The 144,179-nt window shown below is 34.7% G+C and overlaps 4 protein-coding genes, 8 non-coding genes and 6 pseudogenes across 12 annotated transcripts; 13 read left to right on the top strand and 5 right to left on the bottom strand.

Annotated features, from left to right (window-relative positions):
- Nucleotides 1-46,062: 46,062 nt before the first annotated feature.
- On the bottom strand, nt 46,063-88,999 carry LOC132558436 (uncharacterized). The gene is made up of 32 exons (XM_060223004.1): nt 88,427-88,999; nt 87,926-88,037; nt 85,387-86,625; nt 84,958-85,131; nt 83,803-83,945; nt 83,471-83,572; nt 82,694-83,011; nt 81,891-82,061; nt 81,518-81,598; nt 80,747-80,870; nt 80,137-80,249; nt 78,622-78,724; nt 77,019-77,176; nt 76,404-76,517; nt 74,152-74,322; nt 73,926-74,033; nt 73,409-73,537; nt 71,346-71,541; nt 70,895-71,024; nt 69,755-69,924; nt 68,670-68,749; nt 68,060-68,254; nt 67,670-67,803; nt 61,540-61,624; nt 60,308-60,505; nt 59,168-59,305; nt 58,385-58,530; nt 57,926-58,049; nt 55,981-56,100; nt 54,871-55,017; nt 52,777-53,018; nt 46,063-46,225 (listed from the first exon to the last, which is right to left on the bottom strand). The coding sequence occupies exons 1-32, from the start codon at nt 88,997-88,999 to the stop codon at nt 46,063-46,065; spliced, it is 6,201 nt and encodes a 2,066-aa protein (XP_060078987.1).
- A 5,072-nt stretch (nt 89,000-94,071) lies between these two features.
- Nucleotides 94,072-98,572, bottom strand: LOC132558414 (uncharacterized). Its single transcript, XM_060222974.1, has 3 exons — nt 98,554-98,572; nt 94,792-94,922; nt 94,072-94,416 (listed from the first exon to the last, which is right to left on the bottom strand). The coding sequence occupies exons 1-3, from the start codon at nt 98,570-98,572 to the stop codon at nt 94,072-94,074; spliced, it is 495 nt and encodes a 164-aa protein (XP_060078957.1).
- A 951-nt stretch (nt 98,573-99,523) lies between these two features.
- LOC132558475 (U1 spliceosomal RNA) lies at nt 99,524-99,681 on the top strand. Its single transcript, XR_009554549.1, has one exon. It is a non-coding gene; the product is annotated as a U1 spliceosomal RNA (small nuclear RNA).
- A 1,203-nt stretch (nt 99,682-100,884) lies between these two features.
- On the top strand, nt 100,885-101,033 carry LOC132558476 (U1 spliceosomal RNA; annotated as a pseudogene).
- Nucleotides 101,034-101,581: 548 nt separating this feature from the next.
- Nucleotides 101,582-102,523, top strand: LOC132558435 (uncharacterized). Its single transcript, XM_060223003.1, has one exon. The coding sequence runs from the start codon at nt 101,582-101,584 to the stop codon at nt 102,521-102,523; it is 942 nt and encodes a 313-aa protein (XP_060078986.1).
- A 6,175-nt stretch (nt 102,524-108,698) lies between these two features.
- Nucleotides 108,699-108,856, top strand: LOC132558481 (U1 spliceosomal RNA). The gene has a single exon (XR_009554554.1). It is a non-coding gene; the product is annotated as a U1 spliceosomal RNA (small nuclear RNA).
- A 1,197-nt stretch (nt 108,857-110,053) lies between these two features.
- Nucleotides 110,054-110,212, top strand: LOC132558482 (U1 spliceosomal RNA). The gene has a single exon (XR_009554555.1). It is a non-coding gene; the product is annotated as a U1 spliceosomal RNA (small nuclear RNA).
- A 1,238-nt stretch (nt 110,213-111,450) lies between these two features.
- LOC132558474 (U1 spliceosomal RNA) lies at nt 111,451-111,601 on the top strand (annotated as a pseudogene).
- Nucleotides 111,602-112,838: 1,237 nt separating this feature from the next.
- Nucleotides 112,839-112,989, top strand: LOC132558473 (U1 spliceosomal RNA; annotated as a pseudogene).
- A 1,225-nt stretch (nt 112,990-114,214) lies between these two features.
- LOC132558472 (U1 spliceosomal RNA) lies at nt 114,215-114,365 on the top strand (annotated as a pseudogene).
- A 1,241-nt stretch (nt 114,366-115,606) lies between these two features.
- LOC132558471 (U1 spliceosomal RNA) lies at nt 115,607-115,757 on the top strand (annotated as a pseudogene).
- Nucleotides 115,758-116,999: 1,242 nt separating this feature from the next.
- Nucleotides 117,000-117,157, top strand: LOC132558480 (U1 spliceosomal RNA). The gene has a single exon (XR_009554553.1). It is a non-coding gene; the product is annotated as a U1 spliceosomal RNA (small nuclear RNA).
- A 1,224-nt stretch (nt 117,158-118,381) lies between these two features.
- On the top strand, nt 118,382-118,532 carry LOC132558483 (U1 spliceosomal RNA; annotated as a pseudogene).
- Nucleotides 118,533-120,259: 1,727 nt separating this feature from the next.
- Nucleotides 120,260-120,452, bottom strand: LOC132558479 (U2 spliceosomal RNA). Its single transcript, XR_009554552.1, has one exon. It is a non-coding gene; the product is annotated as a U2 spliceosomal RNA (small nuclear RNA).
- A 2,931-nt stretch (nt 120,453-123,383) lies between these two features.
- On the bottom strand, nt 123,384-123,576 carry LOC132558478 (U2 spliceosomal RNA). Its single transcript, XR_009554551.1, has one exon. It is a non-coding gene; the product is annotated as a U2 spliceosomal RNA (small nuclear RNA).
- A 1,740-nt stretch (nt 123,577-125,316) lies between these two features.
- On the top strand, nt 125,317-125,475 carry LOC132558470 (U1 spliceosomal RNA). The gene has a single exon (XR_009554548.1). It is a non-coding gene; the product is annotated as a U1 spliceosomal RNA (small nuclear RNA).
- Nucleotides 125,476-126,269: 794 nt separating this feature from the next.
- On the bottom strand, nt 126,270-126,462 carry LOC132558477 (U2 spliceosomal RNA). The gene has a single exon (XR_009554550.1). It is a non-coding gene; the product is annotated as a U2 spliceosomal RNA (small nuclear RNA).
- A 1,251-nt stretch (nt 126,463-127,713) lies between these two features.
- Nucleotides 127,714-140,221, top strand: LOC132558409 (coatomer subunit gamma-2-like). Its single transcript, XM_060222965.1, has 24 exons — nt 127,714-127,802; nt 128,584-128,633; nt 128,960-129,040; nt 129,554-129,625; nt 130,073-130,152; nt 130,649-130,724; nt 131,081-131,173; nt 131,814-131,900; nt 132,186-132,302; nt 132,568-132,608; nt 132,819-133,020; nt 133,278-133,388; nt 133,717-133,817; nt 134,036-134,108; nt 134,365-134,443; nt 134,745-134,909; nt 135,560-135,635; nt 135,884-135,987; nt 136,279-136,404; nt 136,999-137,213; nt 137,461-137,629; nt 138,326-138,423; nt 139,049-139,187; nt 139,427-140,221. The coding sequence occupies exons 1-24, from the start codon at nt 127,763-127,765 to the stop codon at nt 139,657-139,659; spliced, it is 2,628 nt and encodes an 875-aa protein (XP_060078948.1). The 5' UTR covers nt 127,714-127,762; the 3' UTR covers nt 139,660-140,221.
- Nucleotides 140,222-144,179: the final 3,958 nt, after the last annotated feature.

Raw genomic sequence — 144,179 nt, 5'->3', positions numbered from 1 at the left:
ATCTTTTTCACTTTTCCGTTATCTGCAGCAAAATAAACCGCATATGTTGACTTTTTTCTTTATTCTTTTAATTAGAAAATAGAAACATCGATGTTACAGGGTACAATACATTTCAATAATTGAAATGACTTTCTCAGTGCCAATCATTAAAATTGTGTATTATGCCAATGTTTTGAAATGAGCTTAATGACAACTTATATCATTGCTTATTACACAGATTAATAAACAATTATTTAAAATACATTTTGATTTCTCAAGCCATACAAAAAGAGAATATGTGTTACCGGAAAAATACACTTTTATATTTGGAATGAGCGCGCTGTTTTGACTTTGTTTTAATGAGTCAGGAAATCATCAAGGCCAAAATTAATTGTCTTGAACATCCAGCACCTGTCTATATTTGTGAGTGTGCACTCGTTATATATATTGGATTCTTACCACTTTCTCAAAATGTTGAAATGCTTCGGACGACACGATACTGTTTAAAAATGGAAACGTTCCAATTTGTCTCTACCGTATGACATCAAGATTCTTTTAAACAATTGTCGACTAACAAGCGATATTTCAGACCGAACTTAGATAATCCTGTTCACTCTATTGATCATATTTTCTTAATATCTTATTTGCAAATAATGGCGCGTCGAGGCTGTTAAGATAAACATTAAAAGTAGATAAATTCCTATACATATACAGCTTTATACTTACTAAGCCCATGATGTTTGCTCTGTATTTATACTGTTAACAGCGTATACAAGTATTCACCTTGGTAAGCTTGTTTTAAACCTCAAGCCAAATTTGGGCAGTTTGGCAAGGTAACACCAATTCTCAAATCTTATTGCTGTTTCAGAGTAAAGATTTAAAAAAATCACAAAAATTAATTCAGAAGAAGTAGGATTCTACCTGGAAAACAGATAATGTACACCCTGGGATTCCACAAACAAGACTTCCTGTATAGGCGAGTTATTAACAGGGATGGAAAGCCAGTTGACATTGTAATTTCTAGATCTGAATATGATGAAAGTATTCCATAAGGAAATCCGTTACTACGTACGCATCTATCGTCTGGTGTATATCACAATAAAAAAAAATCGGATTACCAAAACACCATATTCCATGTGAACAGTCGGTACTTGACATGGCAAGAACTTCATATATATTTTTACATGCTTTTACGCCAAAGGAATAATGAAATTAAGACAATTCCATTCGAAGTAATCTTTTCCCGTGGCCTTACTCTTCCTACGCTCCTGTTAGTTCATCCTCTGCTTTTAATGTAATGACTATATAAAAGGTGTCTTTGGTAACAGAATAAGAAATTGATTAGCCGCTCGAGCATAAAAATATCAGTAATTTTTCGTATCATATAACTATTCAAAGGTTGTCTTGTTAGCAAACTGATGTACAACGACGACAGGATTAAGTTCCGGAAATTAATTTCTCTTAATAACCGAATGCTGTTACATTGGCCTCATCAAATTAATTTGATAAGTTCGACAACTAGGTCCGACTGATGAACTTTATTGTATAGTATCTCTATACAAGATACATATGTATTCGAGAAATAACTCAAAGTGAATAGAAAAAACGCATTATGGACATGTATAAGTATTCATAACCAAATGAATACATTGGAATCTTAAAGTATGGCTACAGGTACAGGCTTCATCTGTTAATATTATCATACACTAATAAAGGCAACTCTCGGCCTAACGAAACGATTTAATTTTTGGGAAATTTGTGATGGTCATTTATGCGTTTGAGATATATCGGTCGGAGTTTTCTGAATTAACAGATATTTTTTCTTTAATTTGGCAAATGATGATACCACAAAACTGTCGCCATGCTCCATCAAACATCAGATGTCAGATTGCAGTTGGTCGGACACTCATCAGGCAGTAATGTCCGACACATAATCTCTATAAATTAACTTCAAAAACACCTTTACATGACATTTACGCGATATCCAGTGATATGAGTTATCATTTTTTTTTTTATTTACTTGAGGATTATTTCTGTCCCCCTACGTTATCCTGTCAAATATCACAGTTAAGATTTAAACTCCTGGTACATAATCTTAAGGAGACCGACATTTTGCCTCATGAAAACGAAAATGGTCTGTAACATTTTGTAAGAAAGGCGCTGATTGTCAAAAGTTTTGAAAACTCGGTGCTGATTGGACTGTTAAATTCATAACACAAATTTGCATTTTCTGGAGCCAAAACTGTAGCCTTTATAAGACAATATACCGAAAATTTTCAAATAATCTGCATTGTGAAAGTTGACAAGATACTTTACGGAATGATATATAAACTATAAGTTTGTTAATAAGTTATCATTATCAACACTGCATTTAATTTGAATCGCATACATGTCTTGTAAAGATGTTTTTGTAGCTAATTTATAGGGATTTAGTGCCCGATCTCACTGCCAGATGAGAGTTCCCGACGTACTGATATCAGACAATTTAACGATGTTTGATCAAGTCTAGCGACAGCTTTAGGGCATCACATAGCGAATCATATACAAAATTAAAGAAAAAACATTAATCTATTGATTCAGAACAAAATCAGTGAGATAACGTGACGTAAGTTTTCCCAAAACCTTATCGTTTTGCTCGGCCAATAGAGTTACATACCTCTATCATTGTAGTTTCTAATGTTGATAAATCATCGTAAAGTGTTGATAATTGTATATTATGTAACAGATGTTATTACACTGAGGACAATTACAGCTATGTGACAAAATGCGATATAATGCCTGCGGAAATTCCATGATATATATATCCAACATTTATCTACCCTCGTTATCTCGAAGTAGGCAGGACAATGAGAAAACTTTGTGCATGTTTAAGTAAATTCAAATGTGTATACTTCGAATTATGCAGGGTCTTCTAGTCGTATAGTTTGAGATAACGAGGTTCGACTGTAAAATTGTCCGTCTGCGGAGTTGTAGATAACCTGAAATTGTTTATCTGTTTCTGTTGTAATTGAATTTGATGTTGTAAAGTAAATATAATCCTTCATAAAATAGGTAACTATAGATAACACAATGAAGCCTTCACCATGGTAACTGGTTACGTCGATGTGTTTAATTAACACCATCCAGCTTCATACGTTATAACACTTTACAAGTTTCTTACCTTGATTCAGCTCGCTAATGAATGAAATATCTGGAATTGGAACACATGCACATTGGGGTCAAAAGGGAGGACGTGGTTGCTCTGAAACATTTAGAAAGGACTAAATTTTGGACCATGTTGGCATATGTTATACAGTTATGTAGTCACAAAGGACGTAACTCAGTTTCTACCCTGTGATTAATCTTGTTATCAGAATGGGACTTTGTACAACTTCAATGTATGGATTCATACTTAGAGCTATATTTGAGTAGACATTTAATACCATATTTTTTTTAATTCAGTTAACTGCGAAAACAAATTACGAGTCCCTGACCATACCCTGTCTGCTATTCATATTTCATAAGCAGCTGATGTAGTCGCAATGTTTTAAAAAAAAAAATAACCACGGATAAAAGTACCGATAGATCAATAGTAGCAACTTTGAGTCTGTGTCAAGGTTAAATAAAATAAATAAAAAATAAGAAATTAGGACAAAGCACTGGAAACATACGCTGTATATATATATATATATAAATACATTTTCGAAATGGCCATGGTAACCCCTCAACCCCGCCGTTCAAGACATTTAACATCTTAGCTGAACGCGAGATCGCCAATACATTTGCAATCAATAATTTTTTTTTTTTTTTTTTACAAACATGCTATGGCTATCCCAAGTTGATAGAGGGCGTACTCTAGTAACGTGCATGGGAGACGGTACTCAACAGCAGGTCGCTACTCACTTTGGCGTTTACAAAGCGACTATAATTCGGAGAGGTTTACGTCTTAACGTCACGGGAAGAGTTGATGGCAGATCGAGATCCGGACGTCCACGTATAACGATCGGTTCATTAGCCTTGCCCACTTGCGTGACAGGAGATTAACGGCAGCCGAAAATGGCATGAATACCATTGGAAATGATAACCGTAGTATCCACTGAGAAAAACTTTGAGAAAAAGACTGCGAGAAACAAATTTAAGCCCCAGTCGCCAGCACGTTGGCTTGCTACTGACATCGAGCAAGACGTATGTGTTGGTTGACATGTCATTTCGATCAGATGGCTGTCAATGCGTGTACCGGCTTCGAGGAGAGCGTTATGCAGACTCCTGTGTTTTTGAGCACGACAGATTAGGTGGGGGGATCGGTTATGGTTTGGGGAGGAATTTCCCATGGTTCTAAAGACACCTGTAATCATCATTAACGGACATTTAACGGCTGAACGCTATTTAGATGAAATGCTGAGGCTTCATGTTGTATCTTTCATTACAAGGCACATTTCAGTCTGACAACGCTAGGCCACACATTGCAAGAATTAGTAGGGACTTTCTTGCAACCCGGAACATCGTCCCTATCGATTAACTTCCATATATCCCCGATTTTTTTTTTTATCAAACACATGTGGGATGAATATGACAGACGAGTTCGCAAACATCCCAAATGACCTCCGCCAATTGGCCAACGTACTTACCGAGGAATGGAATAACATTCCTCTACAGACAATGTCTAAAAGTAAAGTACTTAGTAGTCATGCCATAATTTCTCCTGAAACCATTTTGTTGACAATGGCGTAATCAATGACGATCAAAATTTATATTCAATAGAGTCACTTCACCTGGTACAATATGGTTATTCGACTGAGCATTTCCACGTTCTCAAAGATATGTATAACGAGTTTCATTCTTTTGTTTTTGTTTGTTTAATATTTAGGCAAAGACGGGTCACACTGGCTATTTGTTTACTGAAAGTGATTCTGTCCTCATCGAAATGTCATACATAAATTTTCTTTCGGGCCATCTATTCAATACACAAAATATATTCCATACACTTTCCATATTCATATGATAATAAAAAGATATCGGCTACCCTAACCAATAAACAAGGTTATGTTTCCATCATTGTAATGCTCTTTAAAACTGGAATAAGACATATCATTCATATATCAATACAAACAGACTTGACAAGGTACCAAAGTTTAGTCAAATATATGCACAATGGGAGGTAATTAATAAATGTTCATACTTTGATGAATATTTTCAAACGATAAAAGAAAAGGACATGACATTTGCATTTGAAATGGAAATAGAGATTATATAGTTAAAGCGATGCTGTCATATCAAAATGGTTCTTTATATTAATTTCTATTCAGACAATATTGATTAAATGTTATTCGTAGATTGCAAAAAAATGGTGGAACTGAAACAGGCAATCAAAATTAATGTTTGTCCTAATGACCTACTTTAACTCTATCAGGAATCGATATCGTCAGTTTATCTCGTGTTAAACTTTGATGTCGACAATAAAAGACATGGTTTGTTTTCATATAAAATATTACAAATTGGTTTTCAAAGGCAATGAGTAGGTCGCGGTATATACGTAAATATCATATTTCTTTTGACATGAGAAAGAAAAGCGTGTGCTGTCGAAGAAATGAGACTTTCATTGGCTTTGCAAGCCTAGATAATGGCATTGATAAAGACACATATAACACTTCCAATAAATTTTCTACGCTAGGTTGACATAATTTTAAGGTAAGGTCAGCCGATAACTCAAATATATATGTATCTCTTGCGACCTACTTATCGCTTCAATGACTATTAAAAGCGCTAAAACCAAACATACAGTACACTTAACATCATTTTTTTCAGCTACGACATGGAATTCAGTGTATTTAAAAGACTACATGTGTTGGAGCAGCACGGTAACCTCCGCCGTCATACCAAAGGGTAAGTTTGGTACATTTCTTGCTTTCTTAAGAGTTATACTTGTGATTCATGAGATAAAATTGAAGAACTGCCTACTGAATATAAAGAATCTGATATAAAATTAAAGTTCTGCCCGTGGTTTTTATTGTCTCAAAATTGAAGAGCCTTGCCTAACTCCCACTTGAATTAGGCAAGGTTCTCCATATCCTCGATACCCTAGGGGCTATGATCACTCTCGTTCTATGCACCTCTGGAACATGTCATGGCGAATATGAAGACACGAGCGGAGTAACTTGATTGGTTCCAGGAGAAAAAAAAAGTTTACCAAACATGGGCTGATATGCTCCTTTTGAAGATTTCCATGGAGATACATGCAATTTCAAAGCCATTACAATATACCGTTATGTGGCCTTGAGATTCGTTTGATGTACATCAAAGGATCAAACTTCGTCAAGTCCACAATATGTCTCGCATCGAACCTTCAATTTTGCCACGACATGTTTCAGGGGTGCTAAGAGCGAAAATGATCGTAACCCCTGGGTTACCCAGGATGGGTAATCATATACTGATCTTATAATAATTTTTTTTAATTAATATTCTTCAATAATAACTCTAGAAAATATTGATTAAGCTAGCCGAATGGCAGCTTGGCTTGCACTTTACTCTAATACAACTACATACCTAATCACAGCTCTATTTTTTATGGGAAGCGAACGGAACGAAATTATGACGGATAGGGATACTATAATTCTATAAACCCCAACCATAAAATGGCAGGGGAATAATAATTGGAAAGATGAAAACAATCTGTGTTTGTCTTTTGCTTTTGCTTTTTTCATAATTGGTAAGCTAGAGGGATTTCAATCATTTTAATGTGGTTCGTTATTAATCATATTCCCAGTTACATTTGTGATAACATGTTATCTTTAGCATCACTGGCGAGCCCTAAACATATTATGTCTGCCTTTTGAACACTGTAAGCTGAATAGTGCACATGTCCGTGAATAACCTATACTGGTAACAACAAATATTTTGTAAAGAAAACATTTTACAAGTAGAATTTTTTAAGGAATGAAATGTGTGTCACATGTACCGTGTATTCCCCGTGTTATCGGTTAGCATATCACCACAAGTTTTTAAAGAAGGATAAAAGAATAGTTTTCTGTCATAGTTACGTAATATACAACCTTAAACATTTACGTCGGAGAAAAATCAGAAACATTTACTCTTCTGTTTAAGTTTGACCTCCAAAATGCACCGTATAATAAGGTTAAGGAACGATAGCATACACCCTTTAAGTCGCAATGTCATACTTTTCTAACTGTATCGCAAAGCCTTGAGCTTTCATATCACACTAAGGTAGCATATAGCCTTAAGTACCCATGTCACAGTAATCAAAGACAAAGCTTGAAAAATCGAAGAGAACTAGGACCAGGTGTTCCGGGAGAGTTTGCGCGTGTTTTGCTTCATCGATGACAACCGGTATACTGAACGAAGCTTTCTTCCAATATTCACATTCCCTTTCCGTGTTGCTTATGTGGAAATTATCAGTTTGATAGCTTTTTACAACGGTTCGCCTTCAGAATGATTTTTTTCTTCATCTATGCCCACGTGGGTCGCTTTACCTCAGTCGATAGAGCGTTGACCTACGTAACTTTGGGTGAAGGTAAAATCCGAACGCGCCCTACTCGGGGCGGTTTTTATTTCACAAGAACCTGATAAATGGTACTGGTTGTACTGTGATGAGTGTTAATATGTATGCATTGACATTGCTACAAATACTAAATTACTAACTTAGCTGTGACCAAAGGCAACCGAGGCCAATTAGGCTTTAATTGAAGTGCATGGAATAGTATATCAACATAACTGTTCCCGAGATAAACCGACTAAAGCTACCTTTACTGTATATACACAATCTGATTACATGCCTTTTCTGCACTAGCATTTCTCAACAACGTAATTACTACATCACACGAAATTCATTCCTTGATTATCATTAGGTACATAGTCAATCCTTACATAATTAACAGACACTTACCTATCAATTTCGATCTTATGCAGAGCAACGGCATTCCCTTCAAAGGTGTTATCTCGCTTAGAAATCGATGTCGCGTCTTTCCATGTTTAACATCCAACGAACGCTTTACATCTATGGGAGAATACATGAGAAAGTTTCATGACTTCAATGAAGATCGCGCTTGCGTTTTTACCTAGGCAGATTTTGACATGAACATTTTGACTAATTAATGAAGCCCAGTCGACAAGTCTGCACGACACCTTTTTCTTTTGCACTGATTATCGTCTGTTGTATTGTATTTAAATGAAAAATATGTAGCATGGATGTCCTAGTGCAAACACCCCACGTTTACTGTGGGGTCGTTGATCAATACACTGCATGCCTAGAGAAAATTGTTAAATAAACTGATTGCAAAATTAATCATCTTCTGTTTCCAACCCATGTGGGGAAACTATTTCTATTTTTGTTTGTAGTAAGTTGTGAGAAATCCCTAATGTGCACTTGAAATATTTTTTAATCAATTTTGTAGACGCCGCAGTCAGTTAATTGCCTTTTTCGCGATTCCCGTCAAATCTACTTGAAATGTTGATTGAATTAATATGAAATAGGTAGTGCCTTAAACGAGAACAATGCCTTCCTAAAGATTAAATTCCTTTTGTTTTTAAATTATGTCCTTCTGTCATGGTTTGTTCGCTGCTACGTCAATATTTGTCAGTTTGACGTCTAATTGATCTAATAAATGCAGTCAACATTTGGTCATCCTGGACGTTTTGTGTCGATCTGCACTTTAGTATATCCCGAGCTTTCAATCGGAAATAAGATCAACAGGATGTCAAATATAATTCTAGTATTATTTGCTTACATCTACTTTCTCAAACCAGTTTTTGCACCATGGATTTTAATTTTATTTATTTATTTATTTATTTATTTTTTGTTAGTGCTTGCCAAGTATCTTTGTATTATTTGACCAATTTGTATGTTTTATTTCCAAATAAATGATTTTAATCACAAGGCATGATACTAGTTCACACTGGGATCTGTAGGAAGTTCAAGCGAATCAATTGTTAAAAGATGATCAAATATATGCAACCTAATTTTGATGGCTTTATTTGCGTTCATTTTCAATTTCCTCACACAAAACCATAAAGCGCTCGGTACGTTCGCTACAAGTATTTGCAAATTTGTTAGCAGTGTAAAATTAGTTACCAATTGATTTAAGTCTATTTTTCGCTCCGGAAAGCACGACATGAATTTTTGGAACTCCTCGATATCAATAAATAATACCAGTAGAACTATTTCATTACCATAAATTTAATTGGCAGATGAAATATACATCGAGTAACGCTGAATTCGTGTTATTGGACCTCGGAGAAATAGAATGTTTTTTCTGTCTTCATTCTAACCTAATTCGAAAAGATATGTGATTACTATTGTGCTGTAATCATAGACCCATTTTCGTGTTCAGTTCTGAGTGCACGTGTATCCTCAGGTCATATGTCATGTTAGGAACCCATAACTTCCAAACATCAAACAAAAACACGCATAGAGAAAGAAATGTCTTGTCATGACTTTTAAAATCCTCCTTCACAATGAGAACCATTATAGAAGATTTCAGAAAGGGTAGAAAAGTGTCAAAAAGGATGCTGCGTCGGTGTTGAGTGTCAGACATGATTGTCTGTTTTTTTACGGCAATGTTGTACTTGCTAAAGCGACGTCGGATACGGTGAGGTAAGTATACCAATCTCAGGTAATTTTTGTATAAAATGGTTTAATTAAATATTGTATGGTAATATTTATGGCAATATACAGGGAAACAATTCTGAGCACGAAACAAAATTGCATCGAATTAACAAGTTGGTGGAAAATAAAGTAATAAACTCCCACAAAACGACATGCTAGTAGATGATGTAATCGGATTGGCATTGGCGTATATATCTACAATATATATCAGGTCACCGACTGGAACACAAGCCTATAACCCTCGTGTATAGCTCAGAACCCACAAAGTGTAGCTCAGAACCCACAAAGTATAGCCCAGAAGTCACAAATCCTACATGATATTTGTGTATAGCTCAGAAGTCACAAATCCTACATGATATTTGTGTATAGCTCAGAAGTCACAAATCCTACATGATATTTGTGTATAGCTCAGAAGTCACAAATCCTACATGATATTTGTGTATAGCTCAGAAGTCACAAATCCTACATGATATTTGTGTGTAGCTCAGAAGTCACAAATCCTACATATTTCTATATAGCTCAGAAGTCACAAATCCTACATGATATTTGTGTATAACTAAGAAGTCACGAATCCTACATGATATTTGTGTATAGCTCAGAAGTCACAAATCCTACATGATATTTCTGTATAGCTCAGAAGTCACAAATCCTACATGATATTTGTGTATAGCTCAGAAGTCACAAATCCTACATGATATTTGTGTATAGCTCAGAAGTCACAAATCCTACATATTTGTGTATAGCTCAGAAGTCACAAATCCTACATGATATTTCTGTATAGCTCAGAAGTCACAAATCCTACATGATATTTGTGTGTAGCTCAGAAGTCACAAATCCTACATATTTCTATATAGCTCAGAAGTCACAAATCCTACATGATATTTGTGTATAACTAAGAAGTCACAAATCCTACATGATATTTGTGTATAGCTCAGAAGTCACAAATCCTACATATTTCTATATAGCTCAGAAGTCACAAATCCTACAGGATATTTGTGTACAGCTCTGAAGTCACAAATGATATTTACCTCAATATCTATTGCTTTAAGTAAGTTGCGCACTAGACAATATGATGTACATATAACGCAATAATGATCCATTTCGATTTGAAAATATGACGGAACTACACGGAATACTTATTACTATTCATTAAAAAACAACAGAAACCAACGTAATGAGAATTAACCTGATATTTATGAAATCCGAATCATATGTAAGGGTTGCTGTACGTTTCCGATGATGACAGCAATTATCGGCCAGGAAAGGTAATTTGTTGTAAGTTTACCGGAATAATGTATAATGAAGCCTCACTAATTTAATATCAGTACTCACATTCAACATAACGAGTGGAAGAAGAATTTAATGACACCGACATATGCGTCTCAACTAATCAAAATTCCGGATATATTTAGAATCATCGCGCCTCCGCTCGTCAGCTAGATGTGGGACGCATGCGACATCCACGCTTTCCGCGAGACAAAAGCATAAAGCTGTCATGATTGTTTTTTTTCTGGTTGTGGTTTTTCCATTCTAACCACAATAAGCTTATATTTTGCATATTGTTAATGTACAGTACGTATGTACTCGCATATGAGAAAAAAAATTTTTTTTCCCAATTCTTGTGTTTTTGTATTGAAACTACTCGAGTCTAACACTGAGTGAATACGTGTTAAGATTTACGTACATATGAATCTTACATACATAATTTACACGTAAGTGTGTTTACCACCATTTTGTGGTTTCCTCTGTATCCATGTATATATGTGATGTATATGTATGTATGTATGTATGTATGTGTGTGTGTGTGTGTGTGTGTGTGTATGTATGTATGAGCGCATACACTTATTGCTTCTTTAATAATTAAATATCATTAATTACAGATATACATAATAGGTAATATTACCTACTGTAATTTCACTGCCTTTAATGTTGAATTCATTCGAATATTATATATATATATATATATAAGAGTATTTGTTCTATATGCAGGAAAGTATTTTGCCCAATATGCACATAAATCAATGTTCTTGAACATCAAACATGTATTATTTATCTTTACACTATAGCTGGAATAGGTCAATGTGTCTCAACAGAGATAACGTTAATAATTTGGTTTGTATAACAATATGATAACATTCCTTAAAGTACGAAAAGTATTAGTAACATTAATACTGTATACAATGATAGGATTATCGTACTTTTGGCTTCAACCTCGAGGTTTTGGTTCGACATTGTGGTAAAGTCGGCTCTATCGTGTACTTCATGGGACCAGTTGTCTTTGAACAGTTAAGACTAATTTTTTGTTTTGTTGAAGTTATTCAGGTGAATATACACATAGCTGACCCTTCCAATTAGGACATAACCTTCAAGCTAACGTCATTGTCACTATAACGGCAGTGCTGTCTGCTCGTCAAACCACATGCAGTGGACTGTTAGCAAAATGGCGGTCAGCTGTTCTATCGACGACTATCACACGTATCATGTACGATGCTATAGTATTCATTCTACGTAATGACAACATAAAAATAACATGAAGTATAGTTTCTGAAGATATAAGACGTACCTGCTATCGATTATTACGACGTATCAATCTATATTTCATCGATAAAGAGCGAAGGTTCTCCGTAAATAAACAAGTGTTCGGCTTCGAAAATAACCCCGGGAATCAATGATTGCCTAACTGTTGTCAGCGCGGCGCTGATTGGCTGTTAGTGTGTAGGCTGCTCAGGAACGACAACTCTTATAGATATTGAGTACCTAGATGTCAAGACTGCGTGAAAATGTATTCTGTGATGGTAGCGACGTCTACAGACGATGTGACGTCACTGATAGCATAAAAGCCGGTAACTACGTTGTATATGCATTTAGCCCAAGCAATGGCAGCAGAGGTAAATAGATGCAAGTTGCTGTGATGGAGAATAGTTCTTTTAAAGAAGTGCTGATTGCACCCTCTGTGCTAAGCAGTATTAAACACCACCCTGCGTGCTAATATAAGTTTTTAGCCGTACCTTCAATAGACTTCGTAGCACCTTCAAGAACACCTTATTGACAGCCGTGTTTAAAGGAAATGACTATTTAGTATATTAATATATATTCTTATTTTTCGAATATCTACGCTATAATTGTTACGGATTGTATAAAGCGTAATTATATTTAAGGGCAAAAACGCGCAGTATGGTTACCAAAGCATTTTCAGTGTAGGTAGCACCTTTACAGTAGGCCTAGTACCTTGTATAAAGAATGATCTTTTACATTCACTATGACTTTGCAATTGAAATATAAAAAATTCTATGGTAAGCCTATTAAATGAGGCAATAGGGATGAAAATTTATTGTACATACTTACTATTTGTATATGTTAATACATTTTGAAGTTTATATCTGTATTTGTCTGTTCTCCACTATCTAACAATGGGGATAAGAGACCCCAAAAAATTGTCCTTGTGCCCCAAAACAATGATGACAATAGTTGGCCGTCTTTTTCTCGTCCTGTATATATAAGATGATCATGATATAAAGCTGTCTGTCCAGGCCCAGCGGAAGTCACCAAGAACGATAAGATTTTTCATTTAATCTCTTGTTACATCATGACAATGATTTTTTTACCTTTTATTTATGAACATGTACAATGTTCATTATTTATTCTCATTTTTACACTGGAAAGAAAGTTATATTAAAGGCTGGTCTACTTAAGACCCCGTAACAGGAATACAATGTATGTAATGTTCATGTCAGGTCCATTATTTCCCCTCGCGGTTGATCTTCTCAAATTGGTCATTCTCCCCTTAATCCGAAACGAAATTTCTATCCCTATTTACAAGTACAAGCAGTAAACATTTTCTGTGTACAAGCACAGGCAGTCTTATAATTTAATCATGAATGTATTGCTGAAACCTCTTCTATTCTTTCAGTGAATTTTCCACATGTGCTATCAGTATATCTATTGATCAATTACATGTAAGTAGACATTAATTGACTGTCTCATCCTTGTACTCCTCCTCAAAACCAGATTACCATGCATGTCCAGCCACTGTAATTCATTACCCTTTTCACGTTTCTTTTTCTCTACACCCATCCCCCCACGTGCTGTCTACTATGACCTTGACCTTATAACACCTCTTCGTACACTATTGCTTTGTCCTCGTCCACTCTGGGATTACATAATGCTAGTTAATATTTTTCTCTGCCGTGTCCAGACTGATGTCTTCCATAATTTAGTACATTTTTCTACATAAACGTCCTTGACATTTCGTATTTCATTTTAGCTTTGATTCAAACGGAATACATGGTCAGTGTCTCAAAGATCGATTTTGGCAAGGAAAGAAGCACAAGCGCCGAGCCTTTGGCGAGTCTCTTTTGCTAAAATGCAGCTTACATCGTAAGACAATGGACATGTATTTTATTTATCCTGAAACGATTTTTGAAAATGCAGACAAAGTAAATTACAACGGTTTGTTCAACTTGTCTAAGAATCAACGTTCTTTACTGAAACTTCTTTATATGTTCTTGATATACTCTGCACTAGTGATGTCAATATCTAAGACAAGTGTATTGATGTAGAATGTTTTCGTGACCAGCCGATGAGATAACACTGTCCTACCTGCTGCTCCTTTAATATTGCCAAGCCAGTGCAGCAAATGTTCGAGAGAAACGGTTGACTCACTAATCACGGCAACTATTTAATGAATATAGAAAATCTGAGAAAGATTGTGATCAACTCCTTAATATTGGCGATGTATATGCTTCAGTTAAACACTACATTCTTACTTTTCAATATTTGTAACATCTTGTACTCTAAAGCGAATTGTAACCGTTCGATCTAACTAGTGTCTATAGATTATGGATATTTACAATAAAAATGTGACCACCGAAGAAGAAGCACATATTGCTATATTGATGCCTCTAGACTGCTTAGTAGAGTTAAACTTTATACTGAAACAGGCTGGCTTCTCTTCGAGCAAAGACGCGAAGAACATAAAAATATTCAGTTTAATAAAAATGTGATCATGGATTAGTATCCCAATGCCTTGGAAACGTACTTCCTTCTCGGACTTTTGTCATATTACATATCACGCGAGTTTGTATAAGAAATCCGTTCTGCTATCTGTGTTAAACTCTGGGACTTCCAACCTGACCCGATAAAGTGTGGCCCCTCAATACCACGACATTTAAATGAACTTTCTATCTTTCTGTTACAGCGGTGGCAGTATGGGCCATATTCTGCAGACGAGACCAAGAATGGAGAGAAGCTCTCTCTAGCTTTGCTTGTTGCGTCTTATTGGCAGCCCTTAATGAACATGTTATGATTGAGATGAAACTAATCAACAGGTCTTGTTACATTGTCGTCTTTCTTTTCGCAACTCCATGAACGTGCCTAATTTCAATTCAAGCACTATTTCTTGGAAATGATGAACTATTAACGAAAATGCTTTTATTTTCTCGTGTGTTCAAAATTTCATAATCAGCTGTATGGGATTTGATTGAACGTCATTAAATGCCAATACTCTTCTGTACTTGTGTATTGCATAATAAATTTTGTTCCGTCTTTCATTCAAATGCTTCGAGTTTATTGACATGACGTTAGATTTCGGGCACCATGATGGAAACAAACAAGACTTCTATCAATGTCAATGTATTGCAATGATATGCTGGGTTGCTTCTTCTTTCTCCCTGCCTTCCTATGTTTTCCTATGTAATTTACCATGTCTATACAACTAAATATGTTTCTTACTGGAGATGTTTTCGAATCCAATTCCATTTCATAGACTATGCTTGTAACATATTGAATATATTGTAGATACAAATAAAATAACGTTTATTTTGAATGCATCAAAAGCCCAAGGAAATATTTAGAAGGAAGCAATCCCTGATGGAATAAGGTGAGCAATACATCAAACAATGAGAGACAACACTTGGTGAATGCAGGAGTCATCCTCAAGGAATTAATGTAAATGCTACAAAATAGCAAAAAGATAAATTCAATAAAATAATCAAGAAAACAGAAACCCAAACAAAACCATAGGATAGAATTCTGTAACTCAATTAATGATAAAACAGGCACGACACCTGCGTGGAACAAAATTAAGGCTACAAGTTTACAAATCCTCTCTTGGAGAACTGTCCATATTAGCGAAAGCGCAGAGGGCAAAATTTACCTTTAAAAAACATATATTTTCGTAGAATAATTTCAAAAGCAACTAGTTTTGTGAACTGCGCGAAGGAATGTTTAAAAAATATATATATATCAGAACTGTCATCGTGATGATAGATAATAAACAACTCCCATAACACCATATTGTGTTGGTGCTTCACACAGAATGTAACATCACTGTAGGGAATACCACCATATGGTGTTGGTACTTCACACAGAATGTAACATCACTGTAGGGAATAACACCTGTAGGGAATAACACCATATGGTGTTGGTACTTCACACAGAATGTAACATCACTGTAGGGAATAACACCATATGGTGTTGGTACTTCACACAGAATGTGACATCACTGTAGGGAATAACACCATATGGTGTTGGTACTTCACACAGAATGTGACATCACTGTAGGGAATAACACCATATGGTGTTGGTACTTCACACAGAATGTAACATCACTGTAGGGAATAACACCATATGGTGTTGGTACTTCACACAGAATGTAACATCACTGTAGGGAATAACACCATATGGTGTTGGTACTTCACACAGAATGTAACATCACTGTAGGGAATAACACCATATGGTGTTGGTACTTCACACAGAATGTAACATCACTGTAGGGAATAACACCATATGGTGTTGGTACTTCACACAGAATGTAACATCACTGTAGGGAATAACACCATATGGTGTTGGTACTTCACACAGAATGTAACATCACTGTAGGGAATAACACCAAATGGTGTTGGTACTTCACACAGAATGTAACATCACTGTAGGGAATAACATCATATGGTGTTGGTACTTCACACAGAATGTAACATCACTGTAGGGAATAACACCATATGGTGTTGGTACTTCACACAGAATGTAACATCACTGTAGGGAATAACACCATATGGTGTTGGTACACAGAATGTAACATCACTGTAGGGAATAACACCATCACACAGAATGTAACATCACTGTAGGGAATAACACCATATGGTGTTGGTACTTCACACAGAATGTAACATCACTGTAGGGAATAACACCATATGGTGTTGGTACTTCACACAGAATGTAACATCACTGTAGGGAATAACACCATATGGTGTTGGTACTTCACACAGAATGTAACATCACTGTAGGGAATAACACCATATGGTGTTGGTACTTCACACAGAATGTAACATCACTGTAGGGAATAACACCATATGGTGTTGGTACTTCACACAGAATGTAACATCACTGTAGGGAATAACACCATATGGTGTTGGTACTTCACACAGAATGTAACATCACTGTAGGGAATAACACCATATGGTGTTGGTACTTCACACAGAATGTAACATCACTGTAGGGAATAACACCATATGGTGTTGGTACTTCACACAGAATGTAACATCACTGTAGGGAATAACACCATATGGTGTTGGTACTTCACACAGAATGTAACATCACTGTAGGGAATAACACCATATGGTGTTGTAACATCACTGGTACACCATCACACACAGAATGTAACATCACTGTAGGGAATAACACCATATGGTGTTGGTACTTCACACAGAATGTAACATCACTGTATGGCAATAACACCATATGGTGTTGGTACTTCACACAGAATGTAACATCACTGTAGGGAATAACACCATATGGTGTTGGTACTTCACACAGAATGTAACATCACTGTAGGGAATAACACCATATGGTGTTGGTACTTCACACAGAATGTACATCAGAATGTAACACAGAATGTCACTGTAGGGACACAGAATAACACCATATGGTGTTGGTACTTCACACAGAATGTAACATCACTGTAGGGAATAACACCATATGGTGTTGGTACTTCACACAGAACGTAACATCACTGTAGGGAATAACATCATATGGTGTTGGTACTTCACACAGAATGTAACATCACTGTAGGGAATAACACCATATGGTGTTGGTACTTCACACAGAATGTAACATCACTGTAGGGAATAACACCTTCACACAGAATGTAACATCACTGTAGGGAATAACACCATATGGTGTTGGTACTTCACACAGAATGTAACATCACTGTAGGGAATAACACCATATGGTGTTGGTACTTCACACAGAATGTAACATCACTGTAGGGAATAACACCATATGGTGTTGGTACTTCACACAGAATGTAACATCACTGTAGGGAATAACACCATATGGTGTTGGTACTTCACACAGAATGTAACACACAGAATAACACCATATGTAACACAGAACAGAATGTAACATCACTGTAGAGAATCACACTGTAGGGAATAACACCATATGGTGTTGGTACTTCACACAGAATGTAACATCACTGTAGGGAATAACACCATCACACAGAATGTAACATCACTGTAGGGAATAACACCATATGGTGTTGGTACTTCACACAGAATGTAACATCACTGTAGGGAATAACACCATATGGTGTTGGTACTTCACACAGAATGTAACATCACTGTAGGGAATAACACCATATGGTGTTGGTACTTCACACAGAATGTAACATCACTGTAGGGAATAACACCATATGGTGTTGGTACTTCACACAGAATGTAACATCACTGTAGGGAATAACACCATATGGTGTTGGTACGTCACACAGAATGTAACATCACTGTAGGGAATAACACCATATCGTGTTGGTACTTCACACAGAATGTAACATCACTGTAGGGAATAACACCATATGGTGTTGGTACTTCACACAGAATGTAACATCACTGTAGGGAATAACACCATATGGTGTTGGTACTTCACACAGAATGTAACATCACTGTAGGGAATAACACCATATAGTGTTGGTATTTCACACAGAACGTAACATCACTGTAGGGAATAACACCATATGGTGTTGGTACTTCACACAGAATGTAACATCACTACATTGAAGAATAAGAGGTTATGTGATGGTGCTGGTCACACCGCAAATACGAGTTTAATCAGTCCAATTTTAGAACAAATGTTCTACCAAGTTTCTCATTGCATTGATGATCTTTAACCATTCTAAAAACTGTTCGGATTGTTTTTAATGATTACTGACCTAAAACTATTCAAAATAATACGGAAATCATGTTCCTACCCACAGTCGTGTACTAGAGCTATTGTTATAACTATTCACAAACCGGGTAAGGATTAATAGAATCATCCCATACCCTGATGGTGTGACAGAAAAATCTCCAACCCGAGGGGTGATTTTTGTTTTTTTTTTTAGTCTAACCCTCGGCAGAGCCTCGGATAAGACAACAATAAAAATCACCCTGAGGGTTGGAGATTTCTCTGTCACACCCTCTGAGGTTAGGGAATGATCCCACGTTACAAGTGTCTGAATGGCGCATGAATATCACCATTTACGTTTCATGACGTCACCGTTTGCATTTAAATCATTATGCAACATTATATAGATTATAAAAAAAATCATTTTATCAATTTATCATTTACAATATAATATTTCATATATTATATATCAATGAAATGGATAAACATAATGCGATATATATCACATTCATAAATAAACAGTCGTTTTTCTCGCCTTCACTTCAAAGCGTACACTTGCCGACATGACATGACATATGTTCCTATGGGGCGAAGTGTCAACTATTTTCCCCATCCTACCATTTGCACCTACTCTCACCACACTTCCTTCTTTGAAGTTCATAATTGATACCAATTATGTTATGTTGGATTTGCTTCAGGATACCGATAGCTAACAGACGATGTTTGTTTGCAATTCAGAGGTAGTTCCGGTCGAACTTCCCGTTTAGCACGTGCTAATCGGCAGAGGCTATCTCCTTAGGTGACAAGCTGAACTTTCCCGGCAAAAACGGGAGACACGGATGTGAATGGTGGAAGAAAAAGAAATCACAGCATTTACAGACCTGTTTCGTTGACTTCATATCTAACAACAGACTTAAGCATTAAGATGACATGATTAATGAAAATCAGAAAGGTTTTAGGAACAATAGGTAAACACTCGACTCACTAGTGACAATAATTCCGAGGTATAATAATCTGGACCTGGAAATGGCGTTCAATCTAATCTGGCATGCAAGAAAATTCATTTTAGGGTAAACAAATCAATGTCAAATGAGAACCATTAGTTATTTGAATCGCTCAGGGTAGTACATGTATTATCTCCCCTTTTTCTTGTGTGTTGAGAAGATTTTAAAACAAAGTGTGTCAGTTTTATCCCTTATGGCCCCGTCCCACAAGCTCCTATGGTTGGGGTCAATAATATCTACTTTTTTGGTCAACTTTTGTCAAAGTAGTTTTCTACAAAACTTCCTCGAAATAGGTTCAATGATGTTTCAAAAGTCGATAATGTTGAAAGAGTCGATCGCGATTGGTCACCGTGAGATTTCGGTGACCTAAAACCTAGATCTACATTTAGGCGATAAGACCGTGAATAAGTTGACTACCTAGTATCTTAGGTCCTAATCACTCTTGCAAATCACTCATTAAGTAATTATTACAACAGAAAGATGAACAAAAAATCTAACATGCTCACTTTCATAATTCAACACATAGTACTTAAAATTGTGTTAGGGATTATCCAAAATAACTCATTAGTTAGATTATTGAAGAAATCGGGCAAATTGTCACTGAAGGCTCAATACGGAAAAAAATGAGACAAAACTTCCGTTTATAGAGACGAATCAAAATGACACAAGGAACCTGCTTGCAATCATCAGGTAATTACTCCCCCTGCCGGTGAAACCGGATGTGACTGTAGGGTTTGTCTCCGTCTGTCTGTCTATCCGGATATCAGACGATAACTTGAGAAAAGATGGATGGATTTGGTTGAAACTTCATGTATTGTTAGGTTATAAGGTAATACAGAATGGGATTGGGTTTTGGATGGAAAGGTCAACAACGAAGGTCACTGTTACTAAAAATACATTTTTATCGTTATATTTTGGCTTCCAGATGATAACTAGTGATAAGGTTGACCGATTTTATTGAGGCTTGATGCAATCTGATATTATAAGAAAATATATAGGGTTGGATTGTCAACAAGTCAACTGTGACGGCTGTGACGGTCAATTACTGAAACGGACATCTTTCACCATTTTAGGGTCTCTCATCAAAGATGCGTGCCTATTCCAGTAAAACATCTACCCCATCCCAGGTTGTGTTTAAGGGAACCACCCACACAATTTATTTATCAAATTACCTAGAATCAATAGGGTGGAAATCCAACAGGGATAGAACGTATTAATTTTGGAGTACTTGGGCCAGGTGAATATTTCTATGGAATAGCCCTAACTTCTGAAACTTGCATTCCAAGGCAAAAACTAAAACACCAAAGTCAATGTCACTGACATAAGGTTTTCATTACCATATTCTCGTTTCACGCTCACCCTGATAACACATTTAAGAAATGCTTGTTAAAAAAAAGGCAGCTGTTGCTAAAATGAGGCACGTGTTCATCGCTATCAAGGTCTATGTCGCCAAGAAAGTTTAATTAACAACAGGGGATGGAGCGTTGCATGCAACACTAACTGTAAGCTTGTTAATCAACAAATAAATTTGTTTTTGACGTTATTCGAATAAGAAAGTAATTAAAAACCCTCTACCACTATGGATTCTCTATAAATCTGCAATTATTTATGAGATTCCTAAATCATCCAATAAATACCTTAACCCACCTGGAGTCATACGAATAACGATGGCAACCATAAAACACAAATACAATAGTTTATTTAAATACTGTATTGATTAATAATGTAGGTATAGGAGTTTGTTGTTTTTTTTCTTGACAACAACAACATAAACATATTGATTAAAAATTCGGACTTTCAGCTGTAGGCTTAGCGTTACGATTGACAGATCAAACCAAACTAGTAAGGCCGCTCGTTGCCTAAGATAGTCTTTCGGCAGTACAAAGATTGATATATACCGGTAATAGCTAGGTCTGTCATTCTGAATTCGATATTATATTCCCTTAAGATGAATAGGATAGCACGGTAGAACTAGCATAGATCAATCCAACGTTGACTTCCCCAACAAGACCTAGTAAATCAACAAGGAACACATTAGATCAGGATGTAATTGACATCAATGCCAAATTTTCTGTAACGGAAGTCTAAACCATTACAAATAAAGCAATGCAAAAATTGGAACAAAATATTGAAAGATGACTAACTCCAAGAATTTGAGACAAATTATTGAAAAACCAATCAAAAAGTCAAAGCAATATGGTTACAATAAATCAGATGACGTGATAAGGACAAGGTCGGGATTTGAAAAAACCAAACTAAACGCCGCTATGATCAAAAATAAACATCCACACTGAAATCTGTGGTAGCTGGAAATGAATGATGTTGTATTCTTCTGAAAACGCCTAACAGCTAGGACAGAGCTCTTTCGACCAATGAATATATATCAAATCGCAATAATTTCAACGATCCAACTAAATCAGCCTCTAGTTACACCAGATAAGCCAGGCACGATGAATACCATTATCTGTAATACTATTTTTTAAACTATCAATTTGCTATGCGAAAATCTAAAATTATACAAACGTGTATGGTGCAGCTTTGTCACCTCGTCAGATGCACTCGTTTAAAGTGATAATCCTAATGCATAGATTCACAACTGCATCGCACAGGAAATGGCTTCAGACAAGAGAGACTCAAGCTCATAATGTGCCTAGGGGACTGTAAGGGACACAGTGTTTATGGTTGTTTTGCTGAAATCCAGACATTCGTTTAACAATACACACAGAGATATATGTATATCGTGCAGCTTTTTCAGATACACATCCTCCTTTTATGCATTAGATAGTCTAGAATGCAAGGGTACAAATTTGATGACTGCAGCGCTTTGGGTATCTTTGGACTTGTGGCTATGATAAATGACAAGCGATAATTACATTAAGAATAGATATGAAATCATGATATAAACAATAGATTTCCTGTGAAAACCAGGAAAACTAAATCAGAGTGGCTTGCTAATGCATTCCGAGACTATGGGAGGTCTGGTGTCTCCTCTTCTGTGCCCCATCCCACACTCTCTTTCACAGTAAAATAGTTAACACAAACACATTGGAAGTGATGACCTGCCCCCTCTCCCTCCTCGCCCGGAGAGGGTGGGGTGGGTTAGCTGAATGTTTTCTGCTATAACTGTCCACATAATTTCTTTAGTTTAGTTTGTTGTTCCTTTACGTCCTATTAAAATCCGAGGTCATTTAAGTGCTAGGTTCGGGTGGCGAAGGAAAAGCCGCAGTTCCCGGAGAAAAATCATCGACCCAGAGGTGGAAGACTGGTAATAAATATGGTCAGACAATTTAACCACTCAACCATAGCGACTGTCCAGATAAATTGCTAAATTTTCCCTTCAACCAACATTAAACTATCGACATCACTTCACATATACCCAATCATTCAATTACATAGATACTAGTCTCTCAATCTGCAGGAAATAGGATCCCTCCTCCACCTCCCCTGGCAAACCCTGCCTAACTCATTTCACTTCCTGTTCAAAACTCTACTTAAATACCAAAATCACCTTTTAAAACATTTTTCAGGGCAAGAATCTATTTAGTCGTTAGAATACCTTTCTCAATGACCGATTAGTGGTCCGAATTACCACCATCCCCCACCCCCTGCCATTGTAACATCACACTTTATAATGTTCTCTCCTAAATGTCAGAATGTGGAGAAGATTCATGGAGGCAGCATCTGCGTTTTATTGAAAGAAATGGCTTTGTTAATGAGAAAAGTCCACAGGGCAGCAGAAAGCTCTGGAGTGATGACCTACGTCCGGACACCAAAAACAATAAATTACAGCACGATCACTCTATTGACCACTGACATCCAGTCCGACGGATGGGACGTACAGGTTTACATTACAAATAAGATAAGGCGGACTTCGAAAGTAAAGTCAACACCAAATAATTATAGTTAATACCCCCCTCTCTCTCTGTCTCTCTCTCTCTCTCTCTCTCTCTCTCATCTCTCTCTCCCCCCCCTCTCCCTCTCTTTCTATCTCTCCCTCTCTCTCACACACACTCTCTCTCTCTCCCTCTCACACACTTTCTCTCTCTCCCTCTCTTCCCCCTCTCTCTGTCTCTGTCTCTCTCTTCCTTTGTTTGTGTCAGTTGCCTGTAATCAAAGTTATTAGAACACATATACATGTACATGTAGTAAGTGTCGTACAATAATTTGAAACAGGGGCTGCCTAGGAGCGAGCGCATTTAGCAGCGTTTAGTCCTTGTTATTAAATAATTGTGTTTTCGTATTTTCATAACCTACAGACATCTGAGTGTAAGACGGTGCAAGGTTTATGTCAATACACCACATTGAATGCAATCACACGCAGTATTTCCACAGGGACTGGCGATGGTGCATGTAGCTCTATAATAGGACTAGATTTCCTGCCTAATACGCGTGAAAACTTTCTCTGCTATGCTACACTTGTTGAAACTAAACAGGATGTCAAGTGAACAGGATATCATATGTGCTTTTATCCTGATCTGTAAAATGGTTTAAAATGGTTGAAGTTTTCGGCAACACGCGTTTCATACAATATTACTGTGTGTGTCTGTCACTTTTGTTTAATTTAGTGTGATGTATTTCAAATCACTTTAAAGAAATTTTGTTTCGAAAGGATTTTTTCAACAGATCGGAAGTTCTCGGTCTATTCCGGAAGTCAGATACATCGTTTAATAAAGATTGAGTTTCCTTCATCCAAGACTGTTTCATTGTTTCAGGCCAATTTGGGGGCAAATTTTAACCTTTCAGAAGAAAAATTTTGAATTTACAAGTATGTTCCGCTATTTTCATTGTTAGGCCCCGCCTTTCTGGTCCCATGGGGGCCACCATATCCAGTAATACAGAAGAAGGAAGATTTTAAGGAATTTGACTATATTTCCAAGTTTGGGCCCCGCACTTCCTCTCAAGTCCCTGGGGGTTGAGACCCTCCATTCGTGATTTTCCTTCACACTAAGATACATAAGGCCAAAGTGATTTTAAATAATCCGTTCTACTTGCTCTATTTGGCCTCTCCCCAGTCGGGCGACACTTACCGTTTGTACAAAGTTGATTTCCCGGCATCAAAGGATGCTTCAGACCAAAATGAGACAGAATCCAGGTATTCCTAAATAAGAAATAGAATTTTAAAGAACATTAATTAATAAAAAAAATATATGCCATAAATTAAATAGAAATAACCCTAGAAAGGCCCTATTGCGTTCAGGTTACGATGATTTACCTAAAACTAGATAATCTTATCACTGTACCACACACATATCATTTTAACATAGAAAAAGTTAATATCACCAGGAACTGACGACTCTATTTCTGTAACAGTTTGATACAAAGCTAAGTGATGCTTGTTTATATCCCATAGGCTGTTGTATTTCATTATATAACGATATACATCGTATGAATAATGTATACGTTTATTGTGGATGGTGTAATTATATTGCACTGAATGCATTTGCGTCACAATAAACGAAACATTTATCATAATTGGACTATTAGCAGAACATTAATTTCATGGTATACTCGTTTTAAATATAAAGAAAAATTTTACACAGCTGCTTCGAAATAGCTGTCGAAGAACAACATTAAGAAATGTTTCTATATATAACACATATGTTCTATAAAGGTAAATAAACACTTCACGAAAAATGTATATGTTTTACCTTAAGATATATTTCAAATTAACACAACAATAGAGATATAGAAACAGGGGTGCAGAGTATATTTTTGCCAACAAATATTTAACAAACAGGATGTAATGATATAATCACTTTCAGAAGTCAACTTCGTATGCACTACTGATATTGTAAACTTTTTCGAGTTTTTAGGTTTTAATAAAATCTAACTAAGACTTTGAGGTCACAGATACAAACAGGTGTTAAAGCTTTTCCAAATATAGCACACACCTGTCCAATGAAATAAATATGTAGACACGATCTCTACGTTATTACGAGTACAACAGACAACGTGATAAAGCACTAACGTGGGTCCTGTCTCTATGTTCATCTGTCGAGTTATCAAGGTTTGATATTTCTACTGTCCAATAAGAAATTTATAATAAACGGCAATTATTGATATCAACACCTTGTGATGACCTTGTTAGAGGTCAACAAAGCTACTAGTGCCAGTCATATCTTTATTCCTTAAGAATCCAGTCTTTGATTAGCCAATGGTTCACCTCCTCAATAGTGGAAGAGTTCATTAGAGGAAATACTGATATTTTGTTAAGTTTATGAGATAGCTTATCCCATGAAGCTCGAGGTAACTTGTTCCTCGTTTACGCAAAATTCGGTGCTCCATTGGGTTTATACGGATGCGTACTCCGGCCACGTTGTGTTTTATTCTATCTCGAGATAGCAACTCAAAATTTTGAGATAGCAACTCGAAATTTAGAGATGGCAACTCGAAATTTAGAGATGACAACTCGAAATTTCGAGTTAGTAATCCGAAATTATGAGTTAGTAAGTCGAACCCGAAATTTTGAGATAACAACTCGAAATCTCGACTTACTAACTCAAAATTTCGTATTATAAATTTCGAGTTACTATCTCGAACTTTCGAGATAGATTAAAACACAACGTGGCCGGAATACGCTTCCGTAGGTTTATGATCTGATAAACTAAACAAAATAGATGTTTAATTCTTAAATAAGTGATGCGAGTCCATTCACACTATAAGGCAGTTCTACTTTCTTCATCTTTATTGAAATACTTAAATATTCTAAAGGAAGGAGTTGTGCCATAAGTAACCAGTGTTATTATATATATGTATATCATGATTATGTTACTACCTTTGATTATCATCGTAGTGATGAAACCATCGTTTAGTCTTTAATATAATTAATCAAAATTAATTTTACAACATGTACCTTTTATATTGAATTACACACCATGTAACCGTTAAGAACCCGCGAGAGCTCAGTCTGTCTGGGAGTTGGACAACAAGCATGCCTGTAATGTGATGTGAAGACTACCAATTGGCATTTACAATTTTCTCTCTGAAAACTGAGAAACGGACCGTCTGTTCTGACGTTATTAAGCACCTGAACACCTTACTCTGATGGCTCTACGTGTACATGGCATGCGACGGGCCTCCAGTATGTCGTTCAGCGAGGTAGTCATCAGAAACTACAAGGCGACCCTGCCTTAAAATGACCTAACAAACAGCCAATAACTTGATATGATTCATTCCAGTGTAGCAAACCTTTGTGGTAGTAAAATATTAAGGCAGGAAAAATGGCGGCTCGAGGTATCAATTACATTAGCGAAATCGTGGCACCGACAAGGACCTCCAGTAAACAACAAATGTAAAAATATTGATCATACACAGCGATACATATAATCAATACACTTATCACAGAACTATGTTATTTTGGATATATTTCATACGGAAACGTAAATATTCAACATCTAAGCTTTACTCACTCAGATCACAGGACATGACGGATACTATGTGAAATTGAAAATGAAAAAAACTCTCCATTTCACAATAATAAACACACATACCAAACGACATGTTTCACGGTACATGTAATTTTGTCCACATCCCAATTTAATTTTTATTGCGTGTTATCTATAGTACCCAAGTAAACTCAAACTCAAACGTGACCTATGACCTGTAGTATGACCTATTTTATGACCCTTGTCATGGGTGGGAGCCAGGATGCACATCTTACCTCAAAACTTGTTAAAAAACCTATAATAAATCGCTTAATTGGGTCAAATGTTTTGAATACAAAAATAAAGCTAAATGACTTCCGAAGTTAAACTTGAGAAATAAAATCATGATTTTTCATAAAAAATTAACAAATGAAAGTTTTTTGAAAATTGTTGCTGTTCAACTAAAAGAGTTACATATTTTTGGCCAAGTATATGTATTTAAAATATTTAAAATTTCATCAAATTCTGGGACCGGTAAAGTAATTTCAGATTTTCTTGTGATGACAGAATCTACTCTCATCTCTGGCACTTTACCCAGAGTGTTATTTCATTTTTGTCTAAATATATATTCATTTTAATTTCATTTATATTTTTATGTAACTCATTGGATTATTAACAAAAATGGATCACGTGGCCTGTACTTGACCCTTTTTTTTTCAAATATGATAATATATATCAAAGTGACATTCTGTGTATCATTAATGAATCAATAAGGTAGAGGTCTCTCTCCTTACATAAAACACATTTAAGCCTGAAGCTGAGGTAAGCAGTTGAATGCAATGAACTAGTGAACTATGTCTATTAGTCACCAGGTACACTTTCTATTGAATTGTGCACCTGGTTGCTTTTGAGCATGATGCGTTACCAACTTGAATGATATTACAACAATATTAATGTACATGTAACGAGAAACGCCTTTCCCCCTCAATTTAATCCCCGAGATCTCGACACCCTCCCTTAATCAGTGTTAACCCACTTTGAATGAGCATGACTCGTGTTTAATGTACGGAATAAACTGATAAAATGTGCTTTTATGTAAATATCTCGCAAGTATATAATAGGCACTATCACCATTACATAAACAGCAGCCATTGAATATTTACACATGTATCTAGTACAGCGATCAAACTATAGATAAAAAAACTGGCGTGAACCATTATAGGGCACTATTTGCACGGTATCTATTATTGATTTCTGTCATAACAAAATCGGATTTTATATAAGCTAGAAATCTATTTATCAAAAAATGGAAGTCGTGAGCTCATGAAATCGTACTTTTTCTTTATATAATAGGAATGATATATTGGAATTTTTGACACTTGGAATTGATTTTTTATAAGAAGTAAAGATGCATTAGATAATTGATGTTTAAAAAAAATAGAATAGACCATTTCGGTGAACTTAATTGGTTCTCAAAGTGGTGATTCGTTATCATCAGTTTTTTTTATGTCATCGTCATATCATATTTGTAAACACAAGTATACTTTTTCCCCTTTCCAATCGTTCAATCTCCCATGGTGTTTTTACCCCCACAGCGTCCTTTTTATTCTCTTTGCAAATGGCTCATTTTCCGAGGACAGTCATAAAATTGAAATACATGTAGTTATACCTGTACAGTTGTCATGGTAACTGTTTGGTAGATAACTAGTTGTGTAATTACATCTGGCATAGCAGGAGAGCAATGCTCATAACAGACAGAGAAGAGACCTGGGGTATAAGCTAACTGTATTTCAAGCCCCAAATGAACCGACTTCCGCATGATTATTTGTTTCGGTATCTTATAGAAGATTGATGCGCTGTTCTGAGTCAAATTGATGCCATTTCTATATCTATTTCCCAGTGTCTATACTCCATATAAAATCTTATTTGAGATAATTGTGACATAAAATTTGCATTCCAATCCAAGCGTAACATTTCCGCATGTGACTAGCATAGCATTTCCAAAGCACCATTTCGGTAGTGTTCACTATCAAAAAGCAGTTGATATTGCGGATCTCACTTTTTTATGAAACGAAATATCTATTAAATTCCCTCTTTGCCCAAGATGTGCTTCATTATTAAGATTGTGTAGGAAATATATAAATGGCAAGTATAAAAAAAAAACACATGTATTTGATGTAAACAGTTTTGACAGTTTAAATCATTTACTGATTTTGTTTATTGTTTGTTTTTTTGTTTTTTTTGTGTGTTTTTTTTTTTTTTGTGTGTTTTTTTTTATAATCACAAGTAAATAAAGTCAACATCATCCTGACACATATGTGCAATAATACGTTCGGTAGCAAGAATATTCACTAGAAATCAATTTTAGATAACCATCATTGGTGCAAACCACTCAACCGTGAATCAAATTCGTATTGATCTATTAGTAACCAAATAATCGATAATATAAAATGGTTAATGTTTAAATTCTGATATACTATATAGTCCCTTAACACAAAATGGTTAATGTTTAAATTCTGATATACTATAGTCCCTTAACACAAAATGGTTAATGCTTAAATTCTGATATCCTATATAGTCACTTAACACAAAATGTTTAATGTTTAAATTCTGATATACTATATAGTCCCTTAACACAAAATGTTCAATATTTAAATTCTGATATACTCTATAGTCCCTTAACACAAAATGTTTAATATTTAAATTCTGATATACTATATAGTGCCTTAACACAAAATGTTTAATGTTTAAATTCTGATATACTATATAGTCCCTTAACACAAAATGGTTAATGCTTAAATTCTGATATACTATATAGTCACTTAACACAAAATGGTTAATGTTTAAATTCTGACATACAATCGTACGCACAAGTTACTATAGTCCCTTAACACAAAATGAAGCTCTGGTTTTTAAGCTACAGCATGAGACTCGTCATTTTAACCAAATGAAAATTACATTTCGTTTTTAAAAACCGGCAATTTTTTGCATACAACTACGTTATGTTGCCGCCTTACTGTCGAACCGTTACCCACCTAGTGTCCGTGTTCTACATAACTCCCAGTGCACACATCCTTACCATACAAATTGTATACCTAAATACCTTATATATGGTGCTTACTAATGTATTGTGGCGCCCTGTTTACTTATATTGTTTATAAAAGACAGTACAAAATACATTAAACCCATAGTAGTATATAACTATAAATAAGCTGGTTCACATTTCAAACAGCCTAGAAAAATACTTATTTATACCTCTTTCGTGATTTCTTTTGTGACAAATACATGATTTCAAAATCCAAATTTTTTCCAGAAAATTTCCAGAAAAAAACAATGAACAAGTCTGGAAAATATAAGCAAAGGTGAACGGTTATGACAATACAAAATTCTGTTTACGTTGGCGGATAGTTTTTACTTCCGCTCACCTTAAGAGTGTATAAAGAAAGGTTTTACCCAAGCGTTGTTGTATATAACACTGGGAAATTAGCAACATCTCAAGTGGAACCAAACGAGCACCTGGTGTTGCCACAGTAGCTGTCATGAAGAATACACCCACCCCCCAGCCCCCACCCCTCATTCAGGAGCAGATAACCCTGTAAGCTGTCGCTGTACATTTTTCAGTAATCCTGAACAGACGGGTATACTTCTATAGTCTTATTATATACATTTTCCAAAACAATCCAGTGAAGAATGATGAACTGAGCGATCCCCCTCCAGAACCTTATATCATTCCTAGGGCATAATATGTGTCCATCCACCACGCTACAGGGTCATTCACACACGTACTTTGACTCGTCATACCATGCCTCGGTCATTCTCGACTTTAAGTAGATAAGCACCAATTTTTTTGAGAGCGAGCACTTTCCGATATTTCTCTGAAACATTGGATCGTCTCTTAATGACTCTCTCCATCCCTCGTTGGAACATACTTTCAACAAATTGGTTATTGTTCAATGTTGATGATTCAATAGAAGTATAAACCTCGAAGGCACCGTAGTGTTGTGGCCAAATTTCCTTGTAATTTTTCTCGATTTTTGTTTGAAAACATATTACGAAAGGCTAGCTTCCTGTATGCTACGCTGTTTGATCCGATGATGTAAGGGAAAACTTACTGGCATCATAAATGTATCCCAATTTTACGGATTTGGGTTAAAGCGATACGTCATATAAGATGATGATATTTTAGAGTAAATTAACACAAAAGTCTGTTTTTTTTTTATATTTTACTATATATAATGTTAATCATTTCTTATAACTCAGAGTAGCGGTATATAGTTTCAAAATATAAACTTATTGTTTATGTATTTTTATTATTATTATTATTATTTACTCGAGAGATGTAATTGAAACTTTGGACTTCTCGTACCCGATTTTGACAGGTAACATCTAGTTATCTTCATGCAAATGACAGATCTATCATCAGTTCATTGCATCCTTGCTTGTGACAATATACGTGTATTTGCACCCGGTTAGACGATTTACAGAATCGAGCAGAATCGGACAGGATCGGGCACCCATTGACACCTACAAAGTACCTATGACCCAGTTAACGTGTTTGATATTGGTCAGAAAATTTGTGAATTGTGTACAGGGGATGTTTTGGGGTTAAATCCAGATATTCTTATGACAGACGATACAAGTATGATACACTATATATTTAACATTGTCTGTTAAGATCTTTTCGCTGAAGTGATAAGAAAGAATCATTTTTCTTGTTCTGGCATATCTGATGTGCTTAGTGCCTTTTCCCCCCATTCATCGCTATTCTTTATGTAAGGTATAATCTAGATGATATAACCCATCCCTGCTGGTACATATATATATATATATCTTAACAATCTCAAATGTACTTCTCTTGGCGTTATATTGCGCTAAGGTGTAAAGTTAATGGTTTAAAACACTGATGGTAGCAGCCTAGCGGCCCATGTAGTATCTTCACCTCTCTCACAGGCTGTATCGAACACAGCGTTTTTATTCTTGCCGTTAAATGATATCAACTAGCCTTTGTTTATTTATCTGGTAAAACGCCATTGATTCACACGATAGGTATACAGACAGGGTTTGATATATTGGAAACAGTCGATATATACACGTAACGTTTTTAAAAAAAATAAACATTCTGGGTACTTTTCTTCATTCATTTAATGTATTTGAATACATTCTGTACTCATTTCCTCGGGAATTAAAAAAAATCCTTGTCTATATTGTTTAATTGCTAAATTGCTAATTGTGTGAGTGCTACGTTAAGCCAACACATTTAAAATTTCATATCATTATTTTAATCCAGCTGTTGTTTTGATATACACATATCTTCATCAATTGTAAACTAATATCAAATGATGCATAATGAGATTCCATGACAGCAACACAATCCCGTTGTATATTTGCTGGACATTCACTCATCATGATAAGAGTGGAAACCCCATCCCATTGTTTTCATTAGGTTTAAATAAACGATATATTAAGTATCTATAAAAATTTCAACTCTTGATAACGTTCCATTTCACATTACACGTAATTTTCAGTCTATGAGCTCTGATGAATTTTGTATGATTAAGTATTACGAAGATTTTTTAGGTGGTTCTAGTTAGGCATTTTTATAAAAAAAAAAGTTAATTATCGCAATAATATCATGAGTCTATACAAAACTGATTGATATAAGATCCCAGCTATACAGCAAAAAGACTTTGATAATGTTATAACAAGGTTTTCCGTGAAGTTCAAGGACGACTCGGCCGTAACTATCTATGAGTCATATCGTGTTTATCCTCAAAAACAACAAGAAAACAACACGTGAACATAAATATAATCCAAACCCAAATTCATTAAAATTATGGCAAATTAAGAACGAAAGAAGAATTTAGACCGCGACTCCTTAAAAAGTTAAAGAAGAATAAGACCTGATATTCCGCAAGTGTAAGCGTCGTCTGCTTCATCGACGACACTCGCTACGTCTTGGTCAATACAAGTAAGAAATGTCACGTTCTCCAATAGAACAAGGTATACAACAACGAAAGCATTAGGAAAACTACTAGTCTCAAACACCGTTTCCTTACACATTACCATGATTGTATTATTTCATAATCAAGATTTGGTCTTCATTCGTTAACTGTACCGCTCTGTCTGTATAACCAAGATTTGAACTTCATCCGGTAACTGTACAACTCTGTCTGTGTGACCAAGATTTGAACTTCATCCGGTATCTGTACAGCTCTGTCTGTATAACCAAGATTTGAACTTCATTCGTTAACTGTACAGCTCTATCTGTATAACCGAGATTTGAACTTCATTCGTTAACTGTACAGATCTGTCTGTATAACCGAGATTTGAACTTCATTCGGTAACTGTACAGCTCTGTCTGTATAACCGAGATTTGAACTTCATCCGGTAACTGTACAGCTCTGTCTGTATAACCGAGATTTGAACTTCATCCGGTAACTGTACAGCTCTGTCTGTATAACGAAGATTAGAACTTCATCCGGTAACTGTACAGCTCTGTCTGTATAACCGAGATTTTAACTTCATCCGGTAACTGTACAGCTCTGTCTGTATAACCGAGATTTTAACTTCATTCGGTAACTGTACAGCTCTGTCTGTGTAACCGAGATTTTAACTTCATCCGGTAATTGTACAGCTCTGTCTGTATAACCGAGATTTTAACTTCATCCGGTAACTGTACAGCTCTGTCTGTATAACCGAGATTTTAACTTCATTCGGTAACTGTACAGCTCTGTCTGTATAACCGAGATTTTAACTTCATTCGGTAACTGTACAGCTCTGTCTGTATAACCGAGATTTTAACTTCATCCGGTAACTGTACAGCTCTGTCTGTATAACCGAGATTTTAACTTCATCCGGTAACTGTACAGCTCTGTCTGTATAACCGAGATTTTAACTTCATTCGGTAACTGTACAGCTCTGTCTGTGTAACCGAGATTTTAACTTCATCCGGTAACTGTACAGCTCTGTCTGTGTAACCGAGATTTGAACTTCATCCGGTAACTGTACAGCTCTGTCTGTATAACCGAGATTTTAACTTCATTCGGTAACTGTACAGCTCTGTCTGTATAACCAAATATTGTATGCTACGAAATATTACTTGTATCAATGAAATAGAAAAACACAATACAGAGATATCAAGATTCCCTGTTCGTGTGTATACAGAATACACAAAAGGAATATATTTGCTGTATATAAAAAAGTCTTCACACATCTATACCTAAAAGTGTGATTGTGGATCAATTTTAAATGTCATTGTATGACGTCACCGTTATCAAAATTTATCATTTATAACTTACCTCCGTTTCACCCGTAAAGTAAATAAGACACCAATAATTCCCTGGGGCAATTATTCTCCCGTTCTTGTACGCATGTGTGTTGTTTCTAGCCAAACAGGCAGATATAGATGGGGTCAGGCGCCCAACTGTTCGCTACCGTAACAATGTATGTTTTGTTAATCTAATTCTTCATGACTAGGCACTTGGCTTTATAATTCTTATCATTCATAGTATGCAACGGTTTCTATCGTGATTATGGCGCCATATTGTACGTGTTATTCAATCTCCTGAATACAAAGTACATATCATCACAGGATTAGTACCTGAAATCGGATTATAACTGTGGTAAATTCCGACCACCTACTTGTAACATTTATTCATGTACGGTCGTATCGATATTTGATACATATTACATACAGTATGGATGCTAGTATGATTTTCAATCCATATGCGATCACTTACAATGTGGTGTAAATATTTAATCTGGGTCTGCAGCTCACATACCTCTGCATATCAGGTCACATATATACTAAACCACGATTAGTCACAACTTCGCCCACAGTTTCTATCTCGGCTGAATAGGGACTGTTTGAAATGGAGCATTTGTAATATAAAGACGAGCTGAATATTTCGAGTGGAAATAAAATATCATCGGTGTTTTAACCTACCGATAAAATACAGTATATATATACATGGATGTTTATATTAATAGAGCTGATTGTCTGGCACGTCATCACTTAATTATAATGATTTAAGTAATGTTCTCATAGAATCATCGACACAGTTAACATTTAATTAAAATAATTATGATTCTTTTCTGCGTTAAGCTAGTGAATGTGAAAATAAGAAAGAGTGTAATGCATTATTAAAATATATATATAGGGAGAGAGAGAGAAATATTTTATAAATAGGGAGAGAGAGAGAGAGAGAGAGAGAGAGAGAGAGAGAGAGAGAGAGAGGGGGGGGGGGAGGGAGAGAGAGAAAGAGAGGGAGAAAAAAAGGGAGGGAGGGATGCAGGAAGAGAGAGTGTGTGTGTGTGTGTGTGTGTGTGTGTGTGTGTGTGTGTGTGTGTGTGAAAGTCTCTTTTAAAACATTCCATTCTTCTCCAATACCGTGATTCCTTTATATTTCAGAGTTTTAAAAAAGGGAAAAAAGAAGAAAAAATGAAAATAGCGTGGATCGTATATAATCTCTAAATGATAATTTATAGAATTACATGTTTTTTTCTGAATTTTACCGAGACGAAAGCGACCGTGACTCTGACAGTCGACTTCATTTCTACTTGTCTCTCTTTACTTTCTATCAATGTTTTACTTGTACTACTACTCGTTTCCCTATCTTTTATCTTCTACTGAAAGTTAAATAAACGAAAAGATGAAAAATATTCCAATTTTATCTACTGTTTCAGGTTTTTCCCCCTTTTTTAACAGATGTCTCCACGCCGGAAGTCTTTGCAAATGTCTCCCTGCCGGAAGTGTGTGTCCTGTTGACGTATTATTTGTGGGTTGATTTGTTGATTAGTCACAGTTGTTTTCGTCTGCGCTAGCCGTCCTGTTGAAGCAAAAAGGTGTTGTATGTTGTATACAAAGGCAACATTAAGTACACACAGTACCAAGTAAATCATTCTTCCAACAACAACATAAAAATACTTTTTTAAAATTATAACTGCCTACAAGATATGCGATTTGGAACATTTGTATTGTTAGTGAACTCCGTGTCCATCTTTGGCACGCATTACTACATCCATTTTATAGCAGTCATAACTGATAAAGCCAGTTGATTTTGTAACATCAAATACATTAGGAAACAGTAACACAATGTACATAGATTCTTCAGTAGTGAAATACATACCAAAATTAATTTTTATCGTTGACAAGAACGATACCAAAATGAATTGCTTAGGCCCTCATTATAATTGGAGAGACTTCACAAGGAAAATTGGAAGACCCGTAATCAGACCAAAATAAAAGAGAAACCAGCATAAGCCACGTGACTGCATCATGTCTTCTTAAGTCGATTGAACACAAAACCGATAACATGTTCGTTATCACATTGTCGAAAATATGTGAAAAGATCAACGTGAAGTTAACACCACATGACATTTGAGAACTACTTGTTTTCTATGACAACAAAGGTCACGTTTTCCCAAAGTATTTCCCAAGGAATAATCACACAAAAAGTGTCTGCTTTTAGAATTATACAAGAGGGGGGAAACCTTATCACGCCTTCTTTGCCTATGATAGTAGAAAAATTACCTAGTCTCGACTAGAACTTATACGAAGGCACTTAGAAAAACAGTGGCATTGAACTGTACATTCCTTACAGAAGAACAATAAACAATTGCCCGGTATTGAAGGGCGTGATGACTGTTACTTTTCTGTTATTCTTTCCGGTATGTATTGTTTCTGTTGCAATCAATAATTTTTCTCTATATCTGTAGTCTTTTAAAAATATTTTTACTGTTGTATTTTGTTGCATTTTTGTTTTGTTTTCCATAGCATTTCCTTCATTTCATGAAATTTTAATACATGTCACTGTATATATAACCATTAAATAGATTTTTTTTTTAAAAATTCTACGTCAATTTGTTTCAGGTTTCTGTTTTGTATTACTTTACTGGTCTCATTAAGGTTCGGGGAAAGCAATCTTCTAGTCTCCTGTATTTAATTGTAGTGGTTATTGTTAGAAACGTTAGTGAAAAGGAAACGTTTATAATATTTTATTACATAATTGATATGTTATCCAGTGATATCGCCCATATCATAGCCCGGTTGTCCTGTGAGATCGCCCATATAATCGGCCTGTTATCCAGCGAGTTTACTCATATAATCGGCCTGTTATCCAGTGAGTTTACCCATATAATCGGCCTGTTATCCAGCGAGTTCACCCATATAATCGGCCCGTTATTCAGCGAGTTTACCCATATCATCGGCCTGTTGTCCTGTGAGATCGCCCATATAATCGACCTGTTATCCAGCGAGTTTACTCATATAATCGGCCTGTTATCCAGTGAGTTTACCCATATAATCCGCCTGTTATCCAGCGAGTTTACCCATATAATCGGCCCGTTATCCAGCGATTTTACCCATATAATCGGCCCGTTATCCAGTGAGTTCACCCATATAATCGGCCTGTTGTCCTGTGAGATCGCCCATATAATCGGCCTGTTATCCAGCGAGTTTACTCATATAATCGGCCTGTTATCCAGTGAGTTTACCCATATAATCCGCCTGCTGTCCTGTGAGTTCGCCCATATAATCGGCCTGTTATCCAGCGAGTTTACCCATATAATCGGCCCGTTATCCAGCGAGTTTACCCATATAATCGGCCTGTTATCCAGCGAGTTTACCCATATAATCGGCCTGTTATCCAGCGAGTTTACCCATATAATCGGCCCGTTATCCAACGAGTTTACCCATATAATCGGCCCGTTATCCAGTGAGTTTACCCATATAATCGGCCTGTTATCCAGAGAGATTACCCATATAGTCGGCCTGTTGTCCCGTGAGATCGCCCGTAAAATCCGCCTGTTGTCCTGTGTGTTCGCCCATATAATCGGCCTGTTATCCAGAGAGTTTACCCATATAGTCGGCCTGTTGTCCCGTGAGATCGCCCGTAAAATCCGCCTGTTGTCCTGTGTGTTCGCCCATATAATCGGCCTGTTACCCAGCGAGTTTACCCATATAATCAGCCTGTTATCCAGCGTGTTTACCCATATAATCGGCCTGTTATCCAGCGAGTTCACCCATACGGTCTGCTATTCATCGAGTTTACCCATATAATCGGCCTGTTATCCAGCGAGTTTACCTATATAATCAGCCTGTTATCCAGTGAGTTTACCCATATAATCGGCCTGTTGTCCTGTGCGATTGTCCGTTAAATGCGCCTGTTGTCCTGTGAGATCGCCCATATAACCCGGCCCGTTACCCAGCGAGTTTACCCAAATAATCGGCCTGTTATCCAGTGAGTTTACCAATATAATCGGCCTGTTATCCAGCGAGTTCACCCATATAATCGGCCTGTTATCCAACGAGTTAACCCATGTAATCGGCCTGTTGTCCTGTGAGATCGCCCATATACACGGCCTTTTATCCAGCGAGTTTACCCATATAATCGACCTGTTATCTAACGAGTTAACCCATATAATCGGCCTGTTATCCAGCGAGTTTACCCATATAATTGGCCTGTTATCCAGCGAATTTACCCATATAATCGGCCTGTTATCTAATGAGTTAACCCATATAATCGCCCTGTTATCCAGCGAGTTTACCCATATAATTAGCCTGTTATCCAGTGGGTTTACCTATATAATCGGCCTGTTATCCAACGAGTTAACCCATATAATCGGCCTGTTATCCAGCGAGTTTACCCATATAATCGGCCTGTTATCCAGCGAGTTTAACCATATAATCGGCCTGTTATCCAGCAAGTTAACCCATATAATCAGCCTGTTATCCAGCGAGTTTACCCATGTAATCGGCTTGTTATCCAGCGAGTTTACCCATATAATCAGCCTGTTATCCAGTGTGTTTACCCATATAATCGGCCTGTTGTCCTGTGAGATCGTCCGTAAAATCCGCCTGTTGTCCTGTGAGATCGCCCATATAATCGGCCTGTTATCCAGCGAGTTTACCCATATAATTGGCCTGTTATCCAGCGAATTTACCCATATAATCGGGCTGTTATCCAGCGAGTTTACCCATATAATCGGCCTGTTGTCCTGTGAGATCACCCATATAATCGGCCTGTTATCCAGTGAGTTTACCTATATAATCGGCCTGTTAATCAACGAGTTTACCCATATAATCGGCCTGTTATCCAACGAGTTTAACCATATAATCGTCCTGTTATCCAGTGAGTTTACCCATATAATCGTCCTGTTATCCAGCGAGTTAACCCATATAATCGGCCTGTTATCCAGCGAGTTTACCCATATAATCGGCCTGTTATCCAGCGAGTTTACCCATATAATCAGCCTGTTATCCAGTGTGTTTACCCATATAATGGGCCTGTTGTCCTGTGAGATCGTCCGTAAAATCCGCCTGTTGTCCTGTGAGATCGCCCATATAACCCGGCCCGTTATCCAACGAGTTTACCCATATAATCGGCCTGTTATCCAGAGAGTTTACCCATATAATCGACCTGTTATCCAACGAGATAACCCATATAATCGGCCTGTTATCCAGCGAGTTTACCCATATAATCGGCCTGTTATCCAGCGAGTTTACCCGTATAATCGGCCTGTTATCCAGCGAGTTTACCCATATAATCGGCCTGTTATCCAGCGAGTTTACCCATATAATCGTCCTGTTATCCAGCGAGTTCACCCATAAAATAGGTCTGTTATTCGGCGAGTTCGCCTATAAAATCGGCTTCCTATTCAATCATCATCATCATAATCATCATCATCATCATCATCATCATCAACATCATCATCATCATCATCATCATCAGTGACCTCGCCCATGTTATCAATCCGTTATCCTGTGAGTTCGCCCATATAATAATATGACAGCTATCATGTGAGTTCACACACATAATGGGCCTGTAATCCTTTGAGTTTGCCCATGTAATATTTTACGTACAATGTATAGATTTCTATTGTAATACACTTTGCAGCATTTTCATTGGCTGTGCCAATTTGAAACCGACTGTGATGTCATAATATGTAAAATGACGTTACGCTATGAATTGAAAATGACGTCAAAAATTGCTGCTTACGTTTGAATTTGTCCACCACATTTATATTTAAAACTTGTCGAAATGTAACTTTTATGAGTTACTTAAATGCGATAAAATGAATCTGAAGTTATTTTCCTATATTTTCCAAGATTTTTTTATAACCAAGGACAGCAAAATATAAAATGAAAAACTCAATTAAAGCTGACAATGTAAGTTCAAAATCTTTGAAAACCATGAACAAGGTTTCCGTTTCAAAAAGCTTTAGAGATGTCCCTATCAAAAGGGCGCTGTCACCGTATCTAAGGAAGTTGTGGACAATTTAGTCTAAGCCTTGCTCAGGCATCCCAGGGTATAAACAGCAAGCATCCTGTCAAAGCAGTTACACGTCGCTTGTGATAGGAAGAGTCATGGAGACGGAAAACTTCTAACCAGCGAACCGAAGTCAAACCGGTTTTCATTTCGTGTATGTTATCACAAGTTCGCGTGAACCTTAAAGCGTACACTCAACTAAGGAACATGCGATGTTGTGAAGATGATCAGTACTTCTCGGGTATTCAAATTACGTACAAAAAATAAGATAAAAAGTATAAAATTGCAAACGTAGAATCCATCACATACAAGTATTTCCTGGATGTGCACTTAACATTAGATTAAACGAACTTACTATGTCGCCGAAGCGCTTGAAAATGCTTTACAGCATGCGATTATCTGTTTATTTTCTCAGTGGTCGTGTAAATGCTTGACTAGCAAAACAAGCGCACAATAATGATCTGACGTAGACTGTGTAAATTTGAAAAAGAAAATTTTCTGGAGAAAATAAATATTAATAAAAAGTAAAGCTGATAACACAGGAATTTATTTCTGTACTCTAGAAGAGGCAGGGTTTGCATTATTTATTTGTCAATATGTTGTCTTTTTTCCTCCAAAACGGATGTTTCACTGAAGTAACGATAACTGGCTTGACAGGTTGCAGGCCTTGGTACCCTGGGACTCTCCTACACGTTATCAAGCACGGCTTTGACTAAAATGTCCGTCGCTTCCTTAGACACGTTGACCTAATGTTATCGTTAGCATAGAAAATTAACAATATTTTATATCAATATCTAAGTTTTCTTAACTTACATAATAAGTTTTATTATCTTTTTTATGAACACATGTGCATTTTTCTTTCTAATTTCAAATCTTACCGGTTTATTATATGAGATAGATATACACACGGCGTGTCAGTAAAGCACGTGATTGCAAGAACTTTTTACCACAGCACTATCTCTGTTTTCTATGGACAAGAAATTACGTCCATCTTGCAATAGGAGACGCCAACAGTTTGTAATCCCTCGTATATGATTTTCTGTTTTATTTTTTTGTTTTTGTTTTTGTTTTTTTTTTGTTTATCCTATCCATCTAGAGCGTGGTAATCAAACCCAATATGACTTCTGATATCGTTTTCTGTCCAAGAAGAAGTAACGTTTTCGTCATGATAAAAAGTGCGAAGTTAAATGAAGACTACCAGTACCATTGTAGTGCTTACAAGAGTATCAGTGACCCTGATGAATGCTGACAAAAACGACTGTATTTGACAAAATATTATAATAAAGGGCCACAATTCTGTAATTAAGGTGTTACATACCCTGAATTTTGCATATCACACATTCTCTTAACATGGTCTTTGTGTACAACCATTTTTATGGTTCTAGTTTTAATGCAAGCGAAGTTATGCTCTTGACTCATGACGCAAAATTTGAATGAAAGACAACAAAGGTGGGTGGGGGCCTACATTGGGCACAGTGCATTGCACATCTCCTGAGTATGACCAATGTATACGCCAAGTTTTACTATCCTTGCTTAAGTGTGGGCAAAGTTATGCTCTGGACTTGAAATGACAGACGGAAGGACGGAAGGGCGGACATGGATGCGAGCGACAATATGCTCACCCGAAAATTTTCGAGGAGTATTAAAACAACCTAGAAACTACCGACATATGAACAAAATCATAATTCAGACTCAAATTCGATGGCAATAAGGCAAAATATGAACAACAAAAGATTTACATGGAAACTGCTGAAAAAGTACAAGGAGGACATATTCCGGAAGAGTCAGCGTCTTCTGCCTCATTGATGCGACGACAACCGTCATGTAACGTTCCCAAATGAGAACCGTGAACCATCAAGTTTACGTCAGATTTACGTCGGTAACTAAATATCAAAAGTGTTGTCGTCGATAAGGTTCTAATTTAACTCACTATATGTAGTATCATAAACTTGGACCATTCTTATGAATCTTGGTTGAATCCCAACAAAAATGCTTAAATGTAGAAGCAATGCGTGGCTGGCTCACTAGTCCGTCCAAAACACTTGATGGTCTACTTACATCATATACTGTACATATATCACACGTGAATTCAAAATTTGCCGTTCTACATATTCTACACAGATGTGATAAGTCGATCATTCTCGCTACTTAATTTCCGTCTTACTATCTACGAAATCAAACGGTTTTACTCTGAATAAACGTATCTTCACTCCATCTTTTGACTACAATTGCGCCACCTTCCGGACATTAGATGATAGTAACTCAATTATATATGCCTGTGATCTTTTTGACTTTGATGGAGTTTCTCTTTAATCTTCAGTCAACATGTGTTAGAGAATGTCTTTATGTCTAGAAATTCGGCTGGCCAGACATGTATCATCGATTTTCTAAAGAAAAACATAAAGCTTGCAACTTGAAAAATAAGAGCACGTGTATGTTTACAGGCATAGTCTTACTTCGCCGAAATTCTTGGTATGAAAGGAAATCTTGTCCACAATCGTGCCAGTTTTATGTGGCTAAAGTCCCTTTCAAATTTGATTAAGAGTTATAAAACAGAATTAAAAAAACAACAATAGTCATCTAATTCAAAAATCTTTATTAATGAAATCACAGATTGCATGGACATACCAATTAATTCGTACTACAATTTCTTCTGGTAAAGGTACACAAGCACTGACATATTTATTATATCATTTAAGGGGACTACAAGAGCCTGTCTGTCCTCCTGACACTCGTTTACATCTATATAGTAGGCATGTCAACCTCCCATCTGCTCAAAAGCATCTCTACGGTCACCTAAAAGAGGTTCTATCGAAAACGTCAAACTACAACACACCATTATGTGGTGCAATTAAATAGGACGGAATATCTGTAAAAATGAAGTTGATACATTTTATTCATCTACGTCCCAACAAGATACGACGAAGATATTTATTACAAATTCTTGACACTGATCTCTACACTATTACTAAGATAAATCAATATTTTGGTCTCGAGAATAGTTTTGCCATTTGCAGTTGCACACAACGGTTTTGGACGGTTTTTGATCTGAAAGAAAGTACACGGTATTGTAGCAACATTCTATCACTATGTTAAAATGAAACCATATTTAGGAAGTTAGCAAAAAGAAAGATAATTGTATATATATACAACATATAAACATATTAATATCACGTTCTCAACAATTTCCTTAATACATTGATGTTAAAAATTTAATTCATATGCGTAAACTTTCAGAGATTTATATAAAAAAATAAATGTATATTATTACAGAGAAATAATCATTGAGTGTAAATTGCACGTTGAGTTTGATTATTTGTCAATAAATGTATAAAGGAAGTGGTCAACAGGGGAAATAGATTAGCTAAAAATAAAAATACAAAACGAGGTATCATAGCTTGTGAGCAAAGTTAAAAACAAAAATAGCAAAGTCACGTTGTGCAGAGTATTAATATAGAGCAAAATCTTAAAATATACTTTTTTAAATTCAAGATTGTCACCCTGTACAATTTTTCATAAATGTATAACCAATTGCAAATGTAAATGTATAAAAAAAAATAACAATATAAATTAATATATCGATCTGTAGAATGGACGGGAAATGTTAAGACACATTGAAACACAAATTAAGAAAGAAAATATAAAAGAAAAAAATAGTCGTTCACTTTTTTTTCTACGTTGTATATTAGATCCCGAAAACAGGGACATTAAATGTAATATTTTCGTCAATGAAAATATGCAATACACAAAAATGGAGAAGAAAGAACAAATGGATATGTGAAAGTTCTAGCTGGGCATCTTTCCGATATCATTGGCTTTTTGTACTTTTTGTCACAGAATAAACATTTTCAGAAATATTGTGCGTCAACTTATAACAAACGTTTCCTATATACAAATGGTTTTATTGGACTCTGTAACTCTCTTATTCATTTGATAAATAATTAGCATTTTTTATAAAACAAATTCAATGTAAATTTTGCTTTACTTCCGAGAATGAACAATTGTTTTGATCATAAAGTTTTGGGTTAATTCTTACAGCCATGCGGGAATTTATATCTTCCGTGGACAAAGATTTTGTAAAAATAATTTTGAAATCCTGACGTATTGGGAAGGCAGTATATATCCATAAACACGGACAAATTACTACCATAGAATGAGTATGTGTAGCGAAACATTAAAACAATATCCTATTTTTAAAGCTGTCAATTTAGATGTTGAATTCATGATATTAGCAGGATGTCGATTTCATTGGTGCAAATACAACTTAGAAAGGCCGACCTTTTCATTGGAGCAAATACAACTGAGAAAGACCGACCTTTTCATTGGTGTAAATACAACTGAGAAAGACCGACCTACCATCTCCACTATTAATGTGTTGGAAATACTTTTTAATCCAGAAAGAACTTTGAAAGTATAAACAATAAGGCATTTGCGACTACTTTGTCGTCGATATATCAATTGCTGATTTCCCAGAAACGATGATTTCAACACCGGAAAGTTTTATTCAACTAAAAAACATGTTACTACTATAATCATTGATATTTTTGTAAAAATACAACATTAGCAAATAGAAAAATACAAAACAGAAAATAACAGAAAGAAAAAAATAGATCTTAAGAATTTCTTACCCAAAATATCTTTAAGCAAACCATCTATCTTACGACGACTTCTGACCTTGTAACCGTGCAGGTTAATGCAAATTTACTGTTTCAACTTGCGCCATCCGTCTGTATCTGCTTTAAACTCATTCAAAATGATATTTGCAAAATATCAACTACATTATGTATGTTTGCATATTAAGTACATTTACAGAAAGCTATGTATTAATAAGGCATAACAAAGACAACAAGAAGTACACATCAATGTGGAGTCAACATAATCACAAACTGATAAATTCTCGTATTATCTGATTGTCGAAGCCTATTTTCATATCAGTGTTATCTCAATAATGATGACCATCATCGCTATTGATTTAGATACCTGGATAAAGGACTTCTAAAAATATTTTTTTGTTTTACCTGTTTCATTAACTATTCTTAACACAAAAATCCACATATAAACGAGCTTCCACAGCTACAAATTCTTATGTTCAAATTTACGTATGGAATTTTACACACCTCCGCAAGCTATGTGATGAATACCAATATTAGGAATATGTAAGAAAAGTTGTTTCATTGGGAAACTGAAGCTTGGAAGGCTTGTAACAAAAACCAGAACATCGTTAACCGATTCATGATAACATAAATTCTCGTTCCTCGTTCTATATGTTACAGTCCATAATTATCATATTTCTTCTGAAAGCAATACATAAGCTCTCGTTTGAGTATATATTTAAACAACTGTACTGTCATAAAAACAGACATGAGAAAGTACGCAAATTTCATTAAATTCTATTAGTTAAGACTATCTGAAAACAAAACATTAATATCAGCAAACAAATAATATAATAAAATTCTTGAATGGACCTATAAAATCAGTTTTCCGGTGGCTGTCTAATCTCACACTTCAACATGACAGCGAAACAAGATCTTCGTAGAAATAACTTCTGACATAAAGACATAAATCAAAGAATATTGCGACAATCACGGAAAATGTCGGTCATTATAGATCCAGGATTCAGAATGAAGTTGTAGGGGAAAAAATCTGGAGTTAACCTTGTATTAAAACAGTCACTCGCACAGACTGAACACCTGCTACTTATTAACAGGTCCCACTTCCTCCATTGCCTCCTTTGCAGCTTTGGTGTCGGGGTGATCCGCCCCTAAGAAGGAGAGGAAGACGTTGTAAGATTCCTGTAGTTGGTATTTTGCCTTTGCGAAGTAGTTGGTGGCGAAGTAAAATGTCCCAAGATTGAACCTGTAATGACAACAATGATATGTGTGCGGTGAATAGCGTTTGATAATACAAAGTTCCACTAGCTGGTCAAAAGAACCTTAACGAGCTTTTTCGTATGTCGTTCTTTTATTCGTCCGTCATTATTTTCTTCAAATCTCTACTAGTAATATGCAATGAAGTAATTTTTTATCAAATTCGACAGATGCATCCTTGGGGCAAAGTTCATCAATTTTGTATAATTGACGTGCCTTGGCCCAAAAAGAACTTAAGGATTATTACTAAAAAAAAAAAAAAAGGAAAATTTTGTAAATCTTTAAAATTTTTCTTTGGTAGGAATGATTAGATTTTATTCAAATTTGGTCTGACGCATACTTGTGTGAATGGAATTGAGTTTTGTATAAACAATGGGTCTCAGTCCCATGGGCCTTAGGGGCGGGGCCGAAAATTAGATATCAAATTTTAAAGTGCCTTCTCTTCTGTATGATAGACAAGATTTCATTCAAATTCGGTCGAATGCATACTTGCGTTAATTGAACTTGGTTTGCTATAAACGTTGAGTCTGGCAAAGGGCTTGAAGGGTTTTACCTACTTTTAAATTGGAAGTTAGGTATCGCAAGATGCCATTCAAAATACAAAATTATAAGTATACCGGTACTCTATAATCTATAACAGATTCGGAAGAATTTGTGTTAATTATTGTCAATAACTGCAGGTCTTTTTTTTCAATTTCCTCCTAGGTCCTCTTCATCTTATCAAGGAGGTCTATTAATAAAGAATACATAGGACTTCGATAATTTAAGATAACCTGAGTCCAAATATTTCTGTTGCTTACAAGTCATCAAAAATCTAATCTCTCTTGACGCCAAACAGAGACAATCTAGACCGGCATACTGGTTCTCCAATAAGCCACAACAACAACACAACCCATCAATGAGAGTAAATTGTGCATTTATAAGAGGTCATGAATCTTAAGTTTAAGTAACACTAATTTGCGATTCGCTTTTGATAAAACGGAATTTACAAAATGGCAAATGTTCGTTTCATCTTATAATCTCCAGACAGGCTAAAAATATACACGTACTTCTTACCTTTTGAAATATATTATTAACATTATATCACAAAAATACCTTTACCGATACCAGCAATGACGTGCATCATTACATTTATTCCAGTAGATTAGCTAACAAGCAAGCCAATCAATATAGACGAAAATATATCCAATTTATCTTCCCAATTTGTCCTACAATTGAATTAGGCTAACAAGCGCCCATAACCCTGGATACATACCTACTTTATGGGATTTCAATCTATTTATGTAAACTTTGTAATTAATCCAGCATTGATGAAACACAATAATTACTTCTTCCACGTACAAGGTGGAGTATTACCACTGTTCATAGGTTACGAATATCCTATTGATCCTATTTCTTAGGTTTAATAACGGCATTTCCTGCCCCAGACTGTGGTGTGTGATGACAAGGCTGTCAATTAATTGACTATGTAAGACTACCTGCAGTCTCTCTGGCATGTATACACCTTTGATCTATCATATGAACCGGCATACGGTATATATGACTTTGGGATTAGTCCCAAAACAGAAACTCGGTCTGAGCACAGCTTTCAGAAAAACAGGAACTAAAAATGAAAAACGCTTTTTACATGACATTAAGTTTTTGACGTGGAAATTAAAGCATAAGTAAACATTAATACGAATTTTTCATGATAAAGGCATTTTTTCTTTAAAGGTTAATTAGTCCTTTAAGCTCGCCCTCTTTGCCACACAAATGAGACAATGTTGCATATAATGACTCTGACATAAAACAAGTCGCGTAAAGGTTATTATCACCACTGGATCAATTTGGATTGATGTGAAAATAATTAGATAAAGTAGACATGTCACATGCGGTCGTAAGTGAAAATATTCATAAATATATCGTATATTATATGTAGTTTGATAATTCCTATCTTATGAAATCTTGATAAATCATTTCACAATCAAAACCTTACAAGGTTATTTTTGAAGTGAAAATTGTGTGTGCGTAAGGACCTGTCTCTCAATAGACAGATGTACTCACTTGTAACAATCATGTTTTGTTGGCCGATTCTGCTTCTGATGAAACATGATTCGGAAAGTTAAACTATCTTAAATGTACAGATTTTGTACATTGGCTCAATATATCATCATGCAAGCCTTCGCAGCATGTGACCGATATATCTAGGTCAGGACAGTTGCCTACTCAGAACATTTGGCTTGTAAACTTGAACCTTGAAATGGTGATTGAAATTAGTATTCATTACTGGAAAACCGACTCTTTAAAGTTATAAACCAACAAATTAATATAAAGATATAATTTCCCCCTGACTAGAGAGTCCATATCATCTAGACCATGAACCTTAATGATGACGTTGGTATTGAAGCGATGGTTTGGCTCTTCTGTATCTAACCCTAAATTTGTATTGTGTGTCTTTTGTACACTTGCATGTGATAAACACTGCTTGTGAACTTGTACCAGCATGCCATGCTTTAATTAATTCGACTGATACAGAATACACGCATGCCCTTGACGTTTTTGTTCTGGAGTTATCTGATAAAGATAAAAAAAAATTAATGCATCATGTAGCAGCTAATTCACTTCCCCATCAGGATTTCTACTTTTCTTTCGATCACTTTGGATTTTCCTCAATTGCCTCCTAGCTAGCTAGACCTCAAAGTTAAGGAATTCCTAGAAAGACGAAACAGCTGTATAATGCAGTATAATTCAATGTCTGGCTCAACTGTATCTAACTCTAAATTTGTATTAAAGGTACTATTCCTTTGTGTGTCTTTTGTAAAATCTTTGATTTTAAATCACCGTTTTAAGTAATGCCATGCATAAGACATTTATTAGGTATGTGTTTTTATTGTAAAACAGAATGTACTTTGCCCTACCAGAGACATGTGCTATACAGATAGATCATACGACAACATACATATCTAATTTTTTGGGAAAAACATACTGAAATTGGAGTATAAAGATTCAGTTTCGTGGAAATGTTTTTTATAAGGTAGTTTTTTTTTCATTCCACATTTTACTGATCCCGTAATCTGCTGTGTGTGTGTATCAGTCTCGAAGAAATGATATTTGAGCAAAATATGAACAAAAAGATTTACATGGGTACTCCTGAAAAAAGTACAAGGCGAATAAGACAATGTGTTTTGGAAAAGTAAACGCCTTCCACTTCATCGACGATACCAAATCAAAGTAGGTAATGTCATGTTCCAAAATGAGAAAAATGTATTCAACACCAGAACCAACAGGCATACTAACGAGAATATAGAATATTTCTCAAAGAAATTACTATGAAGGTTTTAAAACGTCAAATTGCTATCTAAACTTTAAAAACATGCATTTCTCGAAACTCCGTATAAGAAAAAACATAAGAAAAAGCTAGGCCTTCGGATATCGAATCAACTGCGACACGCAAATACTAAAGGCTGGCTTTGCAGGGAAGCTGCTTTCCATAAAAAGAAAATTCATAAGAAGGGAAATTGAAATCACTATGCCAATTATACAGCTTGGTAGAAAGCCGTTCTTGCTTATTTCGTTGTTGATAAGACTCTTGGAAGACATCTTAACCGAATTCGACAAAGATATTGTCAACCGCATACTCGTTCATTTTCATGGTTGTGTTACCGTATATTTCTTCTTTGATTTGCCTTTTTTTAAAGAAAAATACGCTTCAATATAGTTCACAGGCCCTCATGATTAGGAAATCTTTCAGTCCAGAATGGGGTTAGGTGGTGAACAGAGCGGAAAAATCAAATGTTCTTTTCGAAGATTTTTTAGGTGTTGTGGATTTCAAGGGTATTTTTACTTTAAAGTTCCCATACAATTAACTGATCCAAGCAATTAACTTGATGCAATGTTGGTGCTTTAATGGGGTAAAAGATTCTAAAATCAAAGCTGAAAATCACGTATTTTGGTATGATATCCCACAATTCAATAACGGAAGGCCAGATGACCTTTTAGTAAAATCAGTTAAATATTTGTTAATACATCTTCTGGCTTGTGTAAGGTAGGCGCGTAACGGAAATGGCAACCTGCTGTTGTGTAAATGAATCCATGCTTGTTTGTGAAGTAAATATCATTTTGTTTTTGATAAGTCTATTGTCAACATGTTTTGATAACACATGTTGCATGGGGTTTAAATCAGAGATATATATTTTAAAAATGGTCTATTTTTCTAATAACACATGCTGCATGGGGTTTAAATCAAACAGATATATATATATTACATACATGTTTTTTTCTGATTATAGGTCCTGCCCTCCTCCCCCGGTAAAGTGAAGTCACTTTATATCTTGTTTTCAATTGATGTTTCTTCACTTACTTTTTGATCTCTTTACTTAATATTGTTCCTCTATAAAAACGAAAAATACTAAGGGTGGGGATATTTAGGGTGGGGATACTAAGGGTGGGGATATTTAGGGTGAGGATACTAAGGGTGGGGATATTTAGGGTGGGGATACTGAGGGTGGGGATATTTAGGGTGGGGATACTAAGGGTGGAGATACTAAGGGTGGGGATACTTAGGGTGGGGATACTAAGGGTGGGGATATATACGGTGGGGATATTTAGGGTGGGGATACTAAGGGCGGCGATATTTAGGGTGGGGATACTAAGGTTGGGGATATATACGGTGGGGATATTTAGGGTTGGGATACTAAGGTTGGGGATATATACGGTGGGGATATCTAGGGTGGGGATATTTATGGTGGGGATACTAAGGGTGGGGATATTTAGGGTGGGGATACTAAGGGTGGGGATATTTAGTGTGGGGATACTAAGGGTGGGGATACTAAGGGTGGGGATATTAAGGGTGGGGATACTATGGGTGGGGATATGTAGTGTGGGGATACTAAGGGTGGGGATATTTAGGGTGGGGATACTAAGGGTGGGGATACTAAGGGTGGGGATATTTAGGGTGGGGATACTAAGGGTGGGGATATTTAGGGTGGGGATACTAAGGGTGGAGATACTAAGGGTGGGGATACTTAGGGTGGGGATACTAAGGGTGGGGATATATACGGTGGGGATATTTAGGGTGGGGATATATACGGTAGGGATATTTAGGGTGGGACAGAGGCTGTTTATGGTCATGGTAACATTTTTTCATCATTTTTGTTTTCCAATTACCCTGATTCATTCATAAGAACACACAAATAACAATAATGATGTCTGGAGTGAGAAATTTAGGGTGGGCAGGAAGGCTTAACATTATCATGGCTATGATAAAGTGAACCACCCCCTGCCCCGCCCTAAATTTCACCATAATGGTGAAGTGAACTGCGATTCACCTGACCATGGGCTTCATTTTATCAAACACTGGGTTCAGAAGCTAGGTGAGATGTAAGAAGATAGAAATACTTTTGAAACGAAAGGCAATGTTCAGCATGATTTGTTGATTTGTTGATTAACAATTTGTGTTAGGGAGAGAATCTAATTTTCAATCTATACTATATGTATGCCAGTCTCCTGAATAGCTGACAGTAACATTTTTCATGTAAGTTTTTTGAAATCATTTGCAATGGTCAGATGGACTGGATTTTATTTCAGTTTGAATTAAAACTGAGAGGATAATGACTTTTTACTAACACAAGAGTGTTGGCTCTTGCTTCAACAGAATTAGCTCATTATGTCCAATAATAATGAAAAATAGATATAAAAAAAATGCAGTAAAAATTGGAATGAAGTCTTGATAGTTCAATTCAACTTTATGGTTTGACATTTTCACGATCTGAAACTGTGTGTAATACCTTCCCACAGGCTGCAAAAATCCTATAATCATTCTTACATACTACCATTTTCTACAAGCTGATCGAACATAAAATTACAATCTTTTGACATGGTATTTCATTTAGAATTATTAATGCTTTGTCACATGATATTTTATAAGTCATTTCTTCTAAACTGAATATTATCAAAAAATATCAATTGGGAAGTAGACCGTGATGTGCCATAACATCTACTGGTGTAGTATGATAAAGTGAATCCCGTGGAAAAGTGAACCGCAATGATTCCTGTTCATTTCCCCGGGCTTCACAATACCATGCTACACCAGTATATCGCAAGAGAGCATGAGTGAAACAAACTAGGATGACTTTGAAGTCTATAAACTTGAAAGGATAGGAAATAATCATAACCCATTATATATGTACACAAGTATCTACCATTCAATCCTTTAGGGCTCACTTAACGATTGAGGATCAGATCTTTTGAATCTGAACACAATAGATTACAATTATATCTCTGTCCTTTGTATTATATAAATGCGCAATTCTTCAACGATGCCATAAACAACCTTACTTTTCAATTAAATAAAACTGTTGTAATTCTAGGACACCAAATACAGGAAAATGCATCCTTGTGATTTACTATATAAAGTTAATCCAAAATGTTTTGAATTTGATAGAATTATAAGGACCAACACATTTTACCAAGATATATTCAATTGTACAGATGTAAATGAGTCTAATTGCAGTATTTGTATGTCAGAAGCAAATTTTGTCTGATTTTATATTTTTCACTTACCTGACAACAGCAACATCGACATGCGAATGACCATAGGTGTCAAGAAGCATGGCCAAGGCAGTTTCATAGATCTGACCGGCAAGTGGATCAGTTCGGCCATCATAGACAATGGCAAGGTCACTCAAGATACCAGCTATCCTTGGGTGAGTCATACCAACATCACTCCGGGTCAGTTTGAGGTCCTGGAGGAAGTAGCCTACGGCTTTGTCCAGCATGTTCTGAATGTAGGACAACTCGCCCAGCTGTAGACAAATGAAAAAGTATTGTAGACACCAAGTATTTATTCTGACTGTAGGACAACTCGCCCAACTATAGACAAATGCAAAAAGTATCATGGACACCTAGAATTAATTCTAACTTAAGGACAACTCGCCCAACTGTAGACAAATGAAACAGTATCATAAACACCAAGTATTAACTCTGACTGTAGGACAACTCGCCCAGCTGTAGACAAATGAAACAGTATTGTAGACACCTAGTATTTATTCTGACTAACAGTGTAGACAAATGAAACAGTATTGTAGACACCTAGTATTAATTCTGACTATAGGACAACTCGCCCACCTGTAGACAATAGAAACAGTATTGTAGACACCTAGTATTAACTCTGACTGTAGGACAACTCGCCCAGCTGTAGACAAATGAAACAGTATTGTAGACACCTAGTATTTATTCTGACTATAGGACAACTCGCCCACCTGTAGACAAATGAAACAGTATTGTAGACTCCTAGTATTAATTCTGACTATAGGACAACTCGCCCACCTGTAGACAATAGAAACAGTATTGTAGACACCTAGTATTAACTCTGACTGTAGGACAACTCGCCCAGCTGTAGACAAATGAAACAGCAGACATCTAGTATTACATGTAAGACTGAATTGTCTCTGTAAAGTCATCCAGGAGGCATATCTAAGACCAATGGTACCTGAGATGACCCTGTGTATTCCCTAAAACCACCTTAAATATTAATTCCTTCAAAAGGCTCTCAGTATTTATCATTCAATATTTAAATTGACCTTTACCCTAAGTATACCTTGATGGTATAGATGGTACATACATACAGATACAGTGTAAAAGCTTCTCAGTATAATTTACTTTCATACTATAGATAAATGCACACATAAAACGGGATTATATTACACAGAAGAGCTTTGGTGATATTTTAAGTATAACTGAGAACAAACGTATATGTAATGGAGAGGTTTCGTATCCATTTACAACACAATGTTGACGCAGTAAGTGTTAGGACACATAGTGTACTCTCAAGTGATAAAGATTATACAACAGGAACAGCTACCACAATACATTTTGTTACTGCACTCTCAGACTGTTCTGTCAATGTGCTGATGGCATGATAAACCTATGATATCATCATCCAACTGGTATGTGACCTTCTGACCTTTTAATTGGTTGAGAAATTGAACTTTGATGGTATGATAAATCTATGATGCAATTACCCAACTGGTATATGACCTTCTGACCTTTTAATTGGTTGAGAAATTGAATTTTGATGGTATGATAAATCTATGATGCAATTACCCAACTGGTATATGACCTTCTGATTGGCTGAGAAGCTGAGCTTTATCTGAAAGCACATTACATGCACTTCTGGAAATTAAAACATGAAATAAGTAATCATTTTGTAATATTTTGATTTATATATTTAATTCTATTAATTTCTTACTCGTTATGATTTGTAATTAATACTAATATTTCTGTATAATCCTGAAATTGACAGTTTTGCATATAATTAGTGGTATTTCCGCAGGTTATATCGTTACGCCACAACTGATGTTATCAATATAAACACATGGTGGTGCAGAACAAGCCAATTCACCCTCAGAATAACCTTTTTGTTGTGGTAGAAATGGGTGATACAAACACGCCAATGTTTCATATGTTAATACTTCCACTCTCGTAACACATATTTTAAAAGTTACAAAGCAAGTTTATGAAAAATAACTTACTCAAGTGACAGAAATATCAAAGAAAACAAAGACCTATCATTTTACTTCGGTCTGGATATTCTGATAAGTACAGACAATCCAAATGCACACAAAAACAGCTCAAACATTCGAAGCACAAAGTCACCTTGTTGTAGATGGCAGCTACATAGTGATGGTTTGGTCCCAAAACATCAGTGGCCAGCTCAAGACAGCGAACCAACAACTTCTTGGCTTCTTTTCTGTTTTCTTGTAGGTTGTAGACAGTGGCTAGGCCAAGTAAGCCCTCACAAAGCTTAAAAACACAAAATGAAGTATGACTAGTTTGTATTGTAATAAGTCACCTTAATAATTAGTTTGTTAAATTGGGAATAATAATAATTTGTTATTAAGTCAACACCATACTCAAATAAAACAATATGACTATCATCAACTCAATACTCACTGTAGGACAATCTCGTAATTTGTCAATATAGTAATTAATCAAATATCAATTCCTTACTCAAAGTTTGAAAACATTGTATTCAGTCAAATCTAAACTTCATAATCATTACTGGAAAATATAGCGATCACATCCTTATCGTTGTCATACTGGGTTTTGGACAATACACTGTATTCAGTCAATTATCAACTCCATATTCACTAAAAGACAGTATATCAATCATGTCATTATCAACTCCTTATAGAAAATATACTTTAATTAGTCAATTATCAACTTCATATTCACTAATAGACAGTATATCAATCACATCATTTTCAACTCCATACTTACCACTAGACAATATATTGTAATTAGTCAATTATCAACTCCTCACTCACTGTGGGGTATATCGTCAATTTTCAACTCCATACTTACCACTAGACAATATATTGTAATTAGTCAATTATCAACTCCTCACTCACTGTGGGGTATATCGTCAATTTTCAACTCCATACTTACCACTAGACAATATATTGTAATTAGTCAATTATCAACTCCTCACACACTGTGGGGTATATCGTCAATATATACTTACCACTAGACAATATATTGTAATTAGTCAATTATCAACTCCTCACTCACTGTGGGGTATATCGTCAATTTTCAACTCCATACTTACCACTAGACAATATATTTCAATTAGTAAATTATCAGCTCAAAACACACTGTGGTGTAATATACTGCTATGAATCAATTATCAACTCCTTACTTATTTTAGACAAATCGGTAGAAATTTGGTTTGAACTCATCATGTGAGTGTACAATCAAATAACATACCTGCAGTTTCTGACTAGGAGTCTCGATCCTGTTTTGTCTATTGATGGCCTCTTTGTAATATTTGACCCCGGCCTCCAGTTCCATCTGTTTCTCACACACCATACCAAGTTGGTGTAGAGACTGTGAACAATTGTTAAACAATTATACCACCCAGTAACCTTTCCATTAAAATTAAAGGTCATGAAACGAATATTTCTTTTTCTGTTTCTAAGCATACAGATACATGTATATAAAGATATGAAATAACGTTTAATCAGTTTATAGAAAAAAATAAATAAATAATTCAGTTTTTATTCGAAGCTTGTATTGATTTATTGATTTTTTCTTTTTCTTTCTCTCTGTTTCATTGATTATTTTTACTTGAAACATTGCTTTTAAAAAAAAAAATTTTTTCTACTCAAAGTGAAAAATAGACTAGAATGCTTTTAAATGTTACAGAGGGGGTCATTTTACAGACTGAGGTAGTCATTTAACATAGCTGATCACTATAGTACTAGAGTATGAAGATGTTTCATTAAGTGTGATTGCAGGATGTAAATATGTTAGCGTAACAGTGTAACAAATACATAAGATGAATGGCCTTCAAAGGAAATTGGGTAATACAGTTGTAAATGGTATGAAATACCATTTACTATGTGTAAGAACAGGGAAAATTCATCTTCCTGTCAAGTGATCCGATCTGGAATTGAACCTGGGGCTCTGGCTTTACCAACTGACCCAAGGGGGCATATGTTTCATCAGCTGAGTGACAAAGACCTATTCAACACTACAAAAAAGTAATACTGACCTGTTCCTTTTACAACTATATAAAGTATATCATGACCTTTCTGAGGTCATTTATAAAAATTTGACATCATACAACCTAAGTACCATGATTCCTTCTTGGTATAAAAGCCATTGTTATACAATGGACTCTGTCTAAACCAGACTCTGTGCAATCAAGATATCTGCCTAATCCGATCAAATAATTAAGTCCCAATATTATAACAATGGACTCTCTACAATCTGGAAGTCTCTACAAACTGTCCAAATCATTTGGTCCCAATGGTGTCCAGTTTAGACAGATTCCACTTTATAATGATAGTTCATGATATGAATATAAATGACCTTGACATTGATCACAATACTATTTATAAATGATGCCGCCATCAATCGGATGATCAGATGTCATTTCAAATTTTTAACAAAATTGTGACCACTGCAACCCAGAATATGGGGTAATGTGATTCCTTTTCTGAAAACTTTGTCAGCTGGCTTCATCCCAGAAATCTACCACTGCAGTACAGATGTATCATACTTGTATGTCTTTTGATTATTCAGCAAAAGGCGACGTTTGAAGGTTTAACTTTATTTGGCACCTGTGACATTTTATATGAGTCAAGGTAATTTATTTTCATAAACTTTGAAGGGTTTACCCCCAGGAACTTATCAGGCAGATTACACAATTGCAGGCCTATTAGTTAATCAGTTATTTAAGTGTGACCTTTGACTCTCCATGACCCTGACATTGTGATAGAGACATAGTTATCCACATGATAATGGCAACAGGTATACACAATCCCAAAACAGTAAGTGACCTTTCACCTATTAACCTTGACTAATGACTAAATATGATGTAAATGTGATAGAACTGTGTTATCAGGGTTCCTGATACACCTTTTAACCTATTTTGAATGTACAGGAAAGGATGAACGCAGGCATAGATAATTCATGCACAAAGTGATAACTACAAAATTCTCCATTCCAACCCTTGATTTTGTCAGAGATATCAAAATAGAATCATTTCCATTTGAATTATTTAACTATGTTAAAAATGACATGAACAATCTAAAAGTTTTTGGTTATTTATGACCAATAGGATGAACTTTTGAATATTATGAAGTTGTTAATAATGCTACATGTCAAAAAGTCATTTTAAAAAAAGCAAGATGTGGATAACACCAACCTTGATGACATCAGGGTGTTTACAGCGGTAATTCCAGTTATAAGTATTGTTGTTGTAGACAACCACTCCATGGGATACTGCATATCTTGCTTCCAGTTGTTCCAATAACAGTTCATTTACATTCCTACAGTAACGATCCCCATCATTATTCACGCATTATCTAGTAAATCTACCATATAATATGGTTTCAGGCCAGTTTAGACAGCTAACAGGAAAATTACCCATAAGGAAAGTAAGTAGTTTGTTGTAGAATTATACATATTATAAATGATGCATCTTCTTCGACCTTTTTTGTTATTTTCTTATTTCGATAAATTGAAATGTAACTTTGAAAAATTTGTAAATTAATAAGGAAAAGATATCACAGAGAATAAAATGTCGCTTTAAATTTGGAACGTACATGAAGTCAAGAATTTTTTTTCAAAGAAATATCTATATGTAAGCATTGGGAAGACGTACCTGGATGCTTTGAACAGTCCAAGATGTAGAAAGAAGTCACCGAGCAGGTCCAGCAACTGCATGTATTCTTCTGAGTGTTTGTCTTCATCCTTCACTTCATCTAATTTCTCCAGGTAGGCGATTTCTGCCTGACTATAGTCTCCAAGCTATGACAATAAGCAAATACACACCTGATTATTTACAAGGTGATTAAGATAACACTTTATATACCATAAGAAATTTTAGGCTTTTTGAGTCCAAAGCTACAATGTATATTTATTTAAAAATATCTAGAGGGTTTTTTTTCAAGATTTTCTTTAGATTGGTAATGTCAATAAAATAGAAGTTCTTATAACACAACCAGTAGAAGATTAGAGTGTGACGTTTCGATGACTACGCGGTTACCTTTTGGTCATTTGTCTGATGAAGGTGACCATGCAGTCATTGAAATGTCACACTCTAATCTTCAACTGGTTGTGTTATATTAACTTGTTTGCTAATCTCTAGAGTATATTAAGTAAAGAAACAATAATAGGACACTGATTAAGGAGAGAGATGCTCTCAGATAAAAGCTTTGTTTGGTTTTGTCTAATAGCCTATCAACAGCTGTGGTCATTAAAGGATGTGAGATAAGCACATGTGTTTGTGAGAAGAAGCTTTATGTTCATGTGTGGAACTGATACTGGCATTTCAGTATGACCACACTAAAATATACCACTGAAGGCACACTACAGGACAATCCAACCAATCAAATTAAACAACGGCCAAACCAATGGTTATTGTTTCCAATAAAAGTTATCTTACCATTTGCCAGGATTTGATGAGTTCAAATTTGCCGTCCTCTGTTTTAGCCAGCCTAGAGAAGACTTGTAGGTCACTTATAGTTTCTTTGAGTTGTTCCAGTTCTCCAGCCTTTCCCAGCAGGAAGGGTAACTCGTCAACCTATAGCAACACACACTTTACACATCAACCAAAACATATACAAACAAGGACACCCTCTTTACGCCTGACCGAGTGTAAAACGTAGCGAGACTATTGATGTAGACTAGGTATTTTTTATAAATATCATGATTAAATGGAGTCAACCACAGGTAAGTATGTGGAAAATGGATATTCTACCTAAGGGTATAAACTTTTTAGCGGAAACAAGTCTTTGTCAAGATTCTGAACCCAAATTCTACACCCAACGAAAGAATATCTGGGTATCTTACATACATGTATGTACATGTGGTAGACAATTTTTCTCTCGTTTCTTACACAAATGTTTGGTAATCACGATTTCTATCAAGAATCTGTATGCGGTGCTGAAGATGGCACAGTTCACATGTGACATACAAAACTGAAGCCAGTTCTTTGAAAAGATCAGAAAAAAATATCGTATATGACAGGTATATCTTCAGATGTAAAGACCACTGATATCCCATCATCAGGAGCATGTGAAATGATTAATTATGTTCACGAGATGGAGTCCGACATCCAAACGGCAAACATCACTTAACGCTTCCACATGAGATAGAGTTATCTAACATGAATGTTCCACATGGGGTATATTATGTTATACCCCACACAAGCAGAAGCGGTAGAAATTTAAATCTTCCCTCTTATTAAATCAATTACATCTATCCTGCTGTCTTTTATCTATAGCATATTGATTCATTACGTTATACTTATCTAAAGTTGAACAACATCTCACTATTATTTTTAATGGTGTAAGTTCAGAATCATTAATCTGATGTCTCCACACCTTAAGTTAAGATATTTTGCAAGTAAACATTAATTAATGTTCTTTAATATAAGTGGGACACTATGTGTAAGTGGCCCGATGAGATGACAAGAACAGTGTAACATTTACAGATCCCAGAAATCAAAAAATCATACCAAAATCTTATTCTCATACTTCAAGTATGAAACTTTTTCTAGACAATATGTGTTTGTTGAACTTACCACACGGTCATCCAGACTTTTGGTTGAGAAGTAGTCAGCTAGCTTTTTGAAGCCCTCTTTCTTCTCCTCTGGAGTACTCAAGTACTTCTTTTCTACTGCCTGGCGGAGATGGTCATGGAAAAAGTTCACCACACCGTTACGGTTGACCAAGTTCTCTACCAGAGACAAATAGAATGGTGACCACAGTGCACTTGGAACCTGTTAACAAAATCAAGACTGTAATATCTAGTTACAAAATTGACTGTAATATCTAGTAACATATCTAGTAACAAAATCAAGAATGTAATATCTAGTTACAAAATTGACTGTAATATCTAGTAACATATCTAGTAACAAAATCAAGAATGTAATATCTAGTAACAAAATCAAGACTGTAATATCTAGTAACAAAATTGACTGTAATATCTAGTAACATATCTAGTAACAAAATCAAGAATGTAATATCTAGTAACAAAATCAAGACTGTAATATCTAGTAACAAAATTGACTGTAATATCTAGTAACATATCTAGTAACAAAATCAAGACTGTAATATCTAGTAACAAAATCAAGACTGTAATATCTAGTAACAAAATCAAGACTGTAAAATCTAGTAACAAAATCAGGACTGTAATATCTAGTTACAAAATCAAGATTGTAATATCTAGTTACAAAATCCAGACTGTAATATCTAGTTACAAAATCAAGACTGTAATATCTAGTAACAAAATCAAGACTGTAAAATCTAGTAACATAATCACAGGTTTTTTCTACTGATTCAAAAGATCGAAATGAACAAGTATGCCAGGTATAGTTAGTAATTCATAATGCTATGCCACGTTATAAAAGTTTAGTTTCATTAAATTCATTTTAAGAAAAAGCAAAAGGTCATTAAAATATGGGACAGGACTCACTTTCACTGACATTCATTCAATGTGCAAAACTTCAACATTTCAAAGAGAACTTCAAAAAAAAATTGCAAAATGCCAGTGTCAACTTCTAACAAAAGGTAAAACCTCTACAGCTTCATTTAGAGTGAACTTGAAGAAATTTAAAGGGCCATAACTCTGTATTTTAGCCCTTAAATGACTTACATGTACATATAGTACACTGTTTCAAATTTTTTATCATCATTGTTTGTAAAAGATTAAGTGAGATAAACCCCAGATAATTGGGTAACAAACAGATATATTTTCATAAAAAGATTAAAAAAACATATATTTCCTAGCTATTTGAAACAAACTGATTCTTACATCTAGAAACTCGGTCAGCTCTCCTTCTGCCATTCCTCGATGTGAACACCAAATAGCAGTTGTAGTATCCTTCACTAGACTTTTCCTGTAATAAGAAGTGGAGCAATGTTCAAGACAGTTATACTACTGAATTGGTCAATAACTTACCAAGCTATAAGATAATAAAACGACAGAGTATTAATTTTAACAGTTGTTAACCCTGACAAATGGAAACATGGATATTTGTTTTCTAGGTAACATTGTTTGCCAAAGGGCAAAAGGCTGACAATATTAGTTATCACCATCACGAAATATTTTGAAATGGAAGCTGGGGGGAATGGGGGGGGGGGGGGGGGGGGGGTAACTTCAAACATGCAAACTGCTGGTCGGTGCTGTTCCATGATCACTATTGTCATATTGCCTTTACATATCTTTTATTTATGCAGAAAAAATTGTTTCTGTAAATGGAGAATGAAGTGACAATCAAATATTTTTCAATCGACTGTTTCTTTTCATTCAGTTTGGAATATGTCTTTTAAATTTTACCTTCCAACTACACTGAGGTAATTTTTCATTATGAGAATAATTATAGCAGTTGAAAAAACCGTAAATTCCCTCCTTTTCATCACTTGTTTTCCAGTAGTATACTAAGCCATTGACAAACATTAAGTCTTTTTAACTCCAGCACATGAGATTCAAGGTAGGGAAATAACTCCTTTTCTATCATAATAACTCCTATTTACAGCAGAAAAGATAACAATGTTGTTTTTGATTCCAAAAGTTTTTTCTAACAATCTGTTAAAAAACGAGAGAAAAAAAAGGACAGTCTTTCAGTTTCTACTTACCTATAATACTGAGTAATTAATTCAAGGAAAAGATATCAGTGTAATTATCAACAGAATTAGAGAGGACCAGGTCCTATTACATGTAGAAAAAAAAAAATAAACAACAAAAAAATACCAACATGTCAACATAATCATCATTCAAACTCCAATTCCATAAAACTAGGGCAAAATATGAACAAAAGAAAAATTTATACAGAGACTCCTGAAAAAATACAAGGAGAATAAGACCAGGTGTTCTGGAAGAGTAAGCATCTTCAGCTTCGTTGATGACACATGCCATTTTAACATTGGTCAAACAAAATAATTAATGTCATGTTCTTAAATGAGAACAATGCATACATCAACGGAATCAACAGTTGTTGCTGATTTAAGGTACTGTTCATTATACAATATCTTTACAATATTTGTCAGGGGTTAAGTTAGATCGAGTAATTTGGACTTTTAACAATCCTCACCATCCCGTATTTGTTCTAATGATACTGGTTATTCAGGTGAAAGCATACATTGTTGATACTACATGCTGGCTTGTTTTTAACATAATCCTATCTGTTTCTATAATCTTTATCTTTATCTACTTAATATTGAGGTACAAGTTACCATTATTTATAAGAAAATTTTAATCAAAACTTACCACATTTCATGTGTCCATTTAGTAGTACTGGTCACAGGTTAGTGAAAACACAAAACACATGGAAAACACAAACATGCTAGGTTAGAAAGACAAAAAGTGTTACATTGATAGGATTCTTCCCTTGTAACTTGTAGATCAGATCTCAATTTCATAATTTTTTCTAACAAATCCAATCTTATGTAGGCAAAAGCAAATTTGATTTTGCGTATGATAGATTATTAAGTTTCCATAAAAACTGTTCCCATTTTTCAACTGTTACAATACAATGTATATGTACAAGCATTTGTTTGTTTAAAAATTTTTTTAGAATGTGTCATGGTAACAATCTGATCTACAGTCAACAAGTCACATCAGCATTGAGAATTAATAACCAAATGAAATTAATGGTGTTAATAAGAAGCTGTACATCAAATAACATAACAAGAAAAGCAAAAAATAGACAAAGGAAATAAAAATTAATCAACAAAGTGTGAGCAGTGTTTTTGTTTTTATTAGGCTGGATGTGATATCTGTTATACGTCTCAAGAAACAAAATCATCATTTCTTCAATTTTTTCTAATTTGGTGATGTTGGGAGAGAATCCACTCTCACAGACTTGTAACCTGCCACGAGTTAGCCCATTACTATACAGCATCAGATAATATGATGACTCAAAGCTTTATGGTTCCTAAGAAGAATTTTCACACATTTTTTTCCCCTGTGACCTGCAAAGTTAATTCTAGCTAACAAAGCAATAATGACAATATTTACAAGGACATAATCAGAATTTTATATTAAATATATGGATCTAGCTTTTAATACGAAGAGTTCTAGGTCATTCTCTTTGATCACAATTTCTAACCTGCACAGGAAAATATTTGAAACAAAATATGGCAACAGATGTTTCCTCGATAGCAGGTCAAGGCATAATTAACCAACTCTCTCCCTATCCAATTCTCACATATCAATTAACATGACTTTTAACCTTCATGTGTCTCAGTACAAGAAACCAGAGGATATTATCACATTGCTGATCAGCATTAAATGAGTGTCAAGTTACTACATCTGAGAAAATTTTATAACAGAATATTTTACATGGCAGGTGGTAGACAATGCTGGTGGGCTATTAGTGCCTGGTGTTTAACACAACCTGCATGTTACATCTTAATCCATTCCAAAAGTGCCACGGTTCAGAATATACATATGTAAATGAAGTCTTCAAAACTAATCAGATATGTTGAAATTATCTTTATTGACTTTATTGAATTATGTAAAATAAGCATCAGTGCACATCCAAAAACAGCTATATGATACAGCATCACTGATTTTAACATTTTTTCAGTTCATCATTTTGTATGATACAGCATCATTGACCAGTCCTATAGATGGATAAAAACAGCTGTATGATACAGCATCACTGACGCCTAGATGCAAAAACAGCTGTAATAAGCATCACTGATGAGTCCTACAGATCGACAAAAACAGCTATATGATACAGCATCACTGACCAGTCCTGTAGATGGACAAAACAGCTGTATGATACAGCATCATTGAACAGTTCTATAGATGGACAAAAACAGCTGTATGATACAGCTTCATTGACCAGTCCTATAGATGGACAAAAACAGCTGTATGATACCGCATCATTGACCAGTCCTATAGATGGACAAAAACAGCTGTATGATACAGCATCACTGACCAGTCCTATAGATGGACAAAAACAGCTGTATGATACAGCATCACAGATAAGTCCTATAGATGGACAAAAACAGCTGTATGATACAGCATCACTGAGCAGTCCTATAGATGGACAAAAACAGCTGTATGATATAGCATCACTGACCAGTCCTATAGATGGACAAAAACAGCTGTATGATACAGCATCACAGATAAGTCCTATAGATGGACAAAAACAGCTGTATGATACAGCATCACTGACCAGTCCTATAGATGGACAAAAACAGCTGTATGATACAGCATCACTGACCAGTCCTATAGATGGACAAAAACAGCTGTATGATACAGCATCACTGACCAGTCCTATAGATGGACAAAAACAGCTGTATGATACAGCATCACTGACCAGTCCTATAGATGGACAAAAACAGCTGATGGACAAAAACAGCTGTATGATACAGCGTCATTGACCAGTCCTATAGATGGACAAAAACAGCTGTATGATACAGCATCACTGACCAGTCCTATAGATGGACAAAAACAGCTGTATGATACAGCATCACTGACCAGTCCTATAGATGGACAAAAACAGCTGTATGATACAGCGTCATTGACCAGTCCTATAGATGGACAAAAACAGCTGTATGATACAGCGACCAGTCATAGATGGACAAAAACAGACCAGTCCTATAGATGGACAAAAACAGCTGTATGATACAGCATCATTGACCAGTCCTATAGATGGACAAAAACAGCTGTATGATTCCAATTCAATTTCAATTCCAATTCATAATTCTGATGATCTGTTTCTAAATGTGTATGAGAAGTGCTGCTGTATTTTAGGACTTTGCCGCCTGTACAATCTCCCAACAAATAGATAACACCAAATTATAGCTAATGTATAGGGTCTCCCATTTCTGTATAATTCAATGAATATATGTCATCCCACTTGACCCCTGTGACCTTGAAATTAGATTAGATTAGTCAATTTCACATATGATCAATGGACAAAATAACATTAAACTTTGTCTAATATATATGTAAAATACTTCTGTTGTATACGTAACAGAAATGATGACAGACACTGAACCAAAGCTCAAAAGCACTTTGTAAGACATGAAAGCTAATTTAAACATAGTTAAGTATTGCTAGAACAGATCATATAGATTTACAGAAACCACACACATGTATCCACAACATTGAAATAAACATCAGAAGATTGTTAGTGAACGTTGTAAAGGTTGTTATTTTTGATGATTTTTTTCCAACATTTTATGGCAGACAAGAAAAATTCTGTAAGACATGATTGCTGATGTTATCATATACAAACAAGAATCTGATCAGACTAAGAAATTGACGTTATCAAAGTATGGGATAAATAGGAGTCAAATCTTTTTAGAGGTTCTCAACATATGACAATTGATTCAGAATAAGATAAAACAAGGCAGGAAAGACAGTGAGTAATTAACACTATGCTCTCTCCACTCCTAGATATTCCTATCTCTAGATACCTCTATCTCTAGATATCCCTATCTCTAGATATACCTATCTCTAGATACCCCTATCTCTAGATACCCCTATCTCTAGATATCCCTATCTCTAGATACCCCTATCTCTAGATATCCCTATCTCTAGATATCTCCAGATACCCCTATCTCTAGATATTCCTATCCCTAGATACCCCTATCCCTAGATATCCCTATCTCTAGATACCCCTATCTCTAGATACCCCTATCTCTAGATATCCCTATCTCTAGATACCCCTATCCCTACACATCCCAGTCAGATACCCCTATCTTTAGATACACCTATCCCTAGATATCCCTATCCCTAGATATCCATATCCCTAGATATCCATATCCCTAGATATCCATATCCCTAGATATCCATATCCCTAGATGCCCCTATCCCTAGATACCCCTATCTTTAGATACCCCTATCTCTAGATACCCCTATCTCTAGATATCCATATCTCTAGATATCCATATCCCTAGATATCCCTATCTCTAGATACCCCTATCTCCAGATACCCCTACCTCTAGATATACCTATCTCTAGATACCCCTATCCCTACATATCCCAGTCAGATACCCTCACACCTAGATATCCCCATCTCTAGATATCTCCACCCTAAATATCCCATTCCAGATATCCCACCCAGAGATATCCCAATTTCTAGATGCATCCATCCCTAAATACCCTATTCACTCTCAATGTTATTTAGCAAGGCATCTGTTTTTGCAATTTTATTTCTTAAAAAAAGTGGAAAACAGAAACCGCCAAAAATAACAACCTTAATTCTGATACTGAACTTAGTACACTTCAGTTGTTAAATCTATAACAAAGTTATTAAACAGATAGATGTTAAAGTATCCAGAGCCACTATTATTATCAACTACTAACACATATTCTACAAACAAGTATTAACACATATGTAAAACTTTTCTGTATACCAAGGTAGGTGTAAACGTACAGATTTAGTGGCAATAATATTTCAGCCCTTTTAATTTTTGCACTGAAAGTATTGAGCTGAAATATGACCTAAAGTATGACTGTGTCAATGGCAAATTCTGTATGCTGCTTTTCTCCTAATTATTGTGGATGCGTGAATATATCTTTGTGTTTGCCAAAATGACAAAATACATTAAAATTTGATTGCACTAAATTATGAAGTACGTTAACAACATCCCCATCCAAATTCCAACTCCCACACACATATACATAACCTATTGCTGTTCTGAAGGTAATCAAGACAACTTTATGCTCCACCTTAATATATTCCTCAGCTTCAAATTAGTATGATCTCCCACGAAAAGCTATTTAAAGGCATGTTTCATGCATCCCACACACAAAGCCTCATAAATGTATTCATAGCTGACAACACCTGATGTGTTTTTGGGTATTATTAATATGCAACAATAAAGTACAAATATAGTTTGAGCATAAATCATGTTTTAAACAGATTACCTTCAGATCAAAACCCAGCCAATTTTTCTCTATTCTGATTAATATATCTTACCTCATGTCTATGCCTTCTTCAAAATCACCTTCAAGCCTCTCAAGAATCTTCGCAAACAAATCGCCTGGATTTCCAGCCAACAGGTACTCCTGGATTTTCTGTGTAAGGGTTCTGAAGCTGCCGTAAACTCTCACCTACCAGAGAAACAGTGACTTAGTATAATTGGTGCTATGTGCGATATGCATGTAAAAATGATAATTACTTATACAAATATCCTTTAAAAACCAAGTCATGCACTTTTTTTACGCACTAGTCTCCTATATTCCTCAGAGTTCTGACAATTTGGACCAGTTTAGGGGATACACTTATCTAGTGTGAAGACTGTTGGTTTTAGGGATGAATATTTTGTTTAATATTTGCCTTATGGGTATATTTATCAGGGACACTGACCTCATCCAGAAGGGAACGTAAATACAAGGGGTTGTTGGTCTGAGGAGCGTCAATTATCATCTGTTTCTGTTCATCGCTCAATGTCTTTGAGTACACTCCCTCTAGGTAGCCAATGATTATCTCCCTTTTCTGGGATAGGTCTAGCGGCTCCACTTTCATGCTATGCCAGCCTGCAGCTTTCACAGCTTCATACGCCTTAAATCCGAATTTTTAGACCTGTCATTTTCTTAATTAGGAATATTCAATAACATTTTTTTCATCAAAATACTATATATTGTTAGAAGGGATATTGATCAATTTGTAACCTAATTCTCATAGAAATCCAAAAGGCACATGTACTTCAAATCAACTTTGTATTTCTCTATATAATTAACTTCCGTTGTCATTAATCACAAGAAAGCAAAGCAATTTTCCCATATCTTCACAAGATGTATAATCAAAATATAACATCAACTCATAAAATGCATGAAAATTAATTAATAAATTTAATTTGAAACAGAACAGCAATTGTTTCAACAAGAAGCAACTTTTAAACATTTTCGTGAAGAGATCCTTAAACGTTCCATGTGATATTGAATTCTAAAGGGTACAGATAATTTTGACTACCTACCCGTCCAGGAAGCGTAGACAGCAACATAAATATATTTTTCGGCAAAGTTCTTGGTATCCATAGCAGATCATGCTCACCACCTGATAAGATAGTAAAGAGCAAATCAATGTTAAATATCAGGCAGTACATTACCATAGCACTACAGACCAGGACTGAGGTGGTGGCAAGGGGATGGGTAAAGGTACAGGAGGGGTGGAGGTCAGGGTGGGTGGTGGCAATGGGGTGGGTAAAGGTAAGCAAGGGGAGTGCAGGTCAGGATGGGTGGTGGCAATAGGGTGGGTAAAGGTGCGAGAGGGGAGTGGAGGTCAGGATGGGTGGTGGCAATGGGGTGGGTAAAGGTAAGGGAGGGGAGTGGAGGTCAGGGTGGGTGAAGGCCAGGATGGGTGAAGGCAATGGGATGGATTTTTGGAAACCAAGAGAGGGTGGAGATCAGGATGGGTCAGGGCAAGGGTGGGTTGATGCCAGGATGCTCTACCAGGATGGTTGAAATCAAGTAAGGGGTGAAGACAAGAAAGTGGAATGTCCACTGGACCAGTTGTTCTACTAGAACAAACGTTGGGAGGGTACTCTACCAGGATAAGTGATAGTCAGAATAATCTACCAGTATAAATGGAGGTCAGGATGCTCCACTTGGAGTTTGGACTTAAAATTGCTTATATCATAAATGTCTTAATTTTCATTATTAAAGAGTGACATTGTTGATATAAACTTCCTTAATCAGGAAATCATTGACGCTAAAGATTTCACTTTTCACTGCATACCTGTTTTTCATTTGTATACCATTAACAATGAAATTTGGGGAAAAAGTGAAAAAATGCATATTTGCAATTATTTGGTGGAATAACACTACAGGGTTGTCTATAATTTCAATGTAAAACACATTATCAGGATTAAAATATAGGTTCACAAAGAAAACTGTAATATGTGTCTCTTTTTTTGTTGTTGTTGACTTATCTAAGTTTCAACACACATAAATATTCTCAAATAAAGACAACTTGAAATAGAAAGTCCCACCATTATCGATTCTTTCATGATAATATGAGAATCCAAGGGTTCACGGGTTTTACCCTTGCACCATGACCTACCATCTTCCCCTAAACCATCATTAAGCTGATTCAAGGCATCAAACACGATCACACATCGTCCTCGTGATGCAGCCAACCGGAACCAACGACCAAGGTCAAGGACCAAGTTTGTGTCAGAGGTCGGCACGTTCAGATCAATGTCAAAAAAGGCTTTGAGCTCCTCGTACAGCCTACAAAACAGTACGTAAAATAATTCAAGAATTTTCTGCAGAAAATCAGCAGCTGAATTTAGTACAGATTTATAATCATTATAAATTAACATAACCTACCTACCTGTAGCTAAACTATGCAATATATTCCATTTCAGTACAAATCAGAAAAGCTACAAATTCTACCTTTTAGATAAATTAAAAAAATGCAAAGTTAGACTTTTAAACAATTATGAAATTCAATTAACATTTCTAAGGGAAATTATAGATTTTCTGTAATTTTATTTTCTTTCTCCCAGATTTAATGATTATTAAATAAATTGCTCTCTAAATTAATTAGAGATCATTAACAAAGATCTGTTAAAGATGTGGGAAATTTTATATGGATGTTGAAGTCACATGTTAGATTAATGCTTCAACAATGAACACATTATCATCATCAGGTTTTCTTCATATCTTTGATATAGCTGAATAGTTATAGTACAGTCACAAAATGGTCAATTCCTTATTATCTTGTACACTCAATATGTCAATGGTAAGTACGATTCACACCGGTCATTTATCAGATGAAGGTGACCCATGTTTAGTCACACATCACACTCCAATCTTGTATCGGTTGTGGTTAAAGAACTTCTATTCTATAAACTAGGTTCTGACAGCTAGATGAGATACAATTTAGAAGACAGGAAAAGTAACAGGGACACAATGGTTCTTCATTGTAGTAAATCCTAGCAGATATATCTCTCAAACCTTAGATGCAAGGATCATATTTATTCTGTAATAACCTCATGCGGCCATCACGTTGATTCTGACTTCAATTCCTGCAAATAACCTATTTCACCATCTAATGGTGGGCTTATCATCAGGCATGTATACTGCAGGACAAATACAGTATATAATACTAAAACATTTGTCAAGCTGGAGAATGGTAAAACCCACTCTGAATCATATTCACGACTTTTTAGGAAAAGGGTGTGGTTGTTTTCTTTACCTGCGCAATAGTTTCAGGTAGGATGCACTCTCAGCAGAACTGCCGATAAAATGAACAAAGACAAAACTATCCTTTTCTTTCTCACGTACACGCTTCACCCAGTTAGCTACAAGTGCTGATTTGCCAGATCCTGAAAAATCCACAATAAAAAAGTGTAAAGTAAATATTAGTGACTTGTCAAAATATGGGTCGAGCAGAAGGATCTGTCTGTGTGTCTGACTTCAAGACAATATTCATGGTGCTTGACGCTTTACTTTGACCTTAGATTTCATTTGAACTATTAATATTATAACTATGAAGGTCATTCCCTAGGTGAAATTTTTATCTAACAAATATTCTTAGAATATTGCCAGAAACTAAACTGAAAAATAAATATAGACAGATTCTGGAATTTCCAGAATGTCACAAAAGTGAGACCCTATTATTTAAAAAATTTTGCCGTTTCCAGTACCTGATTCACCAAGTAAGACAAATGGCTGGTCGCGTTCTTCCTGCATGACTTTGTCAATGTCTACAAAGTACTGTTCTCTGCCTATGTACACCTGTGTTCGTGCATCACCGAAGGCTTGGTGAGCTTCCTGTTCACGCTCCAATGGTGTCAGTTCCGTACCAATTGGAAAGTCTTCATTGACACAAAACTCCAGGTCCTAGTGATCAGTATGGAGAAAATATAAAAAAAAATGTACAATCCTTCTGGTTGTTCTTCTTTAAAACTTCTTATACACAACAAATTTAACATACACATTCTAGCAACAATTTGACTTCAAGGCTTTCTACACTAAAATATGGCTGCACTAATTCTAGCTTCTGACCAAGTGTATACTGTTACACTAAAATATGACTGCACTAATTCTAGTTTCTGACCAAGTGTATACTGTTACACTAAAATATGGCTGCACTAATTCTAGTTTCTGACCAAGTGTATACTGTTACACTAAAATATGACTGCACTAATTCTAGTTTCTGACCAAGTGTAAACTGTTACACTAAAATATGGCTGGACTAATTCTAGTTTCTGACTACGTGTATACTGTTACACTATAATATGACTGCACTAATTCTAGTTTCTGACTACGTGTTTACTGTTACACTAAAATATGGCTGCACTAATTCTAGTTTCTGACCAAGTGTATACTGTTACACTAAAATATGGCTGCACTAATTCTAGTTTCTGACCAAGAGTATACTGTTACACTAAAATATGGCTGCACTAATTCTAGTTTCTGACCAAGTGTATACTGTAACACTAAAATATGGCTGCACTAATTCTAGTTTCTGACCAAGTGTATACTGTTACACTAAAATATGGCTGCACTAATTCTAGTTTCTGACCAAGAGTATACTGTTACACTAAAATATGGCTGCACTAATTCTAGTTTCTGACCAAGTGTATACTGTTACACTAAAATATGGCTGCACTAATTCTAGTTTCTGACCAAGTGTAAACTGTTACACTAAAATATGGCTGCACTAATTCTAGTTTCTGACCAAGTGTATACTGTTACACTAAAATATGACTGCACTAATTCTAGTTTCTGACCAAGTGTATACTGTTACACTAAAATATGGCTGCACTAATTCTAGTTTCTGACCAAGTGTATACTGTTACACTAAAATATGGCTGCACTAATTCTAGTTTTTGACCAAGTGTAAAGTGTTACACTAAAATATGGCTGCACTAATTCTAGTTTCTGACCAAGTGTAAAGTGTAACACTAAAATATGGCTGCACTAATTCTAGTTTCTGACCAAGCGTATACTGTTAATTAGATATTAATTGTGAAATCAAAAATTCATCATGTGCTAATTTACCAAAAAGTGATTGATGATAAATTTGCAAAAAAAATTATTGAACTAAATGAAGGTGAATTTAAGTGTATTTACATTGTAGAGCTCTAACAGTCTATATATTAACATTCAGCAAAATCAAGCTTACATCTGGTTATAAGCACTCTGACATCTATTGAATTTTAGAGAAATTTGATTAAGTCCTACATTTAACCCATCTTCCTTAACTTCAAGTCAGAGGTCAATTACTAAAACCTTCATAAAAACTATCAAGAAAAACACCACTAGCATCACAAATAGCCTAGAGTATCTTTCTACACATATTTGTATAAAACATTTCAGGAATACTTGTTTATATCTACTGGAGAGTAGATCGTGGTTTTTGTTGCTTTTGTGTAAAAAAAGACCAAATTCATAATCCTATCACCTGAAGATGTATAAAAACAAATATATCTAAAAATCTTAACATTCTAAAATTTTTTGAGTTTAAGTTGATGTGAAATATCATAATTTAAGGAATATTTAACTAAATCCAAATCGGAAATGTTTTGTTCAAATTTGCCCCTTATTTGCTCTTAGCCAGTTCTTACATATAAATAACTTAGAAGCTCTGCCCAATTCCCAGTCAGACTGATCATAAATTTGGGTCAGGATGTGGGCGTAAATTTTAAATGGCTGAATAACATATCACTGTGAGGACTACCTATATATATATATATATATATACCTCCTTGATCATTACACAGACTTCCTCCGGACTGGCAAACTTCCGAGTGTTGAGCTCAGTATTGGTTCCTACTTTTGTCCTTAGCTGGGATTGGCGGTCTGAATGCCATGCAGATTCAGCAGATCTTTTCTATTTCAAACAAAGAGAAAAAAATCAATGAGATCAATTTTTGGCACTTGGAGACCAGAAAATCTTTGATTTCCAGTTTTCAACTGTTTTTTTACTAGCCACAGACATGTATATATAAACACTTGTAGTTCCTGATGTCTTGCCTAGTGAGAATCATAAAATATTATAAACCTTATTCAGAATAAGCCAATGACAGCAATAAATACAGATTGAATTTGATAATTTCTGCCTTCTTTATCACTAAAGATAACTGAAAATTTTTTCGTGATTTACATTTTTTTTTTTTCAAGGAACAGAGATATAGAGATAGGGCTAGAATAAGTCTGGGGATCTGGGTGGGGGAGGGAGGAGTTGGGGGTATATAAATACTCTCTGTTTAACTTACCACAAATTCTTTCTCACTCATCTCAGATTTTATTGGAGGGTCTCGAAGGTAAAAAAAACTTCGATTTTTCCTTCCTTGAATGTCATTCAACACACCATGAAGTACTTCCAGCTGAAAAAACAAATTTATATTCAAAAATTTGATTTTGATTTCAAATACAAATTAACAACAATTGTACACAACTGCTTATTGTAAATGTATGTATGTCTTTGACAAATGAGTAACAAACCTGGGTAACACTGGTGTTGTTCCGGTAGTCATCTATCCAAGCAAGATTCGGGTGATTCTCGATAGCGTAGTCAAAACTCTTCATAAGAGCATCATCCTCCTTGTCCTCAGGTTTGGACCAGCCAAATCTCTGACCCAGCATACAGATGAAATATGGCCGACATCGGTCAATCTATATAAAATATTAAAAGAGTTTTTGACAGAATAAGTAACTATGATATACAATGTATAAGCATGGTGTTTTTTTTATATATTTTGTAAATAATATATCATATTAGATTGTATGTATTATATACAGTTAACATTACAGCAGTAACTTAAAAATTTTAGGGATTGTAAATAAGATTAAATGCTTATACATTTTTTTTTTCGTTATATCAAAACACTGACGACAACTTAATTTCTGTTTTATGAGTCTTTTGAAGATAGTTGTATATACTTCGGAGAAGGATACTAATAACTAACAAGTTTATGAGAAGATCACAAAGATAGGGATGTTTCTGTCAGCATCAGTACCCATCAACAATAAATTTAAAATAATTGAAATATTTCTTCATCAAATGGCCAACTGTGTGCATGTATGTGCAGGTATGTGTTTTCATGAGGGTGTGAGTGTGTGGTTGTGTGGTGGTGTGTTTGGTGGTGGTGCGTGTGTGTGGTGGTGTATGTTTGGTGGTGGTGGTGTGTGTGTTGTGTGTGTGTAGTGATGGTGGTGGTGTGTGTGTGTTTGTGTGTGGGTGGTTGTGTGTGTAAACATAAAAGAATCGACAAGGCCAATAGATATATAGATATAAAGGAACTTAGATATTTTTTTAATTTCATATGAGATTTTCTGAAGTGAGTCTTAACTATTGAAGTTTTTACTTTTGTAAGTCTTGAAAATTAAACTTTTTAAAAATCTTATATTATATGAAAATGAATTCAAGATATTTTTTTATCCAAGAACTGAGAAAAGTAAAGTTTTTTATGGGGTTAAAAGTAAAAATGTGGAGGACAAAAATCAAAGTAGCAGTAAGCAGAATCAATGATACACTGTCCAGAGGATATTACACTAATGACATACTAGGGAGATATTGATGACCCCAACAACTACAGAGGTATTTTTTTATTGAGCTGTTTGGGCAAATTATTAACTGGGGTATTAAATCAAAGGCTTCTTAAGTGGGATAGCATACACGAGATAATTTTTGATGTGCAATTTGGATTCCAACCTGGTTTTTCAACAATAGATGCTGTTAGGCCATCGGAATAAAATTTGAATTGAAAAAAAAATATTATAGGATCTAATAACCTTAACAACTGGCCAATTATATAATAGATATATATTGTGATTTACATAAAACTCCCCAGTATTTCTTTGTCATCATATTCAGGGAAATGTAACAAGAAAACTGATCCATGAAAATTAATTAACCAATCAGATTAGAACATGTTGATTTGATATACATGTTTACTGTAAAATCCTTTGATAGATGTGATAGATGTATTATCCTTTGGAACAACTGAGCACAAAGTTCAGAACATAAGCATCAGATCTCCTAACAGTGTCAATTCTATCGATCGTCAAACTCATATTGTGCTCTACATCTTTCTAATAATATGTATTTGTCTCTGCTCTCTAAGTTTCATTCAAATATGATCATAATTGGGAAAATCAATGAAATTTGAACTAAATGGATAATAGCCATAACAACATACACATTGAAGGACCAGCAGAACCTGACAAGGGTCCTGTATATGATAGCATCTCCCAAAACACCTACCTCCTGAACACAGAAGGTGACTAGTTCCTGACTAAACTTACCTTCTGATTACAGATGGTGCTGGTCTGACTAGTCCCTGACTAAACTTACCTCCTGAAGACAGATGGTGCTGGTCTGACTAGTATTTTGACTAAACTTACCCAATGAAGACAGATGGTGCTGGTCTGACTAGTATTTTGACTAAACTTACCTAATGAAGACAGATGGTGCTGGTCTGACTAGTATTTTGACTAAACTTACCTAATGAAGACAGATGGTGCTGGTCTGACTAGTATTTTGACTAAACTTACCTAATGAAGACAGATGGTGCTGGTCTGACTAGTATTTTGACTAAACTTACCTAATGAAGACAGATGGTGCTGGTCTGACTAGTATTTTGACTAAACTTACCTAATGAAGACAGATGGTGCTGGTCTGACTAGTATTTTGACTAAACTCACCTCCTGAAGACAGATGGTGCTGTTCTGACTAGTATTTTGACTAAACTTACCTCCTGAAGACAGATGGCGATTGTCTGACCAGTTTCTGACTGTTCTTCACTAATTCCCCAACGCAGGTCAACATAGGTGAAGAAAACACCCCTTTCCGAGCACATTTTGTTGATCTACAGGAAGAAATAATTTAAAAATCCATATTTTCACTGTATACAGATCACAGAAGAATTTAATTGCTTCTAGTTGGAATTCATTCCCAAATTGAAATTAGATAAACTTTTCTTTTTTCCCCCTCTGACTTAAGTGCTCACACAGTGGAGGATAAAGTATGTACTTAACATATCTTGTTAATTTTTTTTATTACATTTGATATTTTGTACAATTGATTTCCTAAATTGTTCCTCCTTATGAATAAATAAAAAATCAAGATGAAACCAGGGTAAATGAAAGATATTAAAAAATACCTTGTGATATTTATTAATCCCTTATATGTTTAGTATCTAAATTCCTCCTAGCTCCCACCATCCCATCCTGAATTAATAATTTTGATTTGCAGTGATGTTTCTGTCAAAATTATAAAAAATATATTTCATTTGACAATGTATGATATTTCTCGATTGCTGTATCTAAAATTGGTTTGCTGTCCAATCACATGGTACACTGTATTTTACCTCTCTGAATGTCTTTTTGATAAGCTGCTCTCTTTCTTCACTGAAATCCTTGAAAGTACTTGAAACAAAAACACGGATTTCTCTCTTCCTGTGTTTCCTCAGTTTTCTCGCTTTATTGGGTACATATTTCTGGCTGCTGGTATCAAGTTCCTTCAACACTGGCAAAGGTCAAACAAAGGTCAGATTCACATCTCAAAGTCTTTCATATGTTTTCTACAAAATCATTTATTTTCTGAAAGGTTTGATTTTCATTTTAATTTGTGTTAATATTAATAAATAAAAACTTAAAAATGACATGGATTATGGTAATAGTGGATTTTGTGAGCAAGATATTTGTCGTGAAAATATCCACAAAAATTTGAGCCCAACAAAAATTTCTGCTTGTACAGTAAGCAGATGGACTGAAAAAAATGAAAACCAAAGATACAGAAGTAAAATGACATCAAGTTCTGATGTGGAAATGTGAATTATCAACAATAATTGATTATATGTGATAATTAGAGGGGAATCTGACATTCCATTTGATAAGTAATTTTTTTTATTTCATACGGAAATTGTCAAGATTTTTTCTCTTTACCTCATAAAAGGATGCTGAAATCACAATTTCTTGGGCTCATTTCGTAAATCACAATAGAAACTCATTAAAGCTATTTTAAGTTTTAACTGAAATTTTTTTGTAATAATCTGATAACATATCATCAATATAGAATGATCGCTACACTCTAGTTTATAAATCTTTGTAGGAGTGTAAAGTTATTAACCCATGCACACTTCAGAGTTGTTATAAACATTCATTTCATTGATGCCCTGATCACATGATACATACTTGGCTACATCAATATCATTTCAATCATACTTAAAAAAAGTTTTCTTTTAAAGAATTAAATCTATTTCTCTTTTGGGTTCACCTTTCTGTCCCCAGATTTATAAGATGTGGTAGTGAAGGAGTGCGGGAAGGGGAACATTAGCACATTGAATTAAGTTGACTAAGTTTGAAGCCTTATACTAAGTTTTCATCCGAATTTCTTCGCTAGATCATGCTTGAAGAGTTCTCTTTTAAATATCAATAATCCCTACTTCACATTTTTGGCTCCAAAGCAGTTTTGTATCCTTCACAACTTGACATAATGTTTGATTGTAAAAGACATGATGAAATGAGAGCAAGAGATAGCAGAAAATACACCACAAACATTTAAACTAACAATGCATTGACGCATCAACATGTATCTGATGACGGCTAGCCTAGCAAGTGGCAACATGTCAACCAAATAAAACTACTGATCACGGAATCCTTGGTGCTGATGCTCCATCCTTTAGTTAGTGGTTAGTACCTATCGTCTATGGAGCTCTGCAAGAATCCTCTGGATCCACCTAGGATTCCTTTACCGATACATTTACCATCTAGTACAACTCACAGGACGTTGGACTCCTCCACCTCTTTTTATTTTTCCCAACATGTATATTTGTTAAATAAAAAACAAGGCAAAATATATTGCACCCAATAGAGAATGTGTTGTTTGTTTGTTTGTTTGTTTGTTTGTTTGTTTGTTTTAAACATACTGGTAAGAGATATATATAATCACACAAATTGTAGTAAATTTACCTTTGTCCTCCACCAATTCCATAATCAAATCTTTATTATCGGCAAACATCTTCATCACAAGTTTATCTCGGTTGGCGATAAATGCTGCCGCATCTGGGTTTACCTGTAAGAATGAGAGTGAGGTTCACTTACACAATAGAATTAAAACAGCAATGGAACTTTCTTAATTTTTTACAGTTGTACGGGAATTTCATGATTATAACTTGCATTCCCTTCAGTTATATTTTTCAGTTTTCATTTGTCGACAGCCAAACCAACTGACTATGAATTAAAGAATCTGAATAATTCTCAATGGAATAATGACAGATTCAACAATATTTACATGATGTCATATAACTTAGTCAGTATAGATTCTGTAGTCTAATTGTCTTTCTCAGCAATTTCTTCTTTTTATTTTCACATCACAAGCTGCAATTTTAAGTAGCATACTTGTATGTCACATACCTTGACAATGTGTGCATACCTGTATAAATGTGTACTTGCATACACGTATGTACCTGTATGTCTATAACTTTGCACTAATACCTGTATGCCTGTGAGCGTGCATACATACTGGCCTGTATGCCTGTGAGCGTGCATACATACTGGCCTGTATGCCTGTGACCTTGCATACATACTGGCCTGTATGTCTGTGACCTTGCATACATACTAGCCTGTATGTCTGGGACCTTGCATACATACTAGCCTGTATGTCTGTGACCTTGCATACATACTGGCCTGTATGTCTGTGACCTTGCATACATACTGGCCTGTATATCTGTGACCATGCATACATACTGGCCTGTATGTCTGTGACCGTGCATATATACTGGCCTGTAAGTCTGTGACCATGCATACATACTGGCCTGTATATCTGTGACCATGCATACATACTGGCCTGTATGTCTGTGACTGTGCATATATACTGGCCTGTAAGTCTGTGACCATGCATACATACTGGCCTGTATGTCTGTGACCTTGCATACATACTAGCCTGTATGTCTGTGACCTTGCATATATACTGGCCTGTATGTCTGTGACCATGCATACATACTGGCCTGTATGTCTGTGACCTTGCATACATACTAGCCTGTATGTCTGTGACCTTGTGGACATGTGACCTTGTGGACATATTGGTACATGTGTGACCTTGTGACATATCTGTATGTCTGCGACCTTGTGGACATTTCAGTACGTATATGACCTTATGTGCATTTCCTTAGGTATATGATCTTGTGACATACCTGTATGTCTATGACCTTGTGGGCATTTCAGCATGTGTGTGTGACCTTGTGGACATTTCAGTATGTATATGACCTTGTGACATACCTGTATGTTTTTGACCTTGTGACATACCTGTATGTCTATGACCTTGTGACATACCTGTATGTCTGTGACCTTGTGACATACCTGTATGTCTGTGACCTTGTGACATACCTGTATGTCTGTGACCTTGTGACATACCTGTATGTTTGTGACCTTGTTGACATATTGATATGTATGTGTATATGTAAGTCTGTGATCATGAGAACATACCTCAATGTCTTTGTAGCTATCATCAGCTGCAGGATGTGTTTCTCTCTTCACCCTCACAACAGAGGTGGAAATCAGAGGCCCATAGTGACCAGCCCAGTACTTATCATCCTTACCTGGAATTTTTTTTTAAAAAATATGTAAATTTATTGTATATAAGTATATAATCTAAACTATTGTGATTGAGCCATGTTGTACTATGAATTAAAATTACAAACACTACAAAAAAAAAAGAAAAAAAAACAAGAATATCAACTTAACACAATCTAAACTTTTGTGTAAACATTAATGTCTATTATCATCAATTGTGATTATACCAAATTACGAAGAGAAATGCTATATACACTGTCAATCAACACTGTAAGACACGCCCCTACTGGTAGACACATGAAAAGACAGATATTTCAGAAAGCAATTATTCAAAGAGCAAACAACAACACAAAGGGCAGCTACAATACAAAAATAGATAGTGCATCATGGAGCTTGTACAAGATCTGAGGTATAACTGGATCATTCTATATGAATCTCTGAGAGATGTTAATAGGCGTATTACCATACACTGAATCATTGTCAGTTAAACAAAGGATATTATGGAATTACACACAACACATACCAAATGATGATATGCCAACAAAACGCACTCCAGGTCCATAATCTTTGAATATCGTCGTTGCGTTCATCCATTTTTTATCCTTGTAGATGGTACCTATTTGACCGGTGCTGAAAGTTTTGATGGCCTAAAAACCAATGCATCATATCATATTGTTATTAGTATAACTATTTAAAATCCTCACAATAAAAACTAATAGACCAGCAGAGTGGAACTTTTCATATACTCTATACACTATTTTATATATAATCTTTATTTATTTTACAACAATTGCGAAACAAGTTATGTCAACTTATGCTAACACTTTTTTATCCTTGTAACACTGGATGTAAAGTGATGGCCTAAAAACCAATCCATCATATCATATTGTTATTAGTTTAACTATTTAAAATCCTCACAATGAAAACTAATAGACCAGCAGAGTGGAACTTTTCATATACTCTATACACTATTTTATATATAAACTTTATTTATTTTACAACAGTCGGGCAGGTGACCCCTTACCTATTCACGTCTGTTCCGGGAATCGAACCCCGGTCGGCTAGGTGAAAGGCAAGTGTGTTACCACTGCGCCACCCGACCACTATTTTCTACTCCAATTTAAAGTAAGGTTTCAAATAAAAAGAAATAAGTTATTCTGGTGTTGGTTTTAAATGTTGAAAACTCAAATCTTATTGCATGGAGTTAGAAATACTTCGAAAGAAGTTGCATCATCCTTGCAAAACCTTTATTACATCAGTTGCAATTATAGTGAAATGAACACCAAAAGCTTACATTTCCATCAGCATCCAGCAACTTAGCCTCATAGTTGTAGAAACCACCGCCACACGCTCCCTCACGATACCATTCTGATACCTTCAAAATAAATCACAACAAAAATTTAATTTAAAGCAGTTAATAACTGCACACTTATAATTACTGATATTTTAACAAAAAATATCAATTTTAAATTGAAAAAAAAATTGTATTCATACATAACCCTTTCATAGTCATCTCTCAAAACAAAGTTCTTCATATAATTACAGTTTTATCCAATGAAAATGACCAAAATGGATTTACTGAATATGACTTTTCTATTTATAAAGATTAAGTATTTTTGATGGTATATGTAGTTTTATTGTTTTCACTGTCATACATAAGTTTATACCTGGATGTCCGGAGCTGTGTCCAGGTATTCTGCTGGGAAATGTTCCAGCAGGTCCACTTCCTGATACTTTCGACAGTCCATGTGAGACGTCTGGAAAGCTTTTTCTGTTCCATAGCCTCCTTCACAAGTTTTCCAGTTTCCAGAGGTGTTCCAGTGGGACAGGTCGCCTTCCTGTGATATAGATGTTCTAATGTGTTAATTCTTTACTGATGAAGTTTTTAGGTGTATTGTCTACACTACCAGTACTGTATGAAGCTGCATATACCAGTGTAGCATTGTACACTGGAAGTACTGCTGTTGTAATATGTAAACTGTCATCACACATGTCTGAGTGAAAATGAGCTCAAAGAGAGACAAATCAAATTGATTGATTGAAAATTGAATGAAACGGAGGATTATGTATACTGTGTCCGTGGACCGCCTTGGAGTAGAAAAATTGTGTGCCTTCCCAGAAACAACATATAAAGAGGAAACTGTTAATGTCATTTCAACTTGAAAATAGTGAAACGTTTATGCTATTAGCATTTAATTGGCTATATATATGTAATAACTGAGAATCTTAGAATTTTTATAGGAAACATCTCCCGATCATCATATAATTTTAGATATGGATATAGAGGCATCTGTTTTGCCTGCATCCATTATTTACTTATTACTAAAAGAACAAAGACATTCATTAATCATTAAAAAATGAGGAAAAATTTTCAAAATATATGAATTAATGATAATATTTTACCATATTGAAAGCATATATGGTTGAATCATATCTTATACTGTGTAAACCAACAACAAAACACTCGTACCTCCCCACTTCCATTTTTCAACAGATTTGCAGACCAGCCGACAATTTTGAGCTGCTTTCTGGAAAGTGAGCGAACCAGAGGATTAATTGTATCCATGAGTGTCTGTTTCTGTGTCTGTTCTTCCTTGGCCTGTTCTGGAGTCGGTTTCTTTTCCTTGAATTTTTCTTTATCAAGGAGAGCAAATGCACATATTGCCTGTTTGCTGGATCTGATAGTGAGAGTATTGTTAGTGACGTCCAGTGGAACATCAGCTAAGTAAGTTGTGTATCCGCTGTGCTCCTTCAGGAAGTCTTTCTCGGAATTAGAGGCTTTCACAATCTTTAATCAAAAATTTTTTTTGTATGATTTCATGATTAATAAATAATGATTTTGTATCAAGTTGTGTCAAAATCAATGCCCAAAACACTATAGGGGACTCTGAAACACTACAACTCCTTCAAACATACTTGATTACAGAACACCAACATCCAGTTAGAATTCTATAAAACTGAGTTGCTAAAGATGTACGACCCTGAATCAGATCAAGACAAAATTGGAAAGACAGGCAATGATGAACAGGATGGAATGATCAGAATGAGGTAAATCTATATAGGAATATAATGTATAATATTAATCACAAACACTTTGTCCTTCACTCTGTTCTATACTCCATTTCTACAGCCATAAGGTGAAAAGGGAATTTAAATCTAGCTTATTGTTGTTGGCTTGGTCTTAGATGAATGACTCATTTTGTTAGCTGAACTGTTATTTTTTTTATCTGTTTTTGGGAATACATACGTATTGGGCAATATTGTTCCCATTGCAAATGAACTGAACAGATGGAGAAATCCTGTGTATGAAGTGTAGTCGTAGTATGTAGGATCCATTTGGCACAGTCACCTGTTAAAACAAAACCTACATTATGATGAATATATCACAATTATTGTATTGTAAAATTCCAGCCCAACAAATCTAAAAGTCATGTGATTAGCCATTTCACAATGAAATTTACACATATTCATCCCATTTACAAGAAAGCACGTTTTTTCATAATTGTTTACAATTGATAGAAATATATATCATGTACATATTTTTCTTTTCATTTTTTATATTTAAACATGTGCACTTACATCATAGTGGACCTTCTGCTCATCAATGGCCTCCGTGGAGAAATGACGAAGGGTAGCATACAACGCTCCATCATGAGTAGCCATCAGCAGTGACGGAATTCCAGTATGAACTTTCACCTCACCATAGGTGGAGTACCTACTACCTACATAATGAAACCAAATATCCTTGTTACTAGCTGTGATATAAATCTCCCTCCTCAAACAATTTCACATTTACATTAACTTTCTATATGTATGAACAGTCGAACCTTGTTATCTTGAATTTGCTTAGCTTGAAGACCTCATTTAATTCAAAGCATTTCATTGGTCCCTGCCTTACTTTACACAAAACATTCGAACTCATTTAAATCAAATACTCTTTTATCTTGAAGTTTCCCTATGGTCCCACAGAGTTAGGAATACCATGCATTGTATATATATATATATATATGTTTATACTATGTGTACTACTTTTTATTACTATTTTTAAGCATATTATACAACACATTATTTGAGTAACATATATTCATGCATTGATAACAATCAGAAATAAATGGTTCTAACGCCATTAAATCTATTGTAATGGTTCTAACGCCATTAAATCTATTGTAATGGTTCTAATGCCATTAAATCTATTGTAATGGTTCTAACGCCATTAAATCTATTGTAATGGTTCTAATGCCATTAAATCTATTGTAATGGTTCTAACACCATTAAATCTATTGTAATGGTTTTGCCATTAAATCACCCATTAAATCTATTGTAATGGTTTTAATGCCATTAAATCTATTGTAATGCTTCTAACACCATTAAATCTATTGTAATGGTTCTAATGCCATTAAATCTATTGTAATGGTTTTAACACCATTAAATCTATTGTAATGGTTCTAATGCCATTAAATCTATTGTAATGCTTCTAATGCCATTAAATTTGTTGTAGTGGTTATAAATCTCTCAAAAAATATACTGTACACACCATATCACAGACAATGATATACATTACATTTGCTCATCATCCTACTGAAACTCTGATTGGTTTGGGTGTATGTATTGGCTTTATATTCAGCACCAGGCATGTAGCTTACTGCTGAAGAGATGCATTAAATTCAAGAATATTTCTTTCAAGTAATGCATCTTTTAGTTTAAAAGTAAAAATCACCTGCATTGTTTACTAACCATTGGTGCCTTTGGTGTCGTACTGACAGAACCGCTTGTGTTCACTGGCATATGTAATATCACTCAGACTGGTGTAGTCATAACCACCACAGTTGATAGCACACACCACTCCATCCTTCTGGGTGATTAATCTCACAGGTGATGCATTCAGTTCTATCTTTACATTCTTCCCACCTACAAATAAATAATCTACTTGTAAGAGAGTGTAACAATGGAGAAACATAAAAGAAATTGGACAGATCATATCAAAATAGTTAAAAAATGTGATAATTTTTACAGAATTAACAAGTTTTTTAATTGAATTATCTAGAAAAAAAATATGATATATTGTTACATCTCTGCTTAATTTACTTGACTCCTTCTGGGACTCAGTTTAATTACACTAAATTCATAATACATAAAAGACTTAAATGCACCTATAAAACTTACTTGTGACATGCTTTCTCGATGCAAAGACCCTTACGAGTGAAGTGCCAATGGTTATCTCCCCTTCTTTCCATTCCCTACAAAAGGCATAACCTTCTCTGACTTGTCGTAACTGTCCTGGCTTGAATGATGCTATGATTTCGTGATTGACCATTATCATTACTTGCGATGGACGGTCCAAGATTCCCTTCACCATTTTTTCTGTGATATCCACCTGTCCGCGAACAGTGGAAGGTTCACCTGAGCTCAAGCATATGGTTTGATTCATAGGTGTTTTCTCTTTCTCTTCCAGGTTTGAAATTGTGGCATATCTACACGGGCCAGAGGGACCTTTTACACTGATACATTTTCCAGCTACTGACTCAAACGCCCAGAGATCAGCATTGGCGTAGTCTGTAGCAGCACTACTTTTGACAAGTTTGGTAGAAATTTCTGAACTAGAAGAGATGGTAACCATATAAACAGCTGCTGCTGTCTTATTCTCTGTTCCAATACTGTTGGAACACAGAACCATTAAGACGCCTGGTTCCTGGTTGTCTAGGACCAGAGTTGGTTCTTGGCCATCTGTAGCTTGAGTGAAGAGAACTCTGGACTTCTTTAAGGTGTTGTCAGATATAACTGATTCTGGCTTATTAACGTAAAAAGAGAAATATGAACCTGATGGTCCTTCAGCATCAACTTCTCCATTGGTGTTGGTGTCAAACTTCCACTTATCATCTCCATGAATCAACTTAGCCTGCACAAAGTTTTCTTTAAAGCCTGTCCTCACCATGTAGGTTGCGTTGCCCTCTGAACTGCTGCACAGCACCAACATGCACACAGTGCTGTTACTATTTATGAAGAGTCTGTAGCGGCCATTCTCGCCAGCTGGCGAACTGATCTGGACACCATTACTTAAATCACCATACTGACAATCATTGGACAGGACCATCACAGTGTTGGTACCAAACATCAAGTTACCCAATAGAAATCCTTCTTCATTGGTCATGAAATAATTTTGACAACCAAAATGACCAGAATTTCCAGTCATAATACTGGAATTTCCAAAATGATTACAATCAAACCCTGATCGTAGCAGAAAGATTTCTGCTGTAGTTTCTGGACCTTTGCCTCCATATTGATTTGAACAAAGAAGAAGTGCTGCACCCCCACCATAGTTAGCATTTACAGGAAAATCTAACTTGACATAATTCCTGATCGGCCATTTTGAGGAATTTCTACCATAAAGTGCTGTGAAGTTGGCTGTAAAACAAGCAAATGTCTAGGTCTTAACATACATCCATCTGATACAAATTGTAGAAATAGAAAAGTTTCTCAATATCTATGTCATGTCAATGTATATGTTCATCAAGACATGAACACTTCTGGATTAGTAACTGATGCAAAATAATCAAATCAAACACAGATGAAGTTTTTACATTAGTTCGAACAAGTAATTGCCAAGCCTGACTCAGAATTGTTGGTTTCAGCAGGGAAACATCTCACTTTCTTTCAAACATATCACCATTTTTGTGACATAATTTGTCAATGACAACTCCTTTTCAAATCATATTTCAATGCTTAATTTTGTTGCTTTGTTAAAGCATTAATGTACATTGTCTTAAGCAAACACTTTAGTGTGATTTTAAGAAGATCTATGCTAATTAGGAATTATCAAAAAGAATAAACAACTGCTTTAGTAAGGTTTTTGGTGAGTCTTTGTATGGGTGAGTGCACATGAGGATGTGTGTATGTGCAAAGGCTTTGTCAAATATTTTCTTTATTTTCCCCAAATTTTGGGTAGGATACTCATACATGTATACTGTTTATAAGTCAACAAACATTTAATATAAGAGGCCTATTGGGCCTTTATTGCTCACCTGGATCGTAAAGCCCAGTAAAAGCATACATGCCTATTGGTTGGGTGTTTTAAATATTCCAAAATTACAGCTCAATCATTTAACCTCTTTGAAGAGACAAGACCGATGGTTTGACTCTTATATCATGACTGCATCTCTCTCTTAATGCCCAGTAAGAGTTTATATGGTAACCAGGTTGGGATCTCAAATATTTCAAATATATAACCCAGAAATAAAGTCCCTTGAGGTGAGCCATACGCAAGGGTCAGTTCTTACATAACAAATGTGTTTATCTTTTGATTCCAAGCAATTCTATCCAAAGTTGCTTCAGACCAGATTTGGGAAAAATTTAATCATTCCTACCAGAGGAGTAGAATTTAAAAAAAAAAAAAAAAAAAACTTGCAAAATTTCCCCTGTTGGGCATTCGCACTTGGTGAGCTGAAAAAATTCAGTCTAATTATATTGATTGGATGAAACTGTACTGTGAGCAAGTTTATGATGTTCTATATCTTCACAAAAATAAATCAATCTGGTTTTTTTTAATGTGAATATGATTTTCATGAAGAACAATAGTGTTAGTATGATAAAATTACAGTTATTAGTCTACAAAACAAATGTTTGTAAAACTTCTTTAAAAATGATATCATTAATATCACTATCAGCAGAAATGAACAGATAAATTGAGAATTACTATAAAGTATACCTGGACGTGGATTGGGAGGGATACTTGGGAGGCTGGTTTGCTCTGTCACTATGTTTTCCTCATCTTTAACAGTTTTACCATAGTCTTCTCCCTCATCAGTTGGCCTGGGATCCTTCACAATGAAAACAAAATAAAATACAGTTTATAATTCTGAAATAATTACAATTTGACAATCTAGATTTGCTTCATAATATATATATATCATGAACAATATCATATAATTTTGCCCTTTGAATAATAACCTTTCATTGTCATAATACAATTGAATGTTCTAAATTCCATTGACACAACACTATGTGTACTTACATGGTTCACTAATATATATATATATACTTCCACAAACTCATTACACACAAATACCGTCACACAAATATATAATATACATGTACTACAAAGATTTCAAGCAATAATCATTGAACAGGTACAAAATTTGTACAATAACATGTCATGGTGTACATATAAGAAATAAACCAACAGCAGTTTATACAAATATCGGGATACCTCTTCAGACGTGTTAGGTTTGTCTGTAACTATCGCTAGTGCCTTGTTATCTCCAACATCAACTTCCTCTTGTTGAGCAACGTGTGCATTTTCCTGATTCTCTTCCTTTTGGTCATCTATTTCATCCGTTGGTGTTTCATCCTCTAGAAATTTCTCTTCTTTTTCACCACTTGGTGAAACTCTGTCTTCTTTATCCGTGACCTCAGATTGACCTTTATCTTCATTTATTTCTTCCTCCTGACTTCCAACGGGGATCACAATCATTTGCTGATCACCTTTTGATCCATTTCCAGAATTCAGGCTATTTGTTTCAACTAAATTATCTTCCTGCTGACCTTGCGACTCGTGAGTTGTATCATCAGGGATACAGAGTTCCTCGATATCATTTGTCTTAAGCGTATGGTTTGGAATAGACTCAACATTATCAGTGCTCTTTACCACAGCTACCTTATCATCATTTTGTTCGATTTCTTCTCTAGCTGGTGTGTTGTTACTGTTTCTTGCGGGAGGATTAGTAGATCTCTGGCCATTCTGATCAAAGACCACTGCATCTTTACTTGGTGCACAACCCATTTTACCTAGGATTTTGGTTTAAATGGAAAGGACTTCTAGCACCATATGATATTAATTTTCAATCACTGCATAGCATCATCTCTGTTGCATGATAGATCTAAAAGTAAATACAACAGTGAAATAAATTCAATGTAAGAAAATTGCTTGCCTTGAACATACTCAAATCTACATTGTATGCAATGTAAAGATTGATATTTCATTTATCTTGCTTTGAACAGATTTAATCATCAATCTGTATTCTTTAATATATGGAGACCGACAAACATAAGACAACAGAACTAAAATGTGGGTATGATCACTGTATTCACACCAGTTCAAGGTATTTTTTATCCACTAGACCTTGTTTCTGAATGTAAACTGGAATTTCACCAATGACATACGACCAAATTACAGAGAATGTCTTTTGAGGTGATTGTATGATTTAACATGGAAGGTACATATGTATAGGGAATGCCCATTACGTGGATATGATTCAAAACTAAGTTTGGGGTAAAAAAAAACTGCTCTACACAGATAAATGAGAATACTGATGCGGACTATGAATATCGCTACTGGGATTGTTATAACATATCTTTGACCAGTTTGCGACATGAATAGCAGTGATGTAATTACGAGAAAAAAGTCTAAGAGCCATTAAAAGTTTCATATACACTGTCCATTTTTTTTACGTATACAGCATCTTCGATATATTTAATTAGCAACATAAAACTATTGCGCTGAGTAGTACATTGTATTTTACAATAATGGGACGAATTTCCCATTAATGACTTAATATTGGCCTAATTAATGCTGATTGCAGACCTCTAATCACTGGATATGAATCTGTACACATATTATGACCCTCTGTATCTGTGTACACAAATATAAACAGTGCACAAGATCGATGGAAATCGACAGCCACCGACACAATGTGTATCTATTAACCACTGACATTTATGCATGTTGCAGAAATTTATGATTCTAAAAGAATAAAGTAACCTGTTTGGTTAAGAAAACAGCTGACCCGTAAACAATACGGATTGAAGCCAACCTTAAAAGTATAGTCATAAGCCTATGGGCAGCACTGGTCCGGTTCACCGCTTCGTTCGATACGGGACATTTTTCTTACCTTCTGCATAAAAGAGTTCCGAAAATGACAAGGGAGAAGTTATTATTGTACATCATGATATTAAGCCTATCAACGTTCTTTTGGAATTGTTTTAGAGCAAAGTTTAAATGTATGACTCAGAGTTCGTCAGAAATACGTGAATAAGTTAAAGCAGGCTAGTGGTAGCAGAGTGATCTAGACTTCGTTCTAATATTTTGTTATATTGCTTTGAGATAAAATAAGTAAAAAAAATCAGAAAAAAAGTAATAACCAGGGTGCTTTACACTGTGTCACTCTTAATCACATTTACTGATACCTCTTTGTTGTGAAGGTCACCCGGAAAGTCCCCAACCAACGGATATAAAAGCAAATGTATGAGGGTTTATATTTATATATATACTCAAGGGATGAAGAAACACAGGGTAAACTTTGAAGATGATTCTAGGCAAGACATCGAGTATAATGTTCAGTATTTTAAAGTAAGAATGAGGATTAATCCATATAGAACAAACTGCAAAATCAACGATTTGTATATGGTAAGTGATTTAGGAGTAATTGAAGGGAATTGAAAGATAATCCTGTAATCTGAAATCGAAATGGACTGATTGTGGGAGCTGGCTAATCAATACCGAGTATGTTCCCCATTCGCTCTCTCCACAGCCCTGATTCTCCTAGACATAGCGTTCATGAGTGAGTTTATCCTCCTCATTGGGATGTTGGCCCATTGTTCCAAGAGTGCTTCTTGCAGTTGGGCCAGAGTAACAGGAGGAGGCTGGAGCTGTCGAACCTGTCTATCCAGCTGGTTCCACAAGTGCTCAATGGGGGTAAGTGGGAACTGTATGGCGGCCAGTCCAGTGGGTGGATATTGTTGTTAGTGATGAAGTCACGTCAGATCCTCGCTACAGGTGCCACCACCCAAGCCACACGACGCTGGCGACGAGCAGCAGTAAAGGACAGACCTACAAATGGGTGACGTGCCCGCAGACCAACTTCCCGCAATCTTTTCCTTACAGTTTTTTTTTTCATGGATAGAACGGCTTTGAGTACATATATTATGAAGGTCGGATTCATTGGCAGTGAAGTGCCACTTGCAGAAATGCGTAAGACGAATAAACCTGTCCTGGCGTAGTGACGACACGCGCGGACACCCATACCTAGGTCTGTCAGCAACCCGCCCAGTTTCCCTTAGACGTCTAACAAGATGTTCTATAGTGCAAATATGGACACTGAAATATCTGGCACCCTGTATTTGCCTTAGACCAGCTATGACCCGACCCCTCTTATTAAATGCTATCAGAAAATGATGAAAGCTGTTTATTATATAGAGCACTGAAGAGTTACACAATTCGATTTATACGGGAACATGATACGAAACATTGGAATCTTAACACAAACTCCAACCCAACCTCCTTCCCCTCAGCCAATTGGCTTCTTTGAAATGCAAGGCCTTCAAATTACTCGTTATAGTAGCAATACCGTCCTCAACAGGCAAATATCGTAAACCTCGAACTGAATACATCGAAAGTGTCGCGATAATTAACACAGATAACGGTAAGATATTATAAATATCTCATAGCCCTGAACTACGTGTCTTGATTCAAAAACTCATGTCTCTGCCATTATACTTTCGCTACTGCCATGCAAACTCTTGTCAATATCGTTGTGCCAACTTTTCGGAAATCAAGTTATCGTTAAACATCCACCCGATGCCAAATCTCCGGACACTATCAAAACAATGATGAAAAAAACAGCAACAAAAAACGAGTCAACCACTCCTTCAGGAGTTGCCGAATCGATCAACCATGGCAATAAAAAGGCTACCAGGAAATCAGTTGAAAATGAGAGACAGATCTCAGACAAGAGAAAAACAGATAAAGGATAAAGACAGAACGCCACACTTTGATATCTCTCATCGGGCTAACGGTAAAAGCATTTTCGTTCAGATATCATTTCATGGTAAAACAGTCTACCTTCATTCTAACGATGATCAATATTTAATTCAATAAATAATGATTCAATAATAATAATAAATAATTCAATGACACGTAAATAAACAATAAATAAAATCGATAGCAAAGGATATCATTTGTTTGTGTTTTTGTTTGTGTATTTCACAAAATACTGATTAAACTAAATATCAGAGTTTCACAGGAATTGATAATGACTATATTACGAACTCAAACGGAACAAAATGAGACGAGAGAGTAATATAATCATGTAACATTGTTTTTATATTAGCCACAGCGATGTTTTCTTCTTGTAAATTAAAAACAACACTTGTTTACGAGTATAAAATCAATATTTGTATTAGAAAAATATCACATTCTCTCTGATTAACATGTAATGTTAAAGTTCACATTTTTATCGCGATCTAGAATTATCAAATATATTGTTAACAAATGATTTCTAAAATTCATGGTATGATGTTTTCAGTGTCTGCGTGGGTTTTTTTATTTGGTTAACCCTACATTGGCTGTTTATGATAGGTTGTACACAAGAATATTCTATATATTTTCTGCATGTATATATATTTTATCCTATGATTCATTCATCTTTAATCTTTCCATTAATAAATATCATGTCACGCTTTCTTCATTCACAACATGTTAAATCAAGTTATCACAGCAGCCCTCTAATGACGACTCCAATGACTAAATCGAGCAGTGGGTGCTTTCATTTATGAGGCCGAAATGGCCTAGATGGTATCTATAAATATTTGAAGTACAGATGGATCAACCGTGTAGCACATGAACCGTGTGACTGATAAATGTAACTTAAAGCTCGACAATCACTAAGTGGTACAATTTCAGTGTTTTCTCAAATAAATAGCAATCATGCTTACAGTATTTTCGTATTCATTGTATAAAACGGTTTCTATATCTGTTGAAACTAAAGCGACTCGACACGAACTGCCATCCCCACTACCCTATAAACATTTATATGTATTATTATTACATAGAAATAATTGTGGTCCAAGATGATCTGAAGCAGACGGGAGGGTATAGATTGGCCAAAATTTCATATTGATCGCTAGGACACGGGGGAAAATGGTGAAACAGAATATTTTAAATCCCAATACCCTATTTCCAGAAAATAGTTTTCTAAAGAATTGTGTCCTTTCTGCTTCTACGCTATGGATCTGACATGGTTAAGGTAGCAGATATTAAAGGGAAAATTCATCATTATGGTATAACACAGACACTTCCTGCTTTGTGGTGAAATGGACGGATGGTTTCCGATCGGCTGATTCTGAAGAGATTATTCAATGTATACAAGTATAATGAACTATCAATAAACATTGAAATAAATCATCTTTGATTGATATAAACATTACTTAGATTTACACAATCGAAGATAAATACCAGAAAACGTTGAAATAACTGCAAGAATATTTAAGATTTTGCATAATAGTAAAGAGATGTTACATATGTGGGCTATCAAACGTCACAGCAGAACATGTGTATAGTGGTTGATATGTGTCATGATATGACTATTATAAAATTTATCAACCAATGATATGGTACTCTCTTTCCTTTCAAACTATTATGTATGTACACACATATGTAAATTTAAGACAATACAATCACACGGAAGACATCGCAAATATCATTTTAACACGATACAACGGTGAGCTTCTAGCCCATTTAATCACATGGTATGAGTAAATATGTCTACCTCGTTCACGAGGGATTATCAAAAAAGACAAAACATTTTTGACTGCACCATTGCAGTTGCAAAAAGTTTACTACATAATCTGAATGCATGCTTCCCATTGCATATGAATTACAGCATCATTATGCCACTTCGTTGTCATTAGTTGATCCTATTCAAATGGAAACCGGATCCGGAAGTCAACATATTCTTCCGTCAGTCATCGTTACGGTTTGCACAAGTTTTCACTTAGTGTTACTTAAACAAGCGGTTATAAACACGCCACAGCTTTAAGGTTAAGATCAAGGGATAAATGTTTAAATCGATCTGTTCCTCAACTGATTTTATCGTCATCAAACATATCTCCAATGAGCGTGAATGTGGACAACACTGTCCCATGAACATATATTGTGGGACCACCAAATCCCATATCGTAGTCTTCGTCACCATCCTCCGCAGATCCAAGAACATATCCTACACTGGCCCCGCTAGGTTCACTGGGTCCTACTTTTGAATGCACAGAACTTGGTGGTATGGAAGACTGAACTTGTTTTGACACATTTCGCGGTTCACTTTGTTTCCCCGGTTGAGGTATTGAACTTCCGGTTTCTCCCGGAGTCCACTTTGGCATTCGGAGACGTCTTGTGAGTGCAACTTGTAAACTTGGTGACTTCATGTTCTGTAGAAATTAAACAGGCACTTCATCAGTCACTGATTTTTTTTTCAGAAATATTTCAAAGTTCCACAAAATGATAAAGTGTAGAATAAACGGACGCCGATAGATCCTCTGTCCGGTATACTCTTTGCTGATATCTTGACGTCTTCTTTATTTTATTAGAAATGCCACAAATATGAAACGGAGACACGTACCTGATGTTAGACACAAACCTCACATTAGTTCGTGAAGAGGCCGTAGTTAACAGTACAAACAAGTGAATGTTGACAATCTGTTCTCCTTGATTTATACCTACTAGCTAACACACATTCACAAAATTAAAGCATGTAATTTTCACAATTACAACAACAGTGATTTTCACGTGTACTGTATACTCACCCTTGATTTGTAAAGAGCGCTTGCCAGGAAGTCGATGGGGTCACGTGGTCTTTTGGCAATGACCTGCGCTACAGCATCAGTAAGTGACTCGCCCATCTTCGTTCGCAAATAGGCACTGTACGCCTCAACGTCTGCAACAAAGATGAGTATTAATGGCATAAAGTCACGCACAACACAACACGTGAATTTAAGACGTACAAAACACTAACATATCTTGGTACAGTTTATAAATATTGTAAGATTTAAGAGTTTATTAACGATATATGTAGTAAACAGTTTGACAAAGCGCAGTGCAGATGCCGTTAGTCGCCATCTTGATGCCAGCAAGTATTCGTTAGACATTATCAACAATGTTATGCATATTTTGTATTTTGGGTTTAGATCAGTTCAATAACAAATTACATAACAAACAAAATGCCCTGCGGCGGAGATTATCAGGTTCGACTTAGTCAATAAAATTACCTAATCTGTTGATAAGAAGAATGACCGATTGAATGGAATTTGTTCTTGAGTTAAGAACATTGCTTTAAGTTATATGTAGCTTGTTTTCCTCTGTAATGATAAGGATTTGGGTTAAGGTTATCGTCCCGTGAACAGCCGAAGTCAACTTGAGGTAGTGGTTTCTTTGTATACACAAAGTACTTAGTTATAGCTGGTTCGAGTATTGCCAAACGATTTACAAATACATTCTATAAATGAAGTACTCAGTGACATATTCATTGTTTTGGATTTGGTAATTGATAGCTTTTGTATGTTTAATGATCAAATGTTAATAAAAAAAAAGCCCGAATCCCCCTACCAATCTGACTGAACCCCTATATTCCTGTAGGGGGTCACTAGCAAACTACATAACGAATTTATTGCACCAAGGACCCATTTAAATATATCTATTTATATATAATGATGGGTCGCCTGCCCGACCACTTGGGTTTTCCCCGGGTACTCCGGTTTCCTCCTACAGTAAGATCCCCTCGGGTCAAAAGAGTGATTTATATAAGTTGGAAAAACTTGCTTCGCAATTGTTGTAAAATAAATAAAGTTGATTATTTATTCGAATTTTCATAACCAGAAGATATTACACAGTAGCTTGTGAACCATAATAATTTGTGTGGTATTTGTCGAGAAATTTAGTATTATTGCATTCAACGACTGCATTTTAAAAAAAATAAAATTACTTATAAAGGTGCAATTCACTTGTGTGTCTTATGTACAACGATTTCAGTTACTTTCCTTTCTAATGTCCAGCTGTCCAGTTCGGCATGTATATATCTGGTTTAACTACATGATATCATATCTGTCTCAAGATACATTATACAACAACGATCCAATGAAATCTTTTCGACATCGGATAATTTCGGGATTGAAGATTATCAATTAACCAACTTAAGTACACATATAACAAGAAAACAACCAAAATGACAACAGAATCTCAAATCCAACCTGAAATCGATGAAATTTGGGCAAGAAATTAACAAGAGAAAGATTTACTTGGATACCCTTGAGACAATGCCAAGGAAATGAAAACCATCTGTTCCGGAAGAGTAAGCGTCTTCTGCTTCATCAACGACACCCGCCATGTAAACCTTGGTAAATCCAAGTACAGAGAGTAAACAGACTAACTCCGTACCGAGGCACTTTTTAAATATTTAGAATGGAACAATCCAGTGGTTTAATGGGGATATACATACTATAAGAATTTCATCTTTATTTTGGATTTCACTTTAAACTGATAATTTTGTCTATACACACAAATTTGTACAAAAAGACTAAAAAGAACTTAAAATGATTTTCCTCAAATCGGCAACAAAGTCTCACTCAGCTGTACAGTATTAAGATATCGTAGAACGACGTATTGATCGGTATAAGAACTATACAAAGTGTTTCTAATAAGTGGCAGATTTAAGTTTTAAAAAAAATGGATTCGGCATAATATTTATCTGCAAACAAGGATGTATCCTGATTTCTTTTCACCCATCGTATTTCTATGTAAATAAAAGTTACAAAAACGGGTAAAGACTGGCGAATAACATCAAACTCTGCAAAAACAAATCTGAACAATTTCAAAAACGATATGTCCATCTCTCCTGAGAAAGGTAAAAGCTTTCTACAAACTTATGTTGATTTGTGTACCATCATGAACACAACTTTGATGTCCTTTTAACTGTTTCAGCAAAACGACATTTCAGAAGAGTGTAATGAACACAAAGATGACTGCAACAAAGAGATCAATAGATTTATAGGACTAATTACGGTAGGATGCTTTCCGTGTCAGGCCATGTTAAGACTCTTCAAAGGTTTCTTCAGCAATAACTGAATAGTTAAACATGGAATACAGTGCCTTTGGCAAATAAATAAAAATTGTATCGAGAATATGAAGAAACACATCCAAACACTTCTGAAATACACAAGCATGTATCAATACTGTTTATAGTTCAAAAATACAAATGGTACAAAAAGTTGGGGATTATTCATGTAAACTTTGTCAGACACAAACGGAGTGAGCACAAAAGACACTGCATTGAAAGATGCTTCCCCATAACAATTAGAATTGGATAAAGTGAAGGCTTCTTTTAAGTCGTTCGGTGTGATGTCAAGTGCCTCCAGTAGTTGAAACCTTGGAAACAGCTGATTGAAAAAGCCTTAACATGTCGTCTGCTAGCTTGAAAATTCTTTACAAAATGAATGTGAAAAAGATTTTGTGTTTACCTATATTTCAGGTCATAGAGTTATATTAAATCGAAGTTGGTCCTTTCAGAGACGTTAGCCTAAATTAGACCAAAGAACCGTGCATATCTATAAAACTTTACCTGGCTTCCATAATACCAATAAGGCGAATCATTGATTTATTCAAGGCGACATGTCAAATTCAGACATCCGATAGACTATTGTGACATGGATCGGCGACAGCAAACAATAGTTAAGTGTTTCAATGTGAAAAGCTGGCGGCAACTAGGTATACACCTGTTTTACATGTCTGCAATACATTGTGACAAAGTCATCGATGTTACAAAAGAAGACTGCATTGGTTCTGTAAAGGTTTATGTTGGTAACTTATGAATTCCCAAAACAGAAAGAAAAAATTATTTGCACGACAGTTAATTTTTCGATTTTTCTTCTTTGTTAATAATCACATGGGTTCTGATTTATTAACGAGTTAATTTAGTGTTGACTAAAATATTTTTCTATTTGAAAATAGCAGGAGATGTTTTCATAGTTGAGAGCATGCGAGTGTTTGTAACCTTATGAACATAGACAAGGTATAAGTCTGTAGTTATGTTGTAGGTAATGCAGATTGTTATCGTATTTCTCTGATTAACACAAGACAGCTTTATACAACGTATTACATTCAAAATATCATCATTTTGAGAGTATGTTTATAAATATTTCTGTGTGATTTTGACACTGGGTTGACATCAATACCACCTCCAGCGTACATGCAGTTGAGCATGACAGCTGACTTTATACACATGGATCAATTTGTGGGAAGCGTTTGGGACTACCATGCAGTACATCGTTTCTAATTTCTCCAACTTTAATCATTCAGCTCGCAAATTTGAAATCAGTAGTATTTATCTGTAGTATTTTACTGGCATGCACCGGGGACAAGTATACTTAAATACAGCAATGAATGACTGAGCGTTAGTAAGGTAACATGAAGCAAAATGGTAGATTCAATATATGCATTGAGAGATGTCGATGTACAAGTACCTGCATGTTGTAAAATTGTTTATCCTTAACTAGTTTACTAATTGCATGTTTTACCTTTCTTCGGGTCGGACATTCCAGTGTAATATTTTCACATCAAATCATGACCGGTCGTTCGATCCATGTTGTTTGTATCACGATTAACCAGAGCAGAACCGATTTGTTTACACCTGTCCGTTCGCCTACACATGTCGCTCATTGGGTGTTGCTACCAACTTGTAGGGAGCATTCATTATTTTACTTTGCAGTTTTAAACAAGTTGTAATCAATGTCACCATGATACATTTAAATCATACTTACTAAATACATAATTTACATAATAATACATGATAAAAGCAAAGGAAATTATATAAATCTACATGTCTTTCCATACTGTTCTGAATAAAGCGAGGTATTATTTGTTATTTACATCTACATACATTTGAATGTATATCAAAACGAAAATAAGTATGTATATGTACTACTGCAATGCATATTTTTGGAGTTTAGGTTATGATAAAAACGTCTTCCTTGTTCAAAGTAAACGATTCCGATAACTTGAATTCTCCACTTAAGTCAAATGAACATAGCTTTCACGAACAAATAATTTTGAATGGTTCATATTGATTGTTTATTAAAATTTGCATATGATCATCCGTTTTACAAAATCGAGCTCAACTTCGGAAAACATAACAGAACACATGTTTAGCATGTGAATACTTTAATTTGTCTAAATTTCCTTTTTTTCCATTTTAACAAACTTGTATTTTTTCATCAATTTATTACTGCTAAACATTGCAGAATGTCATGTGAATGTTTCATACTGTTAAATAATACTTTTTTTCGATTTATTTTAATCATTCCGAACACTGAGGGGTTTTTTTCAAACTGAATTCCGATCAGAATGTCAAATGCAAAATACCCTGCGTTACACATATTAATTCCAAGTTAAAAGAGATTCAGAATAAATTAATTGAATATCACTGTAAACTTTGTGTGTTTAATGTTTAGAATCAAAATATAACGAAATTTACTTTATGATTTAGTCATACTTACCTAGTGAAGGGACAACCGTGGTCAGAAGGGCGGTTTCCCCAGGGTGAGGTCTGTCCATTGCACTTCGGACAGATTGACCTCTGCGATCGCCTAATGGTGACTTGGCACGTAATTTATTAGTGTGGGGATCTGCGTTCGCGCTCATCCCCGTCAAAATCAGATGAAAATGAACAATTTCCCCAACAACATTTTAAGCGTTTATTGTCAATGTGCTTACAACTGTTCTACTCATTTACATATTGAAGTTGAATTGGATTTATTGACGACTTATAAAAACCTAGGTATGAATCCTGAATTCGCAAATGTTTCATAGCTAAGGAAAACCACTGACTTACGTGATACCTGTCATTATTTGGATAAAAGTACATGGTGACATTTCTGTCCGAAATGAAAAGTTATATACGTCTTTAATTCATTTCATTAATATACAAATGAGTTAATTGCTCATAATATGATTATTTCATTGGCTGCATTTTAACTATACATGAATCATTTGGTTCGATGTAATGGAGCTCCAATATTAGTTAAGTTTTAAAATCATGTTCTTTGCATTTCACACAAATGTGTTGATTCCTTATCAAGTTATCTCTATTGATAAGTAATCACTCCACACAAATGATAGCTGGTATTTTGAACCAGGACTTTAACACCGTCGACTTTTACATTCCAATAACATTCATGACACTTTCAAACGAAGTTTTCATTAATATACATGACTTTTTCTATTTTTGATATACGACTTTTCTGTGTTTACACCATTAAATAATAATTGTCATCAGAGAGGATAATCTTTTCTTGTACAATATAACATGCGTTATTTAGATAAACATTTCCGGATACAAAGGGAGCTAAATCGAGCTTAAACAGACGTAGATTCTACGGTGATAACGGTTCATATCGATGTCTCTACTTTCTTGTCTAAACGATGAAATCAAAATATAAAACTTTCTCCAATGTCAATGATAACAAACAACCTTAATTACATAATTCCTCAATCCAACATGTGATTGGTTATTTCGTTTAATCAAATAGCATTTCCATGAAATATAACGGAAGTTTGTTAGTAATCGTAGTAGATACGTCAACCTAAGTACATTATACGTTTGTCTTGCTGTACACCAGTAATATTACCAGAATATTTCCTTTTTTATTCCCGTTTAGAGATTTATTTGGTAATACATCGATATTTCAGTTTAACTAGAAATTGGTTGTACGTATCACGGATATGAAATTATTATCATCCAAGATACAGATGAAATAATACTGAATGGACAAATTATATTTCTTTCAATGAACACTGTGAGATTAATGTTTATAATCAACATATAACGAAATTTAATTTTAAGTTCAGTCATACTTACCTGGTGCAGGGACAACCGTGGTCAAAATGGCGGTTTCCCCAGGGTGAGGTCTGTCCATTGCACTTCGGACAGATTGACCTCTGCGATCGCCTAATGGTGTTAAATAATTTATTAGTGTGGGGATTGCGTTAACGCTCATTAAAAAAATCAAATGAAAATGAACAATTTCCCCTACAATATTTCAAGCGTTTATTTTCAGTGTGCTTACAGCTGTTCGTGTCATTTACAGATTGAAGTGGAAATGGATTTATTGACGACTTATAAAAACCTAGGTATGAATCCTGAATTCGCAAATGTTTCATAGCTAAGGAAAACCACTGACTTACGTGATACCTGTCATCATCTGGAAAAAGGCTGTATTGTTTTTTTATTGATGTTGACTTACAGAAATTTCATATGGACAGAGATGGTAAGTAATATACGTCTTTAATTCATTTCATTAATACACAAACAAGTTAATTGCTCATTAGTATGATTATTTCTTTGGTAATTTTTATGACACGAATCATTTGGTGTTTGTTTTATTAGTTAAGTTTTAAAATCATTTCTTTGCATTCCACACAAATATGTCGTTACCTTATCTTTAATTGTATTGAATGTATTTCTCTCGATAAAATTGGCGGTAATCCAAAACGTCTTCAAAACGAAGCCAAGCGTGATTATTTTTGGTTGGTTCGTTTTGTTTCGCAATGTCTGAAGATCACATCGATCTTGATGTCCTGAGGAGTACGTTGAGGGTGCATGTGTCCGGTCCGAGGAGGAATTCCGTCACCCGCTTTGAAATCGTGAAGGCGTTGCTGGATGGTGGCGTCCCTGGGAAGGACATGGCATCAGTTTTCCGGTGCGAGGCTCCGAACACATGGTTTGCGACGCTTTCCAATATTGATCTTGTGGACAGAACAGTAACTGCCGGACCCATTTCCTGTGAGCAATTTGTGCTACACCCTGAGCCTTGTGACCAGCGGCGTCTAACTATTAGGGTCCAGTGGCTTCCCTCGTGGATTGCTGATAATGCCATTGCCAGTTACTTTGAGGGCTATGGAAAGGTCATTAATGTGCACCGAGAGGAGACTGACATTAGTGGTGTGACTCTAGAGACTGGCACACGAGTGATAACTATGGTTATTCGGGAGGGTGATCAGGATGATATTCCTCACAGGATACGGATTTTTGGGAAGACAGCCCTAATCATGGTTCCAGGCAGGCCACCGATATGCTTGCGCTGCCAGCAGGTCGGCCATGTTCAGTCTAAATGTCCTGAGAGACCGGTGGAGACAACAAAGCTCTCATATGCTGCTAAGGCGACTGCTGAACCGATTGTTCTACCGACGCAGGACGAGAAAGGGCCGACGCCGCCTAACCAGGAGGAAACCGCGAGCCCCTCGCCCGGAGGGAGTGGTGTCTCCGACAGTGGAAAACGTAATAGCCCCGAGATTGACGAGGAAGGATTTCAGCGAACGAAGAGGGGAAGGCACACCAACAGGTCACCTGAGGTGCTATCCAATGGAGATCTTGTTCCTGGGCAGCGTTTTAGGTCTGTCTACATGGATATGAGTGAAGGTGACGATAGTGACAAGGACTCAGATGACCGTCTAGTGATCGATGAAGATGAGGCGGAATCGATTCAGTGAGTGCTTTTCCGTTAACGAAACTTTTATAATCCTACTGACAATGGCGGCGGTACAGAGAAGCTTATTTGACCTTAGCGAGTCCCTGGACTTTGTTATTCTCACCTATAAGGTGTTGCCCGTAATTATAATTTGTTTTAGTAGTGTTGACATGGCTTTTGGTAAACGTTGTAATTATAGCCGATTTATTTTTAGTAATCATGCGTACGAGTTAATGTGGGTCCCCCATGATATTAATTTCAATAAAGATTTATTTCGTTTTTATATACTGCAACAGCAGTCTGGCTGCTCCATGTATTGTCATCTTAACCCCAATTTGAACTTTTTCTTTTGCTATATAACTTCTACCATTCAAGTTTACCTGTTTTCTCTTTGCCATGCATTGTTAGCTTACATATCTGTATATATTACTTTTACGTTTGATATACTTTATTTATTCTGTTCCTCAGTTTGTTCTTCTATTTACATATTCAGTGTGTGTTATAACGATTTGTACTTTTTGCTGTATATAGTTTTGTTCATTTTGTTTTGTATTACATGTATGTGTTATTACTTATTACTGCCATCTTTTCAGAATAGTTCATTGTGTTACGTATTTCACAATGTTGTGAGTAGCTTTGTTGGTTGGCACAGTACAACTAGCTTTTTTATGTCAGTATTGACCACGTTGGTTTCGGCGAATCCCATATTCTTAAACTTCTTTATTCTTACATGTGCTCGTACTCGTAGTTTATCTTTGGAATTTTCTCGCATATTGTTTCTTGTAGTATTTTTGCAACCTATTATACTTTTTTATGTTTCGAAATGAAGCTGACAATCCATTAACTGGTTCGGTGGGTTCTGGTCGAATGCATTGAGTGTTGTTTACCTGTGTCCCTGTTCGGTGGTCACGAGTTCGCTTACCTGTGCGCGTGCGAGGTTGATTTTACCTGTAGGTGTATAACAGGTAACGTGTCGATATTCGTAGTTCGTATCATAGCTCATATAATAGTATACTTCTCGCGTTTGTCTGTTTATCTCATGTTTTATCCACGGTGTTTGCCGGCCTCTGCATTTATCTCTGTCGTTTTTGCCGTCATGTTTTTATTTCCGTACCCTTTATGTAATTGTCTGAGATATAAAATAAGATGGTTAATAAAACAAATAATACAATAAATATTATATCTTGGAATTGTAATGGCTTTTTATCTCGGTCTAAACAGTACGAGTTGAGTGATTTTGTACATAATCATCATATTGATATTGTAATGTTACAGGAGACCCATGTTTCTAACTTGGCTGTTGGTACTAAAATTGAAAGATTTTTAAAGTGTAAGGCTTTATGGAATTTTGGTACCTATAATAGTAGAGGTACAGCTGTCTTGTTTTTTTATTGATATTGATTTACAAAGATTTGAGTTTGACGAAGATGGTAGAGTGATGTTTGTTGATTTTAAATATTTTGACAGCGAGTATAGGGTTATTAATATATATGCTCCTAATGATGAAGCGGAACGTAGATTGTTTTTTGATGATATTATACCCCATTTTTCGTGTCTGAGACCTGTAATTTTTGCTGGTGATTTTAACTGTATTGAGAATATCGCTCTTGATAAGATTGGTGGGAATCCGAAACGCGGTTTAGGTGGTATTAATTCAATCAAAAGCATTTGTTGTGATTTTAAACTATTTGATTCTTTTCGGTCACTGAACCCAAAATCTGTAGCTACTACATGGCATGGTAATGGGGTGTCTTGTAGACTAGATCGTTTTTAAGTGTCTTGTATGTTGAAAGAATATCTCATACAGGATACCATTTTTCCATCCGGTGGGTCTGATCATGATTTTGTGCTTTTAAAATGTAGATTGTTTTCTGAGGCTAAGTTCGGCCCTTTTTACTGGAAACTTAACAATAGTGTTTTGAATGATAGGGCATTTCAAGTTTGTTTTAGAAAGTTTTGGCTCGATTTGTCTAATAAAGACACTGTTTCTTTGAATAACTGGGACAATTGCAAGTCTGTTATCAAATATTTTATCATGGAATATTGTAAGAAGAAAGCAAGGGTAAGGCACAGTGTTTTAAAATCCCTGCAATGTAAATATAACATCTTATTAAACTCAGAGAGACAATCACCTGGTTGTTTTATTGACCAAGTTTTTGCTATTAAAAAACAAATATCTGATTTTCATTATGATAGTTTTCGTAGTTCGATGATAAGGTCGAGGGCCAATTTTTTTTAGATTTTTCTGAGAAACCGTCTCGCTATTTTTTCAAAATGGAGAATGATAGAGGTAAAAGAAAGTTTATTGAGAAAGTTGATATAACTGATTCATCCTCTGTTTCAGATTCCAAAGGTATTTTATCAGCTTTCCGGGATTTTTATTCCAATCTTTTCACAGAAGAACCAATTGATTTTAAATTAGCTGATTCGTTATGTAAAGACCTTCCCAGTTTATCTAGTTTTGATAATGTTATGTGTGAAGGGCCGATAGGGAAAGATGAGGTACTATAGTATTAGCAGCTCTTAAGCATATGAAAAATAATAAATCTCCAGTTTCTGATGGTTTAACTAAAGAATTTTATGTTATGTTTTTTGATATTTTTGGAGATCAATTAGTGTCTTTATATAATGAGATATTCAAAAAGGGGGAGTTATGTTCCTCCCAGAAAATGTCTTTTATTTCTTTGTTGTGTAAAGATCCAAGAAATTCTTCTAATATGAAATATTGGAGACCTATTTCTCTTTTGAATATCGATTATAAAAGTCTGTCTAAAGTCATAACTAATAGGTTAAGTAAAGTGATTGGCAAACTTGTTGGCATTGACCAAACATGTTCTATAAAGGGGAGGTCCATTTTTGAGAATTGTCATTTATTGCGTAATATTGTAGATTATGTAAATCAAAAAGATTTAAAGTGTTCTTTTATATCGTTAGATCAAGAGAAGGCCTTTGACAGAGTAAATTACCAATTTTTATTTAAAGTACTAAAAGCCTTCAATTTTGGCCCCGATTTTATCAAATGGGTTGGTATCTTATACAAGGATGTTGTTTCTTCTGTAATTGTTAATGGTTTTATTTCTGACCCCTTTCCCATCACTCGTGGTGTAAGGCAAGGCTGTAGTTTATCTCCCCTGTTATACGTTTTGGTTTTGGAACCCTTTGCTAAAAAGATTCGTGATGACCCTGAAATTATAGGTGTAAAGATTCCGGGTTCCACACAATCAGCAAAACTTTCCCTATATGCAGATGACAGTACCGGTATCTGCTGCAGCGATTTATCTATTCAAAAATTGTTCTACTGGTGTGATTTGTACGGCAAAGCGTCAGGGGCTAAATTAAATAGGCAGAAAACTAAGGGTATTTGGCTGGGGAAATGGAAATCCCGTTCCGATCATCCTTTTGGTATAACATGGGTAGAAAAGCATAAAATTTGTGGAGTTTGGGTTGGTAATGGTATTTCCCCTGACGATATTTGGCAGCCGGTTTTCAAAAAATTCTCTAGGACCTTAGATTTATGGAAAATGCGCAAATTATCTTTGATGCAAAAATCTATTATTATAAAGGTCCTTGCATGCAGCAGGATCTGGTATACAGGTACTGTTTTCATAATGCCTCAGCATTATTTGGAACTTTTCCAGAGAACTCTGTTTCGATTCCTTTGGAATTCAAAATGGGAGCCACTTGCGCGCTCCTCGGCCTACGCCTCCCCCACCAGTGGTGGTCTTGCTATTGTTAATATCAAGGTCAAATTACACTCATTTTATCTGAAACATTGTCAGAACTTTATCTATAATGCTTCCGATGCAAAATGGAGAGGGTTTACAATGTATTGGCTTTCTTTGCAGTTTCGTGATTTTCTCAAATTTGTTAATAATAACTCTCCTCACAGTGATTGTTGCCCGGCATTTTATTCTACTGTATATAAAGTATTTAAGAAATATCGTGATCATTTCTCCGACTCTAATTTTGAGTCCTTTACTACCAAGTGTTTTTACACCTCTTTATTGTCTAAAATTATTAAGCCACCTCGTGTCCTGAAAGTCTTTCCTACGGTGGATTTTGTGCCGGTATTTCGTAATGTTTCAAATAAGTTTTTAGATACCCGAGCCCGGGATGTCGTTTTCAAAATAGTTCATGACATACTACAAGTCAATTTTCGAATGTATAAGTTTGGGATTGATCCCTCAAAATATTGTATATTTTGTGATGGCTTTGAAACTATATCACATTTGTTCTATGAGTGTTATTTCATTCAGTCTCTTTTAAATTTAGTGAACTCTTGGATACACCAGATCTCAGACAAGAAGGTCCCTACTGATTCGGCACTGTGGCGTTTTCATGCTCCTGTCAATCTAACTCTGAAACTAAAATCTCTTATCTTGTATCTAGTTGCAGAATCTCTATCAACTATTTGGCAGATTCGTTGTTCCAAAAAAATTCACCAGAAATCTCCTACTCCCGATTCTCTTGTTTGTCATTTCCTAAATAATGTAGTATTGCGTATAAGGTCCGATTTTGCCCGTTTCCCTAAAAATCTCTTTTCTGAGTACTGGTGTACCACACAAATCTTCTGTAATGTGAAAGAAGATGTTCTTATTATTAATCTCCCCTTGTAGATGTAGATAAAAAAACATGTGAAATTAGTTTTTAATGTTTTCGAACATTTCGGTAAATTAACGTACATTTCAGGTTCATTGTTTTAGTAGTCAATGCAATGATGTGTGCTTATATCGAATTTCTCATTTACATATTACAAATCTATGCATTCAATGCAATACTTTCTTTTCTTCTCAGATTTCATCCAGGTATAACCAGGAATGACATATATTCATTGTTACTTCAAATTTGCTGCTATACTGTGATGTTACCATCTTTTAATGTATTTGTAAATAATTTTTTTATGAAAAAAGAAAAAAAAAAGGGTTTCCCCAGGGTGAGGTCTGTCCATTGCACTTCGGACAGATTGACCTCTGCGATGGGTACTCGGGCACGTAATTTATTAGTGTGGGGATCTGCGTTCGCGCTCATCCCCGTCAAAATCAAATGAAAATGAACAATTTCCCCTACAATATTTCAAGCGTTTATTGTCAGTGCGCTTACAGCTGTTCGTGTCATTTACAAATTGAAGTGGAAATGGATTTATTGACGACTTATAAAAACCTAGGTATGAATCCTGAATTCGCAAATGTTTCATAGCTAAGGAAAACCACTGACTTACGTGATACCTGTCATCATCTGGAAAAAGGTACATGGTAACATTTCTGTCCGAAATGAAAAGTAATATACGTTTTTAATTCATTTCATTAATACACAAACAAGTTAATTGCACATAATATGATTATTTCTTTGGTTGAATTTTTACTATACATGAATCATTTGGTTCGATGTAATGGAGCTCTAATATTAGTTAAGTTTTAAAATAATGTTCTTTGCATTCCACACAAATATGTCGATACCTTATCAAGTTATCTCTATTGATAAGTACTCACTCCACACAAATGATGGCTAGTATTTTGTACCATGACTTTAACACCGTCGACTTTTACATTCCAATAACATTCATGACACTTTCAAACGAAGTCTTCATTAATATACTTTTGATATACGACTTTTCTGTGTTTACACCATTTAATAATAATTCTCATCAGAGAGGATAATCTTTTCTTGTACAATATTTCCAGATACAATGGGAGCTAAATCGAGTTAAAACAGACGTAGATTCTACGTTGATAACAGTTGATATCGATGTCTCTACTATTTTGTCTAAACGATAAAATCAAAATATAAAACTTTCTTCAACGTCTATCATAAAAAACAACCTTAATTACATAATTCCTCATTCCAACATGTGATTGGTCATTTCGTTTAATTAAATAATATTTCTATGATATACAACGTATGCTTGTTAGTAATCGTAGTGGATACGTCAACCGAAGTACATTTTACGTTTGTCTTGCTGTACACCAATAATACTACCAAAATATTTCCTTTTTTATTCCCGTTGAGAGATTTATTTGGTAATACATCGGTATTTCAGTTTAACTAGAAATTGGTTGTAGGTATCAAGGATATGAAATTATTGTCATCCAAGATACAGATGAAATGATATTAAACGGACAAATTACATCGCTTTCAATGAACACTGAAGTTTAATGTTTAGAAGCATAATATAACGAAGTTTAATGGTTAGCTCAGTCATACTTACCTGTGCAGGGACAACCGTGATCAGAAGGGCGGTATCCCCAGGGTGAGGTCTGTTCATTGCACTTCGGACAGATTGACCCCTGCGATCGCCTAATGGTGAATCGGGCACGTAATTTATTAGTGTGGGGATCTGCGTTCGCGCTCATCCCCGTCAAAATCAAATGAAAATAAGAAATTTCCCCAACAGTATTTCAAGCGTTTATTGTCATTTTGCTTACAGCTGTTTGTTTCGTTTACATATTAATGGTGAATTTGGTTTAGGACTAATTATAAAAAACCCAGGTATGCATCCCGAATTTGCAAATGTTTCATAGCTAAGGAAAACCACTGACTAACGTGATTCCTGTCATCATCTGAACAAAAGTACATGTTTATATTTCTGTAAGAAATGAAAGTGATATATTTTATTGATAATGAAGTTCAATTAATCAAAAATATTAGGCATTTGATTGATACAAAAATGATTAAATTGATGATTATCTCATCGGCTGCATTTCAGCTATAAATGAACCATTTGGCTCCATTTGATATAGATCCCAGATCAGTTATGTTTATAAATAATTTCTCTTCATTCTAAAGGAGTATAATTCCTTGTAAAGTTATTTCTATTGAGCAACTCTTACTCAACACAAATGATGCCAGGTATTTAAGTACCCGAACTTTTATCCCCTCGATATTTTCATTCCGATAACATTCATCAAATTCTCAAACGCAGTTTTAACAAATGTTCATTTCTCTCGGCCATTTTCAATATACGACTTTGCTCTATTTACGTTAAATAATAATAATTGTCCTTAGACACAATATTCATTCCTTCTGTAGCATTACATACTTCTTTTATATAAACATAACCAAAGATAAAGGGAGTTAAATCGAGCTAAAACAAACGTAGAATCTACGTTGGTAACAATTCATATCGAAATCCCTTCTTATTTGTCTAAATAATAAACGTAAAAAATAAAACTCTGTCCAACGTCAATGATATAACATAACCTTAATTACATAATTCCTCAATCCAATGTGTCATTGGTTATTTCGTTTAATTAAATAATATTTAAATGATATACAACAGATGCTTGTTAGTAATCGTAGTTGATACGTCAACCTAAGTACAGTATACGTTTGTCTTGCTGTACACCAATAATACTACCAAAATATTTCCTTTTTTATTCCTGTTTAGATATTCATTTGGTTATACATCGGTATTTCAGTTTAACTAGAAATTGGTTGTACGTATTAAGGATATGAAATTTCATCATCCAAGATACAGATGAAATAATACAAAATGGACACTGTGAATTTATTGTTTAGAATCAACATATAATGAAATTTAATTGTTAGTTCAGTTATACTTACCTTGTGCAGGGACAACCGTGGTCAAAATGGCGGTTTCCCCAAGGTGAGGTCTGTCCATTGCACTTCGGACAGATTGACCTCTGCGATTGCCTAATGGTGACTCGGGCACGTAATTTATTAGTGTGGGGATCTGCGTTCGCGCTCATCCCCGTCAAAATCAAATGAAAATGAACAATTTCCCCAACAATATTTCAAGCGTTTATTGTCAGCGTGTTTACAACTGTTCGTATCGTTTACAAATTGAAGTTGAATTGGATTTATTGACGGCGTATAAATACCCAGGTATGAATCCTGAATTCGCAAATGTTATCTGTAGCTAAGGAAATCCACTGACTTACGTAATTTCCTGTCATCATCTGGAAAAGTACACAATGTTATTTTTTTTCCATAATCAAAAGTATTATATTCTTTTATTGATAATGAAATTCGTTCAATCAAGAATTATACTCATTGTGATAAATACACAAATGATAAAATTGTTGATAATATGATTATCTCATCGGATGCATTTTAACTATAGATGAACCATTTGGCTAAATGTGATATTGATTTTTATATCAGTTTGGTTTAGAAATCTTTGTTTTTCATTCCAGACGAGAATGATAATTAACTGTCTAGTATGTCTACTGAAACGCACTCACTGTACATAAGTAATGGCAGGTATTTAGTACCTGAACTTTAACACCGTTGACTTTAACATTCCGATAACATTCATCAAATTCTCAAACGAAGTTTTAATAAATATTCATGACTTTGTGCTATTTATAATATATTACTTTTCTATATTTGCATCATTTAATGATAATTGTCCTTAGACAGGATATTCTTTTCTTGTGCAGTATAACACATTTTATTTAGGTAAACATTTCCGAATATAAAGGGAGCTAAATCGAGCTAAAACAAACGTAGATTCTACGTTGGTAACAATTCATATCGATGTCTCTATTTATTTGTCTAAATAATAAACCTAAACATAAAACTCTATCCAACGTCAATGATATCAAAAAAACCCTTAATTACATAATTCCTCAATCCAACATGTGATTGGTTATTTCGTTGGATAAATTATATGTATGCTATATACAACGGATGTTTGTTAGCAATCGTAGTGTATACGTCAACCTAAGTACAGTATACGTTTGTCTTACTGTACACCAGTAATACTACCGAAATATTTCCTTTTTTATTCCTGTTTAGATATTCATTTGGTAATACATCGGTATTTCAGTTTAACTAGAAATTGGTTGTACGTATTAAGGATATGAAATTATTATCATCCAAGATACAGATGAAATAATACTTAATGGACAAATTATATTTCTTTCAATGAACACTGTGTGTTTAATGTTTATAATCAACATATAACGAAATTTAATTGTTAACTCAGTCATACTTACCTGGTGCAGGGACAACCGTGGTCAGAAGGGCGGTTTCCCCAGGGTGAGGTCTGTCCATTGCACTTCGGGCAGATTGACCTCTGCGATGGGTACTCGGGCACGTAATTTATTAGTGTGGGGATCTGCGTTCGCGCTCATCCCCGTCAAAATCAAATGCAAATGAACAATTTCCCCAACAATATTTCAAGCGTTTATTGTCAGCGTGTTTACAACTGTTCGTATCGTTTACAAATTGAAGTTGAATTGGATTTATTGACGGCGTATAAATACCCAGGTATGAATCCTGAATTCGCAAATGTTATCTGTAGCTAAGGAAATCCACTGACTTACGTAATTTCCTGTCATCATCTGGAAAAGTACACAATGTTATTTTTTTTCCATAATCAAAAGTATTATATTCTTTTATTGATAATGAAATTCGTTCAATCAAGAATTATACTCATTGTGATAAATACACAAATGATAAAATTGTTGATAATATGATTATCTCATCGGATGCATTTTAACTATAGATGAACCATTTGGCTAAATGTGATATTGATTTTTATATCAGTTTGGTTTAGAAATCTTTGTTTTTCATTCCAGACGAGAATGATAATTAACTGTCTAGTATGTCTACTGAAACGCACTCACTGTACATAAGTAATGGCAGGTATTTAGTACCTGAACTTTAACACCGTTGACTTTAACATTCCGATAACATTCATCAAATTCTCAAACGAAGTTTTAATAAATATTCATGACTTTGTGCTATTTATAATATATTACTTTTCTATATTTGCATCATTTAATGATAATTGTCCTTAGACAGGATATTCTTTTCTTGTGCAGTATAACATATATTATTTAGGTAAACATTTCCTAATATAAAGGCAGCTAAATCGAGCTAAAACAAACGTAGATTCTACGTCGATAACAGTAGATATCGATGTCTCTATTTATTTGTCTAAATAATAAACGTAAACATAAAACTTTCTCCAGCGTCAATGATATCAAAAAACCCTTAATTACATAATTCCTCATTCCAACATGTGATTGGTTATTTCGTTTAATTAAATAGCATTTCCATGATATACAACGGATGTTTGTTAGTAATGGTAGTGGCTACGTCAACCTAAGTACATTATACGTTTGTCTTGCTGTACACCAGTAATACTACCGAAATATTTCATTTTTATTCCCGTTTAGAAATTCATTTGGTAATATATCGGTATTTCAGTTTAACTAGAAATTGATTGTACGTATTACGGATATGAAATTATTTTCAGCCAAGATACAGATGAAATAATACTTAATGGACAAATTATATTTCTTTCAATGAACACTGTGTGTTTAATGTTTATAATCAACATATAACGAAATTTAATTGTTAACTCAGTCATACTTACCTGGTGCAGGGACAACCGTGGTCAGAAGGGCGGTTTCCCCAGGGTGAGGTCTGTCCATTGCACTTCGGGCAGATTGACCTCTGCGATGGGTACTCGGGCACGTAATTTATTAGTGTGGGGATCTGCGTTCGCGCTCATCCCCGTCAAAATCAAATGCAAATGAACAATTTCCCCAACAATATTTCAAGCGTTTATTGTCAGCGTGTTTACAACTGTTCGTATCGTTTACAAATTGAAGTTGAATTGGATTTATTGACGGCGTATAAATACCCAGGTATGAATCCTGAATTCGCAAATGTTATCTGTAGCTAAGGAAATCCACTGACTAACGTGATTTCCTGTCATCATCTGGAAAAAGTACACAATGTTAATTTTTTTTCCAAATCAAAAGTATTATATATTTTATTGATAATGAAGTTCAATTAATCAAAAATATTAGGCATTTGATTGATACAAAAAATTTTAAATTGATGATTATCTCATCGGCTGCATTTCAGCTATAAATGAACCATTTGGCTCCATTTGATATAGATTTTTATATCAGTTATGTTTTTAAATAATTTTTCTTCATTCTAAAGGAGTATAATTCCTGTAAAGTTATGTCTATTGAAACTCTTACTCAACACAAATGATGCCAGGTATTTAAGTACACGAACTTTTATCCCCTCGATATTTACATTCCGATAACATTCATAAAATTCTCAAACGCAGTTTTAATAAATGTTCATTTCTTTCCGCCATTTTCAATATACGACTTTGCTCTATTTACGTTAAATAATAATAATTGTCCTTAGATAGAATATTCATTCCTTCTGTAGCATTACATACCTCTTTTATATAAACATAACCAAAGATAAAGGGAGTTAAATCGAGCTAAAACAAAAGTAGAAATTTCGCTGGTAACAATTCATATCGAAATCCCTTTTTATTTGTCTAAATAATAAACGTAAAAAATAAAACTCTGTCCAACGTCAATGATATAACATAACCTTAATTACATAATTCCTCAATCCAATATGTCATTGGTTATTTCCTTTAATTAAATGATATTTCCATGATATACAACGTATGCATGTTAGTAATCGTAGTGTATACGTCAACCTAAGTACATTATACGTTTGTCTTGCTGTACACCAGTAATACTACCAAAATGTTTCCTTTTTTACTCCCGTTTAGAAATTTATTTGGTAGTACATCGGTATTTCAGTTTAACTAGAAATTGATTGTAGGTATCAAGGATATGAAATGATCATCAAACTAGAAATATATGAAATAATACGAAATGGACAAATTATATTTCTTTCAATGAACACTGTGTGTTTAATGTTTATAATCAACATATAACGAAATTTAATTGTTAACTCAGTCATACTTACCTGGTGCAGGGACAACCGTGGTCAGAAGGGCGGTTTCCCCAGGGTGAGGTCTGTCCATTGCACTTCGGGCAGATTGACCTCTGCGATGGGTACTCGGGCACGTAATTTATTAGTGTGGGGATCTGCGTTCGCGCTCATCCCCGTCAAAATCAAATGCAAATGAACAATTTCCCCAACAATATTTCAAGCGTTTATTGTCAGCGTGTTTACAACTGTTCGTATCGTTTACAAATTGAAGTTGAATTGGATTTATTGACGGCGTATAAATACCCAGGTATGAATCCTGAATTCGCAAATGTTATCTGTAGCTAAGGAAATCCACTGACTTACGTAATTTCCTGTCATCATCTGGAAAAGTACACAATGTTAATTTTTTTTCCATAATCAAAAGTATTATATTCTTTTATTGATAATGAAATTCGTTCAATCAAGAATTATACTCATTGTGATAAATACACAAATGATAAAATTGTTGATAATATGATTATCTCATCGGATGCATTTTAACTATAGATGAACCATTTGGCTAAATGTGATATTGATTTTTATATCAGTTTGGTTTAGAAATCTTTGTTTTTCATTCCAGACGAGAATGATAATTAACTGTCTAGTATGTCTACTGAAACGCACTCACTGTACATAAGTAATGGCAGGTATTTAGTACCTGAACTTTAACACCGTTGACTTTAACATTCCGATAACATTCATCAAATTCTCAAACGAAGTTTTAATAAATATTCATGACTTTGTGCTATTTATAATATATTACTTTTCTATATTTGCATCATTTAATGATAATTGTCCTTAGACAGGATATTCTTTTCTTGTGCAGTATAACACATTTTATTTAGGTAAACATTTCCGAATATAAAGGGAGCTAAATCGAGCTAAAACAAACGTAGATTCTACGTTGGTAACAATTCATATCGATGTCTCTATTTATTTGTCTAAATAATAAACCTAAACATAAAACTCTATCCAACGTCAATGATATCAAAAAAAATCCCTTAATTACATAATTCCTCAATCCAACATGTGATTGGTTATTTCGTTTAATTAAATTATATGTATGCTATATACAACGGATGTTTGTTAGCAATCGTAGTGTATACGTCAACCTAAGTACATTATACGTTTGTCTTGCTGTACACCAGTAATACTACCAAAATCTTTCATTTTTATTCCTGTTTAGATATTCATTGTGTAATACATCGGTATTTCAGTTTAACTAGAAATTGGTTGTACGTATTAAGGATATGAAATTATTATCATCCAAGATACAGATGAAATAATACTTAATGGACAAATTATATTTCTTTCAATGAACACTGTGTGTTTAATGTTTATAATCAACATATAACGAAATTTAATTGTTAACTCAGTCATACTTACCTGGTGCAGGGACAACCGTGGTCAGAAGGGCGGTTTCCCCAGGGTGAGGTCTGTCCATTGCACTTCGGGCAGATTGACCTCTGCGATGGGTACTCGGGCACGTAATTTATTAGTGTGGGGATCTGCGTTCGCGCTCATCCCCGTCAAAATCAAATGCAAATGAACAATTTCCCCAACAATATTTCAAGCGTTTATTGTCAGCGTGTTTACAACTGTTCGTATCGTTTACAAATTGAAGTTGAATTGGATTTATTGACGGCGTATAAATACCCAAGTATAAATCCTGAATTCGCAAATGTTATCTGTAGCTAAGGAAATTCACTGACTTACGTAATTTCCTGTCATCATCTGGAAAAGTACACAATGTTAATTTTTTTTCCATAATCAAAAGTATTATATTCTTTTATTGATAATGAAATTCGTTCAATCAAGAATTATACTCATTGTGATAAATACACAAATGATAAAATTGTTGATAATATGATTATCTCATCGGATGCATTTTAACTATAGATGAACCATTTGGCTAAATGTGATATTGATTTTTATATCAGTTTGGTTTAGAAATCTTTGTTTTTCATTCCAGACGAGAATGATAATTAACTGTCTAGTATGTCTACTGAAACGCACTCACTGTACATAAGTAATGGCAGGTATTTAGTACCTGAACTTTAACACCGTTGACTTTAACATTCCGATAACATTCATCAAATTCTCAAACGAAGTTTTAATAAATATTCATGACTTTGTGCTATTTATAATATATTACTTTTCTATATTTGCATCATTTAATGATAATTGTCCTTAGACAGGATATTCTTTTCTTGTGCAGTATAACATATATTATTTAGGTAAACATTTCCGAATATAAAGGGAGCTAAATCGAGCTAAAACAAACGTAGATTCTACGTTGGTAACAATTCATACCGATGTCTCTATTTATTTGCCTAAATAATAAACGTAAACATAAAACACTATCCAACGTCAATGATATCAAAAAAAATCCCTTAATTACATAATTCCTCAATCCAACATGTGATTGGTTATTTCGTTTAATTAAATAATATGTATGCTATATACAACGGATGTTTGTTAGTAATCGTAGTGTATACGTCAACCTAAGTACAGTATACGTTTGTCTTGCTGTACACCAGTAATACTACCGAAATATTTCCTTTTTTATTCCCGTTTAGATATTCATTTGGTAATACATCGGTATTTCAGTTTAACTAGAAATTGGTTGTACGTATTAAGGATATGAAATTATTATCATCCAAGATACAGATGAAATAATACTTAATGGACAAATTATATTTCTTTCAATAAACACAGTGTGTTTAATGTTTAGAGGCATAATATAACGAAGTTTAATTATTAGCTCAGTCATACTTACCTGTGCAGGGACAACCGTGATCAGAAGGGCGGTATCCCCAGGGTGAGGTCTGTTCATTGCACTTCGGACAGATTGACCCCTGCGATCGCCTAATGGTGAATCGGGCACGTAATTTATTAGTGTGGGGATCTGCGTTCGCGCTCATCCCCGTCAAAATCAAATGAAAATAAGAAATTTCCCCAACAACATTTCAAGCGTTTTATTGTCAGTGTGCTTACAGCTGTTTGTGTCGTTTACATATCAATGGTGAATTTGATTTAGTGACTAATTATAAAAAACCCAGGTATGCATCCCGAATTTGCAAATGTTTCATAGCTAAGGAAAACCACTGACTAACGTGATTCCTGTCATCATCTGAACAAAAGTACATGTTTATATTTCTGTCCGAAATGAAAGTAATATATTTTATTGATAATGAAGTTCAATTAATCAAAAATATTAGGCATTTGATTGATACAAAAATGATTAGATTGATGATTATCTCATCGGCTGCATTTCAGCTATAAATGAACCATTTGGCTCGATTTGACATAGATCCCAGATCAGTTATGTTTTTAAATAATTTTCTCTTAATTCTGAAGGAGTATAATTCCTTGTAAAGTTATCTCTATTGAGCAACTCTTACTCAACACAAATGATGCCAGGTATTTAAGTACCCGAACTTTTATCCCCTCGATTTTTACATTCCGATAACATTCATCAAATTCTCAAACGCAGTTTTAATAAATGTTCATTTCTTTCCGCCATTTTCAATATACGACTTTGCTCTATTTACGTTAAATAATGATAATTGTCCTTAGATAGAATATTCATTCCTTCTGTAGCATTACATACTTCTTTTATATAAACATAACCAAAGATAAAGGGAGTTAAATCGAGATAAAACAAACGTAGATTCTACGTCGATAACAGTAGATATCGATGTCTCTATTTATTTGTCTAAATAATAAACGTGAAAAATAAAACTCTGTCCAACGTCAATGATATAACATAACCTTAATTACATAATTCCTCAATCCAATATGTCTTTGGTTATTCCCTTTAATTAAATGCTATTTCCATGATATACAACGTATGCATGTTAGTAATCGTAGTGGCTACGTCAACTGAAGTACATTATACGTTTGTCTTGCTGTTCACTAGTAATACTAACAAAATATTTCCTTTTTTCCTCCCGTTAAGAAATTTATTTGGTAATACATCGGTATTTCAGTTTAACTAGAAATTGGTTGTACGTATTAAGGATATGAAATTATTATCATCCAAGATACAGATGAAATAATACTAATTGACAAATTTTTATCTCTTTCAATGAACACTGTGTGTTTAATGTTTATAATCAACATATAACGAAATTTAATTGTTAACTCAGTCATACTTACCTGGTGCAGGGACAACCGTGGTCAGAAGGGCGGTTTCCCCAGGGTGAGGTCTGTCCATTGCACTTCGGGCAGATTGACCTCTGCGATGGGTACTCGGGCACGTAATTTATTAGTGTGGGGATCTGCGTTCGCGCTCATCCCCGTCAAAATCAAATGAAAATGAACAATTTCCCCAACAATATTTCAAGTGTTTATTGTCAGTGTGCTTACAAATGTTCGTGTCGTTTACATTTGAATTTACAAGTTTACAAGTTGTATTTGATTTATTGACGAATTATCAAAAGCCAAGGTACTAATCCCGAATTCGCAAATGTTATCTATAGCTAAGGAAAACCACTGACTAACGTGATTCCTGTCATCATCTGAAAAAGTGCATGTTGGCATTTCAGTCTGAAATGTGAAGTAATATATTTCCTGTTGATAATGAACTGAACCAATCAAGAACAGTATTCATTTAATTAAAATACAAATGATAAAATTGCTGATAATATGATTATCTGATTGGCTGCGTTTTAACTATAGATGAACCATTGGACTCTATTCGATACAGATCCCATATCAGTTATGTTTTAAAACAATTTTATTTTATTCCAGTCGAGTTTGATAGTTCCTTTAAAAGTTTCTATTTGTAAGCACTCACTTTACACAAATGATGGTAGTTATTTAGCACCAAATTTTAACACCCACAGCTTTCATATTCCGATAATATTCGTAAAATTCTCAGACCCGGTTTCTATAAGTCTTCAATATTTTTCGCTTTTTTCAATAAATTAATTTTCTACATTTGTGTCATTTAAGGATAATTTTCGTTGGACAGGATATTTTCTTGTATGGTATAACAAGCTTTATTTCAATCAATATTTTGGCATATAATGGAGCAAAATCGAACTAAAACAGATGTAGATAATACGTTGATTACGATTAATATCGATCTCCCTACTTATTTGTCTAAAAGATAAAGGAAATAATATTCGTGAAATTCGCAAATTCTATTTACATATATATAATAAATACATTAAATATCAATTTTGCTATGTTTGCCAATATGTCAGTTAAAGAAATATTTGCTTGCGCCTATCTTGCTGTGAAATGACAAAAATATGCATTCATGTCTAATAATACTGTTTAATCAATCTATGTATCGGCATTTCAAGGCTGAGAGCTGTCCGTGGCAAATATTAGGAAACATTTCAACCTTGATATAACATTTCTTTTCACCTGCGAAATAGGCTCGTGATTTTCACGATTTAATTTCGCATACTTATCAAGAACAATCACTTCAAGTGAACTGCATGTTTATTGCAGATTATGTATTAATGTTGTCGTTTTGTTTCGTTAAACTCATTTTAATCCTCTTAATGTGAAATAAAATATCAATTTCATTTTCCTTGATTTCTTTTACCAAGCATTTTAAATATTTGTTTGGTTTTCTCATTTTTAATCTCCCTTTTTTTTTTTTTTTTTTACCAATCGAGATTACGATCCAGATTTTATGAAAACGATAATGATTCTTAGAATCAGAGTATATCGCCACACCAGGTTTTGGGGACGCCCTGAAATCGATAAAGAATTGTGTTATTTTTTCCTTCCAACGTATTGTACCGAAATCTTTTGCGTTGTGTTATCCCCGAGCGGCTTGTTAAATCACAATTAAAGACATTTCAAAGAAAATTTATAATAAGATCTTAGTTACATTCAACCTAAACTTAGACGAAACCTCTTTCTGAATCACTTTAAACAATACAAAAACTGGCGTTTCCTATGTAAGGCGGTCTCATTTTTAATACAAAGAATGAAACAGTTCTTAGGATCTTTTCTCTCTGGTAAGAGGGTTGGGTTTCTATTGTTAAGTTTATTTTACTCTCCCAAGGGAGAGTGGGCCGTTCCCGGAGGTACTGCAATACCGGGCCAACCCGTGGCAAGAGCGGAGCAAGCCCCTGACATCTCACCTAAGTCCAAAAATCAGTTTAATATCGAAGTACCCCGGTGGGGTACGTATCAGATATTAAGCTGATAAGAACAGATACTACACTTTGATCTTAGCCAAAAGGCCGAGAAGCGATACCGACATTGTGTTCAATTTTTACTGTATACTATTGTCAAGAAATTCTAGCACCAGTCAGTAGTGATTAGAATAATAGTAAAATAAATGTCGTAGTATATAATAAGACACTCTTTAAAAATTATTTATATATATAATGACTTTAATTTAGTATAATAATATAAAATCTAGTTAATGTTAAATTAATCTATATTTCGTAATTTTCTAGATAATGCTATTAAACTTCACATTTAAGACATTTCTGTTCCTCTTCCATACTGCAGTTACTTCCCCTTCGTATGAGGCTTACCATCACTATACAATAAGATCAACGTTCAAGTATAAACTAATTTCTTTATGTTCCAAAAAATTAGATGGTAGTAAAGATTTCGATTTTTCCCCTGAATATTTTTATCAAAACAGTTGAACAATCATGGGTATACCAGTATTTACCGGGTAAATACAGCATATATCTGGATAATTAAACATTGGATACATATTCACATATAAAAAGAGGCTGATCATATGTACTCAAAATTATTAGTGCTACAATGTACGTTCGGTCCCACTTAACAACCCTGTCACAAAATAAAATAACGTTTTATTAGAAAATAATTATCACTGTCTTGTCGAAAATAATGACTCCGCTTCAAGGGAGATAATTCAACAAAAATGTACATTAATAGCACTGTGCAGATTTCATACTCGTTAATGTAAAGTATGCAATAAAACGACACCCACCAATAAAAAATAAAGTAGCAGCTTTTATATAGATCTATCATTACTTACATAGATCTATTATTACTTACACAGCATGCTATCATAAATCACAATATTGTCAGTATAAGCTCTTACATAGATCTATCATTACTTACCTAAACTGCTGTCATAAATTAAAATATTGTCAGTATCAGCTCTTACATAGATATATATTATTATAGATATATTATTACTTACACATCATGCTATCATAAATCACAATATTGTCAGTTCAGCTCTTACATAGATATATCATTAAGAGTATAGGACACTTTTGTAAATTAAAACATCACTAAAGTAGATGACATTGTGGCAAGAATGACTTGTAGCCAATATTCAAGATTTTGTTTTTAATTTGTGTTCGAGAAAAAATGTATTCAGAAAACAAATACTTGTTTATACAAAAATATTTTTGATATATAATGAATTTCTCTAATACATTTTTTCACACACAAATTTATATAGCATAGAATAATGCAAAAATTAACGTTTAACAAGCTATAAGCGAGCCAACAAAGCAATGTTTTATATATACTATATAATATATCATATTTTATATAAAGTATAAATGATATAAGACATCTTATTTTATTTAACATGGAATGATACTGTTCCTTTGTTCCTTTAAACATGATGATTGGTCTGCCATAGAGTATACACATCTTATTAATTATCATCTGTATAGAACATGTAATAGTAGATTATGCATTACCTGATTCTGATATTCATAGTCCATTTTCTTCTCTTTAAAAAAATAGAGAAAAAAATATTTCCATTCGTTTTGATTTTCAGTTCGTTTTATATCGACATCGTCACGAAACATGTTATTGCAAGCGACTGAATGTGAAATCACTAAAACAGGTATCTTTTAATAATAAAGGAACTTTTTTAACTTTATCATACAACGTGAGATATACACTGTCGTCAAATAGGTATCAAACTTTCTATTTATCATCAAACATTGCCGAAATCTAACAGAAGGCTTCAATGATTTACTGATTTAATTAATAACATTTGTAATATATTTTTCATTTGTGATAATAATCGTAGTGTATACGTCGGTTAATGTGAATCTATGTTCGCGTTATCCCCTCATCAAAATCAAATTCAAAGAAAACATTGCTCTTAATATCCTATTTGTAAGTCAGTTTTACGCGTTCATCCTAGTATGCTGATGACACTGTATTGATTCTTGATGGAACTGAAATATCTCTAAGAGAGTCAAATAAAAGAGTTGAAATAGTTAGAAAAATATACAGAAAAACTCATGTGATTTAAATAGGGAATATAATATACAGTCGGGACGTTTTGGTTAAAGAATGGAATTTGCTGTTGGCACGGAAAAATTCTGGGTAAAGATTTTTATGTTGATTTGAATCGAATTTAAAAAAAGGCATTATTACTTAAAAAAAAACTTGATGAAGATATGGAGGAAGAGAATATTTCTTGGAAAAACGAATATGATAGAATATATATCGATTTCTCAAGTTAATGATATTTTTATTACATTGCCAAATTTAGATAATGCATTTATTAAAAAACAAAACTTTGTATAGTTGACAAAATTATAAAGGATGTTATTATCAAAAAACATTGCGAGGTTGGGTTCAAAATCATTAAAGCTTACGTGAATTAGGAAGTAATTTGCAACAACAGGAGACTGGTAAGCCAGTTTGGATTCATATATTGACAGAGACCGCCTAGCAAACGGTGGATCAGAGTATAATTCCTTGTGCTATGAAAAATGTACGAATAGGCTTTTTGAAGATGTTTTTCTTGGAAAGTTCAATTCCAGCATCCCTTTTCTGAAACGCAGATTATTAATCATTATATCCTAACAAAAAAAATCTTATAAATTCGAAGTAGCTCTAAGATATAGTCCTAACTGTAATTATTGCAAAACAGAAATTAAAACAAATGAACATATGTTATGGAATTGCGAGACGAGAAAATTAAAAATTTAGAAATCTAATTGAATTCTCCTTAAATCCATTCTTTTTTTATTTAGATAAGCTTAAAAAAACATGAACTTAGGATTGCATCAGGGAGAAATTACATTAAAAAACAAATTATCAACTCAAGGCGTTAGCATTTTTATTTCATAGAATGAAACAGTTCTTAGGATGATTTTTCATCGTCTATCCGGTAAGTAAGGGTTGAGTTTCTATTGTTAAGTTTATTTTACTCTCCCAAGGGAGAGTGGGCCGTTCCCGGAGGTACTGCAATACCGGGCCAACCCGTGGCAAGAGCGGAGCAAGCCCCTGACATCTCACCTAAGTCCAAAAATCAGTTTAATATCGAAGTACCCCGGTGGGGTACGTATCAGATATTAAGCTGATAAGAACAGATACTACACTTTGATCTTAGCCAAAAGGCCGAGAAGCGATACCGAAGTCTGAGAAACATTGCATTATAAACTATAACCAAAATATTCTAGCGTAGGTACATGCTGATCAGAATAATAGAAAATACATCTTAAAATATTTGAAACAACAATCGTTTACAAATTATAATATATATAAAATAGAAATTTTATATCATTTTACATAATCTTATATAAATAAAAAATATCTTTAGGTCATAGATTTTTAAATAATACTATTTTTGATATTAATATTTTGTTTTGATTCTCTCTCGACCTACAGTTACTTCCCCTTTAAATAAGGTTTATCACCGATATACGACTATATCTACACAGAGACGTGATATATACGTTACTGGATCTACAATAAAGTATAAGCAATTTATTTCTTGATATAAATTCTGCTTCGTGATCAAGTACGGTATTCATATTTTGATATATTTTATTATTTTTCCTTGGATTTATAATTAATACATGTGAAGAGCCATAAGTACGCCAGCACTGAAACGGTAAATACGTCAGATGTAGACAATCGAACATCGGATACATATGCATATAGATTAAGAATTTATTTTACACGTGCTTCCCTTTTTCTCTCTCTTTACAATCACGTAATATAATTCAAATAAAGTTTCATCTGGAAATAGTAATTACAATATTATTTTTTAAATCCACATAAAGGGAGAAACTCGACAAACGTATAACCGACGTTCTGATAGCTTTGTACTGAACAACCTATCATTGCCATATATCGTGCCATCATAAGTCAAAATAGTAGACGATACTGTGGCGTGTTGCAATATTCGATGATTTTTAAATGTGTGCTCGAAACAAATTATATCGATAAATATATATATATTAATATAAACATAAATGATGATTTTTTTTAATACCAAAAGTGGTTAAATATAAAGATAATATCGAACACAAATATAAAAAAACACATCGAATATTTCAAACACCTGATATTCCTTACATGTAGATAAGTCAATAATGCATTGATTCATCTATTTCAGCAAAGTAATTTAGAACATCTATATGTAATAATGGTATCTTAAATTCATAATAGCGTATACTGAGATAATTCATATATCACGTATCATATAATATATGAATTATTATTAATATATTAATTTACCATTAACATATCTTAATATTTATTAAATCAGCAGTAAATAAAAAGTTTTGTTTCGTTATACCTGCCTGTTGCAGGTAAGTATAAAGGAACATTTAACTGATCATATTTCACATTTAAAAAAAAAAAAAGCAATCTCGCTTTATGGAATAAGGGAGCTAACTCTAACAATATTTTAACCAACACTGATAATCAATTTATAATGATGTCTCAGGTACTTTAATGAGTAACACAAAATCCATGCATCATTACCGATATTCTATGATGTATTTATACACAAATGTGGACTTTTACATATTAAATGAAAAAGCATTCATCATAGACTTAGAATTTCTCAATGACAAACGTAGTGTATACGTCAGTTGATGTACGTGGTACGTTTTCCCTTCTGTTAATTGGATAAACGACACAAATATTTTCAGTTTTTTTATACGTTTAGATATCCGGATTATCAAATTTTGCCTTCGCGAATCAAAAAAAGTATCCTTGCATTCAACCTAGCTTTGAAATGATTGAAATATCAATCCGGTTCTAATAATATATTGGTTTATTTACAATTATTTCCAGTAAAACACCACAGGTGCATTCCTTAAAATCAGTATAGAAGTAACGAAATATAGGTGTTCCGTCATACTTACCTGGTGCAGGGAGAACCGTGGTCAAAATGGCGGTTTCCCCAGGGTGAGGTCTGTCCATTGCACTTCGGACAGATTGACCCCTGCGATCGCCTAATGGTGAATCGGGCACGTAATTTATTAGTGTGGGGATCTGCGTTCGCGCTCATCCCCGTCAAAAAAACAAATGAAAAATAAAGAATCCCTTAATTCATATTGTTTCTGTCATTTTTATTCACAGATCAACGTATGTTATCATCTTGATCTTGTATATGCGATATATTGTTGGGTTTGACTTGTCCGTTATTGACAATACAGTGATACGTGTCTTTTTAATCACTGATATACATCCATCCAAAATCGAACTTATTGCATTTAATATATGATAATAATTATCTTGTTGTTGATGACATTTAAAATATATAACACAATAACTGTTTTTGATGATGTTTTCTTCATTTTAAATATTTTGGTGCGTAATTGGATGAACATTTATATTCCAGCTTCCCCTTTCCTGAAACGCAGAGCATTAATTGTTATATCCTGACAAAAATTGTTATTAATTCAAAGTAGCTCTAACCGATAGTCCTAACTGCCATTCTGTAAAACAGAATGTGAACAGATTAGTATATCCTATGGAATTGCGAGACGAGAAAGTTCAAAATTTAGAAATCGTATTGAACTCTCCTTAAATCCTTTCTTTCTTTTTGTTTTAGCTTAGTTAGGCATAATAAATACAGAAAAGTAGATATCGTGACAGACTTCACAATAGTTATAGAACAAGATGATCCCATAGTCAAATTTAAATTGTAGTACTGAAAAAATATAATTAAAAAGAGACAAATTATTAGCATAAGGCGTTATCGTTTTTAAAAATAAGAAATAGTTCCGAGAAAGAACCTTCTTTCATCGTCTATCCGGTAAGTAAGGGTTGAGTTTCTATTGTTAAGTTTATTTTACTCTCCCAAGGGAGAGTGGGCCGTTCCCGGAGGTACTGCAATACCGGGCCAACCCGTGGTAAGAGCGGAGCAAGCCCCTGACATCTCACCTAAGTCCAAAAATCAGTTTAATATCGAAGTACCCCGGTGGGGTACGTATCAGATATTAAGCTGATAAGAACAGATACTACACTTTGATCTTAGCCAAAAGGCCGAGAAGCGATACCGGTGTTTGAACGATATTGGAATATAAAGTATTACCAAAATATTCTAACGTGGGTAAATGCTAATCAGAATAGTAGGGAATACATTTTGTCAAATATGAAAATAAATTATAACATAGATAAAACAGCAAAATCATATTATTTTAAAAAATCTTATGTAAATAAGAAATATCTTTATATAAGAGTTTTTTTAATAATGTTATTTTTCTCAATATTTACAACCTTTTTTTATTTTCTCCCATCCTCCAGTTACTTCCCCTTGACAAAAGGTTAATACATCTATATCATTGCACTTCGGACAGATTGACCCGCATGCAATCGCCTCATGGTGACTCGGGCACGCAATTTATTAGTGTGGGGATATGCTTTCGCGCTCATCCCAGTCAAAATCAAAAGAAAATATAGTTTGTTAAAATCTTGAGCTGGTATAGTTCGGGTTTGCATTTTCGTTCATTGTTTCAGGTTTGTATTGTAAAAGAAATATCCTCATATTTTTATACAATGAAAAAAGTAAATAAACAGACTTGTAATTCACATATACATTAGAAAAGTTGGTATATATTAAATGTATACTTTATTCTGTTCATCAAAGTCAACAAATTCCATTTCAATCCCGACGAAAAAAAATATTTTCATCTATATCTAGTTATACAGAGAAACAAGGATGTATCTGGCCAAATTCAATTGAGTGAAGATCAAAATATGCTTTAGCTATTTAGAACACGAATTTTAAGTTATTACTTTAAAATACTACCCTTTTTCATCCATTTGAAATTTTAGGCAATTGCATTTTGACTTCCCGATTTACAAAAAGAATTCTTTGGCGTCTGGTTGTGAAATGACCGTTTAACAGGTTTATGGGCGCTTTTTTAAAAATAACATCGACTATACATGTAGGTTGTCAGCTCGAATCAGTAAACTGTATAATATGTAGTCATAGCTGTTTAGTATAACCCCGGCGTATTCTTTTCCATCTTCGAAGTCCATGATATAATTTAAGGTGCTTTCTGAACATTAATCGTATTTCACGCCATTGGGGGATCTCGTGTTGTTTTTCGTGTCATTTTTACTGAAAGCTTTATGAAACTCAGAAACACAAATCGAATGTGTGAAAGCGAAAAATATAACAACCCAATCATATCATATGTGGTCCTATCAATCGTCGAACCACTCTTTGACAGTAACATGTCCTTGATTTGACTTCCGGTGTGTAATTTAACGCATGCGCCTAAAAAGTAGTGAACGTGTCCAAACTTCCGAGAAGAACCGGCAGTAATCTGAAGGCGTAAAATCTCCCAAAATGCATATGTTACGACGGGACAAGAAAGAGGAAGAGGATGGTTAGTATATAAAGACATTAAGATTGTTTACCTTTTGGTGTTTTTGATAAGAATATACTCGATATCACTGGGAAGTCCTGCATTTTCAGTGGTACATCCGGACCTGGACGCAATCTTTCTAAAAAAAGTATTTACTATCACAGGAATCGAACGTTTAAATTGAAAATTAACGACTGAACTAGTGGCAATTATATGTAAAAATCGTTCCTGTTATTCAAATAATATAATAGCAATAATTCAGAGATGTGACGTCCGATGCCGTTGGCACAGTGTAGGAACCGGTCAGAAGTCTTGTCCAAGATTTGACAACCGGCTTTTGTTCATGCGTTATATCCATATTCTATCTTTTTTCTGTTGGAACAAGATACACATTGATCCAAACCCCTACAATTATGTAGCTTTTTCGAGGGTCCCTCTTTCCAGCAGTTGTGCCTTTTTGTTAGGTTAGGTGCTTTATGATCTTTCTACAGCCAATAGATCACAGAGTAGAAATATCAATATAATCTTATGACAACACATTTGTACATGAATTTGTATGAATTACTCTCACAGGACCTTTGTACTGTTATATTTCTCAGAATGAGCCATTAAAATGGAAACACAGACCCAAATAATAACTTACAGCACTGCATACTCTTTCATTATCACTGTTGATGCAACTAAAATATACCTGGAGGTCAAAGCGTTTATGTATATGCAGTGTGTATGTATTTGTCCTAAATGCATGACTGAAAGATGTCTGTCCACTTAAGATATTACAATGCTTTTTTTTTACTTGCAGGTGGGGGAAATCCTTTCCACAATATAGAAAAAAGCAGTGTGTTGCAAGAGGTATTATTATGAATACTGGGTAGTCTTTCTAACTGTCGAAACAGAGACTAGACTAGAACAACTATCAGTGTCACCCAAATTGTTGTAGAAGTGGTTAAACATGCAGTTCTTAACTATTAACTCTTAACTTGTTAAAGATTTTACATGTACCTAGTTATCAATGCATTGAGACATAATCGATTTAAAAAATAAGAATTGTTTTGCTTTGCTACCAGCATAGGATTTTATACCTTTTAAGATGTGCATTTGTAAAGTATTTAGCTGTTTCTTGCCTCGTGAAATAAGTTTCTGTTTGTTGCATTTAGTTGTAACTTTGTCTTTTACAGGCAAGGACCTTCAACGAATCACCTATAAATCCAAGAAAATGTGCTCATATCCTCACCAAGGTCTTATACCTGATCAACCAGGTAACTAGCCAAAAGATTTTTACACTCATGATCAATTTAATGCTCCCTTTAAACACTAATAATGATCTTGAACAAATGATAGTTGAATTCAGATTCAGTTGTAGGGTGATTGAGCTCATTACCATGATTAAATTGACTTTTTAACACAGTGCGATTGATGTCTACTGAGAGCTGTTTATGTGTGATGTTATCCTTAATCATGCATTAGATTCAAAACTGAAATTCTTAAATTTCTAGAGGTGTAATTTAATTTCTCATTCATAAGTGTTTCATAGAGATGCAAATGATTTAAACAACACCAAGTAACAGTATACAAAGGACATAATAATGGTGAAAAGGTTATGATTAGTTATGATAGTTTATTTATAACATTGTACCGATAATACATAACATAATCACAATGTCAGTCCTCATCCCTTGTTGAAGGAATACTCATATTTCTTTACATTGTTTTTAATATCATAGAAGTTAAGAAGTACTGCAAACAAATCTTGGGATTCCTTTTTACTTTAGGGTGAGCAGATTGGGGCAACAGAAGCTACAGAAGCATTTTTTGCCATGACGAAGCTGTTTCAGGCCAAAGATGTAAGTTTGTTTACGATGATGGACATGTTCTCTGTTATATGTTTGGATATTGATGTATTTTGGTCTTCCGGAAATTAAAGTATTGGGGTTTGGGTTAAGGAGCAAGTAGACAGCACCTCTAACCCACACTTAATTTTGGAAGACTGTTTATTGGTATAATATTAAATAAAAATACACCTTACTAGGAAGCCAGGTGTGCATGAAAAAATACACTCGCTGCATTTTACCAAGACAGCTACACAACAATCACATGGTAAATATGAAAAAGGCATTCTGGTTGACTTACCATTTTGAGACTCATGACATTCATTAATTCAGACCAAATTGAATGGTCCTGATAAGTTATAAACTTACGAGTTATTGTAAAATCAAGTTTAAAACAAAACAACTATGAATTTTGTGTTGTGAATTTTTTGTTACTATGTGTGAAATTTTGTGTCCCTACAGCCAATCCTGCGACGTCTTGTTTACCTTGGGATTAAGGAAATGTCCAAGATTGCCCAGGACGTAATCATCGTCACCAGCAGGTATACGATCATAGAAATAATACAGTAACATCAAGATGTGACATTATCAAAATCAAGATATTTTGTTTAATAGTTTTCCATCATTTGCATTTAAAATGACATTATTAATGAGTAAGCCATAAAATAAAAAAAGAACACATTTTAAGATTAAAATAAATGAATTTATTATTCTTACACATAAATCAATACATTATATTTTTATGCTGTCTGAAGGGAGAGCTTATAGTTGCCACTTTGTCGGCCCATCCGAAATAACTTTTTGTTCGGAGCGTAACAAAAAACTATAAGAGGTATCAACATAAAACTGCATTGGTAGATTGATCTCAACATAGAGAAATGCATTGCACGTCAATCATAACTCTCTTATTGCCTTATGTTTTTTTTCATACTTAAATTTTGTCCCATTCTGGGAGAATAATCTGCCTCTGAAGGCCCTTGTTTTCTTAGAGCAAATATTCCAATCAAGTTAAAATAAATCCAATATTTATGTTAACAGTTTGATGAAGGACATGACAGGAAGAGAAGACCAGTTCAGAGGCCCAGCCATCCGTGCCCTTTGTTCCATCACAGATGTAAATAATACATATTTATTATGATATTTATCAAGTAAATGTAACCCTGGTAAAATACTAGCCGCAACATACCACTCGGCTAGAGAGAACTTCTCTTTAGCTCGATTGGTTGAGCGTCAGACTAGTAAGCCAGGGGTCCCGAGTTCGATTCCTAGCGGAGGCATTGAGATGACAAATGACCTCTGTTACATAAAAATGTCCTAAGATCTTTATTGTTTTTTAATGTTAATTAGAATTTAGAATTTCCTGTTGAAATGAACCTGATTTTGGTGGAATAGTCCATAATTGAAGATTTATTGGAAAGTTCATGTTAACAATAGTGAATTTTTATACATTTCAAATGTTTTGTTTTATAGACGACAATGTTGCAGAGTATTGAGCGTTACATGAAACAAGCTATCGTGGACAAAGTCACATCTGTGTCCAGTGCAGCCCTAGTCTCCTCACTGGTCAGTACACGATTCTAAAGCTTTAGAGATTTCCTTGGCCTTAAAGATTATGAGCAAAGACAGATTTCAATATCACTTATTAGACCTATTAATTAAACACATTTGTCTCCAGGACACCTATATATACACATACACCATTTTATAAGAAGAGGGGGCATAGAGTGTTATCCTTGCCCATCAGTCCTGTCATATTTATATATATATATATATATATATATATATATATATATATATATGCAACCACCAGTACCTAGTCATATTGCTGAATGTTCTATTTGGATTCAAGTTAAAATTGTGTATCAGATATCAAGTGTTTTCCCTCTTAATACAGTTTTTTTAAGCAGACCCAACTCATGTTTTTCTATTAAAGGTCAGGGAGTGCTTGTTAAGTTAATTCAGTAAGTTTAATCTGTCCTTTCTACATTCTAACATATGAATTGATATTTCAGCAGTTTTGATGACTTAAATATTAACAGTAAAGGGCTTATTGCTATAAAAGGTGTGTTGCTTATTTGTAGGATGATAGAAATTATATACCTATTGATAAATCTATTATCTAGAAAAAGCATGTTTAAACATCTGATGTCATATCCATTCTTCAGTAGAATTTTACTGTGACCTTCTGATTTCAATCTTACAGCATTTGAGTAAATGTAGCCAGGATGTGACTAAGCGTTGGGTGAATGAGGCACAGGAAGCCGTGTCAAGTGACAATATTATGGTCCAGGTAAGTTAGTTGTGGTCCAGTAGTCAATTTACTATTTAATTAGTTAGCAGGTGTGGGTAACAAGCTAGTTTAGGAAGTTTTTCACTATTGTGCATGTATATCTGACTGATTTTTAGAACTGATATATACAATGGATTGTCAGTTGTTTTGAAATGGCTTTGAGCTCAAAAGAAGAATTGCTATAATTTTAGTCAAATTCAGACATCATGACAAGTTACTAAAGGTCTTTAATTTTGATAATGATTAATTCTATATCTTGTCCTTCTATTCTGTTGCTCTGTACAGTACCATGCCCTAGGACTGCTGTATCACATCAGGAAATATGACAGACTGGCTGTCACCAAACTAGTGACAAAGTTTTCCAAGCACTCCCTCAAGTCTCCCTACGCCTACTGTCTACTGGTAAGTCATTGTGTCACTGATGTGTTTTAGAAATCTAAAAAGCTATCTCCTGAAATCTCTGAACCAGGACTATTCAGTCCTTTCTGTCAGAGGAATGATGGAATATTCTTTCTCTTATAATGACGCTGCATCAATCAGCAGAGGTTTCATGATTGAAAACATTTTACAGTTCAGGTCATATTTATATATCTTTAATATCTGCAAAGAAACTGATAGTCTATATTTTAAACTTTGTGGTCACAATTTTTTTACTATTGTCTTGCAGATCAGAATCGCAAGTAAACTTATGGAAGAGGAAGGAGTTGGGTAAGGAAAATGATCTGTAATGTCTATATTAAACTTTGGTGTCATAAATTGACAATAAGACATTTGATGTGAATTTAAAAAGTTAAGTACAAGGAGGACTTATCTGAAAGTTACTTTGATGATAATGAACCATGATGTCTTTTAAAATGGAATTTGAAAAACAAACCTGCATGTACTTCACCAGACATGGCTTTTTGTTTACTTTTCCAGAACTGACAGCCCCATGTTTGACTTCATTGAAAACTGCCTGCGCCACAAGAGTGAGATTGTCATTTACGAGGCAGCCCATGCCATAGTGAATTTAAAGAACACATCTGCCAAAGAGCTGGCCTCTGCAGTACCTGTTCTCCAGCTCTTCTGTAGCTCAGCCAAGCCCACACTTCGGTTTGCAGCCATCAGGACTCTCAACAAGGTAAGCCTCACATTTAGAAACGAGAAAAAATTACAATAGATTTAACTGATGTCACAAACTATAGTCATTGAAGTTTGAACTTTCCGTTAGGTGCATTGCATGACTTTATGGAAGAAGGTTGTTGTCGCATAGAATCGGATAGGAAAACATTTTAGAACGGACATGTGATCACTTATTATAGAATAGAAGACTTCACTCTGTCTGTCTGACAATTAATTGACAACTTAGCTTGTGATATTAACCATTTGTGTTTACAGGTTGCCATGAAACATCCAGCTGCAGTGACAGCCTGTAACTTAGAACTGGAGAATCTGATCACTGATTCTAACCGAAGTATTGCTACACTGGCCATTACTACTCTGCTGAAGGTATCTTATTGAATTTACACTAGTTTATACAATGTAGTGTTAATTACCAACACAATGTAATGAATATCATAATCCCAAAGGTGAGAGTATGTTTCGTTCTTATGGAGGGAATATATTTTGATAGCAAACAATTTAGTAATAAGTTTGTGATCAAGAATCATGCTAGTCAAGAATTTCATTAAGAAGATTCATCAATGTATCAATTTCCAATAACTTTGTTCTTAACACTCAGATTTTGTCGTAGTATACAAGTTGTTACATCAATACATTGATTTTGTGTATAAGATATATGACTGGTTGTTTTCACTGTGTGTTGTTTGTGTAACAGACAGGAAGCGAAAGCAGTATTGACAGACTGATGAAACAGATTTCCAGCTTCATGAATGAAATCTCGGATGAATTCAAAATCGTCGTCATTCAGGCTATACAGTAAGGCCGTCTTTATATTCTATATAGACTAATAGGGTATTGTTGGTGGTATTTTCCATGGAGGCAAGATTCTTCAGTCTTAATGTTAAAACAGTTCCAGCGGAAACATTTTTACATGCTTTTTAAATATAAGTGCTATATACAGAATCAATCCTTGTTGCAGGGGACTGTGTTTTCAGAATATTTCATAAAACATATATTTATTTTACACTATTAAGGTCACTATGCCAGAAGTTTCCAAGAAAACATCCTGTTTTGATGAATTTCCTGTCCTCTGTCTTGAGGGATGAGGTAATAAATCGGTTTTGATTAATTTCAATTATCTTCCTTTAAACTTTTAATTTCTTTACTCAGCATGTCATGCAATGGTAATTCATTTAAACTGATAGATGATTTAATTACTACATCTCTAGATAATCCCACGGGGTATTTCAGTTAATGTGTATAATTTGTAATCATGAGGATTTAGTAACAACAGTTAAGGGTGGTTTTGAGTTTAAATTTACTTATATTGACTTATATCACTGTGTGATGCTTTGTTTACCAGGGTGGTTTTGAGTATAAGAAAGCAATCGTAGACAGTATTATAACTATCATAGAGGACAACCCAGAAGCCAAAGAAGCAGGTGAGTTTCACATTTCTCATTACATTCGGAAATTGTTTGTACAGTTGAAATGTTTTGACATAGAATACATTTTTTTAATTTTCTTATCATTATTTACTATGGAGACATCTAGTATTTTTTAAGATATTGAAAATTAAAGAATTTTGAAAATATATACATTTATCTGTACCTCCATAGTTATGAAGGAAGGACCAGTGCTTTTAAAAATTTCATAGGAAAATTAAACCAATTTATTATTAGTTTAGCTTTAGGGAGTTCCCTATAGTGATAGTTGAGGATATATACTTTCCATTTTTGACAGGACTTGCCCACCTGTGTGAATTCATTGAGGATTGTGAGCATACTGTTCTGGCCACAAAGATCCTACATCTTCTTGGTCGGGAGGGGCCACGTACTCCAACCCCCTCCAAGTACATTCGTTTCATCTACAACAGAGTCATCCTTGAGAATGCTGCTGTACGAGCAGGTGAGTTTCCATTTTGCTTACAGTGGATGACTGTCAGTCGTTCTGTTTACATTATTTGAAAAGTATTTTAAATATTTTAAAATTTATCCATTTGAGGAGGTAAAAACAACAGAAAGACAGAATTATTAAGCATTATTGACATGGATCTCCCACAAGTGGTGTGCATTGCAATGTTCATTTTAATATTTTCCCATCCTTTACATTTGAATCAGACAAGATATGGTACTGAAATTTGGAACTGCATTTTAATCAGGTTTCTGATGCCTTCAAGTGAAGATAGCTGTAACTGAAATTATGATTTCTTTATTAGACCAAAATTAAAAAGCAGTTTACCTAACTATAGGTCAAGTTCACTAGAACTGATATCAAGGTAATGTTTTAAATCTTTCAAAAGTAAATAATGAATCAACATTTGACCAAGGGTAAATTTTTAAGGCTGAAACATCACAGTCGACTCGTTTTTCAACCGGTAAATATTTTGTAATAACCAGCTATTGAGTTCTATGTGAACAAGATTGGACATGATTTTATGAATCACAAATTTTTAGCTTTGTTGAACTCATTTCTGAAGAACATCATGCGATATCAAGAGGTAAGTTGGCTGACAGTAAGACATGTATAAATATTTGTCATGATTTTGATGTTTCCAGCCACTGTGACAGCTCTGGCTAAGTTTGGCGCACACTGTGAGGAGCTTTTGCCTAGCTGTATAGTCCTTCTGGAGAGGTAATACAATTTTTCTTCATAATAAAAGTATTAACTATTGTAAACACAATATTTGTTACTGATTTACATATAAATCAGTTGGTCTTATAATTGAATTCAGAATATCAGTGATTAATCTTGCCTTGTAGCTGATGTCCATGGCTGCAAAGCAGGAGCCTTTTGCGCCAAAAAATAGTGCAGTCTAAACAAGAAATATTATCTTTATTTTTAAATCTAACATTATATAATGGGTCTTTTGTATTTTGCAGGTGTTTGTTAGACACAGATGATGAAGTGAGAGACCGAGCTACATTTTATGTACATACTCTCAAGCAGCAGCAGAAATCACTCAAGTCTACCTACATCCTCAACGGTAAGTATAAATATATAATACAGAGTTATTATGCATTAAAGAAATCTGTCTGATATGTTTAAGTTGGTGATTATTTGAAAACATATTGCTAAAGGAAAAGGTGACATTTTGGCCTTACACAATCCATGAGAAGACAGGAAACATGTAAACTGTACAGTCACTAATTATTTTATTGGAAATGAAAAAAACTGAGATTGTAAAAGTTCATCTCTTTATATGGAAAAAAAGGCTTGCAAATTGATGTAAGAAAAGGCAACCTCCGAAATCACTGAACATGGAATTATATTACAGGCCTACAGGTTTCTGTGGTGGGACTAGAGAGAGCTTTACACCACTACACAATGGAGCCATCCGAGACTCCTTTTGATGTCAAGTCTGTCCCACTAGAGACTGCACCCCTTCCAGACAGTAAACAAGGTAGCTACAACACCAGGACAATCACCCCTGTTCTAGGGCTATCCATGATTGTGTAAATTGTTTCTGCTGAACATGAAACTTCATAAAGTTTGCTGTAGTAGATTGATCACAGAGTATTCTTGTTGATTAATGTGATATAGTTGTAGGTTATTTTTTACTATAAAATAACATAGCTTTGTTTTATGTTCAAAGTTTTAGTGTTGCAATCTTTCTGAAGACTTTGTGGTAATATAGAATCAAATCTTGAAACTTAAAGTATTCAAATATATCATTTGATCACAAGTTAAATGAAGAAACCTATATTAAACTCCATGATCCACAAATTAGAATTTATGATTATGAACTTGGAGTCATTTTGTTAATGGTTTATAGAAGTATAGGTAAAACTGATCAACTTTAACTCGTCAGAAACCAGATTTAAATAATCATTCAGACTATTATGTAACAATTGTTTCAATTTAACAACGTCCACCAAATCTGCATTTTTAAATCTCTATTTATGAGTTAATAGTAAGTTGCAATGTAAAGTCTGTCAATATGAGAGGTCTTGGCAATATATAATTTATTCAATTATTTCTATTTTATTTTGTTCAGTACGGGAACCTGGAGAGGTCGGGGCACCAAAGGCAGAAAAGGTGGCAGCTTCCAGACAGGATATATATGCAGAACAGCTGTCTGCTATTCCAGAGTTTGCTAACCTTGGTAACCTGTTCAAGTCATCATCGCTACCTGTACAGCTGACAGAATCAGAGACTGAGTATGTTGTGCAGTGTGTTAAACATACATATAGTCACTACATGGTGTTTCAGGTGAGACAGAACTCTTGTGTTTCAAGTGATCATGAAATGTAGTTCTAAGTTTAGCTTTTGTGCCTTTTCAGTTGTGTTCAGATTTCAACACATTTACCAAGTTTTAGTAAAAATCTGTTTTAATCTATATTAGATTTAATGTAATTAGAAGATTTGCCTCAGATTCTGTTTACATCTTTAACAGTATGTACCCTGAAAAAATTGTCCCAGACTGTTTTAGATTTTAAATTCTACTTTTACATTCTAGTTTGACTGCAGCAACACCCTGAATGACCAAGTTCTAGAAAATGTCACGGTACAGGTGGAGCCAGCAGATGGGTTTGAGGTGCTCAAGTTTGTGCCCTGTGCTAGTTTACCTTACAATAAACCTGGCACAACCTACACACTAGTTCATCTACCAGAGGATCCAACTTTAGGTATCTCACATTGCTGGGCTGTGCAAATATCTTGAAAAGTTTCGTTAAGATACTCAGTTGTTTTATAATCAGGCGCACTCTAAAGGAGTTGTGAACAACATTGTATAAAACTGTGGGACACAATAAAAGAAGATTGTATAATAATAAAATACTAAACAACAGGGTTTTACAATATACTATCCTTACTGATTGATATTTTTTCACTATCTGAAATTTTGTACACAAGTTTAAATGGCTTTGTGAATTCTATTTTCTCTCCTGAATCAATACTGGTGTCCCAATTAGAAACTTAGACAGATCCTTACAGTGCAGTGTTTATACATCTGACCACAGTATGTCAGTTAAGTATTCAATATGATGAGAGTTCAGATAAGTTTTGCACAACAACCATACTGCTGTTAAGCAGTTGATCAGTGGTAAGAATGGTTCCGGGTGATTGATTTCATTCACTTCTATTTATAGTACATTCACCAGTATCGTCACCATACAATCTTTTTAAAAAAAGATAAACATCAGCAAAATTAAACTGGTTATGAGGTTTAAAATACATAAGAAGATCAATCTCCAATTAAGTTTATTTATCTGATCAACACTTATGATCTAATTTTGAAAACTATTATGAAACTATGTGTTAATGTTTGATATTTGCTATGTTAAATCTCTCACTGTTGCTCTAACTGTCTTTTATCTTTACAGTAACAGGAACATTCAGCTGCACAATGAAATTTATAGTAAAGGATTGTGATCCCAACACAGGTGAACCAGATGATGAAGGATATGAGGATGAATATGTGGTATGTAGTTTGTCAAGTGTGAATATTTTTCCTTTTTTTTTACATTGAAATTTGTAAAGATAAAAGATCATTCAATGGTACTATTAAGGATTTTGCGACTATTAATTTAAAATCCCTGAGGGAAATGTTGACACCATTTTGATACTATATACTGACTATCCGTGGCGAATATTACCAGCTATACAATTCAAGAACTATTCAATGCTGTTTTCATGGAAGAGTGAATATTTCTTTGCTTTCCTTATTATGCTTAGGCCTTTTCATTGTCCATGCCTAAAGTTTTACTCTTGTCCATCATTCGGTCATGATTTTGTTTCTACTGTCTACTCTATAACAGATACAGATATCTTACTGAATTGTGTATAACTGTGTTTAACCAGGACTAATTTTGATCTGGTTGTAGTCAGCTTTTAGAGTAATGGCCATTTGAATTTGAATTTCACAAACATTGAAGAGACTTTCCAAACTACCATTAGAATTTTTTAAAAAAAATTCTTTAAATTGAGAACCTTTTCCATTGATTCTGCATCAAAAACAATCATGCTAACAAGTTCCAAATTACTCCTTGGTTGTGGATTATATTTGTTTCAATATAATGCATGCTATTTTTACTTTCTGTGTGCAGTTAGAGGATGTGGAGGTATCTGTTGCTGACCATGTTCAGCGTGTTATGAAACCAAACTTTGGAGCATCATGGGATGAAGTAGGACCAGAGAATGAACTGGAAGACACATATGCCCTGTCTACCATGAAGACACTTGAAGGTGAGATTACATACATATCTTTAGAAAATACATACAAAAGTGTAGTGTGTTGGTATGGGTTCATATTCAAACAATGTAGAATTATAATATTTCTAATTTACTATACACACATGCAGTATTTGAAATTTAATCAATGACCTGGTTTCTGTTAATCTTGATTGTAAAACTACCATTTTAGGCTTTGAAAAGTGAATTGCAATTGAAATGGGTTTTGACAATATTTTATTATATTTATACAGAGGCTGTACAGAATATTATCAAGTTTATGGGTATGCAGCCCTGCGAACGTTCAGACAAAGTACCAGAGGGCAAGTCTTCACATACTCTGTACTTGGCAGGAGTGTACAGAGGAGGTCATGATGCCCTGGTTAGGGCAAAGCTTGCGCTTTCTGATGCAGGCGTCACCATGCAGCTGACTGTCCGTTCAACTGACCCAGATGTGTCGGAGGTCATGGCCACTGCCATAGGTTAAATGGACCTTTGGGTCAATGTTTTTCTGCCATCATGTACCATGTACAGGGTTTCAGGAACCATTTAGGTTGTTACAGCTCTCACTGATTCTGATGGACAGATTAGGGGATATTCTATATTGATACTTATCATAACAAGTGATATCACAGCAAAGCAATTTACTGGTGGTGAAAATTCTTATATAAATGTTTTTCTTTCTTTTTTTAACGATCTATCGTGTATTCAGGTTTAATTTGTTATAGAATATTTTTGGAGTTTCAACATATAAATCTGGGTTATATGATGTGAAATTCATATTGAATTTTATTAAATACATTTGGCCTCCTCTGGAATTAACTTCACTCAAATTCTGCCTGTTTTAAGAAAGATTGAAGAGATATTAAGAAAATGTGTACCAGGTATTTAAAGTGTTACTATTATTTATTCACAGAGAAGCAATTCAGTTTACTGCTTCTTACTGAAAAATGCAACATTACTGTTAAAAATTAAGTTATGATATTATAACTTTGATGATGTTTGTCATTTGTTTAAATCATGCTATGGTAATGCTAATAAAAGATATCAGCACAAAAAAATGTTGGTTTTGTATGTAGGCCTGTCTTACTTTGTCTACACTGCCCAATTTCATCTTCAACTTATTATACAGCCCACATGTATCTGTCCATGAGCTATTACAAAGAGTCCACAACTGTTCTGAGCATACAGATGTGTCAAAGGTTTGCACCAAATATAAGACTTTTCTGTCTGAGGTAACCTTGGTTAAGGTTGAATTGGAATTAACTTTTATGCATGTTTATAAAGTGTCCCTGTTTGGGTACTTAACCAGTTTGGGTCCTATTTCCATGGATATATGTGTGGCCACAGACCTTAGAGATATAGGCCATGCGAAGTACAGGTGTAGGTGGATCAACCGCTGAACAATGAACAAGAAGACAGAGCCTGCACACTCTGATTCATAGCAGATTCACAATGCAATAAAAAAATTTGATCTGACAACAAATATTTGTATAAATTCAATATTCATATGGCATGACATGACTTAATCCCCCTGTCCCTCTTACCAAAGAACTACTGTCCAGTGCTAAAGCAGCCAGAAAACGTGAGGCTTTGGAGGAAGAATTAAGCAATCTCAACAGGACCAGGAGTCGCTCAGTTTGAAATCAGCAGATACATTTTCTCAAAGAGCTGAGGTAGAAGGCAATCTCGCTCACTTGTCTCATTCTAAATCCCTTCGCAGGAGTGCAAAGGAAAAGGTTGAACAGTGCAAAAACTTCATTGATTGAAAGCACCGTGAGTGCTCTTAAAGATTTGGTAAACAGTTGGATATGAATGATGGCCCTAAGACACCTCTGACAAAACTAACCTTTAGCAAAACATCTGAAATCAGTATACATATTGTTATGTTTTCCGCGTTTGTCATTGTAAAATGCACTTAATATTTCTGAACAAAAAGCCTTAAAAAAGGTGAATAGGGCCTTGAAAAGTCCTTGGAAAGTTTGTATGACCCATGATATAAATATATATATATGTATATTATTACATTTCAAATTTCCGTATTTTCTTGGTCAATCAAGAAGACCAAAATTATTTTACCAAAAGTTGGATTTCATGCAACATTTTCCTATTAAAATGCAGATAATTACCGTTCTTAAAAAAGATAAAAACAACAACAACAACAAAAATAAAAGATAAAGGAAAACCGTAATTGCAGTTATAGTTCAAGGTTAGGAATTTTAGTCAACAATTGAATTAGGTATGATAACCATATTTTTACTTATGTATGCCGACGACTCTGTTCTAATAGCTGAATCAACTAGTGCCTTACAATCAAAGTTAAACGCTTTACTAACGTATCATGATAAATGGAAGCTCACACTTAAAATACATACTATACTACTCATTCTATCCACTTTCCTTACTTCATTTCCCTCTCCTAAACTCTTTTCACTTTCCCAAATTCGATCAGTCGCTGTCTGCTTGTTACTTCTAAGGAGACAGATTAACATAAGTTTATAACTTCTTTCTGAATCCTTTTTGTATAACATGCTTTGAATGAAATGCCACTGCCAAAATAAAATAAAGTTTAAAAAAAAATACAAAAAAAAAATTAAACAAACAAAAATGGTTATCTTCCGGAATGGTGAGCATAAAACAAACACTCTTTTATCTATTACTAGACTTTTCGCTGACGATACTGCATTAGCATACTCTTCTAAACATTTACACGATCTAGAACTGGTAATCTTTGGTCTCAAAAATGGTTAATGAGCTTCAATCCAACTAGAACTGAAATACTCCTGATTTCTAACACAAATACCTTCTAACCCACAATTTCTTTTTGAAAACACACCCATTCCTATCGTTAACAAACACAAACACTTAGGAGCAATGGTACTTGGAACTCACACATTGGTGACATTTTGACAAAAACTGCTAAATACATCGCAACACTTTGGAAACTTAAGTACATCTTAAACAGAAAAAAACTTAGAAAAAATATATCTTGTTTTCATCAGACCACTTTTTGAATACGCCTGCGAAGTTTGGGATAATTGCAATACCACTCTTTCAAATAAATTTAGAAAATATTCAGTATGAAGTAGGTCGCATAATAACAGGATTACCAGTATTTACTAAAAAGAATTTATTTACAAGGAGCTAGGCTGGCAATCGTTGGCGGACAGACGTAAAAATAGGAAGTTATCTATGTTTTATAATATTTATCACAATAATGCTCCTTCATATCTAAAATCTATACTACCACATACTGTGTCAAATTCTACAAATGACAATCTTAAAGACAGAAATAACTTTCAAAATCCACTCTATATGCTACAACTTACAAATTCATCCTTTATACCAAGCACTTCAGACTCCTGGAATACTCTACCTATCGAAACTAAGTCATCTGATTCTATCAAACAATTCAAAGCTCTTCTACCTCATCTTACTATCCCTACAAATATTAAATCATTTCTCGAGTACGGGCCTAGAAAAGTAAATAAAATACATTGCCAACTCCGCAACCGCAGCAGCTCCCTAAATTATGATCTTTATAAAGCACGTCTTCGACCCAATTTTTCTTGCAGTTGCGGACATCATTCTGAAGACTCTAGTCATTACTTGCTTTTCTGTGACAACTTTGATCAATTACGTAATATAATGTTTCAGTCTCTTTACTGGTACAACGAAACAACCGTGGAACACATATTTGGGGACGAAAATCTCGATACTGATAAAATATTGTCATCTGTAGGGCTTTACAATAATTTATTTCTAGTTCTAAACGTTTTAACATTTAATCATCGATAACCAGGACAAATAGTATGTCTATACTACCCCTTCCCCCACACCCCTTCCATTCATCCAGTTTCATCCTCTCCTCCCAACACCGACGGATATTGTTTTATTTATTTAATCATAATGTTTATTTAATACATAGTAAAATATTCATAGTTTACCGAAACCATATACTAAGATCACGGCTGTGGTTTCCTAACCTTGTCGGCAAAGCAGTTAGAGTACGGCATCGTAGAAGGACAAGGATTGATCCAGGCGAACTAAAGCACGGGATGTGATTGAACATTTTAGATAAGAAGAACGCAATGTGTGTACAGTAAAGAGTCAGTTCTTTGCTGGATTTGGAAATGACAGTCACCAAATCCACAGAATTACTCGTCTTTGTATTTTGTTTGCAATAAAATTGATTTAAACTAAACAGGCAATGAAAAATGGTTTTATCATAATGACGAAAATGTATTTATTTTTACTTTTTAAAGAGTTTACATTTCATGGTAAATTTAATGGATAAAAAACATGCAGCTAAAAAGAAAGAAAGCCTTTTTCAGATTGATGAACAAAATGAAAAATCACTACTTTATTGTAGAAACTTTAAGCTCGGTTATTAACAATGAATTAGGCTACGCTATGATTTAGTGTATTATGAGTTAGAAAGATAACAAACGCATCTGGGAAGGAAATTGAATATATTGATATTAAAATAACTGAAAATTGTGCATTGAAAGCATGTTACGAAAAAAGATTGTTAGATAACGATGATTGGATCACAAAAATGAAATTAAAATTTGGCAAATTAGGGTTAGAGTCCCAGTTGAATAATAATTTTGATAACAATAATAATAATGTACAAGCTGATTGATAACAAATTTCATGAAATTCACTCTCAAGAACTATTTGGCAATATTTGTAACTCCTCAAAAGGTTCTATATATCAACATTGGATAGACAAGTTAGGGTTGTAATTTTATTGGAGGCAACATATTGACTGTCTGTGCAGAAAAGCATATTGCGAATAAGATTGTCATCGCAAAAAGTGAACATAGAATGTGGAAGATTTACCAATATTGTCAGATCAAATAGAATCTGTACCTTATGTAATGTCATGAAATTGAAAATGAACTTAGATTTTAATTTGACGTGTCCCTTTTAGTCATACTATTTGTGTAAACCTAGCGTATTTAAATTCATCCGGTTACTAGATGTCAATAATGTTAAAGAATC

Source organism: Ylistrum balloti, unplaced genomic scaffold, assembly GCF_031769215.1.
Source record: "Ylistrum balloti isolate Yb309-2 unplaced genomic scaffold, AGI_CSIRO_Ybal_v1 Utg370790, whole genome shotgun sequence".
NCBI classification, from domain to species: domain Eukaryota; kingdom Metazoa; phylum Mollusca; class Bivalvia; order Pectinida; family Pectinidae; genus Ylistrum; species Ylistrum balloti.
Note: the sequence above shows the minus strand (reverse complement) of the source record. Positions and strands in the feature narration are given on the sequence as shown.

Bases quoted from the DNA above. Each gene is read 5' to 3' on its own strand.
- LOC132558436 (XM_060223004.1), bottom strand. From the start codon at position 88,999: ATGGGTTGTGCACCAAGTAAAGATGCAGTGGTCTTTGATCAGAATGGC. The intron at 74,034-74,151 runs GTTTGTTACTCA...TTGTTTTTTCAG, and splicing joins ACAACACCAGTGTTACCCAG to CTGGAAGTACTTCATGGTGT. The intron at 69,925-70,894 runs GTAAAGAAAACA...ACTGTTTTGTAG, and splicing joins TACCTGAAACTATTGCGCAG to GCTGTACGAGGAGCTCAAAG.
- LOC132558414 (XM_060222974.1), bottom strand. The intron at 94,417-94,791 runs GTGAGTATACAG...TAATTTCTACAG, and splicing joins GCGCTCTTTACAAATCAAGG to AACATGAAGTCACCAAGTTT.
- LOC132558435 (XM_060223003.1), top strand. From the start codon at position 101,582: ATGTCTGAAGATCACATCGATCTTGATGTCCTGAGGAGTACGTTGAGG.
- LOC132558409 (XM_060222965.1), top strand. From the start codon at position 127,763: ATGCATATGTTACGACGGGACAAGAAAGAGGAAGAGGATG. The intron at 134,109-134,364 runs GTAATAAATCGG...TTTGTTTACCAG, and splicing joins CCTCTGTCTTGAGGGATGAG to GGTGGTTTTGAGTATAAGAA. The intron at 134,444-134,744 runs GTGAGTTTCACA...CATTTTTGACAG, and splicing joins CCCAGAAGCCAAAGAAGCAG to GACTTGCCCACCTGTGTGAA.